At 47.5% G+C, this 121,896-nt stretch overlaps 5 protein-coding genes across 5 annotated transcripts in view; 2 read left to right on the top strand and 3 right to left on the bottom strand.

Annotated features, from left to right (window-relative positions):
- Positions 1–676: 676 nt before the first annotated feature.
- LOC309378698 (carboxypeptidase A1-like) lies at positions 677–19,944 on the top strand (the record flags this gene model as incomplete). The annotated part of the gene is made up of 11 exons (XM_081927273.1): positions 677–741; positions 4,365–4,446; positions 7,921–8,055; positions 8,809–8,907; positions 10,893–10,994; positions 11,845–11,946; positions 14,351–14,461; positions 14,587–14,677; positions 16,933–17,132; positions 18,420–18,504; positions 19,635–19,944. The coding sequence occupies 11 exons, from the start codon at positions 677–679 to the stop codon at positions 19,820–19,822; spliced, it is 1,260 nt and encodes a 419-aa protein (XP_081783399.1). The 3' UTR covers positions 19,823–19,944.
- Positions 19,945–25,761: 5,817 nt separating this feature from the next.
- CEP41 (centrosomal protein 41) lies at positions 25,762–44,092 on the bottom strand. Its single transcript, XM_081927327.1, has 11 exons — positions 44,012–44,092; positions 40,261–40,324; positions 39,515–39,562; positions 36,377–36,438; positions 35,901–35,970; positions 34,962–35,106; positions 33,256–33,407; positions 29,947–30,014; positions 28,369–28,483; positions 27,515–27,733; positions 25,762–25,967 (listed from the first exon to the last, which is right to left on the bottom strand). Exons 1-11 carry the CDS (start codon positions 44,042–44,044, stop codon positions 25,822–25,824), a joined length of 1,122 nt encoding a protein of 373 aa, XP_081783453.1. The 5' UTR covers positions 44,045–44,092; the 3' UTR covers positions 25,762–25,821.
- A 2,685-nt stretch (positions 44,093–46,777) lies between these two features.
- MEST (mesoderm specific transcript) lies at positions 46,778–67,304 on the top strand. The gene is made up of 12 exons (XM_081927358.1): positions 46,778–46,868; positions 50,740–50,894; positions 53,056–53,135; positions 53,659–53,736; positions 54,858–54,994; positions 57,192–57,250; positions 59,361–59,401; positions 61,257–61,327; positions 61,921–62,022; positions 64,626–64,702; positions 64,840–64,903; positions 66,593–67,304. The coding sequence occupies exons 2-12, from the start codon at positions 50,741–50,743 to the stop codon at positions 66,708–66,710; spliced, it is 981 nt and encodes a 326-aa protein (XP_081783484.1). The 5' UTR covers positions 46,778–46,868; position 50,740; the 3' UTR covers positions 66,711–67,304.
- A 4,217-nt stretch (positions 67,305–71,521) lies between these two features.
- COPG2 (COPI coat complex subunit gamma 2) lies at positions 71,522–108,068 on the bottom strand. The gene is made up of 24 exons (XM_081926902.1): positions 107,844–108,068; positions 104,010–104,062; positions 102,213–102,293; positions 101,275–101,346; positions 100,389–100,468; positions 99,032–99,107; positions 98,066–98,158; positions 95,075–95,161; positions 94,339–94,496; positions 93,672–93,805; positions 92,563–92,630; positions 91,103–91,291; positions 89,429–89,524; positions 87,956–88,199; positions 86,057–86,132; positions 84,355–84,458; positions 83,960–84,085; positions 81,751–81,813; positions 81,462–81,601; positions 78,137–78,308; positions 76,950–77,047; positions 75,277–75,415; positions 73,609–73,707; positions 71,522–72,080 (listed from the first exon to the last, which is right to left on the bottom strand). The coding sequence occupies exons 1-24, from the start codon at positions 107,878–107,880 to the stop codon at positions 71,950–71,952; spliced, it is 2,616 nt and encodes an 871-aa protein (XP_081783028.1). The 5' UTR covers positions 107,881–108,068; the 3' UTR covers positions 71,522–71,949.
- Positions 108,069–114,023: 5,955 nt separating this feature from the next.
- Positions 114,024–121,896, bottom strand: part of TUBAL3 (tubulin alpha like 3) — a 13,845-nt gene continuing 5,972 nt past the window's right edge. Inside the window, exons 2-4 of the mRNA XM_081927229.1 lie at positions 120,810–121,053; positions 117,431–117,579; positions 114,024–115,400 (exon numbers count right to left, since the gene is read on the bottom strand). Of these exons, the coding sequence (XP_081783355.1) occupies positions 114,420–115,400; positions 117,431–117,579; positions 120,810–121,053 (1,374 nt within the window). The 3' untranslated portion in view covers positions 114,024–114,419. The remainder of the gene's footprint in view (positions 115,401–117,430; positions 117,580–120,809; positions 121,054–121,896) is intronic.

Below are 121,896 nucleotides of genomic sequence, written 5' to 3'. Positions count from 1 at the left end.
CCCAGCCCAAACCCCTTGATGATCTCTCCCAGCGGCTTCATTTAGATATTAAAAGGCATGTGGGAGAGGATGGAACCCTGAGGCACCCCACAAGTGAGAGCCCAGGGGTCTGAACACTCATCCCCCAACTCCACTTTCTGGACACGACCCAGGAGGAAAAACCCGCTGATTCCTGGGCCGGATTTAGAAGGCGATTGGGCCGGATCCGGCCCCTGGGCCTTAGTTTGCCTACCCATGATTTATACACAGAAAGAGCACCCTACACCCATCTAGGAGCACCTTCAACTATAGGTGTGTGTATATCTGGGGGGTTAATTTGGGTCAGATCCCCTGGCATGGATCTGAAACCCTCTGCTCTGTTTGAGGTCTGTCGGGCGGATGATTCAACAACCCTTTCTCATTGCACAAAAGCTTGGCAGGGACAAAAGGAAACTTTGTGGGTCCCCGACCTCCTCGCTTATCAAGGCAGGTGCCACGTTCCCCAGAACATCAATCAGGAAAAGGGGCTGGAAGTGTCAGCCCTTTTCCCGACGGAGCTGTGGGAAGGAGGGCGGCTGGCGGAAGGCTGGTCCCTGTAGCCGCTGGCCACGCTCCAGCCAGCGTTTACACTGTGGATGGAATATAAGAGGCTTGGGGAGGCACCCCAGTTCCTAGTGGCTATCCCGTCCTGGCCAAAATGAGGAGTCTCCTGTGGTTTGGCGCCCTCGTGGCTGTTGCGCTCGGCACCGAGACCTTTGTGGGGTACGTAGACATAAGCTCGGGGGGCCCGCGTCGTGATTTACCTAGCTCCACTTTCCATCTCCAGGTAGCAGAGAGACAGACAGACAGAGAGAGACGAAAGGAAGGAAGGAAGGAAGGAAGGAAGGAAGGAAGGAAGGAAGGAAGGAAGGAAGGAAGGAAGGAAGGAAGGAAGGAAGGAAGGAAGGAAGGAAGGAAGGAAGGAAGGAAGGAAGGATAGTCCAGGGAATTGGAAAAGCATGACTTGTTTTTTTTGGTTACAGATAGGTAGCCGTGTTGGTCTGCCATAGTCAAAACAAAAAAAATTCCTTCCAGTAGCACCTTAAAGACCAACTAAGTCAGTTCTTGCTATGAGCTTTCGTGTGCATGCACACTGTGTATCTGAAGAAGTGTGCATGCACACGAAAGCTCATACCAAGAACTGACTTAGTTGGTCTTTAAGGTGCTACTGGAAGGAATTTTTTTTGGTTTTTTTTTTTGGTGTGTGGTTTTTTGGAGTTTATTTTTTTACTTGAACCAACCTGCAGCTGGTTCTGCATTTTATTTTATAGGTTTTGTTTTCCACATTTCATTTCATTTTTTGTTTATTTTTTGTTTCTTATATACTGTGTTTTTCGCTCCATAAGACGCACCTGACCATAAGACGCACCTAGTTTTTAGAGGAGGCTTTTACCTCCCCCCTCCCAGGCAGCCTCCTTTATCACTAGCGTCCCTTATCTCCCTCCCGATCCCACTGATCAGCTGTTTCCTTTCAACACTCCCTTCCCTCTTGTTCGCCTTAGTGTCTTTTCCTTAGCTGGAGCAGTTTTTTGCTCCTCCTTTTCTTCTAATTTCTCTCCTTATTGCTTTTGTCTTCCTATTTCCCCCCTTTGCAAGTTTGCTGTCTTTCCCTCCCTGCTCCCAGGCAGCCTCCTTTATCTCTAGCGTCCCTTATCTCTCTCCCCAATCGGCAAACAATCAACACCTTTGGCTTTGTTTCAACACCCACTTCCCTCTTTCAAAAAACAAAGCATGATCTGCTTTTTGCCCCTGGGCAATTTGGCTCCAGGGACCACACATTCGCTCCATAAGACGCACAGACATTTTCCCTTACTTTTTAGGAAGAAAAAATTGTGTCTTATGGAGCAAAAAATACGGTATACAGTGGTACCTCTAGATGCAAACGGGATCCGTTCCGGAGCCCCATTCGAATCCAAAAGCGAAGACAAACCGTTTCTGTGCTAACCAGCACCCTTGGAAGATTCAGGATGTTGGAAGACTTTGGGGCAGATAAAAGTTTTCCTTGCTCTCCTGAAACGCTATAACTCCCGTAATGCGAAGCTGCATTTTTTTTTGGTTAACATATAAAACACATACATATACATTTACACAATACACGTACACAACACACTAACTAATTTTCATAACATAAAACATACCTACATTACTCTACATAATACTTACCTATATCAACATACCTACCCCACACGGACACCCACCAAGTGACTTGACTTCCAGCCGTTCTTGTTACGCTGCTTTATTTTTCATTATTTCTTTAATCTCTTCTTCTATCTTAACTTTACTCTCCTTTCACTCTAATCATTTTCTGGATTCACTCAGTATCTATCAGAAATTCTACTTTTTCCACATATATTTTGATGTGTTCCTTAAAGATAGCCCACTCCTTATTCACTTTTTGTACCAGATCTCCTCTTATCCTCCCTGTTAGTTCGGCAATATGGAAGTATTCCATCATTTTAGATAACCATTTTAGTTGGGGTGCTGCTGCTTTTCCAATTCTTGGCAACCAATAACCTTGTCACCGTAGTTGGAAGATTGAGGATAGGCAAAAGGAAGCTCTGTGTAGTTAAACTGTGGAACTCCCTCCCACAGTAGGCAGTGAGGGCCACTAGCCTTGTTGTTGTTGTTTAGCCGTTTAGTCGTGTCTGACTCTTCGTGACCCCATGGACCAGAGCACTCCAGGCACTCCTGTCTTCCACTGCCTCCCGCAGTTTGGTCAAACTCATGCTGGTAGCTTCGAGAACACTGTCCCACCATCTCGTCCTCTGTCGTCCCCTTCTCCTTGTGCCCTCCATCTTTCCCAACATCAGGGTCTTTTCCAGGGAGTCTTCTCTTCTCATGAGATGGCCAAAGTTTAGGAGTCTCAGCTTCAGGATCTGTCCTTCCAGTGAGCACTCAGGGCTGATTTCCTTCAGAATGGAGAGGTTGGATCTTCTTGCAGTCCATGGGACTCTCCAGAGTCTCCTCCAGCACCAGAATTCAAAAGCATCAAATCTTCGGCGATCAGCCTTCTTTATGGTCCAGCTCTCACTTTCATACATCACTACTGGGAAAACCATAGCTTGAACTATATGGACCTTTGTCATCAAGGTGATGTCTCTGCTTTTTAAGATGCTGTCTAGGTTTGTCATTGCTTTTCTCCCAAGAAGCAGGCGTCTTTTAATTTCGCGGCTGCTGCCACCATCTGCAGTGATCATGGAGCCCAAGAAAGTAAAATCTCTCACTGCCTCCATTTCTTCCCCTTCTATTTGCCAGGAGGTGATAGGATTATAACAATTTACGGAGGAGAGGGCATAAGGGGAAAGGGGGCACCACGTAATTTTTCCATCGCCAGAATTTAACATTAATTGCTCAGACAAGCGTTCATTTTCTCAGCTGAAGTGCATTAAAAATCCCAACAGAACAACTGTGCAACAAGGCAGGCTGGATGCCTTGTCTCTGCTAAGCATAGAAGCAGACGGGTTACATAAGATTAGTACATTGTATTGAGGATCTGATCAAAGACTTTGCATTTAGAAAAAGTAGGCGGAAAAATTTCAAATAGGAATAAAGTGGAAGTATAAAAAAGTAAACATTATTTTCCATCTTATTGTAGGTTTTGCTTCATTTTGCAAATTAAAATTTTATTTTAAAGTTCATTATTGTTTTCTGTATATTTTGAATTAGATACATATGGGGACACTAAAATATAATATAATATATTATAATAATATAATAATATATTATATTATTATAATCTTTTAAGTGCTCAGGGCCTCTAAAGGTCTTAATCCGGCCCTGCCTGACCCTTTCGTAAGTAATTACTGAAGGAGCAGCTGCGTTGGACGCATTTCTTTGATATTTTGTGCTCTACGCTGGGAAGATTTTCTGTTTTGTAGCTTGGTGTGAAATTCTTTTTGCATCTGCTGAGGAGAGCTGCACTACAGCGGCACCTAGTGACGGAACACAAGTATTACAGCTCTAATTTAAATCATTAACTAAATCAAGCATAGGCAAACTTGGCCCTCCAGATGCTTTGGGACTACAGTTCCCATCATCCCTGACCACTGGTCCTGTTTGCTAGGGATGGTGGGAGTTGTAGTCCCAAAACATCTGGAGGGCCAACTTTGGCTATGCTTGAACTAACGCATGTATATTGGGCATTGGGGAGTTGGGGCATGGGAACACACATTCCTCTGTCCCATTCTACCAATGCTGCCTGCTTAGACAACCAGCCAGCACAGAAGCCCATGGGGGAAATTCAGCTAGCCAGCCACAGAAAGACCACCATGTTTATCCTTCACGAAAGCCCGTTGTCAAGCGTGCTATTTGACGGTGGCAAAGGCTCACATAACTTGTCTCTGCAGTCACCAGGTGCTGAGGATCTTTGCTGCAGATGAGTTCCAAGTGGAGAAGCTGAAGGAGCTGGAAGCTCTTGAGCATCTTCAGGTAATGCCTTGGAGCAGAGATGCAGGTGGGGTTGTTTATCTCTGTTCGATATAACACCCCGTCATGGACCGATTGAGTGAAGGGTGTGCTGGGCCCGGGGTTAACCCGAGCAACATGGTCCAGGTCTGGTCCCAAATCCAAGGGTTCCGTGAGGAGTCAGTCCGACAGGGCCAAGGCAGGAAACCAGGCAAGGTCAGGTACAGGATCACAGGCAGGTTCTGGCAAACAGCAATGTTGCTCCCGCAACCTGGGGCGGGGTCTGACAGCCTTTTATCTCTGTCGGGGTAATGGCCAGTCCTGATCCCCCAGTGACTCACCTCCCTGTCTCGCCCGAAGGCAAGCACTCCTCCTGCGAGTACTCAGGTCTCTCCTTCTCTCAGACCTCAGTCTCTGCAGCTCGGGAGACGTCGGTGGGTGACTAGACCCAAAGGCCGCCTCAGCCTCTCCTGACCAAACTGGTAGTGGAGCAGCTGTAAGTGATGGCCCAGCTGGAGACAAGGAGGTCATCCCCGCATCTGGAGCCAGGGCAGGCTCAGGCCCCTGACTCGGCCCAGCTGGTGTTTGTTGCAGGGGAACCTGTGCAGACTGGGGCTCTTCAGAATCAGGCCCCAGACCTGGTTCAGATGCCACCTGAGGCAAAGGATCCGGTGCAGACTGAGACTCCTCTGGCTCCAAGTCTGAGCCCGAGTCCCAGGCCATCACAGAGGGGAGTGGTGGGAGACATCAGTTGGGGAACCCCGAGGGAAGAAGGCTCAGAGCCTGGGGAATGGTGGTGGAACGACCATGAACGGTCAGGGGGAGAAGAGGAAGAAGACTGGGAGAAGGAGGCGTCAGAAGCTGAAGAGGCAACAGGGCTTAGTGAGCTGGGAGAGGCTGTGGCAGAGAGCAGTTCGGAATCAGTGGTAGAATCAGAGGCTGGAGAGGAGGAGGGCTGAGAGGCAGAGATGAGTCAGGCTGGGGAAGAAGACAGGGAGTCTCCCCTTCTACTGCGACCAGCTCCCCTACCTCTGATCTCTCAGAACCAGGAGAGGGATGAAGTAAGAGGAGCAAAGGCAGGCATGCTGGCATAGTCTCAAATTGCTTGGGAACAACTTGGAAGACGAGGAGACTTAGGCTATGGTTACCAGATTTTTTTTCAATGAATCCGGGGACACTTTTTTTTCTTTTTTCTTTTTTTGAAGCTGAGTAGCAACAGGGAGCCAGTAGTGGGGACCCTGGGCCCAAGCACAGATGCATATTGTATGCAAAGCCCTTCTTTCGCACCCTGTGAAACATAAACGTTTTTTAAAAAACTGGGCAATGGCACACCGCCCACCCGTGACTCCTGAGCCTCCTCCAATCTCCTTCCCCCTTTGTTTTGACAGATTGGGGGAGGGTTGGGAGTTGCGGGCGGGCAGCTGTTGCCCGGGGGGGCACATGGTTTCTCTGCCAGGCAAGGTGCAAAGCCTTCTTTCACACCCTGTGAAACAGAAATGTGCAGAGTTTTTAAAAAACTGGGCAACGGCTGGCCGCTCGCAACTCCCAAGCCTCCCCCGATCAGTCAAAACAAAGGGGGCAGGAGATCTGTACCGCCAGACGTCCCCTGTTCCCCTTCGGCAGTGGCAGTGGCAGTCAGCAGTCCAGAGCCAGCCTGGTAGCTCAGTTGGCTCTGGCTGGCTTCAGGAGCTGCTTGCTGCTTGCTGCCGTGGCGCCTGCCATTTTTCCTCGCCAGAAGTCCCTATATGCTGTGTTGCACACAAGACACATTGTATGGGGACTTCCAGTGGGGGGAAATGGCGGGTGCCAAGGCAGTGAGCAGCTCCTGAAACCAGCCAGAGCCAACTGTGCTACCAGGCTGGCTCCGGGCTGCTGAGGCTGCCACTGCCATGTTTCCCAGGGACAGATTTGCAGATCTGGGGACATTCCGGGGACAGAATTTGACCAGGGACAGATTTGCAAATCCGGGGACTGTCCTTGGGAACTGGGAACATCTGGTAACCCTAATTTAGGCAGCTGTGGGAAGGAGGGGACCTTCAGTCCCCACAACTGCCCCATGGAGCAAGATCTACTGGGACGAGTTGCTCTTCTCACTAGGCCTGGCCTCCCGAGCATAGCTGTCAACTTACAGATTTGAAAATAAGGGAGGAGCAGCCTCGAAAATAAGGGATCAGCAGCCAAAATAAGGGATTTTCCAAGCACAGGTACGTTCAACTTCTGAGCCCCTCCAAGCCAAAGGCAGAAAGCCCAGCCAGCAGCCAAACGAAGCCTCAAGCGGTGGTTCCCACAGCGCAGCAACCCGACAAAGGAGATGCAGCAAGGAAAACCACCGTCCCCTCTCCGCTGGGAAGCGCTGAGCAAAGGCAAGTCCCCAGGCAATGCAGCCGGGCACAAGGCATGGAAGCTCCACCCCCCAGTCGTTCTTAGACTCCTTATTGGGTGAGCAACACAGCCAAGCAACCCAGTTGGAGCTCCCCTCCTCCCTTGCTGGCATGGAGGGAGGAAGAGGAGCTGCTTCCTTTGAAACCCGGGAAATTTAAGGGAAATCATCAATAAGGGACAGGCGCTGGGATAAGGGAGTTTCCCGCCAAATAAGGGACGGTTGACAGCTATGCTCCTGAGTCGACCTTGTGTTCATGAATAAAAACTTGACTTCACTGATGCTGTGTGATTTATTGCCTAGCTCCTGCCCCTGACACCCACCTTGGGACCTTACAGCGAATGGCAGCTGAATGGAGGGATGGATGGATAGACAGAGAGATACCGTATTGGCCCGAATATAAGCTGCACCCGCAAATAAGCCGCACCTTTGAAATTCAAGGGGGGGGGGGATAAAAAAAAGACAATACTCAAATATAAGCTGCTCCCTTAAAATTGGGTTACAGGCTGAAAATTGCTGTGGTTAGTAGAATCGTAACTCTGAGCCAATTTAAGCCTTTGATCTTGCAATCCCGCAAAAATTACCGTACAATGGCTAAAATCGCAAATCACTATTGCTACAATTCGGCAGGCACTCACACCTGCAAATGGCAAATGAAAAGTCTCAAGCTTGCAAATCGGCAATAAAATATTTTTTGTTCTGTTTTACCGTATGCCAGTTTCAGCAGCGATATTGTAAAAGCCAATTTTTGTAAGGCTGCAAATTTAAGCCATACTTTAACTTTTCACAGTCAGAATTGGGGGGGGGGGAGGTAGATAAGGGCTGTAACTCAGTGAGCAGAACATCTGCTTGCATGCAAAAGGTCCCAGATTCAGTAGAAGGTCCATGGTTCAGTACCATCTCCACGAAGGGCTAGGAATATCCCGCCTGAAACCCTGGGGAGCTGCTGCCAGTCAGTGTCAGACAATACTGACCTAGATGGAACAATGTCTGACTCAATATAAGCCAGCTCCCCAGCTTCCAAAGCCAGCAAGGCAATTCTTACATTATTGCACCACAGGAGAGATGACAAAACACACGCCATACACATATATTAAACTAATATTTTTCTTCTCCAGCTGGATTTCTGGCGCCACCCAGTTCACTCCGAGTTCCCCATAGACGTGCGTGTCCCATTCGAGAGCCTCCAAGGAGTCAAGGTGTTTCTGGAATCCAATGGCATCCGTTATTCCATCATGATCCAGGACCTTCAGGTCAGTGACTTGCACAGATGACAAGGGAAACGGATGCAGGTGTGTGTGTGGCCTGCAAAGCAAGGCCTGGCCCAGTTCTGGCCTTCAAGACCTCACTTCTACCACTGTCTAATGGTAGGGTTGACCCTGCTGTATAAACCTGTGTGCTGACGGCCCTGAGACCTGACACTAGAGCCGGCTGCAGGTTCTTGAGGGACCTCAGGCAAGCCTCCCCTCACAGGCACCTTTCCCTGACTGAGTCTACCTTCTCACCGCCACTATCATGCTGGAGACAAACCTCTTTAACCTAGACTGTGTACATACTACAATGAATCCTGAGCATGGTAGTTTATCTATCACGTAGGTACAATTCCCAGCAAAGCTTAACAAACTATGGTGCCCAGAATTTTTTCAGGGGGGAAATGTGTTTCAAGTGTGCTTTAAAAGTATTATGTGTATGCTGTCCAAATCATTGACACCTCAGATATATGCTGTGTACACACTCCCGTTTCCACTGGGAGAGTTCAAAGGCTTTATTCATGCAGGAGCAGGAACTATTTAAAGGTTATAAGAGAGAACCACAAAATGGCTCAGCTTTTAGGGGCAGAGTTAACTTAGAGATTTCACAAGTAAGTGCTGGCTAGGTTGCTAGACAAACCATGGGCTCATGTGGTTTAAAGTAACATGTGCATTAGCTACAAACTCAATAAAAGGGAGTGTGCTTTTCTCCAACAACCCCCACTCCTCCCTGACTCTTCCCATTGTCCCTTCCAGTCACTGGTGGATGAGGAGAAGCTTTTCATGTCCCGCCAACATTTTATGCCCCGGTCGATTGAGACATTTAACTATGCTTCTTACCACAATCTGGATGAGGTGAGTGAAATAAATGCATACTTGTTGTAACTGCAAATATCCCATTTCAATGTGATTATTTTGTATGGGGAGCAAAGACATGGGTTTAGGACATTCTTTTCGTTATTTTCAGTGTTTCTTAATTTCATTTTCTCATGAACATCTATTCCTCTTTCAATACATATTCAATTACATATTGTACTTTCATTTAAACTTCTTAGTAAATATCATTTAAATATCTCTGCTCCAGCTAATGCTTTGATAGCAGAAATACTTATCACTTTTTGTTGCTGCTCTAGGAACACTTCACCTCTCCTGTTTATTGCTTCCTGAATTTATAATCTCATTGGATGGGATGGGATGATGTCATGACTATGCTATATCAGGGCTAGGCAACCTAAGGCCCGGGGGCCAGATCTGGTCCAATCGCCTTCTCAATCCGGCCCGCGGACAGTCCGGGAATCAGCATGTTTTTACATGAGTAGAATGTGTCCTTTTATTTAAAATGCATCTCTGGGTTATTTGTGGCGCATAGGAATTTGTTCACCCCCCCCCCCAATATAGTCCAGCCCACCACATGGTCTGAGGGACAGTGGACCGGCCCACGGCTGAAAAAGGTTGCTGACGCCGTGCTGCTGTCTATAGTTAAACAGGTTTGCCAATCTGGGGACAATACTGAGGGTTAACCAAGCCACTTGAGAGCAAGGGCATTCTGGGCTCATCACTTCACCAGTCCAAGCCAATCAGAGACCACACAGTGAATAAGATGTATAAATAGCCAATCAGGGGTGGTTACATCGTGACATCACCTTGGGCAAAGTCAACTGAGAGAGCAAGCGAGCAAGGGCAATGGTAGTGGATAGGTGGACATTTTTGCAAGTGTTATTAAAATGTCATCAAACAAGGGGGATGCTTTTCAAGCTGCGGAGGATAGTCCAGAGGGAAAGCGTGCAGAACTGGCTCACCCACCTTGAACTCATTGAAAGATATAAGTGGTATATAAATGATAGGTAAAAGGACCCCTGATCATTAGGTCCAGTCGTGGCCGACTCTGGGGTTGCGACGCTCATCTCACTTTATTGGCTGAGGGAGCCGGCATACAGTTTCCGGGTCATGTGGCCAGCATGACTAAGCCGCTTCTGGCGAACTAGAGCAGCGCACGGAAATGCCATTTACCTTCCTGCCGGAGCGGTACCTATTTATCTACTTGCGCTTTGACATCCTTTTGAACTGCTAGGTTGGCAGGAGCAGGGACCGAGCAACGAGAGCTCACCCCGTCACAGGGATTCAAACAGCCAACCTTCTGATTGGCAAGTCCTAGGCTCTGTGATTTAACCCACAGCACCACCCGCATCCCTATGAGATAGCAGCTGTCATCATTGGGGTGTGTATGTGTATAGTAATGGTCTCTCTGCTCCACGGCACAGGGTATGTGCAAGTCAGGTGATTTAGCCCACCCCGCAATTTAATTGACTAACATTGCCATGTAGAACACAATGTGTTATGTACTGAGTTGAATAGGATCCAAAAGGCAGCAGTCTGATTGGTCCTAGAACAATAGGCTCCAAAAGGCAGCAGTCTGATTGGTCCTAGAACAATAGGATTCAGAATGCAGCAGTCTGATTGGTCCTAGAACAATGCAGCAGTATGATTGGTTAGCAGGAACCACCCAATCATGCTCCAGATAGCAGTGAATCCACAACCTGATTGGCTTACAGTAGAATTCCAGAATTAGCCAATCATGTGCAGCCTATTGTGTAAATAATGTATATAAAGCAGATACTTTGGGGAAACTTCCATTCCTCCTCACCACTATGAGCTGAATAAAGAGCATGAAATCCACTCTCGACTCCGACTATATTTCACAATGGAAAATAAAGCCCTCATTTCAGGAACCGCTGGAGTCTTGACGTTTGCTTTCTTGAGGCAGAATTTCAGAACACAGACTCTTACAGAGACACACACAGACACATTTCACTCCAGCCCTCTCTCTCTCTCTCCACTAGATCTACGATTTCATGGACCTCCTGGTGGGTGAAAACCCCAAACTGGTCAGTAAAATCCAGATTGGGAAGAGTTACGAGGGCCGACCGATCAACATCTTGAAGGTAAGTCACTTCTGGGGCATTTGGACAAACAAACATCAATTTCCACTCCTGACTTTCCCACGCCATGCAGGAGGTGGAACTCCCACCTCTCTAACACATACGGATATAATGTGTTAATATTTTGGCCTTTAAATATTGGGTCTCCAACATGGCACCTGTGGGCACCCCGACTTCTTCAAATACCGTATTTTTCGCTCTATAAGATGCACCAGACCACAAGACGCACCTAGTTTTTGGAGGAGGAAAACAAGAAAAAAAATATTCTGAATCTCAGAAGCCAGAACAGCAAGAGGGATCGCTGCGCAGCGCAGCAGCAATCCCTCTTGCTGTTCTGGCTTCTGGGATAGCTGTGCAGCCTGCATTCGCTCCATAAGACGCACACACATTTCCCCTTACTTTTTAGGAGAGAAAAAGTGAGTCTTATAGAGCAAAAAATATGGTACTTCCTTTTGGCATTCAATGGGACCCTTGTCCCTCCTAATTTTTATGTTTTGAGAAATTCTTTTTTTGGGAGGTTGGTTTTTGGGTGTCCCCCCCCCCCATTGTTTCGAGAGAGTGTGTGTGTTTCAAGCACCACCAATTCTCCTTCTGTGAAATGGGCATTTTGTGGCATGCGTAACATTTCCTTAGATTTTTCAAATGTGCTCCCAGGCTCCAAAGAACTGGGAAGTTGCTTTGGGGAATTATGAGGTTTAACAAAGTGCTCAGATTTATGGGCCTGGATGCTACGATGCCACTTTCAGTACTTGGCATTCATAGGGAGCTTGCAGGCCCATCAGACTTGGTTGGAGACAGCCTTGCGGAGGAGAAGGTAGGAATTCAGATTTCTCTTTCTCCTCTTTCCGCACAGTTCAGCACCGGGGGAAGCAACCGGCCAGCAATCTGGATCGACACCGGTATCCACTCCCGAGAATGGGTCACTCAAGCCAGTGGAGTCTACTTTGCAAAGAAGGTAAAGTAAAGGGACCCCTGACCATCAGGTCCAGTCGCGGACAATTCTGGGGTTGTGGTGCTCATCTCGCTTTACTGCCTGAGGGAGCCGGCGTACAGCTTCCGGGTCATGTGACCAGCATGACTAAGCCGCTTCTGGCGAACCAGAGCAGCGCACGGAAATGCCGTTTACCTTCCCACTGGAGTGGTACCTATTTATCTACTTGCACTTTTGTGCTTTTGAACTGCTAGGTTGGCAGGAGCAGGGACTGAGCAATGGGAGCTCACCCCGTCGCGGGGATTCGAACCGCCGACCTTCTGATCGGCAAGTCCTAGGCTCTGTGGTTTAACCCACAGCGCCACCCTTGCAAAGAAGGTATTGGCTGCAATTTAGTCTCAGAGGCACACATTTCACACACAGAAGGAAGGGCTCAGAGCTCCATCGGCAACCGCCGGCCAAGAATGAACCACCCATGTTCAGAGACGCCAATGCTGCAAGGATTTCACAACTTCGTGGCTGCATATTCACCACTGAAAGCACCCTTCCCAAAGAATCATGGGAACTGTAGTCTCCCGCTTACAGCTACAATTCCTGGCACCATCATAAACTACAGTTCCCAAGATTCTTGGGAGTGGGTGGGTTTTAAATGGTGTGCATGCACCCAAATGTGCCCATGTACTAGGGGCACAGAACCCAACACCTTCAGAATATCATTGTTTATTTTCTGCTAGAAGTTTCTACTCCTCAAGGCTGCGGAGATAGACTTGGTGTGGAATCTCAGAGGGGGGGCACCAGGATTCTGAGAGAGAAGGAGTGCAGCTTCCATGTCTTGCATTGTCTTGGTCCCTTCTCATGGGAATCTAGAGTGAAGCTAGCTATCCAAAAGTGAAAATACATCCTGGTTGGTTTATATTTATGCCAATCACAGGATTCAAGGCTTCCAGACCTGTTTGATCTCTGATAAATTCTTAGTTGTATTTGTTTAATCATTCAATTTATATCCCATTCTTCCTCCTGAAGGAGCCCAGGACAGCAACTGACATACGTAGGCAACGTATAATGAAAATAGTATTATGTGTTTGTATTGAACTACTTGAACAGTTTGGTTTGATTTACTTGCATGCTGTGGTGTTTATTGATAGGATTATATTTATGGGAATGCTGATTGCTAATTTTAATGCCCTCTTATCATTCTGAGCTCCTTTGAGCTTAGTGGTGCTGTCAAAAAAGCAGTATCAAAATAATAAATCAAAGGTCTTCTGGAGAAATTGATCTCATCTGCCGTTGTGTTTTCCTTCTCCTAACCATAACAAACACATTTTTCGTCTAGAGGAGATGCTCACTACTTAGCAAACACAGACTAAATTGAAAAATATATTATTTATTATTATTATTGTTATTATAATTACCACATTTTTTTACCTGTTCTTCACTGGCAGGTCCCAGGCTGGGTCGCAATAATGTAAAATTCAGAATTAAAAACAGCCCCAGAACAGTTGCAAGAATAGGGCGGGTCCTGAAAATGCACCTGTCAGGTGTCAAAGGCCAATGTGGTTAGAGCCATAGCTGTCAACTTACAGATTTGAAAATAAGGGACCAGCAGCCTCGAAAATAAGGGATCAGCAGCCAAAATAAGGGATTTTCTGGGCGCAGGTATGTTCAACTTCTGAGCCCCTCCGAGCCAAAGGCAGAAAGCTCAGCCAGCAGCCAAACAAAGCCTCAAGCGGTGGTTCCCACAGCGCAGCAACCCGGCAAAAGGGATGCAGCAAGGAAAACCACTGTCACCTCTCCGCTGGGAAGCGCTGAGCAAAGGCGAGCCCCCAGGCAACGCGGCCAATTTGATCGGCACAAGGCATGCAAACTCCACCCCCCAGTCGTTCTTAGACTCCTTATTGGGTGCGCAACGCAGCCAAGCAACCCAGTTGGAGCCTCCCTCCTCCCTGGCCGGCAGGGAGGGAGGGAGAGGAGCTGCTTCTTTTGAAACCTGGGAAATTTAAGGGACATCATCAATAAGGGACAGCAGCGGGACACAGCGCTGGGATAAGGGACTTTCCTGCCAAATAAGGGACAGTTGACAGCTATGGTTAGAGCACTGGCCTGGGAACTGGGAGACCAGGGTTCAAATTTCCCTACTCGGCTATGATGCTCACTGGATGACCTTGGGCCAGTCGCTGCCTCTCAGCCTAACCAACCTCACAGGGCTGTTGCTGGGATTAAATGAGATGGTGGAGAACCATTGATGCCACCTTGAGCTCCTTGGAGGAAAAAATGGTGGGTTATTAATGAAGTAAAGGAAAGATGGACGGAAGGGTGGAAAAGAAAAATGTCTTTGTCTTTGTCTGAAGAAGCCAGACACAGCTCTGTCTACGAATGATGACGGACTCCAAGGCTCTGTCCCTAAGCCCTTCTTTTTCATCCTGTTCAGATCCTTGATGGCTACGGCAAGGATGCCTCCCTGACCTCCATCCTGGACAACTTCGACATCTTCCTAGAAATTGTCACAAACCCAGATGGGTTTGCCTTCACCCACTCCAAGGTATTTCTTTCCCTTTCAAGACTCTGTATTCAGAATGAAGCTGGTAGATGGAATTACGCATTTAGCTTCAGAAGCAGGTCTGGAAGTTCTGAACTTTGTTGATGGGCCTTTCCTGGCTGTTGCAGAACCGCATGTGGAGGAAGACCAGGTCCAAGAACAGCGGGTCATCCTGCATCGGAGTGGATCCCAACAGGAACTGGGATGCAGGATTTGGCGGTAAAGGGTTTTGCTTCCTCATCCCCCACCCCGATGGGGGGGGCGTGTATCTTTGTGAGGTCGAGCGGAATATGATTGTCTGAAGGGATCCAATGCACCATGGCACAGGATTTGTTGTTGTTTAGTTTTTTATTCATGTCCGACTCTTTGTGACCCCCTGGATCAGAGCACGCCAGGCCCTCCTGTCTTCCACTGCCTCCCGCAGTTTGGTCAAACTCATGCTGGTCTCTTTGAGAACACGGGTTCATGCTCCCTGCCAGCCAAATCATCCCCACCGCTGAGGAGACATGGCTGGCCCTGATGGTCATCATGGAACACACACGAGATCACCCCTATTAGAACCAAAGTAGAAGGCTCTCATCTCAGGAGGCAACTTTTCAACCAACACACAGGTGCCTCCTTGGTAATACGTAATAAACACTTGGAATGAGTACAGAAGTAGCTTTTCCATTGCCTTGTTGTTGTTGTTTAGTTGTTTAGTCATGTCCGACTCTTCGTGACCCCATGGACCAGAGCACGCCAGGCACTCCTGTCTTCCACTGCCTCCCGCAGTTTGGTCAAACTCATGCTGGTAGCTTCGAAGACACTATCCAACCATCTCGTCCTCTGTCGTCCCCTTCTCCTTGTGCCCTCCATCTTTCCCACCATCAGGGTCTTTTCCAGGGAGTCTTCTCTTCTCATGAGGTGACCAAAGTATTGGAGCCTCAGCTTCAGGATCTGTCCTTCCAGTGAGCACTCAGGGCTGATTTCCTTCAGAATGGAGAGGTTGGATCTTCTTGCAGTCCATGGGACTCTCAAGAGTCTCCTCCAGCACCATAATTCAAAAGCATCAATTCTTTGGCGATCTGCCTTCTTTATGGTCCAGCTCTCAATTCCATACATCATTTCGTATGCCTAATTGGGGATGCTGATATCGGGTGGAACACTATCACTTGGAGGTAGAGCACACAAAGGTCATTGTTTCAATTCCAGCCTCCAGTTAAGAACACAGGAAGTGTTTGTTGGATCAGGCCATGGGCCCATCTAGTCCAGCACCCTGTTCTCATGGAAGCCACTGAGATGCCTGCTGGAAAACCTCAAGCGGGACCCAACACCCTTGGGGATTCCCTAGTTGGTTCCTTCCACCATTCTTCTGTGTCCAACCAGTCCATGACATTCACCATAGTCAATTTCCTGTCAACTCATTGCGGCAAAATGCAAAACTTCCAGCCCCCGACTCCTAGATTGGAGCTAGAGTTCTCCAGCTTGGGTGGCCATCTGTCATGGAGGTTTCAGCTGAGATTCCTGCATTGCAGGGGGTTGGACTAAATGACCCTCAGGGTCCCTTCAAACTCTGTAGTTCTATGATTCTCTATCAAAAATTGAAGTGTGCGTGATTGGGAGGATGCAGCACTTTTTTTCTGGGGGTACACATACCCCTAAACCAGCGGTTCTTAATCTGTGGGTCCCCAGATGTTGTTGGACTACAACTCCCATCATCCCTGACCTCTGGCCTTGCTAGCTAGGGGTGATGGGAGTAGTAGTTCAACAACATCTGGGGACCCATAGGCTGAGAAAGACTGCCCTAAACATTTTGTGAATCTTTGTACTTTTGTCCATTTACTGTATTTATTTCTCCTGATTTGAACTATAAAATGGTGATTTTCTTGAGTCAAAATGAGAGTACCCCTAAACATTTTTAAAGAAAAAAAGCACTGAGGGGATGAGTGAGCCATGATATGGTCTCAAACCAACATTTAACTTGATTGTGTAGACCTGCCCTTATCAATTCATGGGTTTTTAATGTTCAAACCAGGTTATGGAAGGGTTGCATCATATAATCATAGAGTTGGAAGAGACCCCAAGGGCCATCGAGTCCAACCCCCTGCCAAGCAGGAAACACCATCAGAGCACTCCTGACATATGGTTGTCAAGCCTCTGCTTAAAGACCTCCAAAGAAGGAGACTCCACCTCACTCCTTGGCAGCAAATTCCACTGTTGAACAGCTCTTACTGTCAGGAGGTTCTTCCTAATGTTTAGGTGGAATCTTCTTTCCTGTAGTTTGGATCCATTGCTCCATGTCCGCTTCTCTGGAGCAGCAGAAAACAACCTTTCTCCCTCCTCTATGTGACATCCTTTTATATATTTGAACATGGCTATCATATCACCCCTTCACCTCCTCTTCTCCAGGCTAAACATGCATCACCAAAGTGCCTTATCTGAATTGTTCCTGATCTACAGCAACCAATGAAACAGTGTTTTTTTGTGCATTACAGAGGCTGGTTCCAGCGGGAACCCTTGCACCGAGACCTACCGTGGACCCTACCCTAACTCTGAGCCCGAAGTGAAAGCCATCGTGGACTTTGTGAAGAGTCACGGCAACATCAAAGCCTTCGTCTCCATCCACAGCTATTCTCAGCTTCTCCTTTATCCTTATGGCTACACCAGCAAGAAAGCAGCTGATCAGGCAGAGCTGGTAGGACTCCATGGCTAAGTCCCCTCCCTTAGTAAGGAACTAGCAGTAGACCCCCAGAGGGGACAACTTGTGCAGCTCCTGCTGGATCCCCATTTTAGCTAACTCCACACCCCAACCCAAAACGCTCGGCCTTTGTAAGATCAAATCACTCCTCCTCCTCACCACTCAACTGGAGGTGGGTCACTGCCCCATGTTCTCCAATGGACTTCCCCTTCCAAAAGCTGGAGAATGAATCCCAAGCTATCAGGAAACTGTCTCCCATCACTGATAAAACCTCAGCTGAACTACTAAAAAGCCGTCACTTTTGACAGCAGGTGAATGAAACCCAAAGTGATGGGGCTATCTCTAGAGCGACCTCTTTAGAACAAGAGGGGTAAGAAGAAAGAGAAGCACACCTGGGAGACAGCATATAAGGTGTGCGAAGTACTACCAAAGCAGGAGGACATACAAAGATAGGGATCCCGAGCATGAAAACATTTCCTGTAGGGAAATAGGAGCTGGCCTAGCAGAGACAGGAGAAAACTGTGTACGGAAAAAGCGACAAGTGCAGAAATTAAAATACAGTGGTATCTCGGGTTAAGAACTTAATTTGTTCCGGAGGTCCGTTCTTAACCTGAAACTGTTCTTAACCTGAAGCATCACTTTAGCTAATGGGGCCTCCTGCTGCCGCCACGCCGCCGGAGTACGATTTTTGTTCTCATCCTGAATCAAAGTTCTTAACCCGAGGCACTATTATTGGGTTAGCGGAGTCTGTAACCTGAAGCGTCTGTAACCTGAAGCATATGTAAACTGAGGTAACGCTGTAAAGGTAAAGGTACCCCTGACCATTAGGTCCAGTCACAGACGACTCTGGGGTTGCGACGATCATCTCGCTTTATTGGCCGAGGGAGCCGGCGTACAGCTTCCGGGTCATGTGGCCAGCATGACTAAGCCGCTTCTGGCAAACCAGAGCAGCTCACGGAAACGCTGTTTACCTTCCCGCCGGAGTGGTACCTATTTATCTACTTGCACTTTGATGTGCTTTCGAACTGCTAGGTTAGCAGGAGCAGGGACCAAGCAACAGGAGCTCACCCCGTTGTGGGGATTCGAACCGCCGACCTTCTGACCGGCAAGCTCTAGGCTCTGTGGTTTAGACCACAGCGCCACCTGCTGAAGGGGGTAAATTCTCTCCCCACAAGCCTGCATCTCTTAGGTCACCTTTGTTATATAGCAGTTCTCATCCCATGCGCTTGACCTTTCTAGATCTCACTTTTTCTCCCTCTCCTTCTGCCCCTCGTTCCCTTCCAGGACGCTCTCGCTCAGAAGGCAGTTGAAGCCCTTACTTCTCTCCATGGAACCAAATACAGATATGGTAGCATCATCACCACCATCTGTAAGTGACCCAACTTGTGAAAACAAATGTGGTCCTCCAAGCTGCCAGGGGGCAGTCAACTCTTTTGAATTGAACTCTACCTTCTCAAAGAGTATAGTTTTCTATGGAGGTTGCAGTACTGGGGATGCTCCAATGCACATCACAGAATCATAGAATCGGGCCCCTGAGAATCATCTAGTCCACCCCCTGCAATGCAGGAATAGGCAGCTGTCCCTTACAGGAATCGAACCTGCGACCTTGCCATTAGCAGCACCATGCTCTAACCAACTGAGCTATCCAGGTGATATACCATCGAACCCATAATATGCTGTGATACTTGAAGACTGGCAGGCCCAGTTGTAGACGCAGCAGTTGCTGAGCATGGATGGGCAGAAATCAGGACAGATCTGGTATTTACAGTACACAGTACGGTCTATTCACAAAATATGGCTTTCCTGGGCATAAGTCTTTTCTACAATTTTTTTTTAGGCCAAATGCAACAGCATTCATTTAGGCTATGCCTGCAAGATTCATATGTGACTGACAGGTTCTCTGTACGGGTGGAAAAACTAGAGATTCCTGTGTAACGCTTAATTTGCTGACATTTTGCTAGGAGAAAAGAGGTTAGAAGGAGCGAGTGCAGGGAAAATTGGTTGGGAGAGATGGATTACAGAAGACCCAAGAGAGAAATTCCCATCCTTTGGATACCAGAAACATCTTTCTCTGGTTTTGAAGAGCTTCTCTTAAATGTCTCTTGTACACGATCCAGGTTTGCTTCATAACCATGAGGACTAGATACCCACTTGCTTTTTAGAATGTTGCACGTGCTTCTGAAGGCAGTGTGCTTTTATTATTTCTGAAGTCAAATGTATTCCTAGATGAGATAGCAAACAACCCAGAGTCCCCCCCTCTAAGGTGTGTTGAACTGGGTCCAAGACTTATGTCAGCTGTGAACTGCTTGGATGCCAAGCTGCCTATTAAAGAGGATTAACAGAGTCTACCCTTTACTTTCAACCAGAACCCTAACACTGAGTTTCAAAGCATGCACAGGACGGAAATTAAACTATTCCAGACGGGAAGAGTAGCAAGAGTTGTATAGAAGAGATGTGATGCGGCTGTTTTTCTTTTGTGTACCCATTTCCTTGATCTAGACCAAGCAAGTGGTGGAACCATCGACTGGACCTACGAACAAGGCATCAAATACTCTTACACCTTTGAGCTGCGAGACACGGGCCGTTACGGGTTCATGCTCCCTGCCAGCCAAATCATCCCCACCGCTGAGGAGACATGGCTGGCCCTGATGGTCATCATGGAACACACACGAGATCACCCCTATTAGAACCTAAAGTAGGAGGCTGTTGTCTCAGGAGGCAACTTTGAAACCAACACACAGGTGCCTCCTTGGTAATACGTAATAAACACTTGGAATGAGTACAGAAGTAGCTTTTCCATTGCCTTGTTGTTGTTTAGTCGTTTAGTCATGTCCGCCTCTTCGTGACCCCCTGGACCACAGCACGCCAGGCACTCCTGACTTCCACTGCCTCCCGCAGTTTGGTCAAACTCATGCTGGTAGCTTCGAGAACACTTTCCCACCATCTTGTCTTCTGTCGTCCCCTTCTCCTTGAGCCCTCCATCTTTCCCAACATCAGGGTCTTTTCCAGGGAGTCTTCTCCTCTCATGAGGTGGCCAAAGTCTTGGAGTCTCAGCTTCAGGATCTGTCCTTCCAGTGAGCACTCAGGGTGGATTTCCTTCAGAATGGAGAAGTTTGATCTTCTTGCAGTCCATGGGACTCTCAAGAGTCTCCTCCAGCACCAGAATTCAATTCTTCGGCGATCAGCCTTCTCTCACAAATAATCCCTTCCAATTTACACACATGCTCTGAACTCTCACTTTTCTCAATCAAAAGAATTCGAGTGATCATAGAATCGGAGAGCTGGAAGGGATCTAGAGTCATCTATCTAGTTCAACCCCCTGCAACGCAGGAATCATAGCCAAGAAAGGAATGTCCTTTCAAACATTTCCATGAAAGAGTTTCTTTGCTATTGTGCTAGCAAGCAAAGCTCCTCACTCAGAGCAGCCTTGGATAACTCCAAAGGATGTTCCACTTCAGGCTAGTGGCTCAGGAGTCATTTACATGACCACCTGTGTGTGGTCACTGTTGGAAAAACTTGCAAATGGGGTGTGTGTGTTCCCTGTCTGCAAACACTCAACACTTAGGCACCATTTGGTTATCAGCTTATGCAGAAGTGGGTGTCATTCAAAGAGGACTACTATCCCTATTTTATCAAACACAAGGTAGGTAGCCATGTTGGTCTGATGCAATTGAAACATATATTAAAAATTAAAATAAAAAAAATGTCCAGTAGTACCTTAGAGACCAAATACGTTTGTTCATGGTACAGTGGTACCTCGGGTTACAGGCACTTCAGGTTACAGATGCTTCAGGTTACAGACTCCACTAACCCAGAAATAGTACCTTGGGTTAAGAACTTTGCTTCAGGATGAGAACAGAAATCGCGCAGCGGCAGCAGGAGGCCCCATTAGTACCTCGGGTTAAGAACAGTTTCAGGTTAAGAATGGACCTCCAGAATGAATTAAGTTCTTAACCCAAGGTACTACTGTATAAGCTTCTGTGTGCATGCACACTTCTTCAGATCTGAAGAAGTGTGTATCTAAATAAGTGTGCATGCGCACGAAAGCTTATACTAAGAACAAACTTAGTTGGTCTCTAAGGTGCTACTAGGGATGCGGGTGGCACTGTGGGTTAAACCACAGAGCCTAGGACTTGCCAATCAGAAGGTCGGTGGTTCGAATCCCCGTGACGGGGTGAGCTCCCGTTGCTCGGTCCCTGCTCCTGCCAACCTAGCAGTTCAAAAGCACGTCAAAGTGCAAGTAGATAAATAGGTACCACTCCAGTGGAAGGTAAACGGTGTTTCCATGAGCTGCTCTGGTTCTCTAAAAGTGGCTTAGTCATGCTGGCCACATGACCCGGAAGCTGTACGCCGGCTCCCTTGGCCAGTAAAGCGAGATGAGCGCCGCAACCCCAGAGTCGGCCACGACTGGACTTAATGGTCAGGGGTCCCTTTACCTTTACCTTAAGGTGCTACTGGACAATTTTTATTTTATTTTTGTATATTAGCAAACACAAATGCATCTCAAGAGACATTTTGGACCACATCAGCGAAATCGAGGGGGGGGGGGAGATGTCTTGTCAACTGGGCAGCCCAGGACCTCCATACACACTGCCTAGGCTTGCACCCTGGAAAGTTCACTTTGGTGCTGCTAGCCTAGTGGTTTGACTTCACTCCCGGAGGCACACACTTCATTGTCTCTCGAGACAGATGCCAACGACTACAACAACTCAAATGATTTCTGCAGTGAATCTCCTGCAGTGACTTGACTGGTAGTCCATGCAAGAATCTTGTAGATATGGCGGACGGTTCTTTTTTTATTGAGCTGAAAACAAAGTAAGAGGCAAAACTATACACAGAAATATCTGATCCACCCGTCATAAAAAGCAGGACCGGCCAAACCGTTTGACATAATTAACCTCAAGAGCAAAATATACAAAATCCACAAAGCCAATAAGAGGATCAAAGCAATGTTGAGCTGCTCTTCTTCCAGTGCCAAGGATTAAGAGAGGCTCTTCTTCAGACTGCGGGATTCAGAATGCGATTGCCTTTCTGATACACAAGATGGCATTTGGAAGTCCAGGGCCAGAAAGCTCACGTCTTGGGGGAACGGAAACAAAACTGGGACAAAAAGACACGCAAGCATCCAACACTGAAGGAACATCTGCTTGATGAAACTGAGGTTCTGATTTAATGCTCAGTGGAAATGGGGAATCATGTAGTTTGTTGACTAAACAGACTCTTGATGCAGTTACACAAAATGGTAATTGGGTTTAAGAAAAAAGAAAAAAAATGTAGTACCTGCATTTCTTGTAAAAACACTTACTTGGTCTCAAACCAGTTTGCCTTCCTGGGTTTCTCCAAGGAATCCTGAACATTGCACTTTAGCAAAGGTTTACTAGGAATGCTTAGCTCACTTGTACCATTTCCAGAATTCCTTAGGCAGCAGGCAAGTGTCCATAGGCTCCAGCTTTTTGTTTTAAAAAGGAGTAAGAACTGCCAGCCAATAAAAAAGCAGACGGAAAGGGAAAACACTACAAAGCTCAATCAGTCTACTGTGCAAAAAAGAAACGATCACCGCAGACCAAGAGGGAGCAACACATATGTCAAGGGCAAACGTCAACCAACCATCAGTCTCGCCATTTATAATAAATACATGATATTTAAATACAACTCATTTCAAATGGTCAGGAAATTACTGCCAGGCAAGGCAGGGTTCAGGATAAATATGGGGAAGAGGAAGCACAGAAGACTTCTGTGACTTGGTTACGTAAGGCAAACAAGCTTAGCTGAAGGGCTTTGCCAACGCTGCAGATTGACCCAGAAGTCAGACAGAATATTCACCCCCAATTCTTGGACCCCACCCTATTTAATAGCAGCTGCCCTTAGACAATCAGTTTTACAAGTGCTCAAGATGATCGCTCAAAAGGAACAAAAATCAAATGGGAGAACTGCTCAGCAAGATGTCCACAATAGCTTAAGGATATTGCAGATGACGTCCAACAAACAGCCGAGGAGTGAAACGCTCTCGTGCCTATCTTAACATCCCCCAGTCTACAGAGGAGGAGCAATTCCAGGCGACTGTTAAAGCTAAGGCAAGGATGAAACTGCAAGGGCAGGAAAAACCCCAGAGAGAGCCAGGTGGCTGATGAATGCCAAACTCATTAGTTGCTACGGGGGTTGGTGGTCACTTTTTGTAACTTTGCAAAGTTCGTTTCATATAAAAATAGAGCTCTTTTAAAAATCTGTACAAAAAGAAAAGCCCTAAAGGGCAGCTTTTCAAATTGGAGGTGAAGAAAAATGTATGGGACTGGAACCCATGTGTGCCACATGGAACCCCTAGAGAGATCATTGCTTCTAAGATTTGAGATCCCTTGTACAGGGCGAAACTGAGATGCTGTAGTGTTGCTTCCAGGGGCTTATGAATGCAGACAGGGGTTAAAACGCCACCAGGGATACAACTAGCTTGTAGAGTTGACAGTTACAGTCACAACTTGACAATAGATCCTGATGTTCCCCAAATGTTTTGGGACTTTCTGCTCCCATCAGCCCCAGCTGACTTGGCCAGTGGTCAGGGATGATGGGAGCAATGGTTCCAAAACATCTGGAGGTCTCCAGGTTGGGGAAGACTGCTCCAGGGCTATTTTATGATAGTGCCATATGGGAAAAGTTGAAAAACAGAAACAAGGCCAAAGTGTCATATCCGTATTGGGTCAACAAATGCAACTGATGTGGCAGAGACAATTCTACAATTTAGTGCTTTAAATGGTAGGGATGGAGAGTGTCCAAAGAAGACTGTGCCTCCTAGCACATCTAATGGAATCATCTTTGTCCATGGGAAAAGCTTGTGGGATGAGCTGCACCTGGAAAACAGCATACTGGAAATCTGGGCAGATTCTCTCCTAGGAAAGGCCTGCAAAACGGGAAGCAGCTGGAATCTTGGATCTTTGCTCAAAGCGGATTGTACATTTATGGTCCCCACATGGATTTTTTCAAGGGAATCGTTCCAGCACTAACAAACCACAGTGGAACCTTTCTTCTGTAACAAGTGGGAACAAGAAAAGGGGAAGCTCTCTCTTCCTGGGACCAACATGGGATACCACTGATTATGGCTTCTACAGACACCCAGCTGGTTCACATCGCAGAAACAGAGGTGACCCAGCTCCTACTTTGGGGTCAGGAGAGAGAGGAAAACAAAGGGGCTTAGGAGGAGCGGGCTGTAAGCTCCGACCCTGCCAAGCAGGATCAGAGTTGCAGCAGTAAGCTGCCCATGACCTCTGGAGCAGAGATGTCCATGCCACAGACCATTGGCACCATAGCTTAGGACTGCGAGCCAAAAGATAATTGCTCCAGTTTCTATTTGACACCAACAAGAAACCAGCTTGTCCTAAGAGCCAAGGCTGGGGAACACTAGGACCTCTCTGCCTCCTGCAAGGTGAACCACAGGTGGAAGGAAGAACTGATCTGGCACTGATGCCACTCTGAGCTGTTCGGACCACAGCGGAGGTGAAGGCATTTTCTCCTGCGCAGCCAGCCGACTGCGCAAACTGTAAAAGAGAATGGCTGGCAGAGAGACAGAGTGCCACCGGCCTGCTAGTCGATGTGCCATTAATTTCAGGTGTCCTAGCAAGAGAAATGTCACAGGGGGAGGGAGAGAGAGGAGAGAAAAGGGGTCAAAAGGACTCCCCTTTCTGCCAACGCAACAAGCCAAGCAAATTTGCCAGAAGCTATCTGTATGTGAAACGCTGCCCTTTTGAGGTATGAGCGGCCTCAGAACTACCAGGGGTGGAATTACACTGCTCCATTGTGATGCTCAGCATCACCCTCAGAGGCAAACAAACAATGGAATTACGAAGTGGGACGGATACATTCTCCCTCCACCACAACTTCTGCTACTCTCCCAAAATCAGGACGTTTTATTGAGAAGAGATTTCATCTAGGTGATGGAATGGCTTTGCCTTCTATCCCTTGCATCTTATTTCCAGCATCTTTCACGATCTGGTCCCCAAAGTTATCCTTCAACGTTAGGGGAGGGAACTTTCCCTCTGTGCTGCCCACATATTCACAATCATAGCCTGGAATGGCCACAGCAGGAAAAACAGCTGGCCAAAGTTTATGGCTCTGAAAATCCAGGAAGCGGAGGAGTTACGTTCTTTCCCCTTTATGTACAACTGCTGTTCTTAAGAGTATTTTTGGGACGACGGCAAAGAACTCTGGGCAGAAGGCCACAAATTAAACACTCACATCACCCATTTATCCCCTGGCTGTACCACAAATGTCTAGTTATTATAACTCAAGCACTTAACTTTGCTCACTACTAACGTTGCTCATTTTGCTCCATTTCTGCTCAAAGACCAGTCACGTTTTTGGATTGTTCTGGTTTACATGTTCTCACGTACCAGCAGTTAGGAAATCCCATTATCTTTAGGTGTGGGGGGGAAGGCAATGACAAACACCAACCGGAGTTTTAGTCGGGAGGTTTAGATAAGGTTAGCCTGTTTCCTTCCCACCCTGGGCTTCTGTTCCGCTCCAAAGGTCCTTGGCCTGTGGCATTTCCCCCTCTCCTATTCCATACCTTGCCCACATTTTCTCCTCTGCCCCTCTCTGTCCCGTGCGCACCACCTTCCTAAAAGCGAAAGACTGGCTGTAGTGATCAAAGGGCCCCAGGAAGAGGGACTCTCTTTTATTGAGTGGGAAACGACACCGTCTATCTCCAGGGCCTGCTTTGCAGGCTGCTGCTGCTGAGGGAGCGGGTGGAGAGGGCCACCGCTGTGTTGGTGGTGGGCAGGTTCTGGCTGCTCCGCACGGCGGTGGCTTTGGAGTCTCGAGCTGAAGAACCGCGGCTAAGACGGGCTGTAAGAGAGGAAGCAGAGCAGGAGGGTGAGTAAGGCAAGCTGGCCTCTGGCTAAGCAACCCAGGCCATTTCCTACCGCCACCAGCAAGGAACAGCTTGGGACACATCCAGGCCCGGGTCCTTTCCCCTCTTTTGCCCCTGAATCTCTTTGCTCCACTCAATGTTAAAACCTAGGCTGTAAGCTTCTCAGGGCCAGAATCTGTCTTTTGAGGGCTTATGTTCATCTTGTAACCTAAATAATAACTTAACTGTGTTGATAAGTAAAGGTAAAGGAACCCCTGACCATTAGGTCCAGTCATGGCCAACTCTGGGGTTGCGGCGCTCATCTCGCTTTATTGGCCGAGGGAGCCGGCGTACAGCTTCCAGGTCATGTGGCCAGCAGGACTAAGCCGCTTCTGGCGAACCAGAGTAGTGCGCAGAAATGCCGTTTACCTTCCCGCCAGAATGGTACCTATTTATCTACTTCCACTTTGATGTGTTTTCAAACTGCTAGGTTGGCAGGAGCAGGGACCGAGCAACGGGAGCTCACCCTGTTGCGGGGATTCGAACTGCCGACTTTCTGATCAGCAAGTCCAAGCTCTGTGGTTTAACCCACAGCACCACCCACGTCCCTAACTGTGATGATATAAATATTGAATTGCTGTACTGAATTGCTGTATGCAGCAGCTAGACTGGTGACTGGGAGCGGCCGCCAAGACCATATAACACCGGTCTTGAAAGACCTACACTGGCTCCCAGTATGTTTCCGAGCACAATTCAAAGTGTTGGTGCTGACCTTGAAAGCCCTAAACGGCCTCGGTCCAGTATACCTGAAGGAGTGTCTCCACCTCCACCATTCTGCCTGGACACTGAGGTCTAGCGCTGAGGGCCTTCTGGTGGTTCCCTCGCTGCGAGAAGCCAAGTTAAAGGAAACCAGGCAGAGGGCCTTCTCGGTAGTGGTGCCCGCCCTGTGGAAAGCCCTCCCACCAGATGTCAAAGAGAACAACAGACTTTTACAAGACATCTGAAGGCAGCCCTCTTTAGGGAAGCTTTTAATGTTTAAGAGGTTATTGTATTTTAGTGTTTTGTTGGTAGCCGCCCAGAGTGGCTGGGGAAACCCAGCAAGATGGGCGGAGTATAAATTATTATTATTATTATTATTATTATTATTATTATTATTGTTATTATTATTATTATGGTTTTAACAGATGTTCTTAGCGTGTATGTTTTACTGACTGCAAGTTATTTTGAGTGTTTTAAGAAACACCAGAGCAGTAATTCAGAAGTTTTACATTTACCATTCTTTCTGACAGACAGAAATTCAGCAGGTGGGGAGGAAGTGAGTCATTGAAATTAAAATGCATTGCTAACTTAGGTCCGTAAATTTCATTTGGTCTATTCTATGAGTATGACTAACATTGGAAACAACCCATTATAATGGATTGTTTTGAAGTCATTTCTGCACCAGGGAGAGTAATTTTAGTCCCCCATCTCCCCCCTCCCCCCGGACTTGTCCCATATTTTGCCTGACAACCCCAGCTGTAGGAGACAGACAGCTAAGTCTTACTGGCGGAATCTGTCGGAAGTTGCTCCTCTTCTAGATAGTACTGTATCTTTTGTAGATCCTCTGCTGTAAATCTCCATTTATTCTCAGCGGGCGGGGGGAGGGGCTGCCTGGGAGTGGCTCTTTTCCGGGCGGTCCCAGGCTGGCTGGCCGATAGGCAAGAGGAAGGAAATGTGCCCGTTACCAGCCCTTCGGGGATCTTCTGAGCGACGACTCTGAGACCTGGCAGGCAAGGAAGAAGAAAGAGATTCTGACAACGCAGTCCGGCTCGACACCTTCCGATGTTACTCTGAACGTGCTTAAAGGCTGATTTAGAATTCAGCCTCTGCCTATATCGGCATGGTCCGTTGCACATTTAGCACTGGAAATGGAGGCAGTGCACATTTCACTCTCTTTGCCCTGCTGGGCAAGGGAATATGGTGGAAAAAAATTACAGCTGCCTGTTCATTGAAACACCGAGGAAGCAGGGACGAAATGAGGTTTCTGTGTTCAGGGCTAATGCGCTATACACAGCTCTTTTAAAAGAGAAACCCAGATATATGCAAAGTGTGCTTGGTGATTTGCATAACTAGACAGGTCACAAAAGCAGAATTTGGGGCAACTTTGGCATGTGGTTTTGACCTAATTAGCCAAGCCTATTAAACTGGTTTGATCTTTCCAGAAATTTAGCTCTTTAGGCACGTTCGTGTGCAAGCATAGCCACCAGGGAACATCACTGTACTATATGCAACGCATGTCAGTTCTCCAGAGATCACATTGCAAAGTGACCTGTGTGTGTGAGGGCAGGAGGGGAGGGAGAATGGATTTGATATCTGAAACTAGCAGGTAATTATCCTGAAAATTCCAGGGCTTCCTACCTCCAGAGAGCATGAACAAGTTTTCAAAACCCCTTTCACACATGGTGGTGGCAGCTTGGCTCGCTACTCTCTCGTCGTCGTCGTACAGAATGATGATCTTTCCATGAGCGTTTTTCTGGCGGGCGGAGATGCTAAGGCTTGTACAATCAACGGAAGTGGGAAGAGAACAAGATGGTGGCAAAGTCCCCCCATCCCCAAGCGTTTAGGGATGTCAAGGTAGCAGTGCTGACAGCTCACTCCAACGGCAGATGAGAGGCACCTAGGCTTCGAGAAGTGAGATTTGGACACAAGCGTCAACACTTTCTCTCAAGGGAAACCGAGGTCAGTAGCCTCAACATTCGGTTGCTGTCAAAGACTGGCAAGCAACAGCTCTCGACTCCATCAAAACACATGAAAACTCAAATTCTGTATTCGGAAGTGAGCTAAATTACCGTATTTTTTGCTCTATAAGGCTCACTTTTTCCCTCCTAAAAAGTAAGGGGAAATTTGTGTGCGTCTTATGGAGCGAATGCAGGCTGCGCAGCTATCCCAGAAGCCAGAACAGCAAGAGGGATTGCTGGTTTCACTGTGCAGTGATCCCTCTTGCTGTTCTGGCTTCTGAGATTCAGAATATTTTTTTTCTTGTTTTCCTTCTCCAAAACCTAGGTGCGTGTTGTGGTCTGGTGCGTCTTATAGAGCGAAAAATACGGTAGGTAACATCCCTAGACATTTTAAATGAGGATAGACAGACTGTGTCTCCTTTTAGTCCTGGGGGTAAGGAATAGGATTGGGAGGAAAGAAGATGGATAGTTTATTATAAGGTAAAGGAGCCCCAGACCGTTAGGTCCAGTCGTGACCGACTCTGGGGTTGCGGCGCTCATCTCGCTTTACTGGCCGAGGGAGCCGGCGTACAGCTTCCGGGTCATGTGGCCAGCAGGACTATGCCGCTTCTGGCGAACCAGAGCAGCGCACGGAAATGCCGTTCCCGCCAGAGCTGTACATATTTATCTCCTTGCACTTTGACGTACTTTCGAACTTCTAGGTTGGCAGGAGCAGGGACCGAGCAACAGGAGCTCACCCTGTTGCGGGGATTCAAACCGCCAACCTTCTGATTGGCAAGTCCTAGGCTCTGTGGTTTAACCCACAGCGCCACCTGGATCTCCTCTACTTAATGGTGTGAGAGGGTGCATGTCAGGGGATGTTGTGGAGAGGAAGGATCATAGACTGGGAAGTAGGAGGAGGTGGGCACAGCAAAAGCTCCACATATTGGACATTGGCTTGTGCCCAAGTCACACCGCAGGCAGGCATCCTGGAGCCCCAATGCTTCATCTCTCTCCACCCTTCAGATCCCTGAAGTGATCCCCATGGGGTTCCAAACCCACATATGCAAAGGAAACATGGATCTGGAAGACATACTGTGGGGAAAACAGCGAAATATGATGATCAAGTGGATCTGAGCACAGAAGTGAGCTTTCCTCAAAGGGAACGTTACGGGACTGTGAGCTTCGCTTCCTGTGGGGTCAGGGCTCCTGATCAAGCTGTGCATTTGAAGCGGAAATAGCGGCAGAACACCAAGAGGCTTCTTTGGATGAAGGATACGTATTCCAAAATGTTATTTGTATAGGGATTCATGGTTCTGGATAGCGTGGCGATTGGGTAGGAGTAAGCTGCAAGGAAAGAGAAAAGCAAGCTTAGAACAGAAGAGAGAAACTAAGAAGGCCTGTTCTCATTTTCTACAGCTGAAAAAGCACACACACACACACACACAGACATCATATTGGAATCGTGAGCATCCATTTGGAGGTGGGAGGATGGTTCTCTAGCTCTTAAGGTAGGACAATGATGGACAAAAGAAGCCAGAGCAGAGACTTAGCAGTCCATGCACTTCCAAGCAAGGGCAGCAGTGCCAGGCGAAGAACCCCAGTGTGAGAAGACACCTTGGCCATTCTTTCCTCTTTCAGTTCACTAGCTAAGACAGGGAATAATAATAATAATAATAATAATAATAATAATAATAATAATAATAATAATAATAATACCGTCAATCTGGCTGGGCTTCCCCAGCCACTCTGGACGGCTTCCAACAAAACACTAAAATACAATAACCTGTTAAAGATTAGAATCATAGAATCCTAGAGTTGGAAGAGACGCCAAGGGCCATCGAGTCCAACCCCCTGCCAAGCAGGAAACACCATCAGAGCACTCCTGACATATGGTTGTCAAGCCTCTGCTTAAAGACCTCCAAAGAAGGAGACTCCACCACACTCCTTGGCAGCAAATTCCACTGTCGAACAGCTCTTACTGTCAGGAAGTTCTTCCTAATGTTTAGGTGGAATCTTCTTTCTTGTAGTTTGGATCCATTGCTCCGTGCCCGCTTCTCTGGAGCAGCAGAAAACAACCTTTCTCCCTCCTCTATGTGACATCCTTTTATATATTTGAACATGGCTATCATATCACCCCTTAACCTCCTCTTCTCCAGGCTGAACATGCCCAGCTCCCTTAGCCGTTCCTCATAAGGCATCATTTCCAGGCCTTTGACCATTTTGGTTGCCCTCCTCTGGACACGTTCCAGTTTGTCAGTGTCCTTCTTGAACTGTGGTGCCCAGTTTAAAAAAGCTTTCCTAAACAGGGCTGCCTTAAGGTGTCTTCTCAAAGTTTGGTAGTTATTTTTCTCTTTGACATCTGGTGGGAGGGTGTTCCATAGGGCAGGCGCCACTACCGAGAAGGCCCTCTGCCTGGTTCCCTGTAAGTTGGCTTCTTACAGAGAGGGAACTGCCAGAAGGCCCTTGGAGCTGGACCTCAGTGTCCGGGCAGAATGATGGGGGTGGAGACGCTCCTTCAGGAATACTGGGCCGAGGCCATTTAGGGCTTTAAAGGTCAGCACCAACACTTTGAATTGTGCTCGGAAACGGAAAGGGGAGGGAAAGAGAAAAGGCTGATCACACCAGTGAATTTCTTTTTCTTCATAAAGCTCAGCAGAAGCCCTGCTTTCTTTCTCTCACTGGGACTGAAACTGGGAGGGTGGAACTCCAACATATGCCTGCCAGTTGTACAGATCTGCTGCTGAAGCAGATGGGCCAAATACCTCTTCCAGGATGCCTTCTCCTATTGAGGGAGGAGGGCAAGCCTAAGAGACAGACTTGCAGCTTGGACTGCATTTGTAAACCGCTCCCCCCGCCCTTTCCTGATGTAGTCACCTCTGGTACCAAGGAGTGCGGTAGGACCCCCAGTCTTACAGAGTTGCTTCTAAGCAGGCTCAGTGTTGGCAGATAGCAAATCCCAGAGGAGGAAGCCTGTTACTTGTGGACAGCACAAATGACTCAGAAACCTGTGTTAATCTTTAAGCAGCTTTTTGTGATTTTTAAAAGACATCTGAAGGGCAAGTTTTTATTGTCAGATGTTGTACTAAGTTTTTACTATTTTTGCTGGGAGCTGCCCAGAGTGGCTGGGGCAACCCAATCAGATGGGCAGCATATAAATGAATGAATGAATGTTACTGTTATGCTTTGTGGGCCAGAGTCCACTTTGTCAGGTGCACAAAATTATCACCTAAGCAGGTAGGTGTGGTGACTGCTCTGAGCTCTGTGGATGAAGGGCAGTACAGTGGTGCCTCGCAAGATGAAAAGAATCCATTCCGCGAGTCTCTTCGTCTTGCGGTTTTCTCGTCTTGCGAAGCAAGCCCATTAGCGGCTTAGCGGATTAGTGCTATTAGTGGCTTAGCGGGCTTAGCGGATCAGCTGATAAGTGGCTTAGCGGATCAGCTGATAAGTGGCTTAGCGGCTTAGAGGATCAGCTGTTAAGCGGCTTAGCGGATCAGCAGTTAAGCGGCTTAGCGGATCAGCTGTTAAGCGGCTTAGCGGATCAGCTGTTAAGCGGCTTAGCGGCTTAGCTGTTAAGCGGCTTAGCGGATCAGCTGATAAGCGGCTTAGCAGTTTGGGAAAAAGGGGGGGAAAGGAAAAAAAAACCCCGCAGGAACTTGCAAGACATTTTCCTCTTGCGAAGCAAGCCCTTAGGAAATTCGTTTTGCGAAGCACCTCCAAAACGGAAAACCCTTTCGTCTAGCGGGTTTTCCGTCTTGCGAGGCATTCGTCTTGTGGGGCACCACTGTATACAAACTGAATATATAAATAAAAGAGTGTGTTATCACATTGGTGACCACTTTACAGAATGAATTCATGCAGTGGTGACTGGGGAGTCAGTTGCTCATTGCCTTCTCCTGAGCTAGAAAACAGCCTGCAGGACTTGGAGCTCTTTTTAAGAAGCCAGGTGTCAGGGGAGGGAGGCAGGGGGGCCATTGGGATACAGAGAGCCTCCGAAACCCCTGAGGAGCAGTTCCTCTTCCAGCGGTGGGAAAAGCCACACCTCCAGTGGAGAAGAGAGGGAAGGGGCCAGCCAAGCGAGGAAAGGGCTGGAGGATGCTGCTGAGAGCTCCGCCACCTCATCTCGCCAGGCTGGCCAGGAGGGATGCATGCCACCTTGTGCAGAGGGGTGAAATGCAAGGAGGGGAGGAGGAGGCTTGGGGTGCCGAAGTTCTTATGTTGGGGAAGAAGCCGGAAGGGGCCACTCCCGGATTCTGCAAGTGACTGAGACGGAAATGAACTTGGTAGATCTGCACTGTAGATACTTTGCACAATAAAACCTGCAAAAGCCAAGTCGGAGCCATGAGCAACCACCACCGCCATCTGACACCAGGGGGAGTCAAAAGGCATCAGCAGATGTAAGTTGGAATACTGGAAGCAGCTCTTGCCTTCAGAGAAAGTGGATACCCCCACAACGTTCTCTGCAGTTTGTAAGCTGCTTTGTCCATTCTGGTTTTCTCTAAAGGTGATCAAGCTCTGCAAGAGGGGGGGATGCTTATGGTGCACCCCCACTCACGCAACCCTTGGGGTGATGCTCCGGCTGCCTCACCTCCCACTATGTGGCACTGCTCATACGCATCCCGCTCTCGCACGTCCAGCAGCAGGTAGGGGCAGTCGGGGTAAGGTCTGTCTTTTGCAAAGTTTTCCGTTTTCTTCGGGGCGTCTCTCCCCAGGTCCAGCTCACCCACGCCACTGATGACACTGGGAGAAAGAGGAGCCATTAACTTCAGGATAAAGGCACAATAAGGACCACCGTCAGCCTGTCAGGTTAAAATACCATATTTTTCGCTCTGTAAGACGCACTTTGTCCCTCCTAAAAAGTAAAAAGTGTCTTATGGAGCGAATGCAGGCTGCGCCGCTATCCCAGAAGCCAGAACACCGAGAGGGATCGCTGCACAGTTATATCCAGTTATATCCCTCTTGCTGTTCTGGCTTCTGGGATTCAGAATATTTTTTTTCTTGTTTTCCTCCTCCAAAAACTAGTTGCGTCTTATGGTGTGGTGCGTCTTACAGAGCGAAAAATACGGTAGTATGTTTCTGTGGTTATCAGTGCTAGGCAGAAGCTGATCAAAGGAGCCAGCAATTCAGTGACAAACAGACACTGCCCTCTGAGTTTAGAACAGACAGCAATCCAGCCAGTTTCCTAGGTGATGAATCCTGTAACCCCTTAAGATCACGGGGGAGGTTCTGCTCCTGGTGCCAATGACTAAGAGCATCTGAAGATACCCTAACCTACTCTACAGGGTTCCTGCAAAGATAGAATGGGAGAGCAAAGGCATAGAATGATTCCTTGAACTTAATGGGAAAAGGTGAGGTTAAATATAAGGACAGGGACGTGGGTGGTGCTGTGGGTTAAACCACATAGCCTAGGACTTGCCAATCAGAAGGTTGGCGGTTTGAATCCCCGCGATGGGGTGAGCTCCCGTTGCTCGGTCCCTGCTCCTGCCAACCTAGCAGTTCGAAAGCATATCAAAGTGCAAGTAGATAAATAGGTACCGCTCCAGCAGGAAGGTAAACGGCGTTTCCGTGCGCTGCTCTGGTTTGCCAGAAGCGGCTTAGTCATGCTGGCCACATGACCCGGAAGCTGTACGCCGGCTCCCTCGGCCAGTAAAGCGAGATGAGCACCGCAACCCCAGAGTCTGTCACGACTGGACCTAATGGTCAGGGGTCCCTTTACCTTCAAATATAAGGACAAAAGCCCAGCTAGTCCAGGGGTGGGGCACACCTGGCCCGCAGGCCAAACGTGACCCACTAGGCTTCCCAACTTTGCCCACTGATCACTCCCCAATGCTTGTGAGAAGTTCACAAGCAGGGCATGAAAGAAGTAGCCCTCCTCCTGCTGTTTGTCCCCAGCAGCTGGTATGAAGGTATGCTGCTTCCTGAGATTCCATTTAGCTGATGGCTAACAGTCATTGATAGAAAAGGACACAGGTGCCCAGCTAGGACAAGGAGGGAGGCGTCTATGATCATGGTTCCTTGCTTTCCAACTCCTTTCTCGTGGAAGCTTGACTGATCAAGTCTCATCCAACTTTTTGGAAAGGCTAAGAGCCCAATGGACCTGCTTCAGCATTTTAAGCCAAGCTAAGCAATGGTTTGGAATACCATGTGTTGCTTCTGGAGTCTCATCTATTAGTATTAGCGGACTTCATCAAATTGCATCACTGATTTTTCCCAAACCCGTCTTTGCAGGGAGCAAAAGGAATCACGGCAGGTGGAAGGAAGGAAGCCCGAGCACAGAGACAGACTCCTGGATACCTCTGTAGGGTGGAACGATACGACTCCCCGGCTCCGGTGTTGTTTATGAACAGGATGGGACTGGCTGGTTTGTCACCAGGGCTGCTTTTGCCATTAGTCTCTGCCGCCATGTCAGGGCTGTTATCTGTAGGAGCAGCATCGCCTTCTGAAACAGGGGTGAGGGGAAGGCAGATATTTCATTGAAAAAGGTATTTATCTAAAAGCATTTCTGAATCTCTTAAGACCTTTGAATCTCTCAGTGGTGTACAAAATGAGAAAAAGAATAAGGACAGAAATTTGGTAATGACGGGGTTTAGTCTGAGGAGTCAGGGTAAGTGCAGGGATAAGTTAGGCTGGGATTCTGCTGTAGAGGATGAGACAGAGGCTATCTCCAAAGTCTCTAGACTGCATGGACAATAAGCTTTCCAGAGATGTAGAAGTGCTCTTCTCCCCTTGTAGCACATGATTATATTTGCATTCATTTGCTCACAGGAAACCAAATTTTCAGGACTTGCCAAATCCCAAAGCCTCCTGCTAGGAACAGAACCAGCACCCATTGGACAGTGTTTGTGATATCGCTGATGACAAGACACAATTGGCATGCAACTATCTCCGTGATAATCTTTTAACTTTTAACAAGTGCTTACTTTGTCACGTAAGAACCCAAACAGTTGCTTAAATAAGGGAAAAAAGCAGTAAGCAGACCTCTGTGTGGGGAAAGGCCGTAGCCCAGCGGCAGAGGACATGCTTTATATAAGCAGAACATCCCAGGTTTGATACTAAAACAGGATCTCAGGTCATAGGTTGGGGGGAAACCAAGTAGCCAGCGCCAGACAAAATGGACCACTGGCACAAAGTTACAAGGCAGGACTTTATGCCTACACTTCTTTCCTTGTAGCAGTATTCTACCATTTCCGAGAACCTTAAAAAAATGAATTTCTTAGAAGCCCCGGACCTTACCATCAAACTTTTGAATTTCCTCACATGGTACTTCTGAGTTTTCATCAGCTAGGGAAGCAACCTGGGTCACCTGTGGATTGAGGCAAGGACATGATCAAAAGCAGCTCAGCAAAAGGGTTGTTCTGGTAGGAAGCAGCATCGGTCCAGTGGAAGGCCAACCCTAGTGTGAATTTTCATGGAATCACAGAATCCCGAGGGTCATATTGAGGCATCTTTATTTCTGCTTCACATACTGTAGTTTAATATCAGGGTTGACACCTGAGGGGCCCAAGAACCCTTGAATCCTGCTAGTTGTCCAGGATATTAAACGATGAAAGTCTCATTTGCAAAAGTATGGCGAGCTCACAGATATGATCGTCTGCTATACAAGAGCTGGGGTGGGAGCAGGGGATAATAGGAACTTATGAGAAGCATTCGAACTACTGTGAAAACAGTGGGACACTTCAGGAAAAATGCAGTTTAAGGACAGAACATACCAGCTGGGCAAAAGTAGTCACTTTCAGTCTCTTGAAGAGCTCATCTTTCTTGTATCTGTAATCTGGAAAACAGTGAAGAGGTGTTATCTATGAGAAAACTTTTGCAGTACCATTGCATTAGTCCCATGTATTATACTTGCGTTCCGCTATTCTTCAAAGGATGTATGAAAACTTATGAACCGTTCTTAGAAAAAGGTTACCAGACGTCCCCGTTTCCCGGGGACAGTCCCCCAATTTACAAATCAGTCCCGTGACAAAACCCATCTATTTAGTAGGAAGTTGAAAAGTGTCCCAGGATTCATTAAAAAAAAATCTGGTAACCTCATCTTAGAACGAAATCCGATCTCACTCCCAACCACCTTGAACAGGATTGTGCAGGGAACAGAGCCCAAACCCCTCAGATCTACCCAACTAAGATTCACCCAATTCCCAGGCCAATTCCCTCTCTTAAGGGTGGGGAAATCTGTGGCCTGCCATACATTGTTGGACTCCCTTCATATCCCTGATCACTAGCCATGCTGGCTGGGTCTGGTGGGAGTTGCACGCCATCATCATCTGGAGGGTGCCAGGTTCCTCAGCCCTGCACTATCTACTGCTGCCTTCACAGAGGGTTGGAGGTGGGATCCAAAAGGTCACCTAAGATAAGACCTCCTTCTAACCAAAGAAAGCCCTTCCTCAAATCAGGAGCACCAGTTACTTCATGCAGTCCAGCCCACACTGAGCTAACAAGAAGAGGACAGAGCACACTGAAGCGCAAGCCGACATACAACTCGGAATGACGTGAGAAAGCAAGACAAGGATCACAACCACTCCATGGATATTCATAAGGTCAACATATACAAGACACTGCTAAACTCTGCATGACTGAACTTCGCTTTTCAGCTACCAACACCTTAAATGAAACAAGCTTAGCACCACCTGCCACAAAGTAAATATTGATTTATTATTGTCCCTGCCAGGCCTGGTCCAGGGGCATTATAAAAAGGATGGATATGGATATCCAACAATTTGCTGTCCTTAAGAAGAAGAGTTTGGATTTGATATCCCGCTTTATCACTACTTGAAGGAGTCTCAAAGCGGCTATCATTCTCCTTTCCCTTCCTCCCCCACAACAAACACTCTGTGGGGTGAGTGGGGCTGAGAGACTTCAGAGAAGTGTGACTGGCCCAAGGTCACCCAGCAGCTGCATGTGGAGGAGTGGAGACGCGAACCCGGTTCCCCAGATTACGAGTCCACCGCTCTTAACCACACCACCACACTGGCTCTCCTTAAGGGAAGAGAAGAAAATCTACAGCTCCCATCAGCACCAGCCATCAGGGAGCTGTGGCCCAAAGCAGTTGGGGGCATCAGGTGGAAGAGAAAATTAACAGAGCCACTTTGTCCCACAACATCAGCACAACATACCTGGAACTGATTCAGAAGGTCCCTTTAAGGTTCCAGACATCTTGAAGCAAAGATTCAAAGACAACCAAAGTACGACTGTTCAGAAGAGTCTAGAACTCCTCAGGAGTAGCAAAACAAGATTTACGATGAGAAGAAAACTAGGTGGTTTGTTTCTCACCTGTGTCCACTAGATAGGCAAATGAGGACTATACCTGCTGGCCTCTCAGTTTTGATTTTCTAGCCTCGTAGCTCTTTTTCTCAAGTTACAGAAGAGACAGAGGCAACACTGTACCAGGCATTTAAGCCTGTGTCCAACTGGTGTCGTCTATCCATGAGAAATCAAAGATGGTTAGCAAATTATCTGAACCACACAAGGTGCTATTCACCACCGGCCCAGTGAGAGGGTACCTGCATCTAAGCTTCTTGAAGTGGGATTTAAAGAGAAAAAAAGAGTCTGACACAAAAGAGGCACTCGGGTTTGCACAACAGGGAGTGCAGAGGAAGAAAGGGACAGAAACACAACAAGTTTTGTAGCCGTGATACGACGAGACCGCTGCTAAGATTTCAGTACTCAAAAGCTATCTCTGAACAAAAGAATGTTGTGGAACAAAGTAACTTCATTTCTAGTTGACCAAAGCAATTGCAAGTAAAAAAAAAGGAGTGCAGAGTGAGGAAAAGCCAAAACAGTTTTGTTTTTGAAAAATACACCTGAAATCCCTTTGTATTCTAAGTATGTAATGTGACTTGCTACTTGAACTGTACAAAGCTTAAAAAGACAGTTCTCAGAATTAATTAAGCTGAGAATCTTAGCATTCGTTTTGGAAAGCTTCCAGTCCCCATTTTTGCACAATGATGTTCTGAAAATGCACGCAGTGACATAGGCACACTTTGGTGAAGATTAATCCCTGGACGTGACTTTCCCTGAACAGAGATGCTTTGAATTTGGGTTGCGGGAGATCTCAGAATCATAGAATTGTAAAGTTGTAAGGGACCCTTAAAAGTAGAGACATCACCTTGCCAACAAAGGCCCGTATAGTTAAAGCAATGATTTTCCCAGTGGTGATGTATGGAAGTGAGAGCTGGACCGTAAAGAAGGCTGATCACCGAAGAATTGATGCTTTTGAGTTATGGTGCTGGAGGAGACGCTTGAGAGTCCCATGGACTGCAAGAAGATCCAACCTCTCCATTCTGAAGGAAATCAGCCCTGAGTGCTCACTGGAAGGACAGATCCTGAAGCTGAGGCTCCAAGACTTTGGCCACCTCATGAGAAGAGAAGACTCCCTGGAAAAGACCCTGATGTTGGGAAAGATGGAGGGCACAAGGAGAAGGGGACGACAGAGGACGAGATGGTGGGACAGTGTTCTCCAACCTACCAGCATGAGTTTGAGCAAACTGCGGGAGGCAGTGAAAGACAGGAGTGCCTGGCGTGCTCTGGTCCATTGGGTCACGAAGAGGCGGACACGACTAAACAACAACAACAACAACAAGGAACCCTGAGGGTCATCTAACCCAACTCCCTGCAATGTAGGAATGTCAGCCAGATCATACATGCTGCAAATATGCCTACAACGTGTTAATTCCAGGACCCCTGCCCCCTGCTTGGGAGGGAACAATCCCAAGTCACATGGCAGAGCCTCAAAGTGCTAAACCTACTACAAAAAATTCTCCTGCACTGCCCACCCCGCACACAGCTTGATCTGTGGGCCTGAGTGAGTGGATTACAGAAGTCTAAGTGGTGGTTGTAATGTTACTCACTTCTTTTGATCTCTTCCAGTTTTTCAGTGTATTTGGTCATACTGCTACCTACAAGAGAACATACACCCAATGGTAAATCCACTCCCACCAAAGAGATTTATATTTACAGCAATATAAATGTTGGGAAAATGTTGGGAGAAATCTTGACTGTTACCAAGGCCTCACCTCACCTGTTTATTCCAAGTTAATCCTATGCTCATAATCCTTAATGTGGATTAGTAGGGCTGGAAAATCATAGGCATCCAAAAATAGTTAATGTTAGGTCTGTGAGGCTTGAAATATGTATTTTATTTGTTGCATTTTAGTCCTGCTCTTTTTTCAAGGAGCTCAGGGTGGCAAACGTGTTTTCACCTGTCCCATCTGACTCTTGCAACAATCCTCTTAAATAAGTAGGGCTGAAATGAAATAAAGAACCAACTTTTCTAATACTTCCACTCCTGATTGCCTCATGGCAATTCTTATTCATCATAGGTGACCAAATACTTATGTTTACAAGCCTGCTCTAACAAGATTATCAAATGTGCTGACTTTCTAATAGCTTGTACTAAGTTTACTCTGAGATCTAAGTCACAAAAGCACATTATTACCTCATGATCTGACATCACAGCCCACAACCCTTGAAAGGTAACAACCTCCAGGATATAGGGGGGAAAAAATCCACGGATTGGACGTAGCAAGGGAAAGGTTTCTGTCTCACTTTTCTCTGATTAATACATTTCTATCCAAGCAGAGAGATGTTCACTTACCTGTGTCAAGGCGAGTTTTTACATGCTGGTATTTAGGATTCTGTGGGATCCTTTTGGTCAAAAACTGTTGTGTTTTTGAAAGAAAAAAGGAAAGAGAGAAACCTTCAGTATACACAACAGGTAACCCAAGTATGGAGTGAAGAACTGGAATGCCAGATGAGATGTGCACATAATTGTTGAAACAAGAGTGTAGAAATAAAATTTGGGCAGTAGTGGTCCTAAACCCAAGAGCCAATATACTAAGATATGCAAAGAGGCAAATGGCATAAGACCACATTTTATTACAACACAAACTTTATTTCTTCCTCCAGCCTCTACCAACGCTACACATTTATTACCCCTACTCTAACAGCTTTACTTCCACTTCATTCGCTGAGTTTAACCAAGGGGATCCTCTTTATTTATTTACAGTGGTACCTTGGGTTACATACACTTCAGGTTACAGACACTTCAGCTTACAGACTCCGCTAACCCAGAAAAAGTACCTCGGGTTAAGAACTTTGCTTCAGGATGAAAACAGAAATTGTGCTCTGGTGGCGTGCCAGCAGCAGGAGGCCCCATTAGCTAAAGTGGTGCTTCAGGTTAAGAACAGTTTCAGGTTAAGAATGGACCTCCAGAACGGATTACTTAACCCGAGGTACCACTGTACTAAATATGCCATCCATCCTTACTATAGGAGTTTATTAAGCTGGTCCTTTCTCCTCCCCTTGGTCTGGGAGAAAGGAAAAACAAGTCTTATTATTGTAGGCCCACTCCACAATGTCCATGCACCATGCAGGACTACAGGTCACAGTGATCCAATGTGACCCCCGAGACTCCCAGTGCACCTCAGGGAAATTAGGATGAGGAGATGATCTAACAACCCAGCTGTCCTGTTGCTTCCAGTAATGCAGACTGACACAGGGTAGTGGTTTTAACAGGTCCCAAGGAACACTGGGGAGTTAGCAAGTCTACTTTAACTAATCATGGTGGGCTTCATTCCTTTGAATAGGGGGCTCGAAGACTGCTGATCCTGGCTAGGTGGTGTTCAAACTACCACTCAGTCAGAGCAGCACTGGAAGGACCAGAGTGGCTGGGTTATTTGATCTCCTGGTTCCAAATGGACTCACGGCCTGCTAGGGAAAATAGATATCAGCACAGAACTGTAGACTGCCTGACAGCACACAGATATTGTGGCTTGAGCTCAGGCAATTACATGCCCTGGAAATGATTCTCTTCAGTTTGATTCCTATCAACTTTCAGCAAAAATGTAGGGCTGAAAAAATAACCCAGATTCCTAGGAGCCAGCATAAAAGTTATTGGTGCCTGTCCAAAGAGGCACCCAGTAGCTTTGCAGCCTTGTTCACTTGTCCAACTGGCAATGCCGTATTATATACAACTGCCTCAAAGGTCCATTCACACGATCCTGTTAAAATGACAATTATTGAATCAAATAAATTGTTTTAAACTACTCTCTCTCCTCCTCACAATGAGGTAGGTTGGCAAAGTATTTGTGCCATTGCTTCTCTCTTTCATGCACACACACACACCACACCATATCACCACAGGTTCCTACCCAAAACTCTGCAGCAGCACAGAGAAGCAAGAATTCTGATAAACATTCACAACAGAGTTTTCCCCAGGCCTGCTTGGAGATGCTAGAGATTGAACCAGACAAGTTCTGCATTCAAAGCATCATGTGCTCCACCAACGAGCTGCAGCCTCCCTTCTGAACAGAGTGTCACAACCAATCATTAATTTAGTTATGTCTGACAACATAACGAATGAAAGCAGTTGTTTGGGTAGAACAATATTTCAGCAGGACTTTGCCACCAGCCCACTGCCATCTCAGTCCTGACCCTCCAAAGTCACTGCAGAGTCAGGGAACCTGTGGCTCTCCAAATGATACTGGACTCCAACTCCCATCAGCCCCAGCCAGTCTGGCCAATCAATGGTCAGGAATGGAGGGAGCTGTAGTGCAACAACATCTGGAGGGCCACAGGTTTCCCACCCAGACTTAGAGAGCTCTTTTCCAGAAGACGTCATTCATAAAGCAATTAAATCACCAGTATGAGGTGGAGAGAGCGCTCATTACAGAAACCATGCAGGGCAAAGGGAAACCCAAAGCCAAGACAAGAGCTCAGTTAGAAGGATGCAGCAATCATGTACTATGCGTTATGACTACCTAGCCACCAACATGGTCAACCTAGTAAGCCTCCATCAATCACAGTGAGTTACAAGTATGATGCCTCTAGCCAGAGAAAATGACAGAGAAAATTCTTCCCCAGATCCCCTGCTGGAACTCAAACCCAGTCTCCCATATCCCACTGGCTCTCACATTCAGTTGGCATCACCAGTGTAACAGCAGGAAATTTAAACAGTACCATGATTTGGTACCTGCCTTCCACATCAGCAGAAGCATCAATATGAGAAAGCCAGAGCTTTCTTTCCAAAACATGTTTTTAAAAAAGTCAGAATGAGGGTGGCAGCAGCAGCACTGAATGTGCAACTCAGACACCTAAGACAAGATATTACAGCAGCCCTGCTGGATACAACAGGTCTAGCACCCTGCTTCCTGGACCAGCCAATAGGATGCTTCTGAGAAGCTCGCAAGTTTGTCTCCTAGCAACTGCTCCTGGAAGGTATACTGCTCCTGACTGTGGAAGTTCCATGCAGCCAGAGGGGCTAATGGCTACAAGAAGACCTCTCCCCTTCCACAAATGTCTCTAGTCCCCTCTGGGAAGCCTGGGTTGAGGGAAACAACACCCCCCCCAAAAAACCACCCCATTTTTATTTTATCTTAGTTATTAAATTTGTATACCACTTTTCATCCGAAGCACGAAGGCGGGTTCACAGCATAAAAAGACAACATAGAAACACAGAACAAAAAGGCGAACAGGACAATAATAGCCCCCCTCCCACAATGAAAGAGTCTATGGAAGGGGCTCCCTAGGGACTCAAATCCAGGGCTTATTGAGAACCCTCAATAAAGAAAGAGTGAGAAAAATATTTGCCCCACCCCTTCCCCCCAAAAAGTGTGGGGGGGGGGGAGAGCAGCCTCTTTGGGGAGCCCCCAGATATTACAAAATCCAAGGTTGGCAAGTGACATTAATATGTGTGTGTGTGTGAGAGAGAGAGAGAGAGAGAGAAAGAAAGAAAGAAAGAAAGAAAGAAAGAAAGAAAGGCTACTCTTCTTTTTCTTGTGCGGGTCCAGTGTTGCTTGAGATACTAATAATAATAATAATAATAATAATAATAATAATAATAACAACAATAATAAATTTTATTTATACCCTGCCCTCCCCAGCCAAGGCCGGGCTCAGGGCGGCTAACAAGCAAGAATGAAAACAGGTTGAATGAATACAACTTAAAAACAAGATTAAAATACAACATTATTATTATTATTATTATTAGGTTGATATTATAACATTTATTAAAATAATGCTATGGGTTAAGAGCAAAGAACCAAAGAATGAAAATGCAAGCTATGTAAAAACCCAACATTAAAACACAGAGGGGACCCCGCCTAAAATGAGGACCAGAACCCCCCCCCCCAAAAAAGGAGGGATAAGGTGCTGTTTGGGGGAGAGGCCCCCCCAAAGGAGGGAGAAAAGGCGCCATAGCTGGGCTTCGGGGGGGTCGTCGGTGGGGGACCCCCAAAACGAAGGGCGACCCTCCCCCCATACACAACCCCCCGTTTGGGCTTCGTGAGGGGGGAGAGCAGAGGGGCGACGGGGTCTCCCGGGGCTCCCCGCAGGGGCCGAGCCCTCACCTCAGGGTCCCCGATGCGCCTCCTCGCCGACATCCTGCCCAACTGTCAGCGTCGCCTTCCCACCGCCCCGCCCCCTCCCCTCGCGCCCGCCCCCGCGCCCCCTCCACCAATCCCCGCCTCTCCGGCCGGCGTGCCGGCGCCCCGATTGGCCCGCCTCTCGCCGCGCAGAGAGCCAATCAGCGCTCTCCCGCCAGCTCTCCCTCTTAAAATCCTTTGTGAGGGCTTTTTGGCGTGCGTTTAAAGTCCCGGCGCGTAGGCGAGGAGGCCCCGCGCGTGCGCACCGTAAAAAAAGAGGCGTCCGTGGTTACCGCGGCAACGCCAGGACGCCTCCGCGTGTGGTACGATTGTGACGTCATGTGCCCTCCCGCTGGTGTCCTTCCGCCGGAGGCTCTTAGATTAAAGAAGAGGGTCCTTTAGAAAAATAGTGCGGAGGATTTTGGGGGGCGGCCGGGCGAGGGGTGCTTCTGGTGCCTTGTGTCTGGCCGTGGGCTTCCAGCTGGGGTACTGGGTTGCGTCTGCCGGGAACAGAATGTTAATCTACATAGATTTCTGGAGGGCTGGGGAGTGCAGGGTATAAATAAAAATTATTATTATTATTATTATTATTATTATTATTAAATGAGATCTGTTGCACCATCAATATGTAACGTGTCGATTTTATTATTTGCTATTTATTACATTTATATACCGCCATTCTGCCAAGGCACCCAAAGTTAGTTACAATTTTAAGTTACTGAAACAAATACATATAAAATATGGGCACCACAGCTTCTGCCTTCCCTCAGGGCATGCAGGTCTTAAGTCACTTCAGGGGTGGTGGGATTTGTTGTTGTTTAGTTGTTTAGTTGTGTCCGACTCTTCGTGACCCCATGGACCAGAGCATGCCAGGCACTTCTGTCTTCCACTGCCTCCCGCAGTTTGGTCAAACTCAGGCTGGTAGCTTCGAGAACACTGTCCCACCATCTCGTCCTCTGCCGTCCCCTTCTCCTTGTGCTCTCCATCTTTCCCAACATCACGGTCTTTTCCAGGGAGTCTTCTCTTCTCATGAGGTGGCCAAAGTATTGGAGCCTCAGCTTCAGGATGTGTCCTTCCAGTGAGCACTCAGGGTTGATTTCCCTAAGAATGGAGAGGTTTGATCTTCTTGCAGTCCATGGGACTCTCAAGAGTCTCCTCCAGCACCAGAATTCAGAAGCATCCATTCTACAGCGATCTGCCTTCTTTATGGTCCAGCTCTCACTTCCATACATCACTACTGGGGAAACCATGGCTTTAACTATACGGACCTTTGTTGGCAAGGTGATGTCTCTGCTTTTTAAGATGCTGTCTAGGTTTGTCATTGCTTTTCTCCCAAGAAGTAGGCGTCTTTTAATTCTGTGGCCGCTGTCACCGTCTGCAGTGATCATGGAGCCCAAGAAAGTACTGGGTTGCATTTGCCGGGAGCAGGATGTTAATCTATATAGGAAATACTACCCTCCCAGCTCAAGGGCCACATTCCCCTCTGTAAAGGCTTCTAGGGGCCACATGTGAGTGGTTCTGTTGCTGTTTGTATTATGAGATTGCTTTTGCAGTGCTTATTTGAAAGTATCCCTGTTTCTTTGATGGAAGCGGCTTTGAGCGTGATTTTTGTGTGTGTGGAAAAGGAGCATGCAAATAAAATGAATGCATATTATTATTATTATTATTTAATAAATGAATAAATTTATTGTTTACTAATATATTAATTAAGGTCTGCTGAGCAGTGGCAAAGGGAGCAGAGAAGCTAATGCACATATACCTTTGGTTCTGAGAGGTTGTGGCCAGAGAGGAGGACCATGAGTCAGGTAGATTCAAGGACAATCACTACAGTATCAAAATATTTTTTTTTATTTGCAGCATATGGATAGCTAGCTTCTTAAAATGAGAACAAGAGCAACAAGCAATTTGTTGTTGTTTAGTCGTTTAATCGTGTCCGACTCTTCGTGACCCCCTGGACCAGAGCACGCCAGGCACTCCTGTCTTCCATTGCCTCCCACAGTTTGGTCAAACTCATGCTGGTAGCTTCGAGAACACTGTCCCACCATCTCGTCCTCTGTCATCCCCTTCTCCTTGTGCCCTCCATCTTTCCCAACATCACGGTCTTTTCCAGGGAGTCTTCTCTTCTCATGAGGTGGCCAAAGTATTGGAGTCTCAGCTTCAGGATCTGTCCTTCCAGTGAGCACTCAGGGCTGATTTCCTTCAGAATGGAGAGGTTTGATCTTCTTGCAGTCCATGGGACTCTCAAGAGTCTCCTCCAGCACCAGAATTCAAAAGCATCCATTCTTTGGCGATCAGCCTTCTTTATGGTCCAGCTCTCACTTCCATACATCACTACTGGGAAAACCATAGCTTTAACTATACGGACCTTTGTTGGCAAGGTGATGTCTCTGCTTTTTAAGATGCTGTCTAGCTTTGTCATCGCCTTTCTCCCAAGAAGCAGGCGTCTTTGAATTCCGTGGCTGCTGTCACCATCTGCAGTGATCATGGAGCCCAAGAAAGTAAAACCTCTTACTGCCTCCATTTCTTCCCCTTCTATTTGCAACCCCCCCCAAAAAAAAACCAACTAATAAAAACTTTGGGCGACTCAGCCGCGTTCCCAACGCAGCAAACCCGCTTCTCCCTGCGGGCCGCAGTACCGCCTGCCCTCGCCAGGGGGCGCGGAAGGGTAAGCCTTCCCACCCGCTCCAACAAAGGGAGCGTTTTGCCCAATAATAGCCGGTTCTCGAGAAGGGGGCGTGGCAATCGAGGGTGCGCATGCGCTTTCCTGTCCCCCCGGCTCCAGAAGCCCTTTTCTTTCCGTGGGAGCGGCATGGGACGCGCCTGCCCGCAGCCCGGAGCGCAGGTGAGCGGAGAGCGCATGCGCGCCCTCTCTAGGGACCAGGAAGAGGGGCAGTGACCCCCACTTCTTCTCTTGGGGGGGTCTGGGTTGGGGGGCAGGAGGAGCAATTGCTGGGTTTCTCCCTTCTTTGCAGCCCTGGGGCTCTTTTTGATGGAAATTGGGGAGAAAAGCAGAAGGGGGGTGTTTTATGGGTGCAGAATTGCTTGTTTATTTACTTATTTACTGCATTTAGAAGAAGGCAGCCCTGTTTTAGGGAAGCTTTTAATATTAAATATTGCATTTTAATATATATTTTTCAAATAATATATATTTTTTTCAGTAAACCAACATAGTAAAGAAAGAAAAGATTAACAATAATAAAGACAAACAAAAAAGAAAAGAAGAAAGATACATACAACATATTACCACTTAATTAATTAAAATTAAGTACCATCCATCTTCATAAACATATTTGACTTCCTCGAATCTCTTCCATCTGAATTTCTTAGTAATTGTATGTAGCAGTTTCCAATATCGGGGTTTCAAAAGACCATATCATAGTCCTAATCATATTACATAACTTTCCTTATCGTACGTTTTCTTATTTATAAATTTAATTCCCTTTTACTCCTAGGCCTAATTGTTTCTTTCAAGTGATTACCTATCTTTAATATTACAATACTTATTCAAATAGTCTTTAAATTCCTTCTAGTCTTCTTGATGTTCCTCTTCTTTCTGGTCGCGGATTCTCTCGGTGAGATCAGCCAGCTCCATAAATTCCATCATCTTGCATTTTAATATTTTTGCTGGAAGCCGCCCAGTGTGACTGGGGAAACCCAACCAGATGGTTAGAGCATAAATTATTATTATTATTATTATTATTATTATTATTTATTATTAATATCTGCCACCTTTTCCTGCCAGGAGCTCAAGGGAGTGTTGCTCATTTTTAGTGATGAGCTTTCAAAACACAACGTTTTTAAACCAAGCACTGCAAAGTTTTGCAGCAGCAAGCGGCATTAATTTTCTTGAGATTGCACGCCTACTCTTATCCCAGAATTGTTTTAGCACTGGGATGAGTCCAGGCATAGCTTGGCCCCCACATCTGGAGAGGGGCAGTGGTCAAACAGACCACTTTGAACGCAGAAGGCCCCAGATTCAAATTCTGGCCTCTCCCGGTTTGCAGAAATGCTTGGAGAGCCGTTCCCGGTCTGTGTGGATTATGCTGAATTAGATAATAATTATAATAATAATAAGGGACCCGGGTGGCGCTGTGGGTTAAACCACAGAGCCTAGGACTTGCCGATCAGAAGGTCGGCGGTTCGAATCCCCGCGACGGGGTGAGCTCCCGTTGCTCGGTCCCTGCTCCTGCCAACCTAGCAGTTTGAAACCATGTCAAAGTGCAAGTAGATAAGTAGGTACCACTCCAGCAGGAAGGTAAACGGCGTTTCCGTGCGCTGCTCTGGTTTGCCAGAAGCGGCTTAGTCATGCTGGCCATATGACCCGGAAGCTGTACGCCGGCTCCCTCGGCCAGTAAAGCGAGATGAGCGCCACAACCCCAGAGTCTGTCACGACTGGACCTAATGGTCAGGGGTCCCTTTACCTTTACCTTATAATAATAATAAATGATTTTATTTATACCCCGCTCTCCCCAGCCAAGACCGGGCTCAGGGTGGCTAACAACCAATAATAAAAACAAGTTGATTAAACTACAACTTAAAAAACAAGATTAAAATACAACATTAAAACATAGACCCAGATAAATGGATAGACCCAGAGATTGGCATTGCCGACGTTCCTGTGCTCCTAAGCAAGAGGTTTCTCAGTCCGAGTGCAGAAGACCTTGGAGCTACCAAGGCCGTGGCAATCTCAGGCTGCGGCATGAGATTGCATCTCTGTGGAATCCCCTGATACCCAGGAAAATTCCTGGGGTTGGGCTAGATGAACTTTGGGTTCCCTTCCAACTCTACAATTCTTTGATTCTATGAAAAGGAGAATTGTGGACTTTTATGTGTCCCGACTTGAGCTGCCTGCAGTCCTCCCTCCACTGGACTGGGCAGCTTGGGGCAGCATAGGGTTAGTTCCTGGTTCTACCCTCGCCCCTCATTCTGCAATTCCTTATTAACATTTCCTTGCCCACAGAGGCCCTCATAAGAACCTTGGGGGACAGGGGGCGGGCAGGTGGGGGGGACTCCCTGGTCCTGAATGAGGTAACTGTGCCCCTGAAGGACCAGGTGCGCAGCCTGGGAGTCATTTTGAACTCACAGCTGTCCATAGAGGCACAGGTCAATTCTGTGTCCAGGGCGGCTGTCTACCAGCTCCATCTGGTACGCAGGCTGAGACCCTCCCTGCCCGCGGACTGTCTCACCAGAGTGTTGCATGCTCTGGTTATCTCCCGCTTGGACTACTGCAATGCGCTCTATGTAGGGCTACCTTTGAAGGTGACCCGGAAACTACAACTAATCCAGAATGAGGCAGCTAGACTGGTGACTGGGAGTGGCTGCCGGGACCACGTAACACCGGTCCTGAAAGACCTACATTGGCTCCCAATATGTTTCCAAGCACAATTCAAAATGTTGGTGCTGACCTTGAAAGCCCTAAATAGTCTCAGCCCAGTATACCTGAAGGAGCGTCTCCACCTCCATCATTCCACCCAGACACTGAGGTCCAGCGCCGAGGGCCTTCTGGGGGTTCCCTCCCTATGAGAAGCCAAGCTACAGGGAACCAGGCAGAGGGCCTTCTCGGTGGTGGCACCTGCCCTGTGGAATGCCCTCCCACCAGATTTTGAAGAGAGCAACAACTACCAGACTTTTAGACAACATCTGAAGTCAGCCCTGTTTAGGGAAGCTTTTAATGTTTGATGCATTACTGTATTTTAATACAGTGGTACCTCAGGATGCGAACGGGATCTGTGTGTCAATGCGTAATTTTATGGGGAAGAGGGAAGAGTGTGGATTACCTTGCCCAAACTTGCCCAGTATTCCCAATGTGATTAATGCAAGCAAATCTCTGTAGGAGTTCCTCCATTTTTAAAATCTCTCTCTTTTGCGAATGGAAGGCCCCTTTCTCATAGGGTGCTGGCTGGCTCACAAAGACAGCCTTTTGATAAATGTGTGCATAAGAAAAGGAGGGGACGTTTTATCATATGTGGTGGGATTGTAAGGTAATTAAAAAATGTTGGGAAATGATATATAACGAATTGAAGAAAATGTTCCATTTAACATTTTTTAAAAAACCTGAAGCATTTTTATTAGGGATTGTAGGGAAAGATCTGCCAAAAAAGCTGAAAAACATCTTCATGTATGCGACAACGGCCACGAGAGTTTTAATAGCACAAGGATGGAAGACTGAAGAAACCCCAACTAAAGAATCATGGCAAGCAAAATTGATGGACTATGCAAAACTGGCAAAACTGACATACAAGCTACGGGACAAGGATAACTGTGACTTTAAGGATGAATGGGAACCCTTTACAAAGTATTTGAAGACGCAACAAAGCGAACTGGACTCCTTGGCTCGTTTTGAATAAACATTCACAAACTTCTTATTGATAATTATTACTTAAATAATTATCTATACAACTGTGTAACATGCAGAAAACAGCATTTTTAGAGAAATCAAAGACTGGAACTGAGGGAAGTCGGGGGGTGGGTTCTGTGGGGGGAGGGAGGAAAAATGGGGGGGAATAAGGATTATATGTTTCTGGATAATATGTTTTTAAATTTTGAATAAAAAAGTAATAATAATTAAAAAAGATAAATGTGTGCATGCGCGGTTTTCGAACTCTGAACCTTGGAGTGCGGAGCAAAGTCCAACGATGTGGTAATAGGACTGTACTGTTTTCTCGCTCTCTCCCCCCGTGTAAACACTAAATTTCTTCTCTTTCTCTTCCCAGAATGAGAGAGTGGTGGCTCCAGGTGGGGCTTTTAACGGTGCCCCTCATTGCTGTCTACCTGCACATCCCGCCCCCCAAGTTATCGCCGGCTCTGCAGTTATGGAGGTCGTCGGGAAGCTATTTCACCTTCCAGAACCAGAATATCTTCTACAGAGGTTTCCTCTCCTGTGTTTTGCTTCCTTGTTTCCGAAATGCCTGGCCGAGTTTTCTGCGAAATGCTCTGTGCGGCTTGCAGTAAAGACGGCCTTGAAAATAGCCATGAGGTTGTTCTGTGATTGCTTAAAAAAAAGAGACAGACAGACAGACAGAAAAGGCAGCAAACAAATCGAAGGAAGCTCATTGACCTAAAATCGGCCGTTTTTAAAAGCGGTCAGAATGCAGTGAGAAACCTTAAGACTATGCCAACGAAAAGGGAAGCAAGGAAGGTAGATATCTAGCTAGCAGGTTTATTGATCGGTGCAAAGGTTTGCATTGCACGATATTGGAAAAATAGAACCCTGCCTCCGTTAACCGGGGACGGACGGACTGTTAATTGATCAGTAATAAGGATCACGTGCAATCCACGGGAAGGGAAATTTATAGAAAGATGGAGCTGGGAAAAGGTTGTGAAAGGCTACTTGGCCGTGATTCCTGCTTGCCATAACGATATGTGTTTTGCTGGTTAATAAGAGTTAAAACTTAAGTGGCATTTTATTTTTGTCATTAAATGCATTGCTTGCTTTTTTGGTGTGTGTAGCCGCAATAAACCCAAAATGACTTACACACACACCCACACATATTAAAACCAGAAAAGAAAAGAAGATGTTTAAAAATCCCACCTCCTCTAAAAGGTCCAAGAACATTAAAAACCTAAGGCTTGATAGTTTCTACCTGGTGCCTGAAGATCTATGTATTAGGTTTATAAACTGGCCTCCAAGTTTAAAAAGTCGTACAGTGGATGCTTGGGTTGCGAACGGGATCCGTGCGGGGTGCATGTTCGCAACCCACAGTGTTCGCACCCCGTGTCTGCACACGCTTGGGTTGCAATTTGGCACTTCTGCGCATGCGCAAAGCATGATTTAGCGCTTTGCGCATGCACAGCCACCAAAACTGTCCTGGTACTTCCGGGTTTCGGCGGTCCGTAACCTGAAAAAACTCAACCTGAAGCGGCTGTAACCCAAGGTATGACTGTAGATGGTTTTAACAGCCAAAGGCCTGGTTGAAGAGGAAAGTTTTTGCCTAGTGCCTAAAGATACATAGTGAAGGTGCTTGGCGAGTCTCCCTTGGGAGAGCATTCCACAAATGGGCAGCCACCCCAAAAAAGGCCCTGTTTTTGTGTTGCCGCCCTCATGGAGGAGGCTCACGAAGGAGGGGCTCAGATGATGATCACAGAGGCCAGGACAGTCCTTGATAGACAATGATGGCACCCGGGAGAACCTCCCTGGAGAGAAAGTGCTTTTGGGATTGAATTCTGACAAGACAGGAGTACTGTTTTTGGGGGGACGGGGGGCAGGCAGGTGTGGGGGACACCCTGGTCTTGAATGGGGTAACTGTGCCCCTGAAGGACCAGGGCCACAGCCTGGGAGTCATTCTGGACTCACAGCTGTCCATGGAGGCGCAGGTCAATTCTGTGTCCAGGGCAGCGGTCTACCAGCTCCATCTGGTACGCAGGATGAGACCCTCCCTACCCGCGGTCTGTCTCGCCAGAGTGGTGCATGCTCTAGTTATCTCCCGCTTGGACTACTGCAATGTGCTCTACGTGGGGCTACCTTTGAAGGTGACCCGGAAACTACAACTAATCCAGAATGTGGCAGCTAGACTGGTGACTGGGAGCGGCCACCAAGACTGTACAACACCGGTCTTGAAAGATCTACATTGGCTCCCAGTACGTTTCTGAGCACAATTCAAAGTGTTGGTGCTGACCTTGAAAGCCCTAAACGGCCTCGGTCCAGTATACCTGAAGGAGCGCCTCCACCCCCATCATTCTGCCCGGACACTGAGGTCCAGTGCTGAAGGCCTTCTAGTGGTTTCCTCACTGCGAGAAGCCAAGTTACAGGGAACCAGGCAGAGAGCCTTCTCAGTGGTGGCACCCACCCTGTGGAAAGCCCTCCCACCAGATGTCAAAGAGAAGAACAACTACCAGACTTTTAGAAGACATCTGAAGGCAGCCCTGTTTAGGGAAGCTTTTAATGTTTAACAGAGCACTGTATTTTAATACTTTTTGGAAGCCGCCCAGAGTGGCTGGGGAGGCCCGGCCAGATGGGCGGGGTATAAATAATAAATCATTATTATTATTAGGGTGGGCCAGTGCCATAACAGATGTTCTGTTCTCTGCAGACGCCTCGGGCGCCGTTGGCAGTTCGGACATTGTGGTCCTCCTGCATGGCTTTCCAACCTCCAGCTACGACTGGTGCAAGGTGAGGCAGGCCCTGGGAGGCATTGAAATTTTGGAGACCTGTTATAAAGGGAGCTCCCTGATAAGAGAGAGAGAGAGAGAGAGAGAGAGATGCCTCCTGATTTTCTTTTTTAAAAAACAATACATTTTATTAATTTTACATATAATCACAATATGTAAACTCATATCCTCTTACTAAATCTTTTGGCTCAGCCGAGCCTAAATGATTTCCCTCCCTCCCACCGAATGGCTTCCAAAATTAAATTTTGCATTTTTGCATTTCACTTCCTCTCTCATTCTTGTTATATCATTACTTAAAATATTAAAATTACTCTACCTGAATAGGTAACTAATTCATCTCACAAATCTTCAGATAACCCTGCTAATGATGTTAATTGCTTACAGTTGTCTTTCAAATATAATATAAATTTGCTCCAGCCTTTTTTTGGAATACTTGATCTCCCTCGTTCCGGATTCTTCCTGTCAGTTTCGCCAGTTCTGCAGAGACGCCTCCTGATTTTCACCTCTTCTCTCCCCTGCTGCAGATTTGGGAAGGGCTGACGCAGCGATTTAACCGAGTGATCGCCCTGGATTTTGTAGGATTTGGCTTCAGTGACAAACCGGTAAGCAATCTCGACACAAGGGGTTCCGACAGCTGAGTGGAACGACCTGCCCGTCAGTCGTGCAACACAATAAGGATGTTCTGTGTTTGTGCCCCCACAAAAAAACTGTTTCCTATCCCTGAGGGTTAAGCATTATCTGCTTGTAATATCAGGGGTCAGCAAACTTTTTCAGCAGGGGGCCGGTCCACTGTCCCTCAGACATTTGTGGGAGGCCGGACTATTTTTTGAAAAGAAAGAAAATGAATGAATTTCTATGCCCCACAAATAACCCAGAGATGCATTTTAAATAAAAGCACACGTTTGATTCCATGTGAAAACACCAGGCAGGCCCCACAAATAACCCGGAGATGCATTTGAAATAAAAGGACACATTCTACTCACGTAAAAACACGCTGATTCCCGGACCATCCGCGGGCCGGATTGAGAAGGCGATTGGGCTGGATACGGCCCCTGGGCCTAAGTTTGCCTACCCATGGCTTGTATGAATGGAGAGGTGTGTTTTGGATGCATTTCAGTCTGCCTGCCTGCAGCTGGGCTCTCCGTTTATAGTCATACCTCGGGTTACAGGCGCTTCAGGTTGTGGTTTTTTTGGGTAAAGGTAAAGGTAAAGGGATCCCTGACCATTAGGTCCAGTCCCAACGCTCATCTCGCTTTACTGGCCGAGGGAGCCAGCTTCCGGGTCATGTGGCCAGCATGACTAAGCCGCTTCTGGCGAACCAGAGCAGCACACAGAAACGCCATTTACCTTCCCGCCAGAGCGGTACCTATTTATCTACTTGCACTGGCGTGCTTTTGAACTGCTAGGTAGGCAGGAGCAGGGACCGAGCAACGGGAGCTCACCCCGTCACGGGGATTCGAACCGCCAACCTTCTGATCGGCAAGCCCTAGGCTTTGTGGTTTAACCCACAGCGCCGGACTGCTGAAACCCAGAAGTACTGGAACGGGTTACTTCCGGGTTTCGGCGGTCGCGCATGCACAGAAGCACTAAATCACGCTTTGCACACGCGTAGAAGCGCCGAATCGCAACCTGCGCGTACGCAGACGCGCCGCTGCGGGTTGCAAATGTGCATCCCGCACGGATCACGTTCGCAACCCCAGCGTCCGCTGTACTTCCCAAACAGAGGCCGCATCAGTACTCCATCTTTGAGCAAGCCAGCATCGTGGAAGGGCTTCTGGACCACTTGGGCCTTTTGAACCAGCGGGTCAACCTCCTCTCGCACGACTACGGGGACACCGTTGCGCAGGAGCTTCTCCACAGGTGAGTGGAAGCCCCGACGCTTCTGCGTTTTCACCGGCGCCCTTTACCAGTTTGCTTCGTTCTTTCCTTGCATTCGCTGCCCTTTGAGGCTCCCTCAGCCGCTTTCAGAATTCATTTCTAGCCCAGAGAGGATAGACCGATTCCCTCCATCTGCCGAGAGGCAAATACCTTCCTAGGAAACTTGCGCTCAGGTGTAGTTCTGCCCGCTGGGATGCCGCCAGGGCAAACTCTTAATTACTGGCTCTGAGTGTGCTTGAATGTATTTTAATTACTGTTTGTTTTCGTATTTTGTGTCGTCATTCTTAAATGCTGTGAGCTGCCTTGGAATTGGTGGGGGGAAAGGTGTGGCATAAAGACGTTTAATAATAGCAATCGCTAATTTCCATGGCAGAACATTAACTTTCCCCCTGACCCACCCATTTTTTTTTTTCATTTTTCTTCATTCATTACACACATCTCAAATTCTTAACATTTACTATATATTCCTCCCTCCCTCCCTCCCCTCCAAGGTTTCCCCCAACTTCCGCTTCTGATTTCTTTCTATTTTCACCCACTTTGCTATCTCTCAACAGAAAAAGTTATTAAAAACATAGCATCAAGCCCAAAAACGTTAAAGTAACAGTAATTACACCTTCCTATTTCACTATCTTCTAAACATTTAAAGCAGATTATATTTGCAGAAATTTAAAGCATATTATATTTGCAGAAATAAAGACAGTCAATAGACTTGATGGCAGGATTTAAATAAACATTATTAGCATTAGAAAATGGACCCACCCAGTTTTAGCGGTCTTCCCTGCACCCGTCTGATGTAGCTGTTTGCAAAGAGGCGACTCGTGGTTTGGGGTGGTGTTGTCGGCGCCATGGAACCTGCCCCCAGGTGCAGAGGTCAGCCCACTATTTACAGCCCACTATTGAGGTTGAATCCTGACAAGACAGAAGTACTGTTTTTGGGCGACGGGGGCAGGTGTGTGTGGGGGGGACTCCCTGGTCCTGAATGGGGCAACTGTGCCCCTGAAGAACCAGGTGCGCAGCCTGGGAGTCATTTTGGACTCACAGCTGTCCATGGAGGTGCAGGTCAATTTTGTGTCCAGGGCACCTGTTTATCAGCTCCATCTGGTACACAGGATGAGACCCTCCCTGCCCGCAGACTGTCTCCCCAGAGTGGTGCATGCTCTGGTTATCTCCTGCTTGGACTACTGCAATGCGCTCTACGTGGGGCTACCTTTGAAGGTGACCCGGAAACTACAACTAATCCAGAATGCGGCAGCTAGACTGGTGACTGGGAGCGGCCGCTGGGACCACATAACATCGGTCTTGAAAGACCTACACTGGTTCCCAGTACGTTTCTGAGCACAATTCAAAGTGTTGGTGCTGACCTTGAAAGCCCAAAACAGCCTCAGCCCAATATACCTGAAGGAGCGTCTCCACCCCCATTGTTCTACCCGGACACTGAGGTCCAGCACCGAGGGCCTTCTGGCGGTTCCCTCATTGCGATAAGTGACTTTACAGGGAACCAGGCGGAGGGCCTTCTCGGTGGTGGCACCCGCCCTGTGGAATGCCCTCCGTTCAGATGTGAAGGAAATAAGCAGCAATCTTATCTTTAAAAGACATCTGAAGGCAGATGTTTTTAATACTTAATGCTGTATTGTTTTTAATACTCGATTTGAAGCCGCCCAGAGTGGCTGGGGAAACTCAGCCAGATGGGCGGGGTATAAATAGATGATGATGATGATTTTGTTGTTTAGTCATTTAGTCGTGTCCGACTCTTCGTGACCCCCTGGACCAGAGCACGCCAGGCCCTCCTGTCTTCCACTGCCTCCCGCAGTTTGGTCACACTCATGCTGGTAGCTTCGAGAACACTATTATTTATTATTATACAACTGTTCCTACAGAGGCATCTGTGAAATAATGCCTTTGAGGGCTTGCCTGAGAGTGTCTTGTCACTTATTGCATTCCAGTCCACCTTTTTCTCCAGGCAGCTCGAGGTGGTGTATGTGGTCCGCCCCTTCCCTGTTAATCCTCACTGTGAGGTAGGTTAGGCTGAGAGGTGGTGACTGCCCCAAGGCCACCAAGTGAGCAGAGGTTTGAACCCGAGGCCCTAGTCCAGCGCTCTAACCATTGTACCGCACTGCCACAAGAAGAGGTGTGGCTCTGCCCTGACTCCGCTCTGCCTTAGCCTCTTCTTTGTCCTCAGGTATGAGCACAATACGACGGGAAGTGTCCTCATAAACAGCCTGTGCCTGTCAAATGGAGGTAAGGCTTTTATTGCAAAGAACGTCCTCCATATTCTTACTGTGATTACAGTACCCTGGTTCTCAAACGCCTTGGTACTCAAACAACTTAGAACCCAAACACTGCAAACCCGAAAGTACCGTATTTTTCGCTTCATAAGACGCACCTGACCATAAGACGCACCTAGTTTTTAGAGGAGGAAAACAAGGAAAAAAGTATTTTGAATGAAACAGTGGATGTATGATTTTTGTGGTTCATGCTGTGGCCACAGACATGATATGTGATTTGACGGTGAGTTTGGGGTAGCCCAATGCAAAAATCCTGAGGATCCATGTGGATCCGTGTTTTGTAACCAGGTTTTTGTGCCACGCAACAGTGGGTGCGTGATTTTTTTGGTGCAGGTTGTAGCCATGGACATGCTATGTGATCTGATGGTGAATTTGGGGTGACCCAATGCAAAATTCCTGAGGATCCATGAGCTTTTACCTCCCCCCTCCCAGGCAGCCTCCTTTATCGCTAGCATCCCTTATCTTGCTCCCAATTGGCAAATGATCAGCAGCTTTGTTTCAACACCTCCTTCCCTCTTTCTAAAAAAATAAAATAAAAGCATGATCTGCTTTTTGTCCCTGGGCAATTTGGCTCCAGGGACCACGCATTCCCTCCTTAAGATGCACAGACATTTCCCCTTACTTATTAGGAAGAAAAAAGTGTGTCTTACGGAGCAAAAAATACGGTAAGCATTCCGGTTTGCGAACTGTTTTTGGAAGCTGAACGTGCTCCGTTTTGAGTGCCACGCTGAGGTCTGTCTGTTTTTGCTATTTATTTTGCATTTTTGTTTTCGCGACTCTTTTTGTTTTATTTTTGTGACTGTGTGGAGCTCAGTTCAGCTCCTGACGGATTGATTGTGTGACTGCAGTACATCGTTTATTGCTTTCATTTTATGGATCCGTGGTCTCGTTAGATAGTAAAGTCCATGTTAAATTGCTGTTTTAGGGGTTTGTTTTTAAAAGTTTGGAATGGATTCATCCGTTTTGCATTACTTTCTATGGGAAAGCGCGCCTCGGTTTTGGAACGCTTTGGTTTTGGAACGGACTTCCGGAACGGATTAAGTTTGAGAACTAAGGTACCACTTGAAGCCTTGGGCTTGAGTTTCTGCTGAGATCCTAAATGTGACCAGCAGTAGGTTTTGTGGGTAAAAGTTGCTTTCATGGCATAAATAATTTGTGCATAAGAAGAGGTTGCTGGATCATGGCCCATCTGGTCCAGCCTCCAACCAGATGTCAGGGGGAAACTTTATAAAACAAAATGCCTTACAAAGTAAAGAGAGTGATAAAGAGAAAATGGGACTGTTGGACGAAATAAAGAAAAAGGAAAATGAATTGATTAAAGAATCAAATAATGAAAAAAATAAAAAAGGAAATTAGGCTATTACAGGTAGAATATATATTGAAAATAGAACAAATGTGAACTAAAGGGTGGTGAATTCTTTCACATGTGGTGGACATGTGAAAAAATGAAAACATTTTGGGACACGATATTTAACGAAATAAAAAATCTCTTTAAATATACCTTCCCAAAGAAACCAGAGGCTTTTTTACTAGGGATAAAAGGAGATGAATTAAGAAAAGAAGATTGTAAATTATTCTTGTAGGCCACGACTGCCGCCAGGATTCTTGTGGCCCAAAAATGGAAAACCCAGGAGGTTCCAAGTGTAATGGAGCGGCAGACGAAATTGTTTGAACATATTTGAATTGGCGAAAATGACATAAAATTCGATACCAAAAAGTAACAAAGCTTGAAGAGGAGTGGAGTAAATTTGTTGTGTACGGAATAACTGTAGAAGTCTAAAAACTGTAGCAGGGCTAATATAAATCTTGTGATGTGGATAGAGTGTAAATAAGAATCTGTGAGAGAGGATGTGAATTATGAAAACCGAAGCAGGAATGAAAGGAAGCCCGGGTGCGAAAGAGCGCAGAGTAAATAAGAAGATACAAAAATGTTGAATGTAAAAGATGATGTTTTATTTAATTTTGTTTTGTTTTTGAAAATCAATAAAAAGCATTATAAAAAGAAAATAGAACAAGAATTTGATTTGAGTGTGAGAGCAACTCTCCCCTCCTGTTTCCTGCAGGTATTTTCCCAGAAACTCACCACCCCAGATTAATCCAAACGGTAAGCGCCTTTGCTCTTGCAGAAAAACACCGAGCTTCTATGAATAGAATTGTTCCATTATTTACTTCTTACATTTCTATACTCCCCTTCATCCGAGGATCACAGGGAGGTTCACGATATAAAAGCACAAAAATACACACCGTACCAACAAACAAAAGAAACCCGTCCCCCCATTTGAAAAGGCCATAGATTTAATTTGCCAAAGGCTTGGTTAAAGTGGAACGCTTCTGCCTAAAGATGTATAATGAAGGCGCCAGTTAAACCTCCCTGGGCAGAGCATTCCAGAAACATTATCATTATTGTTATTATTTACTAAACTTAATTAAGTTAATTTAATTAATCAAAGGCCTGGGAGGGGAGGGATATTTTTGCCTGGCACCTAAAGATATGCAGTGAAGGAGCCAGGAGAGCTTCCGTGGGGAGAGCAATTCCACAGATGGGGAGCCACCACAGAGAAAGCCCCGTTCTTGTGTTCCCGCCCTCTGGACTTCATGGAGGACGCTAATAATAATAATAATAATAATAATAATTATTATTATTATTATTATTATTATTATTATTTATTATTTACACCCTTCCCATCTGGCTGGGACCTGAAGGAGGACCTCAGATGAATCATAGAATCATAGAGTTGGGAGAGACCCCAAGGGCCATCGAGTCCAACCCCCTGCCAAGCAGGAAACACCATCAGAGCACTCCTGACATATGGTTGTCAAGCCTCTGCTTAAAGACCTCCAAAGAAGGAGACTCCACCACACTCCTTGGCAGCAAATTCCACTGTCGAACAGCTCTTACTGTCAGGAAGTTCTTCCTAATGTTTAGGTGGAATCTTCTTTCTTGTAGTTTGGATCCATTGCTCCGTGTCCGCTTCTCTGGAGCAGCAGAAAACAACCTTTCTCCCTCCTCTATGTGACATCCTTTTATATATTTGAACATGGCTATCATATCACCCCTTCACCTCCTCTTCTCCAGGCTAAACATGCCCAGCTCCCTTAGCCGTTCCTCATAAGGCATCGTTTCCAGGCCTTTGACCATTTTGGTTGCTCTCCTCTGGACACCTTCCAGTTTGTCAGTGTCCTTCTTGAACTGTGGTGCCCAGAACTGGACACAGTACTCCAGGTGAGGTCTGACCAGAGCAGAATACAGTGGCACCATTACTTCCCTTGATCTAGATGCTATACTCCTATTGATGCAGCCCAGAATTGCATTGGCTTTTTAGCTGCCACGTCACACTGTTGACTCATGTCAAGTTTGTGGTCAACCAAGACTCCTAGATCCTTTTCACATGTACTGCTCTCAAGCCAGGTGTCACCCATCTTGTATTTGTATTCCCCCCCCCCCAAGTGCAATACTTTACATTTCTCCCTGTTAAAATTCATCTTGTTTGTTTTGGCCCAGTTCTCTAATCTGTCAAGGTCGTTTTGAAGTGTGATCCTGTCCTCTGGGGTGTTAGCCACCCCTCCCAGTTTGGTGTCATCTGCAAATTTGATCAGGATGCCCTTGAGTCCATCATCCAAGTCGTTGATAAAGATGTTGAATAAGACCGGGCCCAAGACAGAGCCCTGTGGCACCCCACTAGTCACTCTTCTCCAGAATGAAGAGGAACCATTGATGAGCACCCTTTGGGTTCGGTCAGTCAGCCAGAGTTCAGAGTCTGTCTCAGTTTATATGGGAAGAGGCAATCCTTGAGGTATTGTGGTCCTGAGCTGTTTAAGGCTTTATAGGCCAAAACCAGCACTATTGAATTGGGCCCAGAAACTTAATTTGCAGCCAGCGAAGCTGTGCTTTCTGGGTCTGTTGGATTTGTAGTCCTCAACCAATTAAACAATGATTAATTTTTCCTTTTCCTTCAAAGATTCTCAAAGATGGCGGCCTGCTTTCACCCATTATCACCCGATTATCAAATTACTTCTTCTTTGCCAGAGGGTGAGTTGGTATTCTGAATCCTTGAATTCTTGCCCCTTTGAGAGCAGGAGGCCTCAAATGCCATTATTCCTGCCCTCTCTGAGAAGAGAGAAAGAGAACGTACTGGTTGCTCAAAGGATGCTGTACGGTTTTGGAAACCCCTTCTGGAGGGTGTTTAAAGGTAAAGGTAAAGGGACCCCTGACCGTTAGGTCCAGTCGTGGCCGACTCTGGGGTTACGGCACTCATCTCGCTTTACTGGCCGAGGGAGCCGGCGTACAGCTTCCGGGTCATGTGGCCAGCAGGACTAAGCCGCTTCTGGCGAACCAGAGCAGCGCACGGAAATGCCGTTTACCTTCCTGCTGGAGCGGTACCTATTTATCTACTTGCACTTTGACGTGCTTTCGAACTGCTAGGTTGGCAGGAGCTGGGACTGAACAACAGGAGCTCACCCCGTTGTGGGGATTCGAACCGCCGACCTTTTGATCGGCAAGTCCTAGGCTCTGTGGTTTAACCCACAGCGCCACCCGCGTCCTGGAGGATGTTTAGTACAATCTAAATTTGAGCAGATTCTCTTCCTTGATAGTCTACCCCCTTCTTCTTTTGAATTTTCCAGACTTGCGACTGTCTTTGGCCCATACACCCAGCCTTCAGATGCTGAATACTGGGACATGTGGGCAGCAGTCCGAACAAACGACGGCAACCTTGTGATTGACAGGTAAGGCCACCACGGGGAAAAACAGAACGACAGTGGACACAGGGTTGCTTTTGGGGTCTACTGGCAAGCTGTAAGCGAGGAGTGGACATTATAGTCCATGAATCAGCTGCCGTCTCTGAAATAGGGCCGGTTTATTTTTTATTTCAGTTTTTAACAAATTACCATATTCTACATTAACAGAGAGAGACAGCATGCAAAGGGTGTGAAAAGAAGGGAGATGTAAAAGTAAAGCTTAATTGTGCAAATATTCGCCTACTTGACTGCTTGACCCACAATTAGTCCCGTCCACATGAAGGGAAACTCCTAACACCGGAGATAGATTTCGAGAGGGTTTCAAAACCGCCCGTCGCCTGCAGAGATGAGGCATTTATGCTGCTCTGTCGTTAGATATTCCTGCATTATGAGGCAGCATGTTCTGTAGAGTCATCCTTATGCCGGACAATTGTGATATATCGGTATATCGCTTGTAGGTTTCGGGAGGAAAAAGCTCTTCCTTTGCAGCTAACAGCTCCCTCCTACCCAGAAGTTAAGTCCCAGCGAGTTGACTCTGGAAGTTGCAGGCTTAGGTCTGTGGTTGCCAAGCTTGGCCCTCCAGCTGTTTTTGGACTACAACTCCCATCATTCCTAGCTAACAGGGATGATGGGAATTGTAGTCCCAAAACAGCTGAAGGACCAAGTTAGGGAAGCTTTTAATGTTTAATAGGTTATTGTATTTTAGCGTTTTGTTGGAAGCTGCCCAGAGTGGCTGGGGAAGCCCAGCCAGATGGGCGGGGTATAAATAATAAATTATTATTATTATGGCCACCGCTGCCTTAGGTCGCAATTTGCCAACCTGGTGCCCTCCAGAGGTTTTGGACTACATCTCCTGTGGGCACCAGCTTGGCAAAGAGCTTTTTGTTAAGGTGCTTTTGAGACCGAGAGAATTTAACACTTGCCGCGCCGTCGGTGGGGCTCAATATTGCCCCTTGCAATCGACGTGGAGCCCTGTTTACCTAGCCATGTTGGGGAAAACAGGATCCATTCTTCCTGGCGCAATTAAAGCATCCTGAGTCTCATGTTTACCTGGCGGAGACTCAGCTTCCTCTCGACTCCGATCTTCCTTTCAGGGCCTCGCAAGAGGTTTGACACCTGGGCTATCCTGTTTCAGCGCCTGGGCTTCTGCTTTGTGTTGGATGAGCAAGCTTGCTGGGTTAGTGTTACCATCACCTGAATTAACCTGCAGCATTGAGCTCAAGGTTTGGGTGAAGAGCCTGCTGCCAGCTGAGGAGTTCTCCCAAGTCCCGCCACCCCTGAAATATGGGGCACCCCCCAGCATAGTCGCCCAGGATGCCCACTTAGCCCGTTCCAAAGCTGTGCATGCTGGACGCTCCAAGATCACTGCTCCTTGCTGAGATTTCTGTTCACAGCTCTGCATTCAAGAGAGAAGTCTTAGCTTGGTGTGTTTTGCTTGCAGGGTTCAGTATCTGGTACCTTCACGTCAGGTTGGGTGCCTGAGACCAGGGGAAGCCGATCATCTAAACCAGGGGTCAGCAAACGTTTTCCGCAGGGGGGTAGCCCACTGTCCCTCAGACCTTGTTGGGGGGGGTGGACTATACAGTGGACGCTCGGGTTGCGGTACCTATTTATCTACTTGCACTTTGAGGTGCTTTCGAACTGCTAGGTTGGCAGGAGCAGGGACTGAGCAACGGGAGCTCACCCCGTCGCGGGGATTCGAACCACCGACCTTCCGATCGGCAAGTCCTAGGCTCTGTGGTTTAGACCACATCGCCACCCGCGTCCCTAAATCTGAGTGTTCATACCCTGCAAAACACCCGTTTAATAAAATATCAATCTTTTTAATATTTGATGCTGTATTGTTTTTAACACTTGTTTGGAAGCCGCCCAGAGTGGCTGGGGAGACTCAGCCAGATGGGCGGGGTATAAATAATAAATTATTATTATTATTATCTTTATTGTATAAGGTGATATTATGACTAGGGCTGGGTGATGCCTGGTTTTCAGCATTGCAATTTATCACCAGCTAAGCACTGCGATATACCGATATATCACGATGTCTGGCATAAGGATGGTTCCATGGTTTTTCCTGCAACGTGATGATTGCAGGCGCCTGCTCTTGGGATTTGCTCCCCCAAGAGCTGAGCAGGCAGAGTTTACAGGGATTGTAGGAATCGAGAGAAGCCTTGGCTGGCTTCACTGTTTCCCCCACATTGAGATTTTTGAATAAGCACACGCCAAAATCCTGATCTGCAATATCAAGGATATAGACTCCAAACTGGTTTTGGACAATATATCGCCCAGCTCTAATTATGACATAGCCTTATGGAACCTCAGCTGAAAACTGCCTGGTTCTGTCTTAGGAAAGTGCTTTATACAAAGCCAAGCTGTTCAGCTCAGTATTCGCAGCGCTGACGAAACCTTTAGGATTTCGATGAGGGATTTCCCCCCCAGCCCTAAGTGGAGATCTCTTTGGGGATTGAACCAGGGAGGTGCTCAACTAGAGAGCTTCAGACCTTCCCCCAAATGGACAGCGGCTGCCTCTGAGCGACCTGAGGCTGTTGCCAAGTGCTTGGAATCGGTCTCCATGGATGAATTTTGTTCTTCAGCCTTTTGCAGTATATCAACCAACGGAAAAAGCACAGGAACCGCTGGGTAGGAGCTCTGCAATCCACGTCTGTTCCCCGTGAGTAGGAAACAGCAAAAGCTGCAATTGTGTCTTGGGCCGTATGGAAGAGCCAAGATTAATTCTGCTGCTTTTGGGTTGGTGGGGTGGCCTGTATCCTGGAAGTTGACAAAGATGCTGTTTTTCCTCTCTTGCAGTACATCTGATTTATGGGCCTCTGGACCCGGTGAATCCACACCCAGAGTTCCTTCAGCTCTACAAGTAAGCTTATTGTGAGGGGTCACAGTTGTACCATGTAATGCCCTGGGGCTATTTAATCAATTTATCGGTCTGAAACAAAATGAAGCCTTTGAGTACCAGCGAGGAATTCCAAATATCGTATTTTTTGCCCCATAGGGCGCACCTAGTTTTTTGGGGGTGGAAAATAAAGGGGAAAAAAATATTTCCCCCCAGGCACGGGGGAACTCCCGTGGGAACTCCCGCCGGGCTCCCCAGGCTTGCGGATATCTGCCCGAAGCCTGGGGCATGCTCCGCTGCGCTCCCTGGGTTTCGGGCTGCTGTCTGCTGTCTGCAAGCCTTGGGAGCCCAGCGCCAACTCCCGCCGTGCTCCAAAGACTTGCGGATAGCTGCTTGAAGCCTGGAGAGCGAGAGGGGTCGGTGCGCACCAACCCCCCTCGCTCTCCAGGCTTCAGCAAAAGCCTGCATTCGCCCCATAGGACACACACACATTTCCCCTTCATTTTTGGAGGGGGAAAAGTGCGTCCTATAGAGCGAAAAATACGGTACATACTGGAGGTTGCCACCTTTTCTCTCCAAGGCCCTCTTTACATTTTAACCAGGGCATAAGGCAGAAGTTCAACAGGTGCGTCTTTCCCCTGCATTGCCTGCTGGGGAAAGCAGCCCCTGTTGAATGAATGCCTGTTAAGGACATTGTTTGTTTGTTTGTTTGTTTGTTTGTTTGTTTGTTTGTTTGTTTGATTTCCTTTTTTAATATTTCTATGCCTCTTCACTCAAATGAATCCCTCCTTACAGTGGTCTCCTAAGCAAATTATAAATCTTCCCCTTCTTTTCTAAAGTTTTTGTCCTCTTGGTTCCTGAGCTTCTCAGTCAGCTTTGTCATTTTAGCGTAGTCCAATAGCTTGGTTTGCCATTCCTTCCTGGTAGGGACTTTTATTTCCATTTCTGGACTAATAGCATCCGTACATAAAAAATCTTTTCTGCTCCTTTGGAATATTGGTACCTACAATTCCTAAAAACCTGTTTTTTTAACAAAAGTTGTTTTAAACATTTTTTTCAGTTCATTATATATCATCTCCCAGAAAGCTTTTATTACCTTACACGGCCACCACATATGATAAACGGTACCTTCTTTCTCTTTACATTCCCAGCAGGTATGTGTACAGTGGTGCCTCGCAAGACGAAATTAATCCGTTCCGTGAGGCTCTTCGTATAGCGGTTTTTTCGTCTTGCGAAGCAAGCCCATTGACAGCTTAGCGGATTCACGCTATTAGCGGTTTAGCGGCTTTTAGCGATCAGCTGTTAAGCGGCTTATCAGTGGATCAGCTGATAAGCGGCTTAGCGGCTTAGGAAAAGGGGGGGAGGGAAAAACCCCCGCAGGAACTCGCAAGACATTTTCGTCTTGCGAAGCAAGCCCATAGGGAAATTCGTTTTGCGAAGCGCCTCCAAAACGGAAAACCCTTTCGTCTAGCGGGTTTTCCATCTTGCGAGGCGTTCGTCTTGCGGGGCACCACTGTACTTTGTTCTATACATTTTTGATAACTCGCCAAAAAAAGAAAACATGTTTTAAACCCGGCTTGACATCCCAGGAAGCTGCCTTATACGGATCAGGAGAGAAGCTTCACTGCAAACCTTATTTCCGCTTTCTTCCTTTGTTCCCTGTAGCAGTTGTGGGGTGTTCTAAAGAGCCCTTTCTCTCTACTTCCCCCACAGGCAAGTGGTCCCCATGTCGACGGTTTCTGTGCTAGACGACCACATCAGCCACTACCCCCAGCTGGAGGACCCTCTCGGCTTCCTGAACTCCTACCTGAACTTCATCAACTCCTTCTGAGCAGGAAGAGCGGGAGAGCCGATTCTCCGCTCTCAAGAGGCGTTCTTTCGTTCAAGAGGGCCAAATCGTGGGCTCGGGTCTCTCTGCCTCCGTACAAAGAGCAGGAAACCAGTTTCTCCCTTGGCGACGGAAGCAATAAGACTCCTGGCCAGTCACTGGCATGGAGAGACTTAAGTGATTTCCTTGTATGCTCAGCTGCTGGTCCTTCCTCCGTGTTGCTTAAGGAGATAAGGAGTGGCTCTGAGGGGCGAGACTTAGCCATACAAACAGTTGCATAATTTCTCTGCATCCGTGTCTTGCTTCTTTCGAAGATGGCAGGGACGTTCGCCGGGTTCTGGAAGGGGGAGAGGTCCTGTTTTTTGCGCGGCTTGTTTACTTCCTTGCTGGGAGGCAAGTAGAGAGGAAGGGTGGACTGAATCGTGCCTACGGTCACAGCCACGCCATGCATCTAAAGCACATGGCTTCCTCCCAGGTATCCTGGGAACTGTAGTTCACCCCTCGCAGAGATGTTCACATCGCCCTTAAACTATGGTGTGGTGATCACGCAGTTGTTAAAAGTGAACCAAAAGAAGTTCATTTTACAAACATTAACAAGTTTATGGTTTTCAGATAATATTCCTATCAGCATCTTAACTTTAGTTTCTTTACTGGCCTATACCTTCTGACTGATTCTCTCGACTGTTTGACTGAATCCTCTTAACAAATTCTCTCCCTCTCTCACACCAGACTAGCCCAACCCACAGACTTATCTCCTCTGTCTCTCCTAACTCCAGACTGTCTTCTCAACCACCCTAACTCTAACTCCTCCCCCCACAAAAAACTCTGTGCTTAAAACCTTATACACAGTTAACTCTGCCCCTTGGGTTCCCATTAGTTAGTCATTTTACAATTAGTTAACCCTTTCCTTCTGAACCCAGTATGATGTCACACACCTAGGAGCGCATATGGTTCCCACATATGGTTCCCATTATTCTTTGAGGTGTGGTCTTATGTGGCTTCTTGTGAGGGACAGTTCTCCAATTTGTTCATGGTCCACGGGAGCTGGGGTGTCGCATAGGGGATTCTAGGTTGTTCCCGGTCTTCTGCCGTGATCCTTTCCACATCCAACATGGAAAAAGACCTCTTGCTAATACAGTGGTACCTCGGGTTAAGTACTTAATTCATTCCGTAGGTTCTTAACCTGAAACTGTTCTTAACCTGAAGCACCACTTTAGCTAATGGGGCCTCCTGCTGCTGCTGTGCCGCTGGAGCACGATTTCTGTTCTTATCCTGAAGCAAAGTTCTTAACCTGAAGCAGTATTTCTGGGTTAGCGGAGTCTGTAACCTGAAGCGTATGTAACCCGAGGTACCACTGTACCGGGGAGGAGGGACTCTGAGGGTTCATCTCACTCTATAAGCTCAACCTTGGCATGAGAGAGATGGGTTGCGAAGTGTTTAAGCTCCACTGGGAGATGTTTTTAGGACACAGCAGGGGCCAGATAGATCAGGCCAATGGCTCATCTAGTCTAGTATCCTCTTCTCACAGCGGCCAACCTGTGGGAAACCTGCGAGGACCTGAGCACAAGAGCAACCATCCTTTCCATGATTTCCAGCAACTGGTATTCAAACAGGTATTCAGGACTCCCTGGTCCTGAATGGGGTAACTGTGCCTCTGAAGGACCAGGTGCGCAGCCTGGGAGTCATTTTGGACTCACAGCTGTCCATGGAGGTGTAGGTCAGTTCTGTGTCCAGGGCAACTGTCTACCAGTTCCATCTGGTACGCAGGCTGAGACCCTACTTGCCCACGGACTGTCTTGCCAGAGTGGTGCATCCTCTAGTTATGTGAAGTTCCTGGGCATGCAGCAGTTATGGATTACTGCAATGCGCTATATGTGGGGCTACCTTTGAAGGTGACCCGGAAACTACAACTAATCCAAAATGCGGCAGCTAGACTGGTGGCTGGGAGCGGCCACCGAGACCACATGACACCGGTCTTGAAAGACCTACATTGGCTCCCAGTACGTTTCCAAGCACAATTCAAAGTGTTGGTGCTGACACTGAGGTCCAGCACTGAGGGCCTTCTGGCGGTTCCTTCCCTGTGAGAAGTGGTTACAGGGAACCAGGCAGAGGGCCTTCTCGGTGGTGATGCCCTAAAGAGAACAACTACCACCTGACTTTTAGAAGACATATGAAGGCAGCCCTGTTTAGGGAAGTTTTTAATACTGGATGAATCATTTCATTTCAATATTCTGCTGGAAGCCGCCCAGAGTGGCTGGGGAAGCCCAGCCAGATAGGCGGGGTATAAATAATTTATTATTATTATTATTATTAAAAGCATATTGGTGTCCAACTGAGGTGGTACAGGAGCGCCATCCTGGCTAGGAGCCATTGATAACCCTGTCCTCCATGAATTTGTCCAGTCCTCTTAAAGCCATCTAGGTTGACGACCATTACCACCTCCATAGTTTAACAAATGTGCTGTGTGAAGGACTTTCCTTTTTTTCGGTTAAGTTACTGTGGGCTGACTGAAGGAGGGGTGCACTGAAGTTCTTGGGTTTCATCTTCGGCCTGCCTGCTTAAAGTGTGGTGGCAGCAGCCAATTTCTATAAAACGTTTGCAACACTGGCTTGGGTATCCTTGATGTGCAATCTCTTGTCTGGTTGACTCTCATGCCCACTTGGTGACGGCAAATCCTGTTTTTAGTTCATTAAGGAAAAAAAACATTGCACAGGAAGATGCCCAAATTAATCCATCTTAAAGTTTATTTGCTCTGCAGAGTTGCCAGGCAGAAAACGGATTGTTAAAGGAATGCTTGCTCTGAAGTTGCAAAAAAACAAGAACTAAAGCTGTAATCCTAACATCACTTACCTGTTGAATTCAGTAGGATTCACTTCTGAGTAGTCATGGTTTAATAGTGCTGTCATCTCTTACAGAAAAGGGGGCAGAAATTAAGTAGGAAGAGGCACATAAAGGATCTGGTCTGTTGCTAATGGGGCAGCCCAAACTCTTCCATGGTACAACTTTGTGAAATTGTTGCAGTAACACAGCAGCTGAAAGAAACAGCTTTTCAAACCCAGATGGCTTTGAACTGGCATTTCTGCTTCAGACGTATTTTCCTTCTCTAAAAGGTCCACTTGAAAGGAAATCCAGACAGCTGGAGCCAGCTCTAGAACCTCATTTGCAGAGCAAGTCTAGCAACTTGGACCTGGGCCAAGAGGGAGATTTCATTCATACGGCCTTTAAGGCAGAGGGTAACGCACTGAGCTTGGACGTGCCCAGTGTAGCTTCAAACCATTGTTTACCTATGAAACTCACCAGGAGACTCTAGAGAAGGGGTTGCCAACCTTTTCAGGCCCTGGAGCAGGTTTGAATTTTGAAGCAAATGACCATGGGTGCCACTGCCTGTGGTCACTTCTTGACCTCCTCCCCCTGAAAGAGGAAATGCCTGTACACATTTTGGTTCTCCCGGGGGTATAAGTCAGGACTTCCGGTGCTTTCTGCCACAATGGAGGCAGATCCCACACTAGCGGAGACCAATTGCGGACCATAAACAAGGACAAATGAGGGTAATTGTCCTTGCAACTCCCACCCCCCCGGGTTGGGGGTAATGTTCCACTCACAGATCGTCTGATACCTGGCTCTTGTCCCGATATGAAGGGCGGAAGGTAGGAGGCGCTGAGTGTAAAGCAATCCGCTTATCAGCAACCCTCCAACGCAGCCATTGTGAGCAGAAGTTCTTCTGTATTTTTAGAAAGAAATTGGATCTAATTTACAGATGTGTTTTGGACTAAAGGGACAAGATATTCTGAATAGAGTGGTACCTCGGGTTAAGAACTTACCGTATTTCTCGCTCTAAAAGACATACTTTTTCTTCCTAAAAAATAGGGGGAAATGTGTGTGCGTCTTACGGAGCGAATACAGGCTGCGCAGCGATCCCTCTTGCTGGTCTGGCTTCTGGGATTCAGAATATTTTTTTTCTTGTTTTCCTCCTCCAAAAACTAGGTGCATCTTATAGAGCAAAAAATACGGTAATTCGTTCTGGAGGTCCACTCTTAACCTGAAGCACCACTTTAGCTAATGGGGCCTCCCACTCCTGCCGCACCGCTGCTGCACAATTTCTGTTTTCATCCTGAAGCAAAGTTCTTAACTCGAGGTACTATTTATGGGAGTCTGTAACTTGAAACGTATGTAACCTGAAGCGAATGGTATTACTGTAATCACAATTGCTCTGCACCTTGAAAAGTACAGAGTGCTGAAAGAAATGTTGCCTTTTCCAACTCCATCTTTGAGCTCTGTGTACTTTAAAGAAGTATGTCAGCAGCCCATGACCAAGGGGGCAGTGTTGTGGGGCTCAGAGACTTCATGGGTGCCAGCGGAAGACGGCGAAGGTACCAACTGCTCCAGGAGTGCCACGCTGGCTCCCCCTGCACTACAGCACTGGGAAATTATCAAGGCATATAATTTACCACCCTGCGCGCAGAACCAACCATGTGGGAAACTAGTTATCTACAGTGCCCTGCCAAGAAGGGAGGGGAGCTTTTTCCTTGCCCACCTAGAAATCTGGCAAGCGATAAAAGGCATGGCAGATGGCCATCTGCACTTGGCCTGCCCTACATCACAGGGTTGGTGTGAAGCTGATATACTGCTCTGAGCACACTGGGCAAAAGGTTAGCAGGACAAGAGTAAGCCTAGTTGTCCTGCTACTCCCTCCTTTCTGGTAGTGCTGAGATCTGAAGCAGCTCTCAAAAGGCCCTTGCAATCCGGGGTTTACCATCCCTTGCAAGCTGCTCTGTGAAAGGGGCACATGAAACACGACAGTATTTGGCAGACAATTACTACAGAATGTATTTTATTAAACAGCACAAGTTGGGGGGGAAAGATGCAACAGTGTTGGGATAGCCCATGTTTATTTTCTGTTAATAAAAGTCCATTCAAGAAAAGTTGATTTTCTTCTTTTTTTAAAAAAAGGATCTTCTAACAGCTTTTCTGCCTCTACGGGCAGCACAGAAAGAGAATAATTTATTACAGGAATGCAGAGGTGGAGCTGGGGGCGTTTGTGGGCAAGGGGGCTGAACGCCCAACTCCGGTTGTGTGGAAGAAAAGGCAGGGTGGGCTGCCGGACCCCCAGTTGCTACAGAAAACGGCTGACCGAGAGGAGGGAAAACGAAAGAGGCATGCAGGACTAGAGGTCCCGGGAGTGCCTTTGAGGCAGGAGTTGGCGAGAGGGTGAGTTGACTCACAGAATGAGCTGCCAAGACTCTTAACCGACGGAAGCCAAGATGACGTCCACGGGAGTTTCTTCTGTGCTCCGGACAGTCACCTGCATAGTCACGCCATCTCCCAGAGCGAGCCTGGACCTCACCAGCACATCCGAGCCGCCTCTGTACACACCTGGAGGCAGACAAGGTGAGTCACTGAGGTGGCTCTCGGCCGCAACGGCTCAAGCCTGCTCACATCCTTTCTTGCAGAAATGCTAACAAGTTGCAATCGTCCAGGCAAGGAAGGAAGGGGATTTTGTGGGGGTGATTCAGAGCAGGGATGGGGAACTTCTTGCCTTCCAGACATGCCTGGTCTCGCATCTGCCCCAGGCCAGTGAGGGTTGGGAATCTAGTTACATTGAGATGGTCAAAGATGCCTTATCTCCTTTATAGTCCCTGCCTCTAAGCTCAAACTTATCTTTTTTAAAAGAAGGAGTAAGGAAGTGGGAAAGAAGCAAATTCTGATGCCAACTCTTAAAAGTTGCACAGTTCTTCTAGACAGCTGCTGAGATAACAGCAGTTTCCTATGCTGCACTGTGTAACTACGACCAGATTCTGAGACCTGGTTCTGCATTTAAGGTAAAAATCTCTTCTGCGCCTACAAAAACCAAGGCAATTGACTCACAACCCACAGCCAAAAATACTTAACAAAGCGCTTCTCTAATAGCTATGCTAACTAGTTATATAACCCTTGGGCTGTTGGTTCTGAAGGTATTTAAAGAGCAGCCAATAATAATAATAATAATAATAATAATAATAATAATAATAATAATAATTTTTTATTTATACCCTGCCCTTCCTGGTTCAGGAAACGGGCTCAGGACGGCTAGCAACAAATTTAAAACACTTAATTGGTGCAACAAAAAACAGCATAAAATACAGTATAAAACGTGAATAACAATAAATTCAGAATTCAAAAATCAATCAATTTAGGGGGGAAATCCATCCAATAAACATTAGATGATCACCAGGGCTAGCTGGCTAAATTAGTCCTATTTGGGCCAGCGAGGAGACCAGGGGAGAATTAACTGTGGGATCCCAGAGCGGGTAATCTTCATAAAAAGAGGAGGGGGAGGAAAGGAAGGGGAATAAAAGATCAGGCTAAGTTCAAATTGAAAGCCAGGCAGAATAGCTCTGTCTTACAGGCCCTGTGGAAGGAAGTTAAATCCTGCAGGGCCCTGCTCTCATGGGACAGAGCATTCCACCAGATTGCGGCTATGGCCGGAAAGGCCCTGGCGGAGGATAATCTGACTTCCTTAGGGCCTGGGACCTCTAAACTATGATTATTCATGGACCTTAAGGTCCTCTGCAGGGCATACCAGGAGAGGAGGTCCTGTAAATACGAGGGCCCTAAGCCACAAAGGGCTTTAAAGGTCAAAACCAGCACCTTAAACCTGACTTGATACTCCACCGGGAGCCAGTGCAACTAGACAAATATTTGGCCAGACGTGATCTCAGAGAGGAGCTTTTAAAGCCACTTCCAGCCCTATCGCTGGATAAGAATGAATGCTGTTCCTGAGAGAAGTGCTTCACAGAAGGTCCCTGCTACTGTTCTTGGGACGGGACAACTCCAGTGCCATTAATTCTCTTGGGGTGACACCATTTCAGCCACAGAATGCCCAGACACCACTGAACCGCCCCCACCCCCGGCTGACTCTTACCGGCCAGGTAGAGCGTGTGTGAATTCTTGTTCTCGGGCACTTTGTCGGATCTCTCGCACGGCTGCATGCCCAGGAACTTCACAATGTTGCTGACAGCTTCTGCATTCAGAGGAGATTCAAGAAGACCTGGGGTTAGTCCTGCGTTGTCTCGGCTGTGTGGTCAGATCCAAAGGGGATCTTTCAAAGTAGCAGCTAGTCACCCCAGGATCCTAGGAAGCCGTCTTAGACAAGGGTCAGGTAACTGTCCATCTAGCTCACCACTGTCTACACCAGGATTTCCCAAACTTGGGTCTCCAGCTGTTTTCGGACTACAATTCCCATCATCCCTGGCCACTGGTCCTGCTCGCTAGGGATGATGGCAGTTGTAGTCCAAAAACTGCTGGAAACCCAAGTTTGGGAAACCCTGCTCTATACTGACTGGCTGCAGCTCTCCAGGACTTCAGGCGAGGGTATCACCCAGCCCTAGCGGGAGAGACGGGGGATTGAACCAGGGATCTTTTTCATACAAGGCATGTGCTCAGCCATTGAGTTAGATCTCCTGCTCGGCCCTCCAGATATTCTTGGCCTACAACTCCCATGATCCCTAGCTAGCAGGACCAGTGGTCAGGGATGATGGGAATTGTACAGTGGTACCTCGGGTTAATGGGACGCGGGTGGCGCTGTGGATTAAACCACAGAGCCTAGGACTTGCCGATCGGAAGGTCGCGGTTCGAATCCCCACGATGGGGTGAGCTCCCGTTGCTCGGTCCCTGCTCCTGCCACCTAGCAGTTCGAAAGCACGCCAGAGTGCAAGTAGATAAATAGGTAATGCTCCGGTGGGAAGGTAAACGGCGTTTCCGTGCGCTGCTCTGGTTCGCCAGAAGTGGCTTAGTCATGCTGGCCACATGACCTGGAAGCTGTATGCCAGCTCCCTCGGCCAATAAAGCGAGATGAGCGCCGCAACCCCAGAGTCGGCCATGACTGGACCTAATGGTCAAGGGTCCCTTTACCTCTGGTTAAGAACTTAATTCGTTCCGGAGGTCCGTTCTTAACCTGAAACTGTTCTTAACCTGAGGTACCACTTTCGCTAATGGGGCCTCCCACTGCTGCTGCTGCGCAATTTCTGTTCTCATCCTGAAGTTCTTAACCCAAGGTACTACTTCCAGGTTAGTGGAGTCTGTAATCTGAAGTGTTTGTAACCCGAGGTACCACTGTAGTCTCAAAACATCTGGAGGGCCGAGGTTGAGGAAGTCTGATCTAGAATAACCCTCTTGTTCTCTCAGCTAAAAGAACAGCCTTGCATTTTCTTGAATCTTATAGACAGTGTACCTCGGGTTACATACGCTTCAGGTTACAGACTCCGCTAACCCAGAAATAGTGCTTCAGGTTAAGAACTTTGCTTCAGGATGAGAACAGAAATTGTGCTCTGGTGGCGCGGCGGCAGCAGGAGGCCACATTAGCTAAAGTGGTGCTTCAGGTTAAAAACAGTTTCAAGTTAATTCGAGCTCTGGAACGAATTAAGTACTTAACCCGAGGTACCACTGTACTAGGACCGTATACCCTGTTCTTGGAGCAGAAGCTAAAAAGTTGTCTTGTTTAGAAGACACTCAGGAGCCTGGGAATGTTTCTTTTCTAAAATTGGTTTTAAACATGCAATCTTAGGTCTGGGGAAAAGCTGCCGTATCTCACCGTCCAGGGTTTTGATAGTGCTGAGAGCGAAGGTCTCTTCTTTCTCATAGTCATCCCCAACTTCCTCCCAGGCAGCTGCAAAATTGGGCTTCAAGACCTTCTGGAGGTGGTCAGAGAGAGTCAGCTCCAGGTCTTCCAGCTGGCAGAGAAAGGGAGGTTAGTCCTCAGGGTGGAGAAATGCTCTCAAGATAATAATAATAATAATAATAATAATAATAATAATAATAATAATAATAATATTTATACCCTGGTTCATACCCTGGTAATTTTATATTTTCCTGGTTCAAAATCAGGGATTAGGGCGGCTAACAACAAATTTAAAACGATTATAAAAGCAGCATAAAATACAGTATAAAAACATGAATAACAATAAAATTCAAAAGTCAATTTAGGGGAAATAAGCATTAGATAATCCTCAGGGCTAGCTGGCTGAATTGATCCTACTTGGGCCAGCAAGGAGGCCTGGAGAGAATTAGCTGTGGGATCTCAGAGCGGGTGATCTTCATAAAAGGGGAGGGGGGAGGGGAGGGAAATAAAAGATTAAGCTGAATTCAAATTAAGGCCAGGCGGAATAGCTCTGTCTTACAGGCCTGACGGAAGGAGGTTAAATCCTACAGGGCCCTAGTCTCATGGGACAGAGTATTCCACCAGGTCAGAGCCATCACTGAAAAGGTCCTGGCCCTGGTGGAGGATAGTCTGACTCCCTTAGGGCCCATGGCAGGGACCCCGTGAGGAGCCTTGCTGCAGCATTCTGCACCTGCTGGAGTTTATGGGACAGCTTCAAGGGCAGCCCCGCGTAGAGCGAATTACAGTAGTCAAGCCCGGAGGTGACCGTTGCATGGATCACTGTGGCCAGATCGGGGCGGAAAGGTTAGTGTCAGCAACCCGAAGTCGCCAAAGAAGGGGCTCCTTACACACCTGCCCCACGTGTTCCTCCTCCTCTCTCCTACCACTGGCATGAAATCTGCTTCCTCTGGAAAAGAGGAAGCCATGCAATGGCTGGCCAAGTTGGGAGCAAGACTGGCAGGGATGAGTCCAAAGAGAACTCTTTGACTCTGGCCTCCATATGTGTTCAATGGCCACAGATGCAGGTTATTCAGAATGACCGGATTTTGACAGAAAAGATAAAATCCCAATGTGCTCTCAAACTACAGTGCTGATTAATATTCTACAGCCAGTGGGAAATGGGGATTATTGTTCTGCTGTTTTAATTATTTGTGTTTTTATCTTGTATCTTATTTTGCGAACCGCCTAAGATCGTATGATGAAGGGCATCATCATCATCAGTCCTTTTTTGTGGGGGAACACAGGGGTACACATACCCCTAAACATTTTGTGAATCTTTGCATTTTTGTCCATTTACTGTATTGTTCCCGATTTGAACTATAAAATGGTGATTTTCTTGAGGCAAAATGAGAGTACCTCTAAACATTTTTTAAGAAAAAAAAGCACTGATAATGATCACATTTATACACTTTTCTGCATTGCTGAGTGAAAGCAGCGTGCAATTATACACTTAAAAATCAGACTACTATTGTGTGTGTGTTTTCTTATTTTAAAAACAGTCGGGGGCATCAAAGACAGATTTTTATGCAAATCTCCAGGGTGGAAATGAGCCTGTTCCTCCTCCTGTTCAGCAATTCCTACAGAACATTTGCCCTGGGCTCGCTTACCACATATTCGTCGTCGTAGCCATCCTCGTCCGGCACCCCAGTGTGAGGGTCGCAGTCTCGCACAGTGAACTTCATAGTGCAGCTAAAAGTGCAGGCGACTGGGGCGAGGGAGAAAGGAGTCCACGTTATAATGAAAATGATCTACAGGTGGTACATGACACCAGTCAAGCTTGCAAAAATTTATCATTTGCCCGATAATAAATGTTGGAAATGCAAAGAGACTGAAGGTACATTCTTTCACCTTTGGTGGACATGCCCAAGGATTAAGACTTTCTGGGAGATGATCTATAATGAAATGAAAAAGGTATTTAAATATACCTTTCTGAAGAAACCAGAGGCCTTTCTCCTGGGCATGGTCAGCCAATTGGTGCCAAAGAAGGATAGAACCCTTTTTATGTATGCTACAACAGCAGCAAGAATACTTATTGCGAAGTACTGGAAGACACAAGATCTACCCACCAGGAAAGAATGGCAGATGAAAGTGATGGACTACATGGAACTGGCGGAAATGACTGGCAGAATCCGAGACCAGAGAGAAGAGTCGGTGGAAGAAGATTGGAAGAAATTCAAAGATTATTTACAGAAACATTGTAAAATTAAGGAATGTTAGAAGGATGTTGGAATGAAGTTATGTGGTTTTAGCAGAAATGGTATAAAGGATTAAGAAAAAAACAGACTGTTAATTGGTGAAAGGAGGGAAAGTTACATTACATTAAAATAAATTACAGGACAAAAACTGGAAAAGATGGAAAGGATTTGCTGAAATAGCTAACCAAACTAGAATACAAAAAAGGGAGGTGTGAGGAGGTCAAGGAAACAAGCAAATGAAAGATAAGTTAGGAAGATTCGCTGTCTTTTTTAATTGTTTTTATTTTTCTGTTTTTTTATTTTTCTTTTTTTCCACTTTTTCCTTATTGTGATGTGTTGTTTTGTTTTTGTTTAATATGGTGTTTTCTATTCTTTCTTTTTGTAACCTCTAAAACTTTAATAAATATTATTCTAAAAAAAAAAAAGAGAGAGAGAAAGGAGTCCACGTTAAGAGGGAGAGCTGCTCCAAGCAAAACCCGAAGCCGGGAAGGAAAACAGCCCAGCCTCCGAGTGGCAAATGCCGAGGACAGACAGCCGAGGAATTAAAACCCAGGCACATCCCGGGGGTAAAAAGCAACATACCTGAAAAAGCAACATACCTGCCGTGGGGTCGTCTAGGGGCAGCCGGACAAGGGTGTAGCACATGCCTGGCTGGTTGTAGGAGAGGATGGGAGCGGGGATGCAGTGGAGCACATCGTAGGCGTCGGAAGGCTCCATCTGCACCGTCACCTTCTCCAGTAACTGGTCGTTGAGGGTGTTTGTGCAGTCGAACTAGAGAGAGAGGGGAGAAGCAAACAGGGTTGCTTGTAGCCTGGATTTCTCTTCTGCTGCCCTTTCTCCAGGGCTCATGCAAAACCAACCTTCTCCAATCTGATGCCCGCCAGATGTTTCAGCCCGAGCAAGCATGGCCACAGGGCTGGCTTGCCAGAAGTGTGGATCAAAACATCTGGGGGAGGCAGATGTTCTAAACACTTGCTGAAAACTTTTCTGTTCTGCCAGGCCTGCACAGGCAAGTATAATTCCTGCATGGAAGGGGCCTTGGAATCCCTACCAACTCTACAATTCTAGGGTTCTATAAAAGTACATCCCACCCAACCACAATGATCTATTGAGGTTTGCTTTTAATTTCATTTTGCATTTAATTTTTTGTATTTTTATCGTCTGCGTTTTTATATAATAATAATAATAATAATTTATTATTTATACCCTGCCCATCTGGCTGGGTTTCCCCAGCCACTCTGGGTGGCTTCCAACAAAACACTAAAATACAATAACCTATTAAACATTAAAAGCTTCCCTAAACAGGGAATGTATATTGTTCAGATGTATATTGTTATAAACTGCTGTGAGATGTGCTGTATTTTTTGCTCTATAAAATGCACCTGACCATAAGATGCATCTAGTTTTTAGAGGAGGAAAAGAAGAAAAGCCAGCAAGAGCCGCAGACACGCTCGCTTGGTGCTGCTCTTTAAAGATAGAGTGGCTCTTGCTGGCTTTTCCGGGAGGTGGGAGAAGGGACTGACGGGCTGCCCTCCGTCCTTTCTCCCACCTCCCTGAAAAGCCAGAGCAAGCTCTCGCTCTCGCTGTGCTGGCTTCAGCAATAGCTGCACAGCGCCTCTTCAGCAAAGCGGGAGGAGGAACAGAAGGGGCTCCGTAAGGGCTCCCTTCCATTCCTCCTCCCGCTTCGCTGAAGAGGTGCTGCTCTGCTCTGCTCAACCCAGCAGAGCAAGAGTGAGAGCTGCGCAGCACCTCTTGGTCTGCTGGCTTTCCAGCAAAACAGGATGAGGGACGGAAGGGGCTCTGTAACAGCTCCCATCCGTTCCTCCTCCCGCTTCGCTGGGAAGCCAGCAGAACAAGAGGCGCTGCGCAGATCTCGCTCTCGCTTTGCTGGCTTTAGCAATAGCTGTGCAGCTTGCATTCGCTCCATAAGACGCCTACACATTTCCCCTTACTTTTTAGGAGGAAAAAAGTGTGTTTTATGGAGCAAAAATTACAGTAATTTAAGATACAAATATTATAAATATTTTTATAAATCAATAAATACAGTGGCTGACCCTTGCTTTTGAGTATTTCGGGCAGGGGTTCTGCCTCAGCCCTGCTGGGAAAATGCATTCAGAAGAGCCCTGGCCCTTCTCCACAGCGGACACAGTGGTCCAAAGGCATGAAGTGATAACCTCAGGGGTCGGCAACCTAAGGCCCATGGGCCGGTAGCGGCCCAAGAGGCTTGTTTAACTGGCCCTTGGCGCCCCCTGCTCTTACTGGTGTGGCGCGGGGACCGACTTCTGGGTTGATGGCGCCTGTGCGCATGTGCACGGGCGCTCCTCCGACCCAGATGTGCGCTGGAAATAGCATGTGTGCACACATATGGGATGGAGAAGCGCCCGTGCGCATGTGCACACGCTATTTCTTGCGCACTTCTGGGATAGAGGAGTGCCGGAAATAGTGTGTGTGCATGGGCGCTCCTCCGACCCACCCTCTGACCGATGGAACGCTGACCGGCCCATCCTCAGATAAGGTTGCTGACCTCTGTGATAACTACTCCAAAGCATAGCTGTCAACTTACAGATTTGAAAATAAGGAACCAGCAGCCTCGAAAATAAGGGATCAGCAGCCAAAATAAGGGATTTTGCTTGGCTTATGCAGAAATCCAGCACTGATGGAGCCATGCTGCTTTTGCTGCGACTGACTGTGTTTTGCAGGGGTTGGACTAGATGATCCTAAGGTCTACAACTCTGACCAAAGAAGAGTGGCAGACAAAACTGATGAACGACGTCCAGATGGCAAAGCTTACAGGCAGAATTAGAAAACAGGAAGAGGACCTCTTTATTAAAAAGGGGGAAAGTTTATAATTTAGTTGAAAAGCTATTGTAAAGAGGTACATACATTGGTAGGATTGACAGAAAACTTGTAGTAAAAATTTGAACTACGGATGGACAAATGATTTATAAAAATAGAGTTATGAAAGGGATGCAGAGGGGGAAATGACTGCATTAAGATGCTGCACTGGTTGGAGGGGATGCTAAGCAGCACGTTGGGGCTGCCGTCGTCCTGGCGCAAGGAGTTCCACTGGCCCTTCCCTCCCCGCCCAAGAAGGGGGAGGGAGGAAGAGACTCTCTCGCCCATGCTGCCCAGGAGCCCAGCATGAGGCGGTTGCGGTGCTGTGGCGGCTGCTGAAGCGCCGTCCTTCTGCGTCCCTCCCCAGCCCCTCCTCTTCCTCCTCCCTCAGGCCGCCTCCTCAGCTGCCACCATCACTGCTGCCTCCAGCTTCCCCTGACAGCGCAGCATAAGTCTCGCAAAAGAGGGGCTGCCTGGCCGCCCGCCGACAGCCGTCTCCTCACAATGCGCCCTTGAGGGGGAAAAGGGAGAGACGGAAACGCGGCAGCTTGCGCGCGCACTCTCTCTTGCGGCTGAGGACCCCGAGCCGCTGCTTCCCTCCCTAGGCGGGCGAGCATGAAACCCAGGAAATTTAAGGGACATCATCAATAAGGGACAGCAGCGGGATATGGTGCTGGGATAAGGGAGTTTCCCGCCAAATAAGAAACGGTTGACAGCTATGCTCCAGAGTCAGGGATCTTTTGTCACCTCAGACTGAAGTGCATCCTCATTGTCGTCATAAGCCCAATCGTGTTTTCCTCCGTAACAGTAACATCCTTTTAAAAATCTCCCTAAAAACCCCGTGAGGTACATTACAGTGAGAGCGCATGACTGCCCAAAGCCTGCCAGAAAGAGCTTCAAGCTGAGCAAGGAAGTGACTGAAGGTCTTCTGAGTCAGAGTTCAGCACTCCTACTACAGTGGCCTACAGAAGGTTGAGATTAGAAAGAAGCACCAAAAATTCCTTTCCAGGGCATGTGGCAATGGAAGGGGTTTAACTTGCACCTAGCATCCTCTGTGGCCTCTTTCAACAACGCTGAGGCTTCTTGTACCTGGAAGACGATGTGATTTGAGAAGACGTGCTTGATGCAGCGGACAAAATACTCCGTCTCGGCCTCGGTCAGCTGCACTGGATCGGATGACTTGAAGAGAGGGCCCAAATTCTTGAACTCGGGAATGGCAGCCAGTTGTTCTAAAGGGGAAGAAACAGACTCAGCCTACAGGGAGACAACACATTCTCTCCCCTCACCCCCTTGCAAACTGCCATGGCAAATGCAGTTAAAACACAACCTTCTGTAGCTCTCCAAGTTTTAAGAGGGCAGCTCTGGGGTCTTTTATTACCTTGGAATATGTCCTGCCGCGACGGAGCCATTTTTTCGGGCTTGTTGGCCACCAGGGCAATCTCTGAAATGAGAAACAGCCATTAAAATTTCCAGCCAAAGTGTCCAAGACAAATCCATAACACAAGGGGTGAGCACATTGGCATGACTGCAGACCAGAAAAATTGTCCTGATGCGAGTAGCGCTGTGAGTTAAACCACAGAGCCTAGGACTTGCTGATCAGAAGGTTGGCAGTTTGAATCCCCACGATGGGGTGAGCTCCCGTTGCTCGGTCCCTGCTCCTACCCACCTAGCAGTTCAAAAGCACATCAAAGTGCAAGTAGATAAATAGGTACCGCTCCGGCGGGAAGGTAAACGGCATTTCCGTGCGCTGCTCTGGTTCGCCAGAAGCGGCTTAGTCATGCTGGTCACATGACCTGGAAGCCGCACGCCAGCTCCCTTGGCCAGTAAAGCGAGATGAGCGCCGCAACCCGAGTCGTCCGCGACTGGACCTAATGGTCAGGGGTCCCTTTACCTTTACCTATCACACACACTGCAGCTTATTTTACTACGCACCGGGGAAGGCCTTTTGCAGGCTCGTGTGGGCATCCGGGAGCCGCTCTGGCGACTCCAGGCACAACATGCAAAAAATCTACCCGAGACCCATGGCATGTACAAAGTTCCAAACTGTGCCTGCCACAGGCTCCAGGCAGGAATTGGGTTAAAATTGCTTAAAACACACAGTGTTTTAACACAGGATAGCTTTCTCCAAAAGAACATGGAAAATATATTGTATGTATCCATTGTGACTGGATACAGCTCTGGTGGAGAGCCCTCCAGACCCGTTCCTGCTTCTGTCTGCCACTTCAGAGGCCATAAAGAGGGGAGGAAGCAGCCGTACCAACAGGCTAAAAAATAGCTTCTATCCATGAGCTGTTGAACGAAAAATAACAGCGAAATTGACTTGCGCGGTGGTGTGTTGTTTGATAAGAGATTGAGTTGTACAATGAAAATAAAGGTATTTTTATTTTTATTATTTTTATTAATTATTATTATTATTATTACTTAGGCAACCCTCCATCCTGCCTGGAGAAGAGCTGCAGCAGAGAGTCTCTGCTGTGTGCATGAAGCTCCATTTGCACAAAAAACTACCTTTCATAAGCTGCTTTGCGATGGCTTGGCTTTGAAAGGCAGTACGTAAGTGCTTAACGGAACAGCACAGAATATTATCATCAGAACCTGTACAGACCATTACAGTGCTACCTTGGTTCCCGAATGGCTTAGTTGATGAACAAATGAGCTCCTGAACATCGCAAACGCGGAAGTAAGTGTTTTTCGGAAGCCAAACATCCGTTTCAACTCTTGGCATTGTTTCTGGGGCCAATCAGCCAATCAGAAGCCGCGCCTTGGTTTGCGAATGTTTTGAGAGCTGAACAGACTTCCAGAATGGATTGAGTGCGAGAACCAAGGTACCACTGTATTCCGCAAGATTAACCGTGGTCAGATTATGCATCTACATATAGCAAACTTCTGGCAGTGCACCCAATAAACACTCAAGATGTGGAAAGCTCACAGCATCTCTCAAGGATGCTGTTCTTGGATGTCCCCATCATGCCACTTGGAACCCAGGTGGGCACTGCACGCAGTTAAGGCAGTGGTTAGCAGAGTTTGTAACCTTAAGCGTCTGTAACTTGGGGTGTACCATTGTATAGTTAAAGCTATTGTTTTCCCAGTAGTGATGTATGGAAGTGAGAGCTGGACCATAAAGAAGGCTGATCGCCGAAGAATGGATGCTTTTGAATTATGGTGCTGGAGGAGACTCTTGAGAGTCCCATGGACTGCAAGAAGATCAAACCTCTCCATTCTGAAGGAAATCAGCCCTGAGTGCTCACTGGAAGGACAGATCCAGAAGCTGAGGCTCCAAGACTTTGGCCACCTCATGGGAAGAGAAGACTCCCTGGAAAAGACCCTGATGTTGGGAAAGATGGAGGGCACAAGGAGAAGGGGATGACAGAGGATGAGATGGTTGGACAGTGTTCTTGAAGCTACCAGCATGAGTTTGACCAAACTGAGGGAAGCAGTGGAAGACAGGAGTGCCTGGTGTGCTCTAGTCCATGGAGTCACGAAGAGTCGGACACAACTAAACAATTAAACAACAACAACAAAATACAGTGGGGTTCCACATCTGGAGCAGAAGACCTCCCCCCTTAAGCCTGTTTTTGCCCCATTACCTGCTTTCTGCTCAAAGGTGGGGGCAGTGGCCAGAGGCACGGACCTCATGTCAAAAGGCTTCTCTGTGGGCTCCAGGGTGTACTGGTGCAGGGCCTTTTCCATGCCGGGAATGGAGACGGTCAGGCCTGCAAAGAGGGAGGGGTAAAGGTGTTCAAGGAAGGATCACGTGGTGCTCAGAGGCCCAATTTGCTGGCAGGAGCATCAAGGGTGGGGAAGGGCCAATAGACATACCCAACACCAGAGCTTTAGCCATTGTCCAGAGCAGCCCCTAGTTGTGGCAATTCCCTGGATAACTTGCAAAGGTCTCCAGTTCTTAACCAATGGCCCCTGTTCCCCCCATCCCATTCTTTTAGGACTTGCAGGTGCAGTTCCGCCCTTCCCAGCCGGCACCAACCGTTAAAGATGTATGCAGCATTCAGAGCCAGCTGCTTCTGCTGCAGCACGTTCAGGTAGAAGGTTGCTCGGTCGCGGACCTCGTCGTCGCTGTCCATCATGCACCTGCATGGCAAAAGAGGAGAGAAAGCCCTTGAAGGCTGCTGAAGGGGGGATGGCCACTACCAGACATCAGGAATCACAAGACAGAGAAACCAGTAGGAGAACACTTCGATCTCCCAGGACATTCTATACAAGATTTCAAAGCAGCTGTCTTATTACAAAAGAATTTCAGAAATAGACTGGGAAGAGAAGTTGCTGAATTGCAACTTATTACCAAACTTAAAGGGACGTGGGCGGCGCTGTGGGTTAAACCACAGAGCCTAGGACTTGCCGATCAGAAGGTCAGTGGTTCGAATCCCTGTGACGGGGTGAGTGCCCGTTGCTCGGTCCCCGCTCCTGCCAACCTAGCAGTTCGAAACCACGAAGTGCAAGTAGATAAATAGGTACTGCTCCGGCGGGAAGGTAAATGGTATTTCCATGTGCTGCTCTGGTTCGCCAGAAGCGGCTTAGTCATGCTGGCCACATGACCCGGAAGCTGTACTCCGGCTCCCTCGGCCAGTAAAGCGAGATGAGCGCCACAACCCCAGAGTCGTCCACGACTGGACCTAATGGTCAGGGGTCCCTTTACCTTTACTAAACTTAGAACCATGGAGAGACCTGGTCTGAATAGAGACATTGGATTCTTATCTCATTATACACAATAAAGCTATTTTAGCCATCTCACCCCTTGCTTTTTCCTGTAAGACCAACAGCAGTCGTTAACAGTCATCGACATTTACCACACCTATCAGCCAATCAACCATTTCCACCACCCTTCTGAGTAATACCCCTCCCCACCCTCTCACTATGTATAAGGGTCTGGTGACTTCTGTTTCAGTGTATCTGAAAGCTCATACCAATAACAAACTTAGCTGGTCTCTAAGGTGCTACTGGAAGGAATTTTTTAATTTTATTTTAAGTGTGTGTTCTCAGATGCTGAGGTAGTCCTTGTTTACAAAAGAGAGAGGGGCCTGGGTCCAGGTCCACATGCAGAGCCCTGAGAACCCTGCTCCTTACTTAAGAGTCATAGGACTGTAGAGTTGGAAGGGACCCCCAAAGCCCATCTAGTCCAGCCCCTTGCAATTCAGGAATCACAGCTGCATTACAGGTTCTAAGAGAGTGGGAAGGCAAGCTTTGGTGGTCGAGAGCTCAACTCCCTTTTTCTACTTTGTAATTTTGAAGAAAGGCCGTGGTGAAGGCTGGAGGAGTGGCTTGCTAAGTGGGTGTGGCTAAAACACTGGGGGGGGGGGCTCCACAGTCAAGCCTACCAAACATCCGGCAAGAATCCCACCCCCTTTTTCTACACCTATACATGGAAGTGTTTTCTCCTCCCTTTTCTTACCAGTTTTTCGAATTTCCACCTAGAGCTGGATAATGTTTTGCAATATTACGGCAAAGCTAAATTTATCTGTATGGCAGCTTATTTGGTTTTTTTTAAAAATCAAAATCAAAAGTGAATTAAGAAGCCTGCTTTCTACCGCCATTCAGCTCAGCCCTGACGGATGCCCAAGAGGGCAAACAGCCCCTTATGTGGTTGTTTCCAAGATGCCACAACGGAACCCAATGCTCAAGGGACAGGAAAGAACCTGCTTTGAAAGTCTCTTCCCTGACTTTGAACTCACCTCTGCAAGAGCACCAAGACACTGGGAAGGAGGTTCTCATTCTGGGCCCCAAACTTTGCCAATGCACTGACGGCAGCTGTAGAAGAAAACAGAGTCTGTAGATAAAGGGAGTCTGTAGATAAAGGGAAGTTATCGCTCACTTGGATTACTGCAATGCGCACTATGTGGGGCTACCTTTGAAGGTGACCCGGAAACTGCAATTAATCCAGAATGCGACAGCTAGACTGGGGACTGGGAGTGGCCGCCGAGACCACATAACACCGGTCCTGAAAGACCTACATCGGCTCCCAGTAGGTTTCCGAGCACAATTCAAAGTGTTGGTGCTGACCTTTAAAGCCCAAAACAACCTCAGTCCAGTATACCTGAAGGAGCGTCTCCACCCCCATCATTCTGCCCGGTCACTGAGATCCAGTGCTGAGGGCCTTCTGGTGGTTCCCTTCCTGCGAGAAGCCAAGTTACAGGGAACCAGGCAGAGGGCCTTCTCGGTGGTGGCGCCCACCCTGTGGAATGCCCTCACATCAGATATCAAAGAGAAAAAAAACTACCAGACTTGCAGAAGACATCTGAAGGCAGCCCTGTTTATGTTTTTAACAGCTTTTAATGTTTAACAGATCACTGTATTTTAATACTTTGTTGAAAGCCGCCCAGAGTGGCTAGGGAAACCCAGCCAGATGGGCGGGGTATTTATTATTATTATTATTATTATTATTATTATTATTATTATTATTATTATTAAGTGGGGAAGGGGCAGCCTTTCCTCATATAAACCAACCTGGACTCTGTGTTCATCATCTGAGGCCCTTCTTCATGTGCCTCCTCCTTGAGAAGTCTGGAGGGTGGCAACACAAGAACAGGGCCTTCTCTGCAGTGGCTCCCCGTTTGAGGGATGCTCTCCCCAGGACTGCACACCTGCCACTTTCATTACAAATCTTTAGGCGCCAGGCTGTTGTTTTGTTGCTTTTGTTTTAACTATTTATTGTGCTTTTATCTTGTGAACCGCCCTGAGATCTTTTGATGAAGGATGGTACAGTGGTACCCCGGGTTAATAACTTAATTAGTTCTGGAGGTCCGTTCTTAACCTGAAACTGTTCTTAACCTGAAGCACCACTTTAGCTAATGGGGCCTCCCACCACCGCACAATTTCTGTTCTCATCCTGAAGCAAAGTTCTTAATCCGAGGTACTATTTCTGGGTTAGCAGAGTCTGTAACCTGAAGCGTCTGTAACCTGAAGCATATGTAACCTGAGGTACTATTGTATATAAATCTAATAGACAACAGCAACAACCCCTCACCTTTAAAATTCACGACTGAAGCTTGGAAGAAATTTAAGGACTATCTTAGGAAACATTGCAAAATTAATGAATGTTAGATTGATGTTGGTTTAGAAATTAAGTGGTTTTCAGCTATAATGATTAAGTAAAAAGAAAAGAAAGGCTAACAATCAAATGAAAAATAAGGGAGAGGATTTGCTGAATTAATAATTAGAAATTGGAATACAGAAAGGGGAGGTATGAGGAGGTCGGGAAAGCAAGTTATAAGATAATAAGGGATTGAAATTATACTTGTTTTTGTTTGTGTTTTGTTTGTATTATTATTTTGTTTTTATTTATTTTTTGAAACTTTAATAAATATCTTTAAAAAAAAATAATTCACGACTGAAGCTTGGCTTCTTGCTCCCTTAGCCTTCCCAACAAAAAGCCAAGCTTATCTTTACACAGCAGCACCTGGGCCTCCTGCAAACAGTCTTGCTAAGCTAAAGGATCTGGGGCATGTATTCAACTCTGGGATGAAGCCAGGTGGACCCAAAGGCCCCATTCACGGCAGCCTCCCCCAGGAAGACCTGCTCCCTTCCCCTTCTTGGCTACGTGGCAAAGACAGGTCTGGAGCCTGCCAACTCACCGGCCCTCACAGCTTCGTTTTCCAGCACCACCCTGTTGAAAATGAATCGGATGTACTTGGAAGGGGAGGGCGTCCTGGGCCCTTCCTTGCCAAGCATGTGGAGGATCTTGGTGGCCAGCACCGTGTGCTCGCAGTCTTCAATGAACTCGCAGAGGTGGGCCAAGCCGGATTCCTTGCTCTCCGGGTTCTCCTCGATGATGCTGATGATGCAGTCGACGATGGCTCGCTTGTACTCAAAGCCACCCTGCGGAGGGGGCGGAAAAGCAGGAGTCAAAGGGAGCTTGGAAGACCAGCCTAGCCCAGACATCCATCAAGCTTAGATCCTATTCCCAAATGCAACTGAGGAACACACTTTATGGACAGCCTCTTAGGGATTTCCCACATCTGCAAGCACAAGAGCAACTTGCTGTTCGCAATGGGTTTTTTTAAAAAATGGGGGCAAGAATCAAACAAAAAGAGCAGAGAAATTCTTGCCCTAACAAATAGAAAAAAAGAATGACAAAAACGAATGAGAAATTGGGAGGCAAAACTACATTCATTTTTTGTTTAAAAAAACCCCTTCATTTTTTGTCCATGTGCCAAACCAATGAGGTGACCAAAATTTGTCAAGTGTTGTTTGGCTGATTCTAAGTCGTAGAAACGAGTCCCAAAGCAGGAGCAGGGTATGTGAGCCAACCGTGACCAGCCACAAGTGCCACAGGAAGTGACTAGGAAGAGGGATGGTCTGGAATGGCCTCTGAAAGTCCAGTTCCCACCATCATATTTATCACAAGTAAAAATGCCACAATGGAATGTTTACCCATCATTTCTGCATTGAACACGCTCCCAAATGGAAAGATCTGAGGTTTACTATATCCTAGCACAGAATATTTTTCTTCGCCAGCTACTTGCAGGCTCTGAATACTGAGTTTCCACTGTGCTAATAACAATGACTGACACACACACACACACACACACAGAGAGAGAGAGAGAGAGAGAGAGAGAGGGAGGGAGGGAGGGAGGGAGGCTTCTTGGACTTTTAGCTGTCAGTGATGAAACAGTATCTAAATTCCTTTGTCCTTGCGCAGCAGATAATCTAGTGTAACAGATAACCAGGAAAAACGAAACTTTACAGGGACTAAAACAAACATCCTTGATTTTCAGATCGTTCAAAGGCTAGTATGTTTGCTCTGGCCACAAGCCCTACTTATTAATCTCCACCACGACCATCCCCTGTCCTAGGCTTATACCAAAAGCAGGAGGTCTCAAGGATGTGAGCTTCCTCCAATCTGAGCATGGAGGCCTCTTTGGGAAAAGATACACGATACAGAAATGCTGGGTCAACGTCACACTGTGGCAACTTCACATCAAAAGCAAACTTTTAGCTTGCATGAAAATTGCTACTGGATACACTAGCTGTATTTCACCAAAATATGAGCGTTGTGCTGATATGCTTTGCCGGTTGCCCCACACAAGGCAGGCAACACAACCTACATCATCCCGGAGCATGTTGGAGAGGAAGGTCATCATGACGCTGTGTTTCCGCGGGTACTTCTGGCACAGGGCACTGATGGCTTGGACCACCACCACCTGTTAAGGCAAGAGCAGCACAAGGTTTGAGCGAAGGGCATCAGTACCTGCATTCCAGCAAAGATCTCTACAGGCCATGGACAGCCTTAATTCCACTTTGCCCCACTAGGGCCTTGTGAGGGCTGAATGGCAGGAAATAAATGATTTCATAAAACAAAAACAATACAGCCGTACCTTGGCAGTTGATCGGAATCCGTTCCAGAAGTCCATTTGACTTCCAAAATGTTCAACTTCCAAGGCGCGGCTTCAGATTGGCTGCAGGAGCGTCCTGCAGCCAATCAGAAGCTGCAGAAGCTGCGGAAGACGTACAGTACCAAAAACCATTCGAAAACCAGAACAATCAGTTCCGGTTTTCGATCGTTCGGGAGCCAAAATGTTCGAGTTTACAGGCATTCGGCTTCTGAGGTTCCACTGTATTCTGGTTCCCAAACGATCCTTGGTTTTGTTTACAGTGGTACCTCGGGTTACATACGCTTCAGGTTACAGACTCCGCTAACCCAGAAATAGTACCTCGGGTTAAGAACTTTGCTTCAGGATGAGAACAGAAATCGTGCTTTGGCGGCGCGGCAGCAGCGGCGGGAGGCTCCATCAGCTAAAGTGGTGCTTCAGGTTAAGAACAGTTTCAGGTTAAGAACAGACCTCCGGAACGAATTAAGTACTTAACCCGAGGTACCACTATACAGTGGTGCCTCGCAAGACGAAATTAATTCGTTCCGCAATTCTTTTCGTCTTGCGAGTTTTTCGTCTTGCGAAGCACGGTTTCCCATAGGAATGCATTAAAAATCAATTAATGCGTTCCTATGGAAACCGCCTTCAGACCAGGTCCGGGGACAGTCTGTCCCCCGACCTCTTCTGAAGGCTGGCGGGGGGCGAAAGTCTTTGCTCCCCCCCCGCCTGCCTTCCCGGGACAGCGGAGACTTTTCCGCTGTCCCGGGGCGATCTTAAAATGCTGGCGGGCGGCAGCGTTTCTCCGCTCTCCCGGGAAGGCAGGCAGGGGCGAGCAAAGACTTGGACCTCTTCTGAAGGCTGGCGGGGGGCAAAAGTCTTTGCTCCCCCCCCCCCGCCTGCCTTCAAAAGCCGTCCGGGATAGCGGGAAGCGCTTCCCTGCTATCCCGGACCGCTTTTAAAATGCTGGCGGTGGGGAGCAAAGACTTTCGCCCCCACCGGCCTTCCTGGACCTCTTCTGAAGTCCGGAGGGGGGGGAAAGGCTTTGCTCCCCACCGCCAGCATTTAAAAGAGGTCCCCGAGATTTCCCTATGGGCTTTCGTCTTGCGATGCAAGCCCATAGGGAAAATCGTCTAGCGAAGCGTCGCAAAAACCGAAAAACCCTTTCGTCTTGCGGGTTTTTCGTCTTGCGAGGCATTCGTCTTGCGGGGCACCACTGTAATGCTGAATGTTAGATGGGCTCACAAACTACAAGTGTTCTCTTACTGTAGATCCTGAAAAGCTTTGATTCCTGTCCTCACCTAGCCCAGGACCGCTGCCCAACTCCAGGGAGACGAAGGTCGCCCTGCCAGCTAGGAACTCCTTCCGCCTAAGAACTCTGCAGGCCGAAGGGCAGACGGGAAATCGCCTCACCTTAAACTCGTCCGAGATCTCGGACACAAAGGACGAGATCTGCTTCATGAGCCTGTCCACGCTGCTCTCGCTCCCCGTCTTCAGGAGGGTGGTGATGGCCAGGGTGGCAATGCTGCGGTTTGAATCCGTGATCAGGTTTTCCAGGTCCAAATTGCAGGCGGTTACTGCTGACGGGTGCTTCATCGCCACCTGGAAGGGCAGTCGGACGTTGGCAACCCAGAACAACTTACAGAATGGAAGAATCGTACGGCAGCGGTTCAGGGGTCCAGTGAATAGGAAGGTGAGACACACGCTGCAGAGACCAGCTTCTCTTGATTCTCAAGAATTGCACCCCTCTGTGTTCTGTTTTGAAATTGCTGGATTTTACATAGTATTTTGGCTTGCATGAGCAGCATAGTTAACCAGGACCTGTCCTAGAGGTTACCGGGGCAAGAATTTGCTGCCCACCCCACAAAGACCAGTGACAGGCCCTGTAGTGAAGTTAGGAAATTTCAATAGACAAAACTTTGGTCAAGTGAGAAGCAAAGCATTGTGATAGTCATCCTGCCTGTGGGTCTTTGTAATGAAGATCTCTTCTGTCTTGGAGATGCAGATTTCATTGAGACTTTGAAACCATACTAACTTTGCCTTTGTTCTCATTTACAGATAGGTAGCCGTGTTGGTCTGCCATAGTCAAAACAAAAAAATTCCTTCCAGTAGCACCTTAAAGACCAACTAAGTTAATTCTTGGTATGAGCTTTCGTGTGCATGCACACTTCTTCAGGTATCTGAAGAAGATACCAAGAACTAACTTAGTTGGTCTTTAAGGTGCTACTGGAAGGAAATTTTTTGTTTTGTGCTCATTTGTAAGTATGTTAGCTAGCTATACTATACCATGTTATTGTTTTAGTGTACATTTAGTATGAAATGTACAAGAGATGTGCCTACTTTTTAATGTGCCTACTTTTTTAAAGTATCTTTAAACCTGTTTTTAATTTAAATAAATTTTAAAAAGAGACTTTTTCTTGTCCTGTGTGCCATTCTGGGGGGAAGTCTGAGTCCAGAAGCCCGACCAATCAGTTACACACTACCTGTTGAATTTCTGCCTGCATTTTTGTGAAAGTAACTTGCAGGGCAGCCGGTAATTAGGAAGCGTAACTTTCTCCCTTGAGTTGCGTTTTCTGGTGCCCTGGCACAGGGGAGTGGTGGCAGCAACTACCTTTTTGATGCGTTTTGTCCTGTAAAAAGTATATGCGGTCGGCCGTCGTTTCTCTAAACCTGAGCCAGCTGGATGGTAAGGGCAGGTGAGAGAGGGGCGTGTGGCCAGAGCATTACTATAGGCCCACTGCCCCAACTAGAGCCCCCTTCTCACCTTGCAGGGAGGGGGAGGAAAACAGTAAAAACCCACTGGAGAGTGCTGACAAGCTACCTGTATCGGACAAGGACCTATAGGATGTGCAAGGTGCCTTGGAAATGCTTACCTTATTGAGGGTCCTGACTGCGGCGTATCTCAGGACAGGCTTGGGAGAACTACAGAAGAGCTGGAGCACTGAAAGGGAAAGGAATTTACGTGTGAACGAAATTGTCTGGCTTTAGTAGAAATTATATAAGGAGTTATGTATAAATAAGCATTAAGTTTTTAAGTTTTAAGGTATTTTATGGTAAGATAAGGTTAAATAAAGTAAGGCAAATTGAATAACAGAATACGGTGAAAGATGGATAGGATGTATAGAGTTAATTAATTTGTCAGTGAAATAACTAATTAAGCTAGAATACAAAAAGTAAAAGCAAAAATGGAAAGGATTTGCTGAAACAATGACTGAATTCGAATACAAAAAAAGGGAGGTGTGAGGAAGTCAGGGAAATAGGCAAATGAAAGATAGGGTTTGGAATGACTGATTTGTTTTTAACTATTCTTATTTTTCTGCATTTTGTATCTTTTTGTCTCTTTTTTCTTTTTTTTACATTTTTGTATTTCCTCTGAAATTTTAATAAATATTATTTTATAAAATAATAATAATAATAATAATAATAATAATAATAATAATAATAAAAGGAATTCACGTGTGAGGGCACAATCCCAGGAACCTTTACTGCTCTGTGCGCCCAGGTCCAAGGGCAGCCTTTCTCAACCTGTGGATCCCCAGATGTTGTTGAACTACAACTCCCATCACCCCTAGCTAGCAAGGCCAGAACTCAGGGGTGATGGGAGTTGTAGTCCAACAACATCTGGGGACCCACAGGTTGAGAACCGCCTATGGCCAGTTCCTAGCAACTGCTGAATAGGAGCGCAAGCCAGAGCTGCCAGCACTAGGTCAGAGGGAACAACAATCTCGGCCCCTTCCAACTTTAGGTGGATGAGAGCAAGCTGCAAGATGCTTGAGATTCGTTCTCCCACGGTAGCCAGCAGCCATTCCTGCCCTCTGGAAATGCTTGCCATATCAGGCTCCCCCAATCTTCCAATGTTTTGGACTACAACTCCCATCAGCCCCTGCTAGGTTGATGGGAGTTGTAGTCTAAAACATCTGGAGGGGACCAGGATGGGGGGGGGAACTGCTCTTGGTGAAGGTCACGCCTTCCTGAAGCTCACCTGAGACTGCTGGTGCCAGTTCCCTGGCTGTACAGTTTGGGAGATGGATGATGGCGGAGGCAGCCTCGTAAATGACCATCTCGTGTTTGTTCCGCAGGCAGCTTTCAATGAAATCAAACAGCGGGTTGTCGTGCCTGCCAGAGAGAAAGGAAATTGCCTTTATGGATTTGCCAGAATTGAGAGCTGCTGCTCTCTGAAATCGCAGCTACAATCCCAGGTTGCCGTGCCCTCGCATGCAGCCCTGAGCACAACACTACCCAGCAGCTTCAATACCTCCTGAAGACCTTGAAGCCATAGAGAGAAAGGAATTGAGTACAGTGGTGCCCCGCAAGACGAACACCTCGCAAGACGGAAAACCCGCTAGACGAAAGGGTTTTCCGTTTTGGAGGCGCTTCGCAAAACGAATTTCCCTATGGGCTTGCTTCGCAAGACAAAAATGTCTTGCGAGTTCCTGCGGGTTTTTCCCCCCTCCCCCCTTTTTCTAAGCAGCTAATCCGCTTGTCAGCTGATCCGCTAATAGCGCTAATCCGCTAAGCTGTCAATGGGCTTGCTTCGCAAGACGAAAAAACCGCTATACGAAGAGCCTCACGGAACAGATTAATTTCGTCTTGCAAGGCACCACTGTATGGCTGTTCTACTAAAAGCCCTGGCAAACAAACATGCTTACCCCTCCTCAGACTCTTTCAGCAGCCGGCTGGCGATCCGAATCAGCATGCAGTATGCAAACTGGGATTTCAACCCAGATTTAGTGAATTTATTCAGCATCTTGGAAACACCCAGGCGGTCGTTCTTCCGAAGGTGGTAGAGCAGCCCTAAGGCATGGTACTGGCAGGTCAGGGGGGAAATAATTAGGAAGGGAGCAAATAAATCCATGATTACTGTTGTGCTAAATACAACTAAATATGATTGCTTTTTCAAATGAAGCTACTCTGAAGTACTTAAATAAAAAATAGGCTCAATCCACAAAAGCTTATGCTAGAATAAACTGTGTTATAATCTTTAAGGTGCCGCAGGAATACAGTCACACCTTGGAATCTATTGCGCAAGTCCGTTTGACTTCCAAAATGTTCAGAAATCGAAACACGGCTTCTGATTGGCTACAGAAAGCTCCTGAAGCCAATCAGAAGCCCTGTTGGATGTTCGGCTTCCAAAAATAGTTCGCCAACCGCAACAGTCACTTCCGGGTTTGCGGCGTTCGGAAGCCAAAATGTCAGAGCACCAAGGTGTTCGAAAACCAAGATACGACTGTACTTACTGCAGCAGACTAATGTAAAGACTCCTCTGGAAGTGGGAGGGAAGTGTTTCTGTTATTTAACCATATCCTGTATTACAGCTGCACAAAGCCAATTCAAACCACCTGCAGTGCTAAAAGCATGTATTCAAGGAAGGTGGGAGCATCGTACCTGCACCATGATGTTGTCACTGGAAGCAGCCTCCTGGGCTTCGTTGATCCACCGTTTGACCACATCATAGTTGATCTTCATCATGTGCTGGAAATAATGGCCGAGAATCAATAATACTAGCCCTACTCCTGTCTTGGCACGTCTACCAACCAAGTTTAAAGGTAAAGGTAAAGGGACCCTTGACCATTAGGTCCAGTTGCGGCCGACTCCGGGGTTGCTGCGCTCATCTCGCTTTATTGGCTGAGGGAGCCGGCATGCAGCTTCGGGGTCATGTAGCCAGCATGACTAAGCCGCTTCTGGCGAACCAGAGCAGCGCACGGAAACGCCGTTTAGCTTCCCGCCAGAGCGGTACCTATTTATCTACCTGCACTGGCGTGCTTTCGAACTGCTAGGTTGGTAGGAGCAGGGACCGAGCAACGGGAGCTCACCCCGTCGCAGGGATTCGAACCGCCAACTTTCTGATCAGCAAGCCCTAGGCTCTGTGGTTTAACCCACAGCGCCACCTGCAGGTAGTTTAAACCCAGTAGCATATTACTGTGGCTGAAGAGATCAGAAGGACAACAATTACATTTTAGGAAGGCTTTTCTGGAGCAGGTCAGCTGCCTGCTGCCATCCCAAAAGGAGGGGATGCACCAGACCTTCAAAAAGCACATAGAGCTGAAAGAGGAAGTGGGGGGGAAAGCTTCCCTCTTTCAAGTTCCCTTTTCACTTTTATGGGGAGGGTGGAAAGGCAGAGAGTCTTCTCAGTAGTGGCACCCTCCCATCAGATGTCAAGGAGATGAAGAACTACACAACTTTTAGAAGACAGCTGAAGGCAGGCCTGTACTGGAAAGTTGTTAAATTACCGTATTTTTCACTCTATAAGACACACTTCCCCCCCTCCGAAAAAGTAAGGGGAAATGTGTGTGCGTCTTATGGAGCGAATGCAGGGGGGGAGGCTTTGCTCAGCGCTCACTTTAAAGAGTGTGCGGAGTGTGTGTATGGCTCTTGGGGGAGCCTTAGCCGTGCGCAGCCTCTCCTGGGCAGGGGATGAAGGCTCCCCTTGCCCGGGAGAGGCTGCGCACGGCAAAGCCAGAACAGCCAGCGGGATCACAGCACAGCAATCCCGCTTGCTGTCCTGGCTTCTGCAGCGGGATCACAGCACAGCAATCCCGCTTGCTGTCCTGGCTTCTGGGATTCAGAATCCCCCCCCCCCTTGTTTTCCTCTTCCCAAAACTAGGTGCATCTTATGGTCTGGTGCGTCTTATAGAGCAAAAAATACGGTATGTTTTTATATATGTTGGAAGCCGCCCAGAGTGGCTGGTGCAACCCAGCCATATGGGCAGGGTATAAATAATAAAATTACTATTAATACAGTGGTAACTCTGGTTGCGAACGGGATCCGTTCCGGAGGCCCGTTCACAACATGAAAAGAGCGCAACCCGCAGCAGTGAGTCTGCGCATAGGCGGGTTGCGAATCGCTGCTTCTGAGCATGATGTCATTTTGCATGTCTGAGCATGCACGAGCGGCAAAACCCGGAAGTAACCCTTTCCAGTACTTCCGGGTCACCGCGGGACGTAACCTGAAAGAACGTAACATGAGGTATGACTGTAATACTATGGGGCCCGTTCAGAGGCTTCACAGACACCAGGGCAATTATAGGCACCACACTAGCAAACCCAGTATTATTAATAATAATAATAAAAAAAAAAATTTATTTATACCCCGCCCTCCCCAGCCAAGACCAGGCTTAGGGCGGCTAACAACCAATAATAAAAACAAGTTGATTAAAATACAATTTAAAAGATTAAGATACAATATTAGAACAATTAGGGAGCAATCTCATCATAGGAGGAGAAAGGAAAAAGAAAGAGGGGGAGGGAATCAAACTGATTCTGAGCCAAAGGCCAGGTGGAACAACTCTGTCTTACAGGCCCTGCGAAAAGAGATTAGATCCTGCAGGGCCCTGGTCTTAGGAGACAGAGTGTTCCACCAGGTCGGAGCCAGTGTTGAGAAGGCCCTGGTTCTGATTGAGGCTAATCTAACTTCCTTAGGGCCCGGGACCCCTAGGGTGTTGCTATTTATGGACCTTAAGGTCCTCCATGGGGCATACCAGGAGAGGCGGTCCCGTAGGTACAAGGGTCCTAGGCCGTGAAGGGCTTTAAAAGTCAAAACCAGCATCTTAAATCTGACCCTGTTCTCCACCGAGAGCCAATGCAGCTGGAAAAGCACTGGGTGAATATGCTCCCATGGCAGAGACCCCGTGAGGAGCCTCGCTGCAGCATTTTGCACCCGCTGGAGTTTCTGGGACAGCTTCAAGGGCAGCCCCGCGTAGAGCAAATTACAGTAGTCAAGCCTGGAGGTGACCGTTGCATGGATCACTGTGGCCAGGTCGGGGCGGGAAAGGTAAGGGACCAACTGCTTCATGCGGCGAAGGTGGGAATGCCAGAGCTGTAGCTCAGCAGTAGAGCATCTGCTTTGGATGAGAAGGTCCAAGGTTCAATTCCTGGCATCTCCAGGTAGGCCTGGGAAGGTCCTCCGCCTGAAAGCCTGGAGAAGTGCTGCCAATCGGTGTAGAAATAAGTGAACTAGATGGACCAAAGGCTTGACTCAGTATAAGGCAGCTTCGTATGTAAACTGTGGAGAAGGAGGTTTAGCAACTAGTCGGCAATGTTTTCTTTCAGAGTTTGCTTTTCTCGTATTTTAAAATCCTGCAAAGCTGGGGCAGCAAGGGAGAATTGGAATTACTGCCGGAGCAAGGGAGGAGGGCGGTGGCAGGAACCCCAGCCAGGCATTGAGAATGTCGGTGGTTCCCAGCAAAGCACTTTGCTGCAAAATTGGACAGGGTGGGAAGGACCCTGAAAGCAAAAGACAGTGCGCAACATGGCCTAGCCAATAAAGAAGGATGCAGAAGGTGGCCTGGCCGCCAAGATATCGACAAGTCGGAGCTGCTCGGGTCTGCCCAGTCCCTGAACGTAATCAGATGACAGCAAAGAGATTCCTTCACTTACTAAGGAGGACACCAGCGCTGAACTGGAGACACTGGGGACTTTGTCCACAATGGCTTGCTTCATGTACCTCTCAATGGCCTGCAGCATGGTGCCCTGGGAATCCAGAGAGAGAGAGAGAGAGAGAGAGAACAAGAGGTACCAACTCACAGAGACGCCAGAGATACCAACACAGAGAATGTTATCTTCTTGGGATTGCTTCTGTTCTCCAAGTTCAGGCAGAACCTGATGCCTGGTATCGATTCCTAACTAGCTCACTTTCCGTTTTAAAATAAAAGCTTCTAGACCTCATGCATGGAAACAGTGTCTGCAAAGAGCTCCAGTGTTCAATAGGTCGAGATTCTGGGCTCTGCACTTTCTTCCATCACTCTTTTCACAGCCTTCCACTATTCTTCCTGAAACACCCCCCATTTATTGTTTAAAAATAACACCAGGCAGTGGTAACAGCAACAGCAACAATTTATTATTTATACCCTGGCTGGTTTTAATAAGTTTTAACATTTAGGAAAAACATCCCTTAAAAAGCAAAATTGTAGTACTACGTTGAGTAGGCAACACAGGCTAATGTGCCAAGCTTAGTATGTACAGATATTTGTGTGGGTGAGAAAACCCATTGGTATCCCATTCATAAAACTGACTGAGCTCTACATGAGCAACTGCTCTCTCCTGTTACTGTCTGTACACAGCTGTAGGGGGAGCGGAACAGCCAATGAAAGCTCAGATGGCCAGGTTACCATCAAGATAATGGTAATCATCACGTTATTATTCAACTCCAACCCATTTGCTAGAAAACAGACAGCACTAAACTCAAACAATTGGTTACAGTGAGCACATGTGGTCACTGGGGAAAGAATCACTTGGAGGACAGGGATCAGGGGAACTCATTCCAGGCATGTTAGAGAGAGAACACCTGGCATTAAAAATGGGTACAGCAAGACCCCTTTCATGGCTGAAGAATTTGATACTTACATCCGTGATTCTACAGAGGGCTCTGATGGCAGGGCCTCGGTACACATCCTCTTTCCCAGTCATGTCTTTGGTCAGGCTAGAAGAGTTAAGGCAAGCTTCTGTTAACACAGACCTTTTGCAGAAAACAAGTGGACTTGGCTTCAATTCTGGGGCAGCCCCTGAAGACAGCCTGGAGGCTTCAATTGGTACAAAATGGGGCAACCACACTTTTGGTCTGGCACTAGCAGGTCAGTTTAAATGTGAGACACTTCCTACCCCTACAGCAGCTTATGTTCACCTATATTTTTAGATACACCCCCCTGAGGCTGTAAGTGCACCTGTAAAAATGTAAAGTCTACATTTGACCAAGATGCAATTGCAAATATCAGGGAAGTGAAACCTGCACCATTTCCAGTTGTTCTTGTAGTGCAAGTCCCATTATCTCTGGCCATGCTAGGTGGGGCTGATGGGATTTGGAGTCATAGAATCATAGAGTTGGAAGAGACCACAAGGGCCATCGAGTCCAACCCCCTGCCAAGCAGGAAACACCATCAGAGCACTCCTGACATATGGTTGTCAAGCCTCTGCTTAAAGACCTCCAAAGAAGGAGACTCCACCACACTCCTTGGCAGCAAATTCCTCTGTCAAACAGCTCTTACTGTCAGGAAGTTCTTCCTAATGTTTAGGTGGAATCTTCTTTCTTGTAGTTTGGAACCATTGCTCCATGTCCGCTTCTCTGGAGCAGCAGAAAACAACCTTTCTCCTTCCTCTATGTGACATCCTTTTATATATTTGAACATGGCTATCATATCACCCCTTCACCTCCTCTTCTCCAGGCTAAACATGCCCAGCTCCCTTAGCCGTTCCTCATAAGGCATCGTTTCCAGGCCTTTGACCATTTTGGTTGCCCTCCTCTGGACACGTTCCAGTTTGTCAGTGTCCTCCTTGAACTGTGGTGCCCAGAACTGGACACAGTACTCCAGGTGAGGTCTGACCAGAGCAGAATACAGTGGCACTATTACTTGCCTTGATCTAGATGCTATACTCCTATTGATGCAGCCCAGAATTGCATTGGCTTTTTTAGCTGCTGCGTCACACTGTTGGCTCATGTCAATGTCTGGAGGGACTGCCTCTGGCGTATATTGTACCAGTCAGTCAACTCATCAGGAAGCAAACACAAGGGGCACTCAGTGGCAAAGGCAAGTCTGTTTTCGCATGGTGTGTGAAATGGTGGTTAGAGGTAGCAAAACAGAGTTCACACCTTAACATGATAGGAGGGACTTAAGTCTTACTGACTGGAGCCAGATCCTCCACACTCAACCAAATGCCAGGGGAAAGACTCCAGAGTCACCATTCATTGAAACAAGAACATCAGTACCTGCTAGTGACAATGATGACATCCTCCGAAATGTTGGCCATCTCTTTGATGGTAAGGTAACACATTCTCCTTAATGTTTGCTGTGGAAAGGGCAAGATAACCGTAAGTGTCACCCCCCAGGAAGTTAGCCATGGGAACACCAACTTTCATCAAAGGTATGAGGATACCCAGCTCTACCTCTCGTTTAAATCAGAACCAGTGAAGGTGGTGAATGTCCTGTGTGAGTGACTGGAGGCAGCTGGAGGATGGATGGCAGCTAACAGATTGAGGTTGAATCCTGACAAGACAGAAGTACTGTTTCTGGGGGACAGAGGGCAGGTGGGTGGGAGGGACTCTCTGGTCCTGAATGGGGTAACTGTCCCTGAAGGACCAGTTTGGCGGGCATTTTGGACTCACAGCTGTCCATGGAGGTGCAGGTTAATTCTGTGTCAAGGGCAGCTGTCTACCAGCTCCATCTGGTATGCAGGCTGTGATCCTGGCCTGCTTGCGCACAGTCTCACCAGAGTGGTTTATGTCCTGGTTATCTCCTGCTTGGACTGCTGCAATGTGTTCTATGTGGAGCTACCTTTGAAGGTGACTCGGAAACTCTAGCGAATCCAGAAAGCGGCAGCTAGACTGGTGACTGGGAGCGGCCACCGAGACCACATAACACCGGTCTTGAAAGACCCACATTGGATCCCAGCACAAGAAAAAAGAAGCAAATTCCCACCACCACCTAATCTGTACTGCTGCCTTTTACATTTTTCTGCAAAATTCAGAAATGTTCTGTCATGAAGCTGCTTTGCATCCCACAAAAGAATTTTTTTTTTTAATCCTCCATAGCCCATCATGCAACCAGAGACACAGGCAGAGGGGAAACCACTTTCCTGGAGCATTGGGAACTTACATCATTTGACTGAAACAATCTTGTCATTGCAAAGAAGGCCTCTGTGGCTTCTGTTGTTCCAAAATGTTCACCCTAGAGAGAAGTGAATTAATATGTGACAAAAATTAAGCCAGCATATATGAAAAGCTGACCATGTTCCACTAAGACCTGCTTTTAGCTCCAGAGATCACTTTCAGCCATGCTCATCACAGGTGATCCCAGGACGACCTAATGCCTGCCTCTTGAGTGGGATTCTCTGCCACGTGACCCTGATTCTCATCTGCCAATGCAAGGAAGCCCCAGCCTTGACCTCCCCATCCACCACCCATTAGCCTTTCCAAACTCTTCTTAATTAGCAAGTTTGTTTTATAAACTGTGCAGTTTTATGTGTGATATACAGTGCTGTTTTCTCTTTACCTAGTTTTTAGGAAATGATTAATGTTCTGGTTCGTATTTGTTCTTGTTCTCATGTGAACTACTTAAGAGAGCATTACTATATCAAGTGTTAAAGGTAAAGGGACCCCTGACAGTTAGGTCTTTCATTCGGGAGCTTCAAAAGCTTTCTTCTGCCTGAACGTCACAGCGACCGATGCCAACAGACATCGGCACACTTAGGGATCCGCAGAGTTTGCGCAGCTTGGGTAACAGACCTCAGCAACTCAGCATTTTGCCAAATCTACTTTATTTACATATAAACACACATGGAGCACTGCAACATGGCTCCCTCTCTCTCTAGCATCAGACAGCAAAGAGAAAGAACAAAGGACAATAGTCCCACTTCACGGAACACAGTAACACAAACATCCTGTCTCCCGTCACTTCCCACTCTGTGGAGTCAAAACATATGACGTCATGTGACAGACAAAAATCCCATGACTGCAGTCACGGGGCAGGAATTCTAACAGTTTCCTCATTAGCCAAAGGCTGCAACTCAATTGCACAAAAGCAGCTGCACTTACCTGGTTCAGCAAGTAAAGGATCTTGGTAAGTATATGCAGGCATCTTCTTGGATTTATGGGGGTCTCGTTAAAGATACGCGCCTATGCAAAAGGAACGGGAATTGTGCAGTCAACAAAGACGGATATTAGGAATTTTCATTCTGAAGTTTCCTAAAATTCCTTTTCAACAAAATGGGGGGCGGGAACCAATATGCAGCAAGGACCTCTGGCTGCACAAAATAACTTCTCCCTCTTTTCCTTTACCTGAATCTGTCCTTGGGGGGGGGGTCCCCCAATCTTCTGGAGCAGATTTGGTGCAAGAGGAGAGGGAAGGGAAATTGCACAAAGATAAACCCTTGTACTAATGGTATTATTTTGTTGGATACAACCCACTATCTCCTTCTGGCTCTAATCACAGATAAACCCAGAAAGCTTCACTTGGCAAGGTCTTGCTTCTACTTTTGGGAAGAGCCCTCAGAGCATCTCTACTCAGCGGCCAACGCAAGGTTATAACCCAAGACCCAAAGTCTCCACACACAAGGGTATCTTTTTATATTAAGGATGCAGTTTCTAGAGTCTCCAAGAAAGGGAAGGTTTCTTGCACCACACATCACTTATCCCTGTTCCAAGATATTTTAGAAACTATGCAGACAGGCAACACCCCAATTGTATAGAGATGCCCAAGGTGCAATAATAATAATAATTAATAATAATAATAATAATAATAAATTTTATTTATATCCTGCCCTCCCCAGCCGAAGCTGGGCTCAGGGCGGCTAACAACAATCAAAATAGTCCAACATTCTAAAAACATTCATTATAAAATTAAATTAAAATCAAATTAAAATCAAATTAATGGCAACCATCAAGCAAAATTCTGTGCAGATTGCCAGAGGAGGGGGTCAGACTGCACCCTGACCAAAGGCCTGGTGGAACAGCTCTGTCTTGCAGGCCCTGCGGAAAGATGTCAGGTCCCGCAGAGCCCTAGTCTCTTGTGACAGAGCGTTCCACCAGATTGGAGCTGCAGCCGAGAAAGCCCTGGCTCTAGTTGAGGCCAGCCTAACCTCTCTGTGGCCTGGGACCTTGAGGATGTTATTATTTGCAGACCGTAAATTTCTCTGTGGGACATACCAGGAGAGGCGGTCCCGTAGGTACGAGGGTCCTAGGCCGTATAGGGCTTTAAAGGTTAAAACCAGCACCTTAAACCGGATCCTGTACTCCACCGGGAGCCAGTGCAGCTGGTATAGTACCAGATGAAGAGAGACAAAGCTAGGCTCTCTGACACCCATATAGCACCCCTATGGCTGATGATCCCATGGCATACCCGATGTTGTGGTTAACATGTCCAAGCCCAAGATTCATGTAAATTAGTTCACGCTGAACAGATCTGCCCTCTTATCCATCCCATATACCCATTTCTCCAGCTCAGGCTGCCATCTTTCTTTAAGGAAACATGGTGGTTGGGGTTGAGACGCCAGCTGCTTCCAGACACACCAAAGGTGCAGCCACATCTTTGTTAGCCACAAAAAGGGAAGTTGCAGAGACTCAGTGGACCTACAGTGCCCCCCCAAAGAATCAGAGCCCTAGAGAGCCACACACTCTAGCCTGCAAATCCCAAACTTGATTTCAAAAAAGAGAGATCTTATAGGGCAGGGTTTCCCAAACTTGGATCTCCAGCTGTTTTTGGACCTGTTTCCCATCATCCCTAGCTAGCAGGACCAGTATTCAGGGATGATAGGAACTGTAATTCAAAAACAGCTGGAGACCTAAGTTTGGGAAATCCTGGAATGGGGGGTGTATAGAAAGGTGTAGTCGTACCTCCTGGAGGACAGAACTCTTTTCCAAATGCTGGAAGGGGTTGGAGCCGCTACCTGAAAAACAAAACACAATGTTGGCAGGGGACAGATGCTAGCCACAAAATACCTTGATGACAATTCTATACGTCGTTTTTAAACTGTGTTTGGAGAAACTCAGGGCTTCCCTAGAAACTTACCTTCCTGAGAAGGTGAGTAATAATGGAAGAGTATCCCCAAAAGATACTTTGCCTCATCACAAGTGATCTCCCCAATGGACAGATATCGCTCTTATGTGATTGTAATTGTGGGGCACCGGAATCGTTGCATCACATAAGTTTTGACTGTGCTTTTCACTTACCGGCCAGGAGCAAGTTTCTTGCTCAATATCTTAAGGGAATTGCCGATGATACGATTGAAGCCAAACTGAGATATCTACTAATTGATGATGACCCCCTAAAATCACTCATGGTTGCCAGATTCCTGATCAGCGTCCTATCCCTAAAGAAGAGAAACGGTCTCCTGTGTGATTCGAATAACCCCTTTAAACCATCACCTATGTTTTAGGTGATATCACCATTGTTTTAAACCATGATCTATGTTTTAGGCGATATCACCATTGATATCCTTGATTAATTTATGAGCAGAGGGCGATGTATAGGTTACAAATTTATTGCAATGTATGGGAAACTGTCGTGTAATGGGCCAATGGCCGTAATAAAGATCAATCCAATCCAAGTGATCTTTCTCTGAACTGTACAACTCCACAGGAGTGTTGAGGGAAGAAGCCAATGGTGTAGAACCTGTTGCCCTGATATTGTAGGACTCCAACTCCGATAAGCCGCAGCCAACATTTCTATTACTGCATTGGCCTGAATATAAGCCTCACTTTTCCCCCAAATTCCGACCGTGAAAAGTTAAAGTGCAGCTTATATTTGCGACCTTATGGTATGCAGCTAGGAGCGTGGGGCAAACAATGCCAGGAGCACGTAGTACCCTGTACTCTTCCCTATGGCCGGAAAAGGAAAGAGCGAGGAAGAGGAAAGACCTCTGGCTCCCCCCCCCCCCAGTATGCAGCCAGGAGCAGCGAGGTTCCAAGACTTTGTCCACCTCATGAGAAGAGAAGACTCCCTGGAAAAGACTCTGATGCTGGAGAAGATGGAGGGCACAAGGAGAACGGGATGACGGAGGACGAGATGGCTGGACAGTGTTCTCGAAGCTACCAGCATGAGTTTGACCAAACTGCGGGAGGCAGTGGAAGACAGGAGGGCCTGGCGTGTTCTGGTCCAGGGGGTCATGAAAAGTCGGACACGACTAAACAACAATAATAACATATTCAGGTATTTTTTCTCTCCCCCCCCCATCAATTTTAAAGGTGCGGCTTATTTTCGGGTGCAGCTTATATTTGGTATTACTTCCACAATTCATTACCTGTCCTTCACCCTACATTCCCAGGGTGGGTTACAACAATTCAACCACAATGTTAAAAACAGTTTAAAGCAACTTAGTGCATGGCCAGTGGCAAGGGATGGTGGGAGTTGTAGTCCAGCAACGGAAAAGCAAGTATGGTGTGCAAGGAACGTGAGAAGAGCCCTGCAGCTGGATGAGGCCCAAGGCTCAACTCAAGACCAGCATCCTGTCCTCATCCTGGCCAGCCAAGACGGCACTTTCGAGAAGCCCACACAAGCAGGGCCTGAGTGCCACAGAATTTTACCACCTGTGATTTCCAACAACAGGAAATCTGAAGTGTGCTGAGCCCGACAGGGAAAGCTGAGAATAACTGCCTCCTTACCTGCCATGGCTTATTTATTTATTTCATAAAACTTACACATCGCTTGAGGGTAAAAGAAAAACCTCAAAGCGGTTTACAAAAGGTAAAACAGTAAAACCAAGAAAGGTTCACAATTCCACTAAAACAGATTAAAATTACCTGAATTTTCTAAGCATCTGAGTAGGCTTGTCTAAACAGGCATGTTTTTAGCAGGAGATGATAAGAGTACAGTGGTACCTCGCAAGATGAAATTAATTCGTTCTGCGAGTTGTTTCGTCTTGCAATTTTTTCGTCGTGCGAAGCATGGATTCCCTGGGTATTAACGGTTTTAAGAAAAAGGAAACAAACTTGCAAGACGTTTTCGTCTTGCAAAGCAAGCCCAGAGGGAAAATCGTCTTGCGAAGCACCTCAAAAAACAAAAAACTCTTTCGTCTTGCAAGTTTTTCGTCTTACGAGGCATTCGTCTTGCGAGGTACCACTGTACAGTGAAGGCACCTGCCTGAGTGCAAAATGCAGGGATTGCCAAAGTGTGGGCAACTGCCATACTAAACTTATAAGAAACTGCTGCTTCCCGCCTCCCTGGAAGTTACAAATTTCTCTTGTACCTTATTTCTTTGACAGATTTACAGATTTATTTATTTTTTGCAAGGAAGTGAACTATGCTGTAATTCTTTCCATCCTTTCCCCCTTCTCTTCAAACTCCTGAATGCAAATTGTCAGCTAATGTAAACGGGAAACTCTTTTCCCCCTTCCCTGTTTCCGTGTTCCTTTTTTCTTAAGTTACATATGTTTGCTTGTACGGTATACCTATTTAATAAATATGCAGGCCATTAAGAGCACCCCCCCCAAAGTCTCTGATTTACAGAATCACAGATTTTTAGAGTTGGATGATTTTAACGTTTCCAATATTGTTTGTTAACTGCTGTGATACATCTTTACGGACACAGAGGTGGCAAAATTAAACAAACAATAATCTATTACTATTATTTTATTATTATTTTAAAAATAGCTGCTTATGTGTTAGGCTTGGGAGCACTGGGAAACTGTTACTTGTTTTGTTTAAATAAATATTTACATAGCGCACATTGTGTGGGGTTCACAGTACAAAAACCACAAAAACGCACAATGTAATGGCAAACCTCTCATGCAGCCCCTGCTCGGGTGACCATTGGGCAAGGCTGTCTGCAAACCGCTGTGATATAATATACAGTGGTACCTTGGTTCTCAAACGCTTTGGTTCTCAAACACCGAAAACTCGGAAGTGTTCCGGTTTTCGAACGTTTTTTGGAAGCCAAACGTCCGATGCTGCTGTCGACTATTGTTTCTGGGGCGCCTGCACCAATCAGAAGCTGTGCCTTGGTTTTCGAACATTTCGGAAGTCAAATGGATATAGAATTAAGATAAAAACAAAGAGGGGAAGGATTTGCTGAATTAACTATGTGAACTGGAATACAAAAGAGGGAGGTGTGAGGAGGTCAGGAAACAAGTAATTGAAATATAAGACACGAAAAGATTGGTTTGTTTTTAATTGATTTTTTCCTATTTTTCATGTATTTTGCTCTGTATTTTTGTATCTTTTTTCCTTTTTATTTTTCTTTTTTTATTCGGTAACTTTCTCTTGTCCGTAAAACTTCAACAAATATCTTTTAAAAAATAATAATAATAACTTTCCACAGGGCGGCCTAGTGGCAAACATTCCCCTCAGGTCCCCTCACCTACCTCGCGGGGTTGTTGTGAGGAGAAAATGGGGCGCGGGGGGAACCATAGGCGCCACCTCGGAGGGGGGTGCCAGGGGGAAAACCTGCAACGGCCGCAGGCTGCCCACCCCTGAAAAAGGCCTTTGGTACGATCCAGAAGGGCCTCTTCTTACTACCATCTCCACCCCCCTTTCCCTCGTCCTGAAGTGGTAGCGCCCGCCCCCCCCTTTAAACCGTTTTAAACCGTCCCCAGCCAGTGGGCGGGGCAAGCGCCCTCCGGCGCCGCTACGGGGCTTCCGGCCCACCTGCGGAAGGGGCAGCCCACCCTGCCTAGCAACGGGGCCTAGCTGGAGGCTCGGCGCCTGACCACCCTTCACCGGGGCTTTCTTACCCGACTCCTCATCCTTCTTGTCGAACTTCTTGATCATGGCGGCGGCGGCCGGGTAAGCTGCTCTCGTCCCGCTTTACCTCAGCCTACACGCTCGCGGCCCGGGGGAGGAAGTCCCGCCCGCCAGGCCTACTTCTCTGGGCCGCCATTGGCTGGCGGGGCTGCCGGTCAAGGGCGGGCGGGACCACGCCCACTCTTCTCCCTCAGACAGCTGACGGGCGACGCCGGCCGTCGAGAGGAGGAAGTACGGGTCCTCATTTGCATAGGGCACGCCCAGCTGTAGCCACGCCCCCTTATACAGCTGATAGGAGGGGGAGCGAGCGAGCAGCGCTCTGCTTAAAGAGACAGCGGCCCTAATAGGAGGGAAGGGGCGTTTTGCAGCTGCAGGTGGGATTTTAAACGTGGGGTGACGTCATACCCTCCAACCACTAGGGAGTATGAAACCCTTTGGCTTCCAGTAGCTCTTTACTTTTGCCAACATACTTTTGCCGTATAGTTAATTTTCCCAGTAGTGATGTATGGAAGTGAGAGCTGGACCATAAAGAAGGCTGATCACCGAAGAATTGATTCTTTTGAATTCTGGTGCTGGAGGAGACGCTTGAGAGTCCCATGGACTGCAAGAAGATCAAACCTCTCCATTCTGAAGGAAATCAGCCCTGAGTGCTCACTGGAAGGACAGATCCTGAAGCTGAGGCTCCAAGACTTTGGCCACATCATGAGAAGAGAAGACTCCCTGGAAAAGACCCTGATGTTGGGAAAGATGGAGGGCACAAGGAGAAGGGGAGGACAGAGGACGAGATGGTGGGACAGTGTTCTCAAAGCTACCAGCATGAGTTTGACCAAACTGCGGGAGGCAGTGGAAGACAGGAGTGCCTGGCGTGCTCTGGTCCAGGGGGTCACGAAGAGTCGGACACGACTAAACAACAACAAGCTCTTTACTTAAAGCTTTGCTCATAAGACTTGTTCCTTTTTCTTTTTTTACGTTCAAATTCGGCTTACAGCTGGAGAAAGACCTTGTGGGGCTGCTGTTTTCAAAAAACAATTGAAAGCAATATATTTGTGTTTCAATGATTAGTCATGACCAGGCACAGGCAAACTCAGCCCTCCAGTTGTTTTTTGGGACTACAACTCCCATCATCCCTAGCTAACAGGATCAGTGGTCAGGGATGATGGGAGTTGTAGTCCCAAAACACCTGGAGCAGGTGTTTCCTTTTTTTAAGGGAAATTCCCTTATTCCAAATAGGATTCCTCGCAAGAAAAGGGAAAAGTTGACAGCTATGATCTGGAGGGCCAAGTTTCCCTATGCCTGATCTTGACTGTTTCTTCCACTCAATCTGAAATCTGATCTCAACAGAAGCTCACCGGGTTCATATCTGCAGCTGCAGACTTTGTGGCTTTAATAATAATTTATTTATATCCCACCCATCTGGCAAGATCTGCCACGTGGTACCCACAGGTATGCATCTGCCCAAAAAAGATCTTCAGCAGCCTCCGGGGATCCCCACCTCTTTCTGAAATTAGACTCAAAATAAGCATTTAGATTTCTCAGACCTGGGAGCCACTTTTAACTCAAGTGCTCATTTGGGGACTTATTTCTTTCTCTATCTCTTTCTCTCACACTCTTCCCCCCTGTAGATGACAGTAGCAGTGCAGCTGTGACTCCCCTTACACCACAGCACAGTACTGGGTCCTGACCCGCAAAGTTCAGGGGCAGGGAACCTTTTCTGTTCTCCATGGGCCAAATTTGACAGGTGAACAGGACCACCACGTGACATCATTTTGCCATAGCATAATTGATCGGTGGGACCTGTCCTTTGCTTGAGCCATGTTAAAATGTGTGTTGGGGGAGAATAGATTTTTCAGAGTTGGAGACAAAAGCAATTGAATAGGTTGCAGTGTGTGCTTAGGTGTCGTGACCATAGGTTTGCTTGTAAATGTGCTCACAACCCTAAAAGTGTTGGTGACTCCTGCTTTTCATACCATGTCAGCTTTCTTCCTGCCTCTCTCTGCGTAACAGGCAGGCTACTGCAGAGTTTTAAAGAGCTCACAATTTTACTAGCTGTTTTAGGAACGTTTTGGTTGGTTATCCCTAATCAAGACACCTGTGGATTTTAGCAATTGGACACAATTTACACAATTGACAGCAGAATAGAATGAACACACTGTGTGAAGACTAGGGAATAAGTCCCACGAGGAATTATGCTAAAGCAAGTGTACGTAGGGATTCCTTTGGAACCTTTGGGATTTACATTTCCCCCCTGAAACTAGATTTCCCATAGCCCATCACTGCATTGTAACGCGAGGTGCATACCAAAAACTTTAATAAGGAAATATTTGCTAAAATCTGCCGATGAATGCATGCATGGGAATAGAACATCATTTTGTACACAGCATAAGACCAAACCTACTATTTGTTGTTGTTGTTGTTTAGTCGTTTAGTCGTGTCCGACTCTTCGTGACCCCCTGGACCAGAGCATGCCTGGCACTCCTGTCTTCCACTGCCTCCCGCAGTTTGGTCAAACTCATGCTGGTAGCTTCGAGAACACTGTCCAACCATCTCATCCTCTGTTGTCCTCCTTGTGCCCTCCATCTTTCCCAACATCAGGGTCTTTTCCAGGGAGTCTTCTCTTCAGCTTGCCATAAATGTTCAGCAGTATAATTTACCCCACGTAAAATGTTTCATCCACCTAATACGTTACAGTTTTTATTCCTGAATTGGCCTGGGGAAAAGCATAAGATGGGTGGTAACCAACTCCCTTCCCCTACTGCAAAAGGTAAAGGGACCCCTAACAGTTAAGTCTAGTCGTGAACGGCTCTGGGGTTTCGGCGCTCATCTCGCTTTAAAAGCAGAGGGAGCCGGTGTTTGTCTGCAGACAATTTTTCCGGGTCATGTGGTCAGCATGACTTAGCTGCTTCTGGTGAAGCCAGAGCAACACACAGAAATACCATTTACATTCCCGCTGGAACGGTACCTATTTATCTACTTGCACTGCGTGCTTTCAAACTGCAAGGTTGGCAGGAGCTAGGACTGAACAACGGAAGCTCACCCCGTCGCTGGGATTCGAACCACCGACCTTCCGATCGGCAAGCCCTAGGCTCAGGGGTTTAGACCACAGCGCCACCCGCGTCCTTCCCCTACTGAGAATCACCTAAATTCATTATTTCCCCTGCATACATCAAGATTTAGGAAGAAAAGAATGTCTTCCAGAAACCTTTCCCTAATAATTGCACCTTTAATAATGTAGAGTATAAAAAGCTATAGTGTTTTGTATGCACTGTAGTCCCTCTTCCCTTAAGACCCCTCTCCAGATAAATTGCAGCTAACAAGGATTTTTGGCACACCTCCCATCTAGAGACACTGAATACATTGCTTGAAAGGCATAATTATTCTAGGTTAAGTGATACACGGCAAGTGCTTTTCTTAAAGCGTGTAGATATGTCTTGCGGGGCCAGGCAGAGGTCTAGTACTGTACTCTTTCCAAGAATCCCAGTAATTGCCATGGAAAACTGACCAATGGTCTGTCTCCTCTTGTCACAATTGAGAGTTCCTGCCATCAAGCCATCTAAACGAAAACAGTGCTACAAACGGCTAGAAAAAGCCAAGCCCCAAAGGTAATGTTTTTAGAAGGTTTCCATTGAAATGAAAAATTAACAAATTCTAGGCACTCTTACTAAGCAATAAGTCCCATTGAACACAATGGGATTTACAGGTTAACCTGCTTGGTAAACCTCTTGCACGGTCTGCACCAAGTGCATTTTTGTGGATTTTTTAAAAGAGAAATGGCTTTTGAGTAAGGTAAAGGTAAAGGGACCCCTGACCATTAGGTCTAGTCATGGACGACTCTGGGATTGCGGCGCTCATCTCGCTTTATTGGCCGAGGGAGCCGGCGTACAGCTTCCGGGTCATGTGGCCAGCATGACTAAGCCGCTTCTGGCGAACCAGAGCAGCGCACGGAAACGCCGTTTACCTTCCCGCCAGAGTGGTACCTATTTATCTACTTGCACTTTGACGTGCTTTTGAACTGCTAGGTTGGCAGGAGCAGGGACCGAGCAACGGGAACTCACCCCGTCGCAGGGATTCGAACCGCCGACCTTCTGATCAGCAAGTCCTAAGCTCTGTGGTTTAACCCAAAGTGCCACCTGCATAGGGTAGTGACAATTTTTGAGTTTCAGCGTCAGTGGCAGCCTAAAGGTTCTCAGACACTCTAAACTCACAGTGAGTGGCAACCCCCAGGTAAGGAGGGTGTTATGTACTGAGTTGAATAGGATCCAAAATGCAGCAGTCTGATTGGTCCACAGGAGCCACCCAATCCAGCTCCAGGTGGAAGTGAATCCGCAACCTGATTGGCCTACAGGAGAATCCCAGAATTAGCCAATCACGTGGGGCCCATTGTGTAAATAATGTATGTAAATCAGACATTCTGGGGAAACTTCCATTCCTCCTCACCGCTATGAGCTGAATAAAGAGCATGAAATCCACTCTCGACTCCGAGTATATTTCAGAGGGGATGCAGAGTAAAAGAGCTTTGGGCACAAGAGTGACAGGTCAACTTGAATTCCTTACAAGACGGGAAAAGACACAGGGTAGGTCTGAAAAGCAGGAGTGATACTTTTACAATTTGTCACCACCTGGGGTGATGACTGGCATGCGCCAAACATGCCATTCCGACACAGAATTTGGCTTTCATTACAAGTACCTAGTCCTCATGATTTCACAGAAATGCAGGGTTCAGTACACTAATGCAGTGTTTTCCAGAGTGTCCTGAACACATCCCAGCAGGGATGCAAAAGGATTTCAAAGGGTACATGGCAGAATTTCTTTATCATAACGTAACTTATAGTGTGTGTGTGTGAGAGAGAGAGATATTGTATTTGAACTAGTTGAGACAACGTATTGCGGAAGAACGATGTCAATCAACATCTGATGATCTCTTTCTACCAGTCCACCATGAAAGTGTCCTTTCCTACTGCATCACGGTGTGGGACGCTAGTTTGACATCAACTGATAGGAAGTGCCTACAGAGGGTGGTGAAGACAGCACAAGATATTATGGACTGTCCCATGAATCCGCTGGATGAAATGGCAGAAGAACGTTGCCTCAGGAGAGTGAGGGAAATTCTCAGGGATGATTCACACCCTGGCCGGCACTTTCTTGATCTCCTGCCCTCAGGCAGAAGATATATAGAAGCCTGATTAGTCGCGCCAACAGGGTAAAGAACAGCTTCTATCCGTGGGCTGTTAGGCTGGTGAATGAAAAGATAACAGCAGAGCAACTGACTTTTGGGTTTGGTGGGTGTGCGTCAGTAAACGAGGGGAATTAAGACTAAGAGAGCTGAGTGGGGGGGGGGTGTGCTCGTGTAATCTCACTGTATACAAGTTGCACAAGTGACAATAAAGTATTTCAATTTCAAAATAGTATTATTAGAACTCCCAAATCACCAGTATGCTGGTAAGACTAAACTCTCAGAAGGAATATGCAATTACTGTATGCTTGAGAAACACTGAATATCAGGGCCAAACTAGACACAACAGCACAGCTTGGTTTTTAAAAAATCAAGCACAGCAGCCTCAATTTGGACCCTGGCGTTGTGGAGGGGCGGGTTAAGGGGTTTAAACACTCCCCCCCCACACACAGCTGGTGTGATCCCAAACCAGATTAGGTCCTCATGCCTGCTCATTTCCCGGTATGCCCCACAGAGAGCCTCAAGGTCCATAAATAGCAACACTCTAGAGGTCCCGGGCCCTAAGGAAGTTAGATTAGCTTCAACCAGAGCCAGGGCCTTTTCAGCACTGGCCCCGACTTGATGGAACGCTCTGTCTCCTGAGACCAGGGCCCTGCAGGATCTGATTTCTTTCCGCAGGGCCTGTAAGACAGAGTTGTTCCACCTGGCCTTTGGCTCAGAATCAGTTTGATTCCCTCCCCCTCTTTCTTTTTTCTTTTCTCTTTTTCCTTTCTCCTGCTGTGATGAGGCTGCATTTTAATATTTTACTGTTTCAATATTTTAATGTTGTATTTTAATCTTGTTTTTAAGTTGTATTCATTCAACTTGTTTTTATTATTGCTTGTTAGCCGCCCTGAGCCCAGCCTTGGCTGGGGAGGGGAGGGAATAAATAAAAATTATTATTATTATTATTATTTGCGTCGGAAAGGAAGCTCCCATACTAGAGGTGTTCCACTTTTTATTATTAAAGTACAAAGAAGCAGATCACAGCGTCTTCTAATAATAAAGGGTACTTCCCCCCCCCTTACCCATTTTCGAGTGTGCAGAAGTGATACAGGACAGCCAAGCCTCTCCTGCACCCTCCCCCTCCGAAGATCCGCACTCGAAAGAGTTAATTTCACATAATTAGGAAGATAGGAAGTAAAGATTCAAAAAGCTACAAGGAAGTGCCTTCTAAACAAAGTACAATGTGTTAAAAAGTCCTTACGCTACACAAGTCTTGTAAGAGATACAGTAATGTTTATTACGGGGTGGTGGTTTTTTTTTTTTTAAAGAAAGAGTCAATAGGTTTGGTTCACCTCCCCATCTTAGCCCAGTTGCATGCAGGATTGGCCCATACAGACGCATGGCCTTGGGTTTAATATTCTTCCTCAGCATCCTCTTCCTCCCCGTCCGCAGAATCCCTCCCGACTTCCTCGTAATCCTTCTCCAGGGCTGCCAGGTCCTCCCGGGCTTCGGAGAACTCCCCCTCCTCCATGCCCTCCCCAACGTACCAGTGGACAAAGGCCCTCTTGGCGTACATCAGGTCGAACTTGTGGTCCAGCCGGGCCCAGGCCTCCGCGATGGCGGTGGTGTTGCTCAGCATACAGACAGCCCGCTGCACCTTTGCCAGGTCTCCCCCGGGCACCACCGTGGGCGGCTGGTAGTTGATGCCCACCTTGAAGCCGGTGGGACACCAGTCCACAAACTGGATGGACCTCCTGGTCTTGATGGCCGCGATGGCCGCGTTGACATCCTTGGGCACCACGTCCCCCCGGTACAGGAGGCAGCACGCCATGTACTTGCCCCGGCGCGGGTCACACTTCACCATCTGATTGGAGAACTCGAAGCAGGCGTTGGTGATCTCCGGCACGGAGAGCTGCTCATGATAGGCCTTCTCGGCCGAGATGATGGGGGCGTAGGTGGTCAAGGGGAAGTGGATCCTGGGGTAAGGCACCAGGTTGGTCTGGAATTCTATCAGGTCGACGTTCAAGGCGCCGTTGAACCTCAAGGAAGCCGTCACAGACGAGACGATCTGCCCAATCAACCTGTTGAGGTTGGTGTAGGTGGGGCGTTCGATGTCAAGGTTGCGGTTGCAGATGTCATAGATGGCTTCGTTGTCCACCATGAACGAGCAGTCGGAGTGCTCCAGGGTGGTGTGGGTGGTCAGGATGGAGTTGTAGGGCTCCACGACGGCCGTGGAGACCTGTGGGGCAGGATACACAGAGAACTCCAGTTTTGACTTCTTGCTGTACTCCACCGAGAGTCGCTCCATCAGAAGCGAAGTGAAGCCTGACCCTGTTCCTCCGCCGAAGCTGTGGAAGACCAAGAAACCTTGGAGCCCGCTGCATTGGTCAGCCTGCATCAGGAAGAGAAATTTGGTTATTAGAGATGGCTGTTGGCAATATAACAGCTCGATTAGTAAGAACGTTGCTCAACAGCTACGTGATCATGTACACATGCACAAAGTGGGACCAGGTTTAGGTGCTAACCATGGTTTGCCCAATTGGGGTATCACAGCAAACTGTGATGGGAGAAAACCAGGAAGTGGAGGAGGAGGGAACCCAAGGCACAGTCCCAAGTTGCCAAACCGTGGTTTGAAGGACTGGGTTTGTGGCACCTGAACACAGCCCACCTTAAAGCAGTAGGGGATTCGAGAGAAAACACTCAGTGATCCCAAGAGTCAAGGAGTACCTCTACTAAGTCAGAGCTCCATTTAACCATTACTCCTAAAAGCAAACCATTTGAGATGTTAGAAACACCGGACGTGGGATCCTCTAGGTACATAAGCACTGATCTTCTGGACATTGGAAGGAGCCCAGAGAGGTGCAATGCAAAGCAGACCTGGACACAGAGTCGGAGGCTACAGGGCACAAGATGTGGAGCAGGGTCAGGGGTCAGGACCCAGAGCTGACTGCTGAAGATAGGGAGGCCATTGCACGTGAGGCAGCTGAACAAGAACTTCCAGTGGAAATGATATATGAGATGAAAAAGATGTTGAAATAAACATTTATTTTTTAAAAAACCAGAAGTATTTTTACTTTGCATTGTAAGTGAGGACATTAATAGACAGGACAGTAAACTGTTTTTATATGCAACAGCAGCAGCAAGAGTATTGTTGGCACAGAAAGGGAAACAAGAACTACCGATGAAAGAAGAATGGCAGACGAAATTAATGGACTGTGCAGAATTGGATAAGGTGACAGGAAGGATTCAAAACCTGCGGGATCAGTGATTGAGAATCTCTGAGAGGACTGGAGTAAATATATGAACTACTTGAAAAGCAATTGTAATCAACAGATTATGCCAGTAGGATTGCAATAAGTTTGTAAGGAGGACTATGTGAAACATTGCAAAGAAAACTATGATAGGAATTATTAGTGAAGGAGTATTAAATGTAATACTGAAAATAATGAAATGCAGATTAAGTGATACAGACTGGAAAATCTTCAGATGCAGTTGATGGAAGTCCAAAACATTGTATAAGATAAGAAAGTGTGTTATATGGTTTTGGGAAATTATATATAGTTTTTGAAAAAAACTTCCACTGGAACTTCCCAGACCACCAAGGCCTCTTGAGCCAGAGCCTGGATGTCTTGCACCGCTCATCACCAGTCCAGCAGCTCATCAGGAGGGAGGCTGTGGCATGATGGAGGAGTGGCCACCACCTTCAGGCCAGAGGTTGTCTCTTTAAGGCTCTGAAGCTCTCTCAAGGGGGAGGAGCCTGGATACAGAGGCATGCATAAATAAATAACCCTAATAATAAAATAATTTATTATTTATACCCCACCCATCTGGCTGGGCTTCCCCAGCCACTCTGGGCTGCTTCCAACAAAATATTAAAATGCCGTAATGCATCAAACATTAAAATCTTCCCTAAACAGGGCTGCCTTCAGATGTCTTCTAAAAGTCTGGTAGTTGTTGTTCTCTTTGTCATCTGGTGGGAGGGCGTTCCACAGGGCGGGTGCCACCACCGAGAAGGCCCTCTGCCTGGTTCCCTGTAACTTGGTTTCTTGCAGGGAGGGAACCGCCAGAAGGCCCTCAGCGCTGGACCTCAGTGTCCGGGCTGAACGATGGGGGTGGAGATGCTCCTTCATATATACTGGGCCGAGGCCGTTTAGGGCTTTAAAGGTCAGCACCAACACTTTGAATTGTGCTTGGAAACAGCCCCTATCTGCTCAGTCGGAGCTGCCTGTCCTCCTGCATGTTTGGACCAGCCTTGCCACTTTCCCCATCAGACCAGTTCACAACACTGTGCACAAAAACCCATCCCATGTGTGTCCAGTTTGGCTCCAGCCTGGCTATGAACATTTGTGAATTAAGCTTTTACGCCATCCTGTGACACAGGCGTTAGCGTGTGTGTGTGTGTGTGTGCAGGGGAAACTTAACCATTTTGCGAATCCTGCCCAGGACTGTGTCAATGATCTCCTTCCCGATGGTGTAGTGGCCTCGGGCGTAGTTGTTGGCTGCATCTTCCTTGCCGCTGATCAGCTGTTCGGGATGGAAGAGGGAGTGATAAGGCCCTGTGCGGATTTCATCTGTAGGGAGAGAGATAAGAGCAGGGGTCAGCAAACTTTTTCCGCAGGGGGCCGGTCCACTGTCCTTCAGACCTTGTGGGGGGCCGGACTGTATTGGGGGGGGGGAAATCCCCCCCACTGACTCTCCCCTCCCTTCCCCACAGCACCAGACGACCCCCGGTGGCTGCTTACCTGTGCCTTGCGAGCAGCAGGGGCTGGCGATGGCGGCGACGGGATAATAACAATACTAAATTAATAATAATTAATAAAATAATAATAATAATAATAATAATAATAATAATAATAATAATAATAATAATAATAATAATTTATTTATTCCCTGCCCATCTGGCTGAGTTTCCCCAGCCACTCTGGGCGGCTCTCAATCAAGTGTTAAAAACAATACAGCATTAAATATTAAAAACTTCCCTGAACAGGACTGCCTTCAGATGTCTTTTAAAGATAGGATAGCTGCTTATTTTCTTCACGTCCGAAAGGAGGGCGTTCTACAGGGTGGGTGCCACCACCGAGAAGGCCCTCTGTCTGGTTCCCTGTAACCTCACTTCTCGCAATGAGGGAACCGCCAGAAGGCCCTCGGCGCTGGATCTCAGTGTCTGGGCTGGACGATGGGGTGGAGACGCTCCTTCAGGTATACAGGACCGAGGCCGTTTAGGGATTTAAAGGTCAGCACCAACACTTGGAATTGTGCTCGGAAACGTACTGGGAGCCAATGCAGATCTCTCAGGACCAGTGTTATGTGGTCTCGGCGGCCGCTCCCAGTCACCAGTCTAGCTGCCGCATTCTGGATTAATTGCAGTTTTCGGGTCACCTTCAAAGGTAGCCCCACATAGAGCGCATTGTGGCATGAAAGGGCTGGCTCCAGAGAGGGGCTGCTCTGTTTTAAATAGCACTCAGCTACCCGCAGCTCCTGTGCCTTGCGAGCGGCAGGGACTGGGGGGGGGGCGGCGGACGGATGATGAGAGGCACGAAAGGGTTGGCTCTGGAGAGGGGCTGCTTAAAGTGGCGCTCAGCCATTCGTGGCTCAACAAAGCCCAGCCCCCTTCCTCCTCTAGGCAGGGCGGGGAGAAGCCAGGAGGGAGGGAGGGAGGGAGGGAGGAGGCGCCGCCGCGGTGTGTGTAAGTGGGGGGGAAATGATCAGAATCTCCATGCTGATCCATGCGGCGATTCCCAGACAGTCCGCGGGCCAGATCCAGAAGGCATTTGGGCCGGATCCGGCCCCTGGGCCTTAGTTTGCTGACCCATGGATAAGAGGGAGTCCACAGGCACAATCAATCGGAAAATGCCCTTTGTTACTCTACTATGGAGTACCCTCCAACATCTCTTGCCATTGGCCCTGCTGGGTGAGGTTGTTGGGAGTTTTAGTCCTCGACATCTGCAGGGCTCCATGTTTGTCCTGCCTCTAACAGTTTGCCTGCTTTCACGAAAATCCAAAAGAAGTGATGTACCATATTTTTCGCCCTATAGGACGCACTTTTCCCCCTCCAAAAATGAAGGGGAAATGTGTGTGCGTCCTATGGGGCGAATGCAGGCTTTCGCTGAAGCCTGGAGAGCGAGAGGGGTCGGTGCGCACCAACCCCTCTCGCTCTCCAGGCTTCAGGAGAGCCCCAGCGCCAGCCCCACAAGGTCGGGGGACAGAGGGAGGCGGAATGCCGCCATCCCGCTGTCTCCTGAAGTGGTTTGGAGGCTGACGGTGGGCAGACCCTGCCGCAAGCTCCGGGGACAGTGAGCAGGCGCAGCGCGTATTCCCGCTGTCCCCGGACCTAGTCTGAAGGCAGGCGGCGGGGAGAAGAGCGCTTCTCCCCGCTGCTGGCCCCACAAGCTCCGGGGACAGCTGGGAGGCGCAGCGCGTCTTCCCGCTGTCCCCGGACATGGTTTGCAGGAGGGCGGCAGGGAGAAGAGCGCTTCTCCCCGCTGCCTGCCCCACAAGCTCCGGGGACAGCTGGGAGGTGCAGCACGTCTTCCCGCTGTCCCCGGACCTGGTCTGAAGGAGGGCTGTGGGGAGAAGAGCGCTTCTCCCTGCTGCCGGCCCCACAAGCGCCTGGGGGGGAAATAATTTTTTTTCTTTATTTCCCCACAAAAAAACTTGGTGCGTGCTATGGGCCGCTGCGTCCTATGGGGCGAAAAATACGGTACAGTGGTGCCTCGCAAGACGAAAAGAACCCGTTCCGCGATTCTCGTTCCGGAGGCCCGTTCGCAACCTGAAAAGAACGCAACCCACGTCTGCACGTGCGTGGGTCACAATTTGCCGCTTCTGCGCATGCGTGTGATGTCATTTTGTGCGTCTGCGCATGCATGAGCAGCGAAACCTGGAAGTAACCCTTTCCGGTACGTCCGGGTCACCGGGGGACACAACCTGAAAAGATTTAACCTGAAGCAAACATAACATGAGGTATGACTGTTGTAGCCTAGTGGCCCTGTACATACCGTATTTTTCGCTCTATAGGACGCAGTTTTCCCCCTCCAAAAATGAAGGGGAAATGTGTGTGCGTCCTATGGAGCGAATGCAGGCTCCTTGGCTTCAGCGATAGCAACGCGAAGCCTCCGAAGCGCAGAGGGAGCGCTCCCCCCGTGCTCCTTGGCTTCGCGTTGCTTTTGCTGAAGCCGCCTGAAGCCCCCGGAGTGCAGGGAACTCCCGCTGCACTCCGGGGGCTTCAAGCAGCTATCCACAAGCCTTCGGAGCGCAGCAGGAGTTCCCGCCGCGCTCCGAAGGCTTGCAGATGGCCGTCTGAAGCCTGGAGAGCGAGAGGGGTCGGTGCACACTGATCCCTCTTGCTCTCCAGGCTTTGTTTCACTGGAGAGGCGCTGCACAGTTTTCCCTCTCTGCGCAACGCCCCTTCTATGGTCCGGTGCATCCTATAGAGCGAAAAATACGGTACTTCCCATGCAAAAGGTTCCTGGATCTAGCTCCTGCATGTATTGGTAGAACTGGAAAATACTCCTGCCTGAAAACCCGCTCTTTAACTCTGAAGTGGAAGAAACAGCCATTTGGGTTTTCTGTGGATTGCTGTTCGCTCCATTTGCTATGGTAGAGAGTGTGTTTTCCCAGGGAGTGCTTGCACGCAGTGCTCTAAAACCCAGACCTGTTCTTGGAAACAAAGAAGTTTGGAAGAGCCTTAAGACAGCTCTCTTGTATCTTGCGCCTAGGTGAGTTGGCAGCACTCACTACTGGACATCGACAAAATGTCCCAGAGGTCGTTTTCATCCTAATGGATCTCTGCAGGTTATATTACCTATGACAGTCGGTTCCAGGTCAATGAAGACCGCCCTGGGCACGTGCTTCCCTGACGCAGTCTCGCAGAAGAACGTCTCGAAAGAAGCATCCACCTGCTCCGTCTCTGGCAGGATTTTGGGAGCTGCCTGGTTCCCGGCGATGGTGCCGTCTGTCTGAATCCCATGTTCCAGGCAGTAGAGCTCCCAGCAGGCATTGCCCATTTGAACGCCAGCTTGGCCAATGTGGATCGACAGGCACTCCCTCTGGAATGGAAGGGGACAGAGAGAAAGATGCTTTAACACCCTTCACCAGCAATAATAATAATAATTTATTATTTATACCCCACCCATCTGGCTGGGCTTCCCCAGCCACTCTGGGCAGCTTTCAACAAAATATTAAAATACAGTAATGCATCAAATGTTAAAAGCTTCCCTGCCTTCAGATGTCTTCTAAAAGTCTGGTAGTTATTTTTCTCCTTGACATCTGGTGGGAGGGTGTTCCACAGGGCGGGCGCCACTACCAAGAAGGCCCTCTGCCTGATTCCCTGTAACTTGGCTTCTCCCAGTGAGGGAACAGCCAGAAGGCTCTCGGCGCTGGACCTCAGTGTCCAGGCAGAACGATGGGGGTGGAGATGCTCCTTCAGGTATATTGGACCGAGGCTGGACTGAGCATAACCTTGGGGTGAATTCTTGGCAGAATACCGATTCTCTCTTATTTAAGACAGTGGTACCTCGGGTTACATACGCTTCAGGTTACATATGCTTCAGGTTACAGACTCCACTAACCCAGAAATAGTGCTTCAGGTTAAGAACTTTGCTTCAGGATGAGACCAGAAATTGCGGTGCTCATCTTGCTTTACTGGCCGAGGAAGCTGGCATACAGCTTCCGGGTCATGTGGCCAGCAGGACTAAGCCGCTTCTGGTGAACCAGAGCTGCTCATACAAACGCTGTTTACCTTCCCGCCGGAGTGGTACCTATTTATCTACTTGCACTTTGACGTGCTTTCGAACTGCTAGGTTGGCAGGAGCAGGGACCGAGCAACGGGAGCTCGCCCCATCACAGGGATTCGAACTGCCGACCTTCTCATCGACAAGTCCTAGGCTCTG

Source organism: Podarcis melisellensis, assembly GCF_964234715.1.
Source record: "Podarcis melisellensis genome assembly, chromosome: 10".
NCBI classification, from domain to species: Eukaryota; Metazoa; Chordata; class Lepidosauria; order Squamata; family Lacertidae; genus Podarcis; species Podarcis melisellensis.
The sequence above is the reverse complement of the archived record's forward strand: the minus strand, read 5'-3'. Positions and strand labels throughout refer to the sequence as shown.

Coding starts and splice junctions, on each gene's coding strand:
- CEP41 (XM_081927327.1), bottom strand. CDS start 44,044: ATGTCGGCGAGGAGGCGCATCGGGGACCCTGAG. Junction 36,439..39,514: donor ACTGGAAGAGATCAAAAGAA/GTGAGTAACATT, acceptor ACTGTTTTCCAG/ATTACAGATACAAGAAAGAT. Junction 28,484..29,946: donor CAAATAACATTTTGGAATAC/GTATCCTTCATC, acceptor TCCGCCCGCCAG/AAAAACGCTCATGGAAAGAT.
- MEST (XM_081927358.1), top strand. CDS start 50,741: ATGAGAGAGTGGTGGCTCCAGGTGGGGCTTTTAACGGTGCCCCTCATT. Junction 53,136..53,658: donor CCAGCTACGACTGGTGCAAG/GTGAGGCAGGCC, acceptor CCCCTGCTGCAG/ATTTGGGAAGGGCTGACGCA. Junction 54,995..57,191: donor GCGCAGGAGCTTCTCCACAG/GTGAGTGGAAGC, acceptor CTTTGTCCTCAG/GTATGAGCACAATACGACGG.
- COPG2 (XM_081926902.1), bottom strand. CDS start 107,880: ATGATCAAGAAGTTCGACAAGAAGGATGAGGAGTCGG. Junction 99,108..100,388: donor GTCATCATTGTCACTAGCAG/GTACTGATGTTC, acceptor TAACTCTTCTAG/CCTGACCAAAGACATGACTG. Junction 86,133..87,955: donor AAACGAAGCTGTGAGGGCCG/GTGAGTTGGCAG, acceptor TTTCTTCTACAG/CTGCCGTCAGTGCATTGGCA.